Below are 144,179 nucleotides of genomic sequence, written 5' to 3'. Positions count from 1 at the left end.
GCCGGCTGAAAGGAAATATTTAAACTGCTGTCCAGCGCGAGGTTTTCAAAGATCTTAGAGACGGCCTTTTCAGTGTCGGGGTTTGATCGGCGATCTGACGAATCTCAGCTAATTCACCGCGGGTTGTAGTTCTCTTGTGGCGCTCTTTGCGCCGTTTAGCGGGTTTCTAGGACTTGGCGTCTAGGTGTTTAAAGGTAGTTGAAGATGTTTAAAGGTGGGACGCTGTGACCTTGGCGAATCGGATGCGCGCGGTGTTTTAACACTCACCAGCTGGGATAATCCGACATCCGGCCCATAAATCGCTCAGGATTATTTCTTGTCCAGTCACCATTAATGATAATCCTAAAACTGGTAAACCCACTACCCATGAATTAACTATTAACTATCCTAATTATTCTAAAACATAGCTACTCACTTTACTCGCTGAAACCGGAATATCAACTATCCTATCATAAGGTGAAACTACCTGAGTTTAATGTCGTTTGTCAACCACAAGAGGTGTTCACTAAACAACTCAACCCCATACACCAGGTAAAAAAAAAAGACTCGAAGAATTTGGTCTGGAATTACAGTTTGAATATTAAGACCCGAAAACATGGTATCACGTGACCAATAAACTATGATTTAATTTACAAAAACGAAAATATATTTTTTTTAATGGAAGATTCCTGCATTTTTCCATTGTTAAAATAGAGAGTAAATAGCTGAGTCCGTTAATTTACTTACTTTTGCTAAAGCAGAATTCATGTAATTTTACTTTACAGAAGGAATATTTTGTGTTCGTCCCTTGGTAAAAAATAATGTATTAAAAAATGTACAGGGTCTAAGACCCACAAGTGCTCTAGCCATGGGTTCTGTGGAACTTGGTGCTTTCTAGAATTTCACTGTAGCCTGGTTAACCGGTTAAGCATGTGATAAGGGGGCTACATTTTTCTCCATCACAAGTGATTTAATTTGTCTCTTATACAAATGGTTTAATTAACCTGTATACAATACCAATGGTTAAATTAACCTGTAACATTATTGGCTAGATTTACCTATAGGACTTCAGTCCCCAGTTTACGTAAAGACTAGAGCTACAGGAGCAGCATGACAGTCAGTCAACCAACTCTGTCGGTGGTTTGATATTTTTAACTCATTCAAATAGGTGACTAAATTAGTCTCTAATACAGGCGAATGGGACTAACTTGACAAACGAGACAAGTGACTAAATTGACCAACGAGACAAGTGACTAAATTGACCCAGAACACAGGTGACTAAATTGACCAACGAGACATGTGACTAAATTGACCTAGAACACAGGTGACACATCTAACAAACTATACATGGAGCTTTAGTGACGTGGAATGCCAGGGATCTAACTCTTCACCTACCTGGGATTATCACGTGGCATATTCCCGTCCCGATCTCTCTGATTGAAGTCTGCTAATGAGCTTGACCTGTCCACAGAACGTGCTAAGTGGTCAAGCAAACAGCCGTTAGATGTGGGCTACAATGCCAGAGAGGACTGCTGACGTCACACATATGTACCCTGGAACTGTGTGTCCAAGGGGTAGTCTAGCTAAGTTTAGCTTAGGTGTGGTAGTAGAGATTGTGATAGGTATAGTTGTGGTGGTGTTGTGGTGTTGTTGTAGCTGTTGTTGTATTTGGTGGCGTTGTGGTGATGCTGTAGGTGGTGTTGTAGTAGATGAGTTTTTGATAGATGGTGTTGGGGAGGTGGTGTTTTAGTGTGGTGTTGCTATAGGTGGTGTTATGGTGATGTTGTGGTAGGTTTTGCAGTGGTAGATAGTGTTGTGGTAGATGGTGTTGTGGAAGGTGGTGTTTTAATAGGTGTTGTTGTTGTGTTGTATGTGTTATTCTGGTAGATGGTGTTGCAGGAGTTTCTGTTGTGGGAAGTGGTGTTGTGGTAGGTGGTGTTGTTGTAGGTGGTCTTATAGTGTTATCAAAATGGCAATACGGTGCCCAAGGTAACAAAACATTTTCAAACAACACCAATATTGATGTAGTTCCGATGCAACTGCTATGCTGAAATAGTAAATAGTAAGACTGTAGTTTTGATGGAACAGAAAATGGCATACTTGTATATTGATAAAGTTGTTGCAAGAGTATGCTGGAGGTGATAATGCCTTGTTGAAATTTGAGGGGTGATACATCAATGGTGATACAGTAGTTATTATACGGCAAAGGCGATACAGCAGTCTTGATACGATACTGGTGATACAGCAATGGTAATACAGTAGTGGTGATACGATAGTGATGATACAGCAGTGGTGGTGTAGTAATAGGGATTCAGTAGTGGTGATACAGTAGTGATGATACAGCAGTGGTGATAAAGTACTTTTGACACTGTAGTGGTAATATGGTAGGGAAATTTAAACTATCGCTCGACGTTACTACAAACTTTTAAAATTTTCACTTCTGAGATAAACCCAACCCGACACCACGACAGGCATCAAATATCCGCCATTGTTGATTCAGGCTTTGAACCTTTGCCTCATATAAGCTGTAACACTCCTCTTGTCCTCAGCACTACCAGTTTGGCCACATTATAACACCCATATATTAGATCCAAACACCCATATTATAGATACAAACACCCATATTATAGATACAAACACCCATATTGTAGATACAAACACCCATAGATACAAACACCCATATTATAGATACAAACACCCATATTGTAGATACAAACACCCATAGATACAAACATCCATATTATAGATACAAACGCCCTTATATTAGATATAAACACCTATATATTAGATTTAAACACCCATATTATAGATACAAACACCCATATATTAGATACAAACACCCATATATTAGATACGAACACCCATATTATAGATACAAACACCCATATTGTAGATACCAACACCCATAGATACAAACATCCATATTATAGATACAAACACCCATATTGTAGATACAAACAACCAAAGATTATATCAAACACCAATGTATTAGATACAAACACCCATATATTAGATACAAACACCCATACTATAGATACAAACACCCACATATTATATACAAACACCAATGTATTAGATACAAACACCCATATATTAGATACAAACACCCACATTACAAACCTAGCCAGCGGCCTAGACCCACGCCATACGAAGTAATTTTACTAAATCAATTACAACTTTCTGTCAAACCTCTAAATTTCACAACAAGGGGACGCCACTCGTGTGTCGCCAAACACATGTCGGCGTAAATTCCCTCCCCCTGATAAGACACCAAAAGAAATCCCCGAACACAAATCAGACTAATTTGATCCGTTTCTGCTATTTCACATACATAAATCAATTCCTTTTTTTTTGTTTGAAAATCGGAACTATTTGATTAGGTCGGACGATTTGCAGTAGTAATTCGCCCGGCGCATGTATTTCTTTTGATGTCCGCACAGCGCAACAATTTGGCGGACTGTCGTAAATTTCGCTATCGCGAACTCCCGCCTAATGTTCATTGTTTATTTATCGTCATTTAATTTTGTTCATTGGACAAGGTCAATCCAATATGAAGTCAGATGTTCAAATACATTGATCTCGCTGGTTAAGACAAGTCGGTGAAAATGATTTTTTCAAGCCATCAAAGAACTGAGTATTTTTAACTTTGTAAGTCGGATTTGGATTGTTTTTTTTCTTTTATGATACCTTCAAGCTGTTTCATCGCCAGTGTACCTGTTATATGTGTTTATTACCTGCTGCCTGTGTTTATCTGCTTTCTGTGTTTACTCGCTACCTGTAGCTACCTGCTACCTGTAGCTACCTGTGACTGGTGTTTACCTGTTGCATAAACTACCTGCCGCCTGTGTTTACCTGCTACATATGTTTACCTGTACCTTTAACTACCTGCCACCTGTAACTACCAGCTACCTGTAACTACCTGCTACCTGTAACTACCTGCTACCTGTAACTACCAGCCACCTGTAACTACATGCTACATGTAACTACCTGCAACCTGTAACTACGAGCTGCCTGTAACTACCTGCTACCTGTAACTACCTGCTACCTGTAACTACCAGCTGCCTGTAACTACCTGCTACCTGTAACTACCAGCTGCCTGTAACTACCTGCAACCTGTAACTACCAGCTGCCTGTAACTACCAGCTGCCTGTAACTACCTGCAACCTGTAACTACCTGCTACCTGTAACTACCAGCTGCCTGTAACTACCTGCTACCTGTAACTACCTGCTACCTGTAACTACCTGTTACCTATAACTACCTGTTACCTGTAACTACCTGTAATTACTTGTTACATGTGTGTATATTCTCCATATGCTTACCCGTAAATAATTAGTATACCTGTTCAACAACAAAACATTGATTCGTTTAAAAAAAACAAAAATGACCAATAAATAAAGACCAAACAAAATGATGAATAATTTTTAAAATGACCAAAAAACAACAAATAACAATTTTTTCCTTGCTGTAACAATAACAAACTGAAACGTACTTGAACACTAGCCTCAAAACGCAACACCCCAAACCATAAGGAAAACAGGATATTAAAAATCCTAAACCGTTTCAAAGAGTCCTTATCTAGATTTTATAAGCGCGTAGCTATCATCTTCTAAGAACAACTGCCCCCCCCCCCTCCCCCCTCCCCTGTACATAAGTCAAACCTTTATTTATGTATTCACTCCTCTGTCCGCCATTACATCCACCGGTATATTTCTCTGTGCATTATTTTTATAGTCTGCCCCAAGTCATACGTCATGCGATGGCAAATTATTCCATTTTTTTCTTTTCAAAACTTGAATTCCTTCCCTTTGATATCGGATTTCTGCTTTTGTATGTGACGCATTTGTCGTGGCGAATGAAACGATTTATCACTATATAAAGAGCCGCGGAATAGCTGGAGCCTTTGTAGGGGACCTTTTGTTGAATTAACTCGGTTTAAACCTGTCACCCGTACTACAGCCGCGCCTCATCTACATAGAGGAAAGGAAAATTACAAAGAGTAATGAGAGCCTAGCGGGAACCATTTGAACTCGAAGAAAGTGGCCAGTTTACAGTTTACCGTCACGAGAATTCCCAGCAACTTGATTACAACTTTCTTAAAGATAGATTCGGAATATTTTTTACCGGACTAATTTTTTTTTTTTTTTTTTTTTTTTTTTTTTTTTTTTTTTTTTGCATTCAAATAGTATAAAAAAGGGCATCCTTGTTTTTATTTTCACTTTGAAAAAATGTTTTGAAAACAATATTACCACGAAGTTTGCTAATAAAAACAGGTTAAAAAATTTTCTTTGTCCCTTGTAGTATGAAATTTTTACATATTAAAAGAAATGTTTTTTTTTTATTTTTTTTTACGTTTGTAAACTTTTGTCAGATAAGTTATTTGTATAAAACATTTATTTTTCTAAATACGTATACGATGGAAAGGGAAATAATTTGAAGGAGTTAACCACCAAACTATTTAGAATCAACTTTTTAAAAATTGCAACAGTGTATACACAAACCCATTTAGGTCACATAATCTGGATCATAATAGTCAAGTTTTAGTCCTTCCCCCCCCCCCCCTACTAGTCAGCAGCTACTATGATGAGAGTGGGGTAGGGAGGGGAGGAAATTCTTCTAGACCAACGCCACCGCAAACAAAGCATTAATTTCAAGAGGAGCGAGCACTACCAGCGTGCGCAAAAATCCATTACTTGTCGATTTCATCCCTGCCCATTGTCCACAGGCCCGCCCACGACCCACACAAAAGATGGGAGTTGGTCATCAAAACAATTTCGTATTAAAGTCATAAAGTAGCCGGAAGATCTTCATTCCTTATGGTTGCTGAACATCTCATACCAACCAAGATACTAGGTACTTTTTCTACGGTAAACCGCGAACACACATTTTATAAAACGGTAGCATTTTATTTATTTTATGGGATCTATATTTATATTGTTATATTTTTATGTGTACTCATTTTAATATTACTGTAATTCTTCTTCATCTATTAAACACAAAAATTATAATTTGTTGCAATCTTTTAAGGATTTATCTTTTAACTTAAATCATGTAGGTAATAAATTTAGTAATATGCTTATATTCAACAAAAAAATTCATTTTTGAAAAAAATTGTATTGATCAACCATGTAAAATTATGCTTCAGCTGAAAAAAATTCTGAAGTTTTAAAATGAAAATAAGCAATATTATTTTTTATCAAAAATGACCCAAACGGAATACCATACTTTCTCCCAATGATGTTTAACCATGCTATTTGTTATTTCCCTTCGAGTCGCAAAATGGGCGGCCAAGCGAAAACAATGGATGAAATCTTTAGGGAGGCTCCAGAAGTTTATTGTGTCTGAAGAGGTCCATTCTGGAATCGCAGCCGGCTGTTGTGCGGTAATTGAATGGTGCTCGGTTCGGTTCCGTGATCAGAAACACAACGCGTATTTTCACATTTTTCTTTATTAACTTTCTCCCCAGTTGTGTCCCCTTAATGCTAGGTTTGGCAGAGGACACGAGGGAACCTTAGCGATTCTCTCCCTTTAAATGTCGATTTATAAACTTTGCTATTTACAGCGTTGTAAGTTCAGTTGTAAATAATATTTGTTTAGATTATATAATGCAAAGAAAAAAAATGCCCTTTGCTTTAAGGGCTTGTAAGTAGGTCGCCAACTTCTCGTACTGGCCAGCTAGTGTTTTTCAAACCAAATGAGACTATTTTAATTAAATCGGTAAAAAATAAAACAGAAGGGTTACTTGCGCTATTATTATTTAAAATTGTATACAATGATAAAGATAGTCTGAGAGATGCAGGCTAGCTAAAAGAAAACTATAGCCTACGTTAAATTGTGATTTTATAAAGAAGCTTACAGTTTGTTACTTTTCATTCGAATCCGTAACAATTTGTCCTACACGTAGTAACAACACTGATATAATATTTACAGCATAGGCCTACCAGAACTTAATTTAATTCTATTATTAGTACAAATTTTATCATTTTTGTATTTTAGGTACTCTTGGTATTTTAAATTTTAAAGCAAGACCTAGAAACAAATAGCTGCCATGTTGTTTGTTTTGTTGTTTTTTTTTTGTGTTATTAAATGGAATATCATGTTTAAAACAATGAATTTAGTTCGAAAGTTTGTATCTCTCCCTGGCTAACGAGATTTCGAATTTTTAAGCGAGAGAGAGCGAGACTTACAAGCCCTGTTAGTTTACATAATTTAGACAATATCTAGCCAAGTTTGAGAAATGTGTTTTCAACAAAAGTAAAAACAAAAAGCACATTTATCAAAGTTGTCTGAATTTTTTTTTCTGAGAGTGTCTGTGTCTGGCTCACTATGAATGTAAAGGTTTGGGGGGGGGGGGGGCTGAATTGCAAATTAAAACGGCTGTGTGGATGTGGTTGTCGGTGTCGATTTCGATGTGGGTCTAGACTTTAGATGTTGATGTTGATTCCAATGTTGCTTTGGGTGTGAGTGTGTGGATCTATTTTTTTTCAATATCGGGGTCGGTGTCGATGTGAAACTAGATGTTGGTATTAATGTGGATAAAGGCGTCCATATAACAACTGCCCACCTTTTGATGTCATTAACATCGCAGTCAACTACATATTTATTTAACTTGCTTTACTAGTGTGACCTCTGCAAATATAAAATTTCAACATTTTAAATATGTTTACCTGAAACTAGCGGTCTAATCTGTTTTATCTGTGTGTAGTCTATTGTGCCAAGTATAGTGGCCCCAGTATGTCAAGTATAATGGCCCTTTTAGGCCTAGTTTTATGGCCTTACTATGTCTACTCTGCTGCCACTGTCTAGCTCACCAAACATCTCACCAAACATCTCACCAAACAAACATCTCACAAACATCTCACCAAACATCTCACAAACATCTCACAAACATCTCACCAAACATCTCACCAAACATCTCACCAAACATCTCACCAAACATATCACCAAACATCTCACCAAACAAATATCTCACCAAACAAACATCTCACCAAACAAACATCTCACCAAACATCTCACCAAACATCTCACCAAACATCTCACCAAACATCTCACCAAACATCTCACCAAACATCTCACCAAACATCTCACCAAACATCTCACCAAACATCTCACCAAACATCTCACCAAACATCTCACCAAACATCTCACCAAACATCTCACCAAACATCTCACCAAACATCTCACCAAACATCTCACCAAACATCTCACCAAACATCTCACCAAACATCTCACCAAACATCTCACCAAACATCTCACCAAACATCTCACCAAACATCTCACCAAACATCTCACCAAACATCTCACCAAACATCTCACCAAACATCTCACCAAACATCTCACCAAACATCTCACCAAACATCTCACCAAACATCTCACCAAACATCTCACCAAACATCTCACCAAACATCTCACCAAACATCTCACCAAACATCTCACCAAACATCTCACCAAACATCTCACCAAACATCTCACCAAACATCTCACCAAACATCTCACCAAACATCTCACCAAACATCTCACCAAACATCTCACCAAACATCTCACCAAACATCTCACCAAACATCTCACCAAACATCTCACCAAACATCTCACCAAACATCTCACCAAACATCTCACCAAACATCTCACCAAACATCTCACCAAACATCTCACCAAACATCTCACCAAACATCTCACCAAACATCTCACCAAACATCTCACCAAACATCTCACCAAACATCTCACCAAACATCTCACCAAACATCTCACCAAACATCTGATCAGGCCAACCACTTAATGACCTCACCACCAGCTGAATTGAGTTGATCACAACACATTGATGCGTGCCAACCAAAACCATTAGGTAGAGTGATATCTAAACCTGGGACCGTTGCTTCATTTTTCTTTAGTGGCTGGGAGATCTTTTTTTTAGATGGATTGTAGTAGGTACTACTTTATTTCAGGGACGTGGGCTAGGTAATAACTGTCTTCCATGCATGGAACCAATTATTTCAATGTATCTTGTGCATTTTGAAACTGTATACACGTACATACGAAGACAAGCCCGCTATGCGTGTACCGCGAATAAAAGAGTCGACCTAGATTCTATATATGGGACCATGATAGCCTTGGGTGATATCAGTATTGGGAATGGGCAGTCGGTGCCAATAATGAGGAATGGTCAGTCAGTCAGTCGATGGAAATGAGGAGAGCCCATTCCTCTAATAGAAGAGGTTACTGTCGGGTTATGTGCTGACGAAGTGAAATGGCAGTTGACACGAGGATGTCGGAACTCTTCAGAGAAGAAATTCGTAGATTTTGCTTCTTTCTCTCTCGGAAAAAACGTTGAATGTGTATGTGATAAAGTTCAACCTTTTGTTCCAGTTTATGTTGTATGTTTGTCAACAAACGTAAAGACAAGGACATTGATAGACGTGCCGTGTCCACAGCTTTAACTGATAATGTGCGTTGTGTCCGGTGTTTTAGAGATTGTGTGTCCATTATTCTAAGAAACCTTAGTCTCCCTACTCTGGTCATAATAATTCATTCAACCAGTGTCACAAGATAAATCCTAACCTTGTCACAAAGTCCATCCTAACCTTGTCACCATATCCATTCTAACCTTGTCACAAAGTCCACCCTAACCTTGTCACCATATCCACTCTAACCTTGTCACAAAGTCCATCCTAACCTTGTCACCATATCCATTCTAACCTTGTCACAAAGTCCACCCTAACCTTGTCACAAAGTCCACCTAACCTTGTCACAAAGTCCTGCTTAAAATTGTTTTAAGGTCCAATCAACTTGTCATAATGTCCATCTGACTTGCCAACCACAATTCGGCTATCTGTAAACTCCATCCTTTTGCCGTGTCCATTCCTGAAAAGGTTATATTTTAACCGGCTAACTGGCAGGCTGAACAAGGTTATTGTTTAACCGGCTAAATGACACGGTTTTGTTTACCTGTAGAATTGTTACAGAAATGTGATCACTCCATTCACCGTGTCGCGGGGTCGAGCATAACAATTCCTTTCATGTCGGTCGGTTCCTTTTACTGTTACTTAAATAACGAATCCAGCGAAATAAAAGGGGGAATTAAGTCACTTGATATCCTAGAGGTTTTTTTAAAAAAAACATTCAAACAGAGGCATTTGCTCCGCGTTGTTTGCAGATCCTAGTTTTTGAGTAAACACCCGGAAACACATTTCCTAGTTTCAATTTGAAGATTTAGTTTCGTATGTATCCGCTAAGGGGACACGACTCAAAGGATACTTGACTCGCAAGGGACATGACTCTAACTGACGACCTGAATACGACATTTGTTAAGCAAATGGTTTCAACATCGACAGTGTATTTTTCACCGCTAAACTGTCCGGTTTCATCGACTAACCTGTCCCGTTTGGTCGAGGAACCTGTCGTGTAGCTAAAGGTGAGAGGCCTGGCTCCCCACACCTTCAAGGTGTAATTATCTCTCCGTGTTTGCCCAGTATATTTCTGTATCCGCCGGGCGTGTGAATCACGTCAAGTTGGAAGGTTCTAGAATAACCCCGGGGCCAACACAAGCCGTGGGGTGGGGGTAGGACCGTGTGGACATCAATACGATCAACACAGTCACAGGCAGAGACAAGCAGATTTTGGAAATGATACGACTGGAAATGTACAAGACTAGTTTAGGTGATCAACACAAATATCAAGTGAATACAAACACAGGTATGGTTAGCTGAATATATATACAGGTATGGTTGGCTGAATACATAATAATATACAGGTATGGCTGGCTTAATACATACACATGGATTGGTATGGATTAGTATGGATTGCTAAATACATACAGGTATGGCTGGCTGAATATACATGTAGGTATGGCTAAGTGAATAAATATACAGGTAATGGTTAGCTGAATACATATACAGGTATGGTTAGCTGAATACATAATAATACACAGGAATGGCTGAATGGATATATACAAAGGTATGGTTAGCTGAATACATAATAATATACAGGTATGGCTGACTTAATACATACACAGGTATGGATTGCTAAATGCATACACGTATGGCTGGCTGAATACACATGTAGGTATGGCTAACCTAAGTGAATAAATATACAGGTATGGCTAACTGAATATAACTATACAGGTATAGCTAGCTGAATATATATATATATATATATATATATATATATATATATATATATATATATATATAGGTATGGCTAGCTGTTTACATATACAGGTATGGCTAAATACTCATATAAATGTCACTGTGCAGCTATGACCAATTATACAAGTATTGGTTCACCATACAGGTGTGATTACCTGTACATTAACAGTTATGGCTAATTGTACAAGTATGGCTAAACAGGTATAGCTAACTATACAAATATAGGTAACAATACTGATATGGTTATTTATACAGGTATTGCTAAATGAAAACATGCACAGGTATGGACAATCGATGTATTGAATTCTAAATGAAATCACCATAAAAACAAACATACGCGACGTACAATCAATCAAAAACTCCGATTTAGATAAACGAGACTAAATTTGAGATGGACGATCACAATTATGACTTTTGTCAAATCTAATGTTGTTGTTGGAATCTTGGTGTTGTGAAAGTTGCAACAGTTCTAGCAAGTTCTTATTCCAGACAGGTAAACATCCGGTAAACTAGCAACAAATCTGGTACTTTGTAAACAACAGGTGTCCATTCTTTCGAATGTCTCTCGTTGTGTATGTCCTTCTGTGTGCGTGTGTATGCGTATGTGTACGTATCAACTTCATAGGCCTCTAGACAGAAAGATGGTGGCTGTGTGTCAAAATGGAGATTCCCCTCAACTTCAAAGGCGTCGTGTTTAGAAGTGGCCCAAACGTCCGTGTATTCATAAGCGCTTCAAAGGGAATGTAAGCTGTCACTCAACCTTCAGTGGTCAGATAACTCAGCCTGTCATTTCTACGATTGTCTCCCCTATACCTGAAGGTCAGAGCAGGTATCCATACGTCTTCAAATTTCTCCTGACCTGATATATATATATATATATATATATATATATATATATATATATATATATATATATATATATATATATATATATATATATATATATATATATATATATATATAGGCCTATCAATTATTTATTTATTTATCGTTATTTATTTATGTATTTACTTATTTATGTATCTGTGTGTTTGACTGTAATAAACATAACAAGTTCTTTAGAAACAAATTTAAAATAAAATTTGAATTACGGTTAATATTTCTAATATTTCTACCACACAATGTAAACTAACCCTAATAGGTCATGTATACAAAGAAAAAGATTATTGCTGTTTGTGGGGGTCAAATTTAGACGGAAGATTGATGTCAAATTGACAAACTGCTAGTCAGCTGTTTGAAATGACATATGTGGTGAGGTAAGTGAGGTCAAAGCTCAATGCAGGTCAGTGCCAGTTAGGAAGTAGGTCATATTTGGGCTGACGAGAGAGGTGAAGGTCAGTCTTGTAGACAAATGTATTTAGCAGTTTTAGTTCAACAAATTAGAATGTATGTGTGTGTATTCCCATGACTGATTTGTGATGGGAATAGTGGAGAATGTTTGGGTAACGAAACGTTACAAAGAAAAACATAAATGTCTACAGTAACAGAACTAATCGAACAAAGGTTCGATGGATGTGCCAAATACAGGGACTGAAGTCAGAGGAAACTACATTTTACTCTACGGTTTAAAAGGAAAGTACGAAGGTCTAGAGAGACACGAAGAAGCACAGTCAGTCAAGACACGACAGGCAAGAAAAAGTCTTGAGAAAGTTTCAAGAGATTGAGAAAAAACGGAAACAAATTTGTGTCCTGGGCACCTACCAGTGTTTCTTCCAGACTTTTTTCTCCGGGGGGGGGGGGGCACTTGAAATCTTCGGGGGGCGGTAAACTTTCTTCGGGGGGGCGGACACTGTTAAAAGTATATATTTTCTATATAAATTATATAAATTTCATTTCGTTCGGGGGGGGGGGCGGTAAAAAATTTTCGGGGGGGGGGGGGGGGGGGGGCTTGCCCCCCCCCCCCCCCGAAGAGATGCCTGGAAGAAACTCTGGCACCTACCAGAGAAGATGATGCTGATGTAGATTCTACGGAGGTTGTGTATTGGCGTGAGCAGAGGTTGTGTGGCACGGGGGTGTTTTCAAATGGTTATACGGTCAGATATGTGTGGGGGTTGTGTTAGGTGGACAAAATGAAAAATAAATAGTTTATTTAAAATATATCCAGCAACCGACCCCCCCCCCCCCAACCCCGACCACAGAAAAATGTTGATGTGTCTTAATGCGGGATTGGTCTCGTGTGCAAGTGAACGTGCCGAGGTACTGTAAACCCGATAAAGACAACATCGCCATGTCCACGATATACGACCACAGTGCGCACCACAATAACATATCACAGTGCGCACCACAATAAGATATCACAGTGCGCACCACAATAAGATATCACAGTGCGCACCACAATAAGATATCACAGTGCGCACCACAATACCGACCACTGCGCGCGTTTCGCTAGATTAACGCGCAACGCGTTCACGCGCCCATCTTGAACGCGAGAGGATCGCTGCGACAGAGAACTCGGTGTCCTAGAGGATTTGGCCCTTCTTAATGGCTCCAGTTTCAACCGAAGAAATTGGATTTTTGAAATATACCGCGTCGCCCGCTTGTCTCCCCTTATTATTTGCCTTGAGTCGCCTCCCATGATGAAGGCTAGTGTAGCGACATGCACCCCTCGGTCGGGTATTAAACAGTTTCTTCTTCTCTCGACAAGCAATTAAAAAATGGAGAGTGTCACTAAGCTCTGCGCTTCTCCGCCAGTCTGGGGGTGAAATATCATGTTTTGTTTGGAAAAATATCATGTTTTGTTTGGAAAAATATCATGGTTTGTTGGAGAATACCAGGTTTTGTTCGAAAATATCTGTGTTTGTTCAATGCTGGATTGGTTAGGTAACCTTATTTTGTTGAATGATATAGACATGCCGAATCCTAATATTTTTAAAAGAGTGAGACCGTTTTTTTCCCACAGTTTTAATGTAATGTTAATAAATAATTTTCTAATTTTGATGGTGATTTAATCAAATTCAAATATTGGTTGTGTACAATAAAACACATCCCTTATTTAGGTATAATGTTGAGTCGAGCTTTTTTTTTTTTTTTTTTTTTTTTTTTTTGCTCTACAGCGACTGAGCGGTTTATCCTAATTTTGTTACATTTAGGAAAGGCTGCATCCCACTTAACCTGAACGCTGATTGATCCAACATATTTTATTCGCTATTTTTTATACATCGATTTTTATCGTGCATGTTAATTGCAGTAAGTTGACTTAGTTAAGTAACATTGAAGTTGACTTTTTGGATCCCCCTGACTGTCAATAGGATAGAAGAAGTAGAGTTAACGTGTTTTTGTGGTCACGACGAATCGAGGTCAAGCGTGGTCAATGAACAGCTCAGCTGGGTGGAGTCGGTGCTACAGTATGAACTGGAGTCAGGGATCCGAACTCAGGACAATTGTCTTTGCAGATATGAGTTATGCGATTCTTCCAAGCAATAATCTCTATTCAGCTGGTATGCAAAAGAAAAATTTGAATTTTTTTTTGTTAGAAAAAATGAAGCAACTGTAAACTGAAGGTCGACCATTTACATAATACCATTTATTATCCATAACATCGTCATCTATGTATTAAAAATAAATACCGTTTCGCATTGGCTTAAATGTGACTTTAATTAAATTATATATTATGGATCTCTTTGATTAAAAAAATATATTTATAAATAAAAAATAACCCTGACCTAGTCAATGGCGGGAATTTTTATTTTAAATGGAAGCATCGGTAGTGCACTCTACTGCACATCTGGAGAGCCCCCCCCCCCCCCCCCACCTTCAACCTCGCTTGCATTAATCTACTGGTATATTTGACACGTTTTAATCCCAGTAAATATTAAGTTTACCTAGGCTTAAAAAAAAGGTCACATTTTTTAGTGCATGTATTCGGCTGGTTCCACGTGCTATTGTTGTTGTAGGGGTCTAGTTAGCTCCCTGTGTGAAATAAACACGCTAATCTTGTTGAATCAACGGATCAGATACGAGTTATCTTCCCCTGCACCTGTTCAATTCACCGTGTCGGGCGTGCCGAGGACAAAGCTCAGAATCAATGAAGCGTGACTAGGGGGGGGTGGAGGTGGAGTGGTACAGCGATAGGCTGTTTGCCTGATAAAGATGGATCTTACACCGGCGGCATGGATGGGGGTGGATACGCTTGAGTAGTTGTCAGTTGTTTGCGCATGCGTGTTTGCTGAGGTTCAGTTTCCGCTGTGCATCGGAAATGACTGTGGGCAGAGGGTTGAATTAATCCACTGACCATGACGGCGATTTGGTTGAATGGTTGCGACTTGTCCACTTTTCCGTTATGTGAAACCTCATAAATATTTCCGACCTTATGTAACATTGTTGGTAGAATATTTGAAAATGTACACAGTGCACGGTCAATTTTGGGTTAATGTGTTGAGATCAGTACCTTTCAGGCATATGCCGGGAGAGTGACCCAAAAGTATTGCACTGCCCCCAAAGAAAGTTTCTCTGCCCCAACCCCAACCGAAGTAAATAAAAAAAAAGATAATTTTATAGGCGTTTGGAAATTATATTTTAACGTGTCCGCCTCCTCTCGAAAGTTTCAAACCCCTCCCCCCCCCCCCACCCCCACCCCCAACTGGAGAAAAAATGTCTAAAAGAAACACTGATTGTGATAAGTCTTAATTGGCCTTACAAGAATAGATAACTAGACAAATGCCCTATGACAAAAAATGTACGGGCAATCTCATTGTAATGGCCTTCTTCTTGTTTAACTAATTTCAGAATTTGAGAAACAATAACCAAATATTTAATGTCGTAAACGTTATCGCTTTTTGTTTCCTTTCAAACTAACACCAGCCTGAAAGTCGTAGAGAAAGCGGGTACTACAACCAAAGTCTCGTTGTCTCTCGTCAGTTAACGTCGTCCACGCGAGACCACGTGCCACGCGCTAGTGTAGTGAGGTCCCATCTCCCCGAATATGTGATTATCTTTTTTTTTTTTATATAACTGTGCATCAGTGTCGTATAACGACCTTTCTTCATCACTTCCGGCTCAAAGAAAAACTGCCTCTGCCCTCTTCCGGGCATATGGTGGAAATATTGAATAGTGTAGCCTGACAAGATGGTGCGCAGGGCGGGGGAGGGCGGGGGGGGGGCACGTCAAAGTTTGCAGACACGTGACTGGCTAGACTAAACGCATTTGGAGGTCTTTACACTGTAAATTACAATTATGGTAGCTTTGTTGTGTTTTTTTAATTTTGTACAACTTTTTTTTCTGCAATCCTGACGTGTCTTATTTATGCTGGTAACAATCGGTTCATATTGTGGTAAAATAATTGGTATGAGTTTGTCACATATACGTCATATAGGCCTACTGTCCACAGAGAGTTCACATATTGGTCAACTTTAATACGTGCGTCGCAAACAGGTCACACATTTGTCAAATATTTTTCACATACTGGTGTCACACGAGACACTATTGGATCGAAATATAAGGACAGATATGTCACATATTCTGCCCAATGGTGACATATTGGTGACATATTGTTGACATATTGGCCACATACTAGTCTTACGTTCGTTACCAATCGGTCACGTATTCGACACATACCGTTCACATAATTATGACATGTTGTCACACATTCTGACACTGGTCACATAATGGTCACATATCGATCACATATTGATTACATATCGATCAGATATTGATTACATATCGAACAGATATTGATTACATATCGATCACATATTGATTACATATCGAACAGATATTGATCAACTCAACTATAGCGAGTGTGAGAGATATGGAGACCCTTGTCTTCACATGTAAAACAGATGTGGTTTTCACCACAAGCACGACATCAATATTGAAACGATTGTTAAATCCATACTTTAACAATCCATAACCGATTGTTTCATTCTTACTTAAAACATATAGAACCAATTGTTTGATCCATAATTTAACAACACATATTGAACTAATTGTTACATCTATACTTAAACGATACATATCGAACCGATTGTTTCATCTATATTTTTACCAACAAACCCAGCTCAAACATTTTCCCGAACTCTAAACACTAGCATAGCTTTTAAGCAAGTGCTAATGGTATTCTTTCAAAGTCTTGTTTTCTTGTTTCTAGATCTATAACATACAGTTATGTTTGGGTGAAATTGTTCAATGATTGTAACCCATATTTTATGTAATTCTTGTTTTGCATAGTTGTTTCTATGATTGTTTCACATAAAGATTCACATTTCACATTACATTTGGACTGATTCATGGTGATACTTTAGCATCGAACAAAAATGGGGTCTGAGATTATCGGAAACTCCCGATCATAATCTCAGACCCCCTATGATAAGGTCCACTGTATGAACACAAGGCTGAAACAATTTTCAACTCGTTTTTACGTTGGCAGGGGTTCATGGTCGGCTGTTTCTGTTCACGTGAGGGCTAGCAGTTGCAGCAGTTAAAAATGTTTTCCTGATTACCAGGCGATGGGTATGGTCTGGGTCCAATTACGTCACACATGCTTCCTCTTACGGCGGCGTGGTAGTCGGGATTGGGTGGAGGAAGATTGGTAGTGGGGATTATACTTTTATGGTGGGAATTATACCATCATAGTGGGAATTAAAGCGTTTTATTGGGAATTATATCTTTATGGAGGAATTAGACCTTTATAGTGGGAATCATGTCATTAGTGTGGAATTTTGCTATTAAGGTTGGAATTTTACCCTGATGGTGGGAATTAGACCTTTATAACGGGAATTTTTACTTTATAGTGGAAATTATAACTTAATGGTGAGAATCATACCCTCAGGTTGGACTTAGCCATTACAGTTAGAATTAGACCTTATATTGTAGAAATTATAATTTTACAATTGGAATTAAACCTTTCTATTTTACAATTTGAAAAAAAAATAACGTGCTGACCGGGCTCAGTCCGTAGAACGTCACTGAGTCCACTCAGTCAAGGCTGCTGGACATAGGGTTAACCACACTACCCCTCCATTGGCAGAGGAAGCAGAAGGAGTCGAACTCTACTTCGCCAAACCCGATGTTTTGACGAATTGAACCGGGCCTTTTATAGTATGTTAAGTGTTAGAATTAGGAGATGGTCCCTCACCCGAAACTACTCCTGCGATGAGCACTTAAATAACGAGACGCTTTGTGATTATGATTATCCCCGTGAGTTCACGTGCCACCAAATGTTGGCTGAAACATGAAAAAAACAAGTTAATTAAAAAGTCTAGTGACAATTTTAGCGCAATTTCCTTATGTTATCTAAAAATAGCTCTGTCGTAGCGTAAATCAAGAGCAGGGTTAGTAAAACCATTGGTTAGTTATTAAAACGTTTTTTATTAAATAAACCTAACTACTAACTAAACTAAGCACCTTGAAATCAAGAGCAGGGTTATTAAAACCATTGGTTAGTTGAACTTGATTATCAACATGATAATCATTAAGATGATAGATCTCTACTTCCGGCATGTATATACAACCACACCACACGCGTCATCACGTTCAATAGATGCGTCATCGCGTTCCATGGCTGCGCCATCACGTTCAGTAGGCGCGCAAGTTAATTAAACAAGTTAATTAAAAAAGTCTAGTGACATTTGTGCGCAATTTCCTTATGTTATCTAAAAATAGCTCTGACGTATAATGTTGGGGTGCGTTCAAGCTAGAAGAACAATCGGTTTGTAGGTGTTTATGTAATTTTAAAATTTGTGACCGAACGAGAGAATATTTTTGAAAACTTTCTTCGGCAATATTGTTCTAACTTATGACAGGAATCGATTGGTACATGTTTCAAGTCGCTAAGTGGTCTGGTTGCCCAGATATGGGCCAAAAACTGAATTTTTTCGAGGTTTTTTGGCTTTTCCGGGAAATACATGAAAGAAACCCGGAATTTTTATGGCCTATGCTCATTCTCGTAACTTGCTTAACATAATTGCTTTTGGAACTATTCATCGATATTGCTTCGTTGAGGAGGAGATACGACTTAAAGCCCGGACACACATTCATCCATCCATCCATCCATTCCCAGAAATGACGAGTTAATAAACGCAATTCTCCAGAATGGAAATTGCGCTAAAAAGTCTAGTGACATTTATGCGCAATTTCCTTATGTTATCTAAAAATAGCTCTGACGTATAATGATGGGGTGCGTTCAAGCTAGAAGAGCGATCGGTTTGTAGGTGTTTATGTAATTTTAAAATTTGTGACCGAACGAGAGGATATTTTTGAAAACTTTCTTCGGCAATATTGTTCTAAATTATGGCAGAAATCGATTGGTACATGTTTCAAGTCGCTAAGTGGTCTGGTTGCCGAGATATGGGCCAAAAACTGAATTTTTTCGAGGTTTTTTGGCTTTTACGGGAAATACATGAAAGAAACCCGGAATTTTTATGGCCTATGCTCATTCTTGTAACTTGCTTAACATAATTGCTTTTGGAACTAGTCATCGATATTGCTTCGTTGAGGAGGAGATACGACTTAAAGCCCGGACACACATTCATCCATTCATTCATTCATCCATCCATCCATTCCCAGAAATGACGAGTTAATAAACGCAATTCTCCAGAATGGAAATTGCGCTAAAAAAACTACAATGCCGGCTCATTAGCCTGAAGTTTGGTGCCCAAACTAAGCGATGGTTAGTACAGCAAAGCACCATCACCCACCACAAGAACCAAAAAGTTTGAAACAACTTGTCAGCTCGAAGAGTTTAAACAGGCCATGCACAATGTCCGACAATATCCCCCCCCCCCCCACACCCCCACGCCTTCCCTAACCTGTACACTCTATCCTGCCAACCATCATTTATATGTTTATCTCCCCCCCCCCCCCCACTCAACAACACCCTCCCTACACCTAACCATTTCGATGGGGGAGGGGGGTATTTCACCTTGCTCCCCCCCCCCCCTCATACACATACATTAAACACGTCATTTGAATGTTTGTATCACCTATCCCACCCTCCGTCACCACCCCCTCCACCCCTTCCCCTACTTCTCGTATACGTGGGTTTGTTTCCTATCCTTCAAGCAGAACATTACTCTGACGAAATGTAAAACATGTAAAATGTGTTTATCCCCCTTGGACCTGCCGGCCTGAGCACTTACGGCCCAGACCCTGAGGAGGGGGGTACTGGTGGAACGGGGGTGGGGGTGGGGTGAATGACGCTCTTGCTAGTTCTAGCAAGTTGGTTATGACATTTTGGTTTGTTTGTAATCAAGATGATGACAATTTTCATAATTAATTAGAATGGGGGCTTTTAAAGGTAGGTAAGCGCATCCCCCCCCCCCCCCATTTCTCCCCATCCACCATCCCCATTTTTTCTCCGGCATGTAACCGGTTCACTTAATTCAAACCACAATAAAGCTGTTGGGTATTAGCTGGGTTAGGTTTGGCTGGGATAATATGGTTTATGGGTCAACCGCATAGTGATTTTGGTGGACTAGGCTTATGACTATGTGGTTTAAGGTAAGCTGGGGTTATCTTTGTAAGGATTATCTCATTAGAGTCAGCTGGTTTTTGGGTCAGCTGGGTTACCTGGCTTAGGGTCAGCTTGGGTCATGTATATTAGGGTCAGTTGGGGTCATCTGTGTTAGGGTCAGTGGGGTTGGGGTCAGCTGGTTTAGGGACAGCTGTGTTAGGGCTGTCTTGGTAAAAGCTAAATTATGTTTAGCTTTGGGACCATTATACCTCAGATAGCTATTCTATTTATAATTACCATCACTCTCCCCATCTCACAGACCCCCCACTCCCACCCCATCAACTCGCACAAACACTTCACCATGAGTCCCTTATATAAAACCTTACCCTTCCCGACTTACACTTCAGCTTTCAATGTATTTTTATCACAATAAAACGTTCTATTTTTTTCTATAAATAGAACTGGGATTTAAAAATCTAACCTTATTTAAGAAGACTTAAGCATTTTTAAAAGCAAAGTAAATATCCCCAACAATTTCGGATTTAAACTAGACTGGAATTCAGCCAAGATCGTTTTCCGACATCGGATAGTCTTAGCACGGCAGAACTGCACGGAGTGAGTTTACATTCGTCCCTAACCGTATTGCCGCTCACCCCAACCGAAGACCGCTGGTTCATTGTGGCGCAGCGCTCATGAAATAGCCTGCCATCACAGGGGGCAGCACCGGTCTCGAGCGACGACTCGTACCGACCAATCAGCGGCGAGATCTCCGATGCAAGTGGGCAGGGACTAGCCAATGACAGACATCGCGAAGAACAGTCCTCGCCGATTCCGCAAAACTGTTCCGAATCCTTTTGTTCCAGTGTTGAAAATAGGCTCGGGAGGGCGTAGAAGTGGGCCGGACCAGTCTCAATCGGAGTAAAAAAAAAAAATAATTCCGGGGAAAATGTATTCACCTGCACGCCTCCCGTAGGTTTCATGATGTTTGTCGGGAAGTGAAATCCAAACGTCGGTTGTAGATCTAGTTGTGTCTTGTGATACTATCCCGCGGACTGTTGATGTGTTTGCAGGTACATTGTATTAAAACTTGTGTGCGATTTGTGTTGAATCGGAAGGTGTCTTACAGGCTTTGAGTACATAACTTGTGTTTTAGATCGCGATGCGCTTTAAGCTACTGTTGTCTGTTTCAAACTCGATAATTCCTGGATTAGAATATTTCAGATAGATTTGTTGGTAATGTTTATCTAGATCTACGTAAACAAAGATATATGTGCGAGAATTTTTAGCTTTTCTTTTTTCTCAAAACTGAATTTGGAATGTAAAAAAACAATTTTACAATGTGAATATTATGTCCATGAATTATTGTCTAAACGGCAATTGATGCTAAAATAAATAAAAGTAGACATAGAGGCATATATATATATATATATATATATATATATATATATATATATATATATATATATATATATATATATATATATATATATATATATATATATATATATATATATGCCTTTGTATAGGGCCTCTACATAATTTGTTAGCTGTAATTTCGTTGTGCCGAGCTAGACATTTGCTGTATCAATTATCACAAGCCGGTGTGTTAGCATCCCCGTTGTGGGTCTATTAGATTAACCCTCCCATACACACACATGCATACACACATACATACACACACATACATACACGCACATACATACACACATACATACACACATACATACAAACACATACATACATACACATACATACATACACGCACATACATACACACAAACATACAAACACATACACACATACACACATACATACACACACATACATACATACATACACATACATACATACATACACATACATACACACAGACACCCCTTTCCCCTTCCCACACACCGATCCCAAATTTAACATTAGCTTATCACAAGCACCTCTCATCTTCAAATGTTTATGATGGCTAATGATCGGCTTTAATTTAATTAGACGGTACACAATATTTTAAATGAAAGGTACCATAACGCGTCTTACTCGCAGAAACCAATGACACCTTTTCAAACAAACAACTTTGTGTAATAAACCTAATAATTAAGTCACCTCAACTACGATCAGTACTCAATCGTTCAACGATCACCACTCAATCGTTAAAAACGGACAACTACAAAACTCAAGTTTACCTGACTCTTCATGATCCGGATAATTTCCACAGGATTTATGTTTTCCGTATTCACTCTAATATTCAACAAAATCGGATAAACATCACCTGAAAAGAACTAGATTCTAGAACATAGATAAACAAAAACCAGTCGGAAATTCAGCGCTTGAAAAAACTCCGGCTACTAGACGACCCCCAACCAAAGTGACAAAACGGCTTTTGCTATGTATTACCCGGACTTCAATGGTAAGTTCCTAGTATTTCTCTCATCAATCTTTCTTTCGTTTTTGTCTTTTCGTGATCATGTTTCTAAACATCTGTATATACCTACATAAACATAGACGAACGGGAAGTTAACTGATCTTTGGGATAATTACCCTAGGCTTCTCGCCTCCACTAATATCTTGTCCATCTCTTCTCCCATCTAATTCATTTTATTGTAAGTCAATATCACGAGGATTCGAACCAGAAAGGTATGGCTCTCTCGCTTGTTTATATCGCGTAGTGTGACTGTTATACCCCTCGACCATCGATTCTAGGAGACTGGAGAACATAAATACCCGGGGTGGGGGGTAGGGACTAGTGACTGTATACCACCCGACCCTCAATACCCCGGGGATGGGGGTGACTAGCCTATCACCCTCTTAGATTCGATAGTGTAGTAGTGCAAGCAACAACAGACACAAGAACTGGTTATTGCAAGCTAAACTTTTGTTTTGTTTACTATAGCATGGCATTCTTTACTAAACTAACATAAACACCGGAAGTGACGTATGTAGCGACCATAAAGGTCCAGTCAGTATTGTCCATAATGTGAGTGACCATTCCATCAACAGAATCCCCCCCCCCCCCCCCCAAAAAAATTAATTTGCGTGCATGTTTTACCTGCTTTGTTCTCTAATAAACACGGTTCTATGAAAATGATACAAATTTAATGCGCTAGTATTTTTAATAGTCGTTGATAATTATTTTATAGCATTCAGAATTTAGAATTTTTAGTATATTTTACTTGTACATCAGAAATTGTTCTATATTAAAACGTTTATACGGCAGTAATCGTATTGTTAGCAAAATAGATCTATCACAATTAGACAAATTAAAACAGAATTAAAGAACATCATTAAATGACTTGCAGTGAGTACTAGAGCGTGAGATCCACTAAAGCATTACAATTAACATTTCGGGCGTTGTTTAGTCCCCAGCGACAATCTTCCGCCTAACATTAGTTCAAGCTAACATGTTTATGAGTAGTGAATGTCATTTTATAACACAGAAATGGATATTTATTACCAATCCCCTTCCCCAAATAGCATAATTACACATTTCATTAAACGATCACCCCCTCACAATGTACAAGATTTCTAATTACTACCCGCCCCTTAATGTTCATTAAAGAAATACTTCTATTGTTTTTAAAATTAATAATTTATAGACCATTAGTATCAAACTATGAATTTACTATCCGAAATTCCAGACTCAGTTTCAGCCAATAACTTATAAGAGTGATAAAAATTAACATCACATCTACAATATATAACACAATGTAACCAATTGATATACCACCCCACCCTCTTTGTTACACACAATAAGTGCTCAGTTCTTTAAGTAATCAAGCAAAATCTCGTTCTTTATTATATTATCTTTTTAATTATCATGGTAGTTATGTAAATAAATATGATCTCAAGTTCATTTCAACAAATATCAATTCATATCAATAAATATCAACTTATATCGACAAATGTCAACTAACATCAATACATATCAACTAATATCAACAAATATCTAAACACTTGAATCAGATGCATATTTTAGATTATGTTTTCACTATACACTTGAGTACAAGGAAATTCTAAATAATGCCAGATTTAACAAATTAAATACTGAAAAAAAGTTAAACAAATATAAATGAAATTTTTTAAAGAAACCATTGACTAACAATACATATTTTAAAAAAAACATTTGAAATTGATGCTTAAATATACTCGAATGAATTCTATAATACAGTTAGGTCATTACTACATATCTGAAATTCAGTCTATTATTTCAAACAGTTTAGGATAAATAATAACGAAATCTATATTATTTAAAAAAAACACACACACAATGCATACTATGGTGATATAAACTGAATCAAAGTAGGCTAAACGTGTGATCAACTGAATGTTTTTATTTTTAACAAGCTGTAACTATTACTTGGCAGTGCAGTCGATTGTATCCTGATAATGTTAGGGTTGGGGGTGGGGTGGGGGTAGGGGTGGGGTGGTGTTTGTGAGGGAGTGTGTGGCAACTATTGACATAACACCATCTTTAACTTTTAAGTGTGTGGGTAAAAATTAACCGTAGCGATGGTGTGGGAGGGGGGGGGGGCGGGTTCAGAAGTGTTATCTAACGTTACAAGTGTTGGCCTATGGAGATATTTTATAACTTTATATTGCCCCGGGTGTGTAAAAATGTCTCGTTTTCTTTAACTTATATAATGTGTGCCCGACCTCGAACTGGCTCTATCAGTGGAATACTTAAGCATTTGATAAAAAAAACTTTTTGTAATGTTTGTGTATTCAATTGAAATGGGTTTTTTTTTGGAGTTAAAACTTCTTTATGAAATAGTAGTATACATATCGGCAACAACTAAATAGGGGCTATATTCCATTTACACAGTCATATAAATCTTAACACCACGCCCTCCCCCCCCCCCCCCTCCAATAATCACGTGCTATATTCGCCTATTGTCTTGTTAAATAATATTATAAGGCACAGATAAGGTGCAGTCCATAAATGAGGTCTTACCTCCTCCCCCTCTCCTCAACACCTCACTTCAGAAAAGGCAAGACAACCTCTTACCCACCACCAACAAACTGACAACATATTAAACCAATATTAACCTGTCTTATTACATTTACTATATTTTTCAAATAAAAACTTTTCACCCGTATCTTGCCCCCCCCCCCCCTCTCTCTCTCTCTCATAAAGAACTACGTCAAAAACATACAATCAACCCGTCCCTGTGCTACGTGACGCCCTTAAGGCAACATTTGGCCGCAGCTAAGTTTTCTACAAAACTTCGTGGATTTTTTTTAAAAAATCATTCCTTTAATCAGTGCTAAGCATACCATTAGTTACCTAAGTTGTCATTCCTTAATGTAAATTTAAAATTAGTTTCGAATGTTTACCTGAATTCATGTAGGGCCTATGGTGAAAAATATTTGAAAATATTTTTGGGAATTCGTGTAAGGTATATAATTAGTTTTCAATGTTTTCGGGAATTCTTGTAGGTATAAAATTAGTTTCCAATGTTTTCGGGAATTCTTGTAGGTATAAAATTAGTTTCCAATGTTTTCGGGAATTCTTGTAGGTATAAAATTAGTTTCCAATGTTTTCGGGAATTCGTGCAAGGTTATTAAAAGTAGCCATGTGCTAAGATTGTAGCTCACATATGAGAACATTAAGTACCAAAGTTGTTGTGTAGGGTTTAATCTCTGACCACGAAATTCTCCAAAACTGAAAGTTTTTAATATGAAGTTACGAATATAAAGCTGAATGTTTAGAGTATATTACTTAAACTAAACATATTATTAATATATTACCCATCTAGGTGTGTAGAATGTTTAAAACAATTCTTAGCTAAAATAAAGTAAATGACATTTAAATCACAAATTAACTTATTTTTATAAGGTTAGCACACACTCTAATTGTGATTTAACGTATATTCCAAAGACATATTACAACAATTATATTACAGCTGCTTTCATTTACTTACCCTGTGATGTTCCGTTTTGACTGACAATCCTCCCCCCCCCCCCCTGCGCCACTAATATCACAAAATTGTTTAATTCTTTCCCGCGCTTCTCAACGTTTGGCAATTTGCGTCTGTCCACTCTACCCCCACACCAACCCCCACATCAACCCCCCCCCCCCCTCCAACCCTAAGACATTATTTTTCCTTACTTTGGCTGTTCCCCTAATCTAAAAATCCACAATTTGTCTGTCCCCCTCACACACAATCTTTAATTTGTATTTGTGAGTACTCAACCCCTATCACACACTCTTACGCTAGATTTTTACTTTCTTTATTTGTCTATATCCCTCTAAAACTTTACTTTTGTCTGCTCCCCATACTAAAACTTTCCCCTTTGCTCCCCACACTAAAACTTTACTTTTGTCTGCTTCCCCCCCCCCCCCCACCCCCACCCCCCACACTAAAACCTTACTTTTGGCTGCTCCCCACACTAAAACTTTACTTATGTCTGCTCCCCACACTAAAACTTTACTTTTCTTAATTTGCTCCCCCTTCAAGGTCCCCAAGGAGAGAAACTATGGAAGGCCGGAGAAACAATTTTTCCTGGTAGGAATTCATTTTCCATTTTTCAAAATATTTTATCGACCACATTATCTTTCTTAAAAACCAGGATTTGAACCCGAGAGATCACACCATCACGTGACTAATTGCTTGATTTAACTTATAATCCTAACGATTTCTAATACTTAATCAAATCAAATTAATTAACTACTTTTAATTGTATTAAAAATTTGAAACATAAAATGAAAAATGCAACATCACATAATTGTACAAATTTTGTACACATTTTCTACTAATTGCTCGCTATGAAACATAATGCAACATCTAACATCTAAATATTTAAAATGCCATATTTATTCGCATAAAACTTTAGCTTGCTGGACTAAATCTGATCTCTATCTTCACAGGTCTGGACTTTCTACGGGCTCATGCCAGCATGTCGTCGCTCCCTCTGACGGCCAATGGACTGGACGGCACCACCGCCCTCGGCCTCTCCCTTCAAGGTCGCGACCTCTCCGGCTCTCACCTATCCCCGTCCAAGGGCAGCCCGCCCCACAACCGAGCCTCCCCACGGCCGGGGAGCGCCAGCACCACCCCGACCAACCTCTCCGCACCGCCCCTCAGCTCTGGACTCAACGCCCTGAACCTCATCCAGACGCCCAAATCTGGTCTGAAGCCGTCCAGCTACAGCTCCCCGCCCCCCATGGCCTGCAACCCCGAGCACAACGTCTGCAAGCTCATTGACTACAGGGGCGCCCAGGTGGCGGCCTTCATCGTGGAGAGCAGGGAGCTGATCTGTCTGCCCCAAGCCTTCGAGCTGTTCCTCAAGCACCTGGTCGGCGGCCTGCACACGGTGTATACCAAGCTCAAACGGCTGGAGATCACGCCCGTCGTCTGCAACGTCGAGCAGGTTCGAATCCTGCGGGGACTGGGGGCGATACAGCCCGGGGTCAACAGGTGTAAGCTCATCTCCTGCTCGGAGTTTGACACGCTCTATGACGACTGCACCAACTCGAAGTAAGTTTAGCTCAATTTTCTTAGCTCTTAGTCATTTAACTCTATTTATAAACCCATAGCTCAGCTCTAGTTCTTAACGCAAAATAAGTTTAACTCAATTTCTTAACTTATACCGAGATTAACTCAATGTTTTAAATCACAATAAGTTTAATGAACTCAATTTTCTTATGTCGAAATAAATTTAGCTCAGCCTCCTTAACTCATCCGTTCAAGTCAATTTTCTTGTTTTAAAAGCTCAAACTTTGTTCAATAATCTCCACAATTTTACTCTGTAAACGATACAAATCCCATCAAAGCTTTTCCTTGGAGATATTCTCTACTTTTCTTTCTAATCAAAACCCCGGCTTCTAGCTCAGGCTACAGCTCCGAGCTACGGCTTCAGCTACGGCTGCCATCTCACATCTCTTCTCACGCTGAAAACACTGTTAGTTGTTATTTTAAAGCATCTACAGGCGGTGTCATGTATCCTTACCAGGCCGTTTAGGCGGAACAGCGCCAAGTGCGTGTTCAACAGGAAAATCGATACTTATTTTACACAACTGATCAATATTCATGGCCAGGATTTTTCGAAAGACATTTCCTCAGTTACTTGACAAAATCTCCAGGATTTTCGTACCGGACACCGCCAATGAAGTAGATTGTATTGTTTGGAAGTGAGAATTTTAAAAAGTTTAACTAAACATTTTTTTTAAAATGTCGATGTTTACAGAATATTTATTTTTACCAAATTGCAAACTACTGCGTAATAAATATTAATTCAGCTCAGAATGATTTTAAAGTGCAAGATCTAGACGTTTGCCATCTACTTTGCTGGGAAAACTCAAGTGCATACATACAAACTACCCTCTGTTAAATAATTGCACGTTGAGTACAAAATAATACACTCCATATAAAACAAGTATCATTGTTGTTTGACCCACCAGGCGCTGATGCCATCCCCCATCCAATTCTAATCCCAACATGACTAGGTCTTAACACAAAGATCGTCCCGTGTTTTGACTAGTAGAATTCCATATTATTCCATTACACTTCTGATATTTGCAGCATGCGACTGTGCATACAATTGAAATAAAAACGGTATGGAGTAATGGGTTTAATCAATGTGAGGCTAATGAATTCCGGTGTTATTTAATCGGCAAACCCAACCCCTGCTAGGCTGGTGCAGTTGGATAGATTTAAACATTGGAAACGAAGAAGTGCATTAATATCAAATAAACATGTCGGCGAGTTGGTGTACAATTATGTAATCAGAACTTGTTAATATGTGACTTTTTTTTACCCGCCGGAAATACGGTGTCCTTTTAACAGGACATTATCAGGACACCAGGACATTCTTAGAACATCAGGACATTATTAGGACAACAGGACATTATTAGGACATCAGCACATTATCAGGACACCAGGACATTATTAGGTCACCAGGAAATTATTAAGACACCAGGACATTATTAGAACACCGGGACATTAAGACACCAGGACATTATTAGGACACCATGACATTAAGACAACAGGACATTATTAGGACACCAGGACAATATCAGGACAACAGGACATTATTAGGACACCAGGACATTACCAGGACACCAGGACATTAAGACAACAGGACATTATTAGGACACCAGGACAATATCAGGACAACAGGACATTATTAGGACTCCAGGACATTATTAGAACACCAGGACATTAAGACAACAGGACATTATTAGGACACCAGGACAATATCAGGACACCAGGACATTATTAGGACACCAGGACATTATTAGGACACCAGGACATTATTAGAACACCAGGACAATATCAGGACACCATGGCTTGCTCCATCCGCACCGTCTGTGTTGTGCCTCGTGATTGTATAGATCGATAGTTCAATAACAACGGCAATCACTTACCACCGCAGGCGATTAATTGACCGTAATTTTAGACCAGTGTTGTTAAAAACAGAGTTCAACTTGATTCCACCTCCCCCCGCCCCCGATGTTGATAGACACACCCCTTCCTGTTGATAGACACACCCCTCCTCGTTGATAGACACACCCCTTCCAGTTGATAGACACACACCTCTTTGTTGATATACACCCCCCCCCCCCCCCCTGTTGATAGACTCCCATAAACAAAGTTTATTGTTAGTTATCTAGTGAGTGTCTGTGACTTTGAAAATATATTCGTCAGTTGAAGCAAGTGACATTGTCTAGATTCGATCCCAGTACCCAGGGATTTAAGTCTTCCATTGGTCACGTCCGTGCAGTATTTTAACGTTAATCCTTTTCTGTCTTTAAACAACATATCATCCGTCTCGTTAAACTGATCCTAATCAAAATGATAAACTAGCAACGAAGGATCGGCAGGGTTTTAAAATATTTGTCGAGACCCTCATAATATCTCAATGGTAAGACACCTATCAGATACACCTCACCTTCAAGTGATACACTGGTCTAGCTACCCCACAGATCAAAGTGATGGTCTACTGTAGACACCCCTCACAATATTGATGGTCTATTCTAGACACCCCTCACATCAAAGTGACCGTCTGATCACCCATCCCCCGTCTTTCTGAGCAATATTTCTAATCAAGTCCCAGAATTGAGCTCTTCAAGTGGACTTGCCGATCTCCAGACCTCTGCCCACTGTATCCACTTAAAGCTTAACAAAGCCATGCCTAAAGTGTCCAGTCTACGCCTAACAGAGCCAAGCTTAAAGTGTCCAGTCTACGCCTAACAAAGCTAAGACAAACTTTATCTCCCTCAATAAGAGATCAAATCAATCAATTGGCCATAAATTCCAGCAACTAAAGCTGTAGACTGGGCCGCTGGCCAGGACATGAGCTGGCCAATGGCCAGGACATGAGCTGGCCGTCTGAGACAGTTTTTGTTGGACACACGTCTGGCACGCTGCATGTCATGGTCATCTATGTCCAGCGGACGACAGGAAACACAACTCACCAACGTGAACACTGCACCGTCGTCTGCACGTAACGTTGTATGGAGAGGATATCTAGAGCAGGGTCAGCGTGAGCGGTGCTGGGGAGGGCTGGAATGCTAATGAGCCTTAGGGAACAGGGGGAGGGAAGTAGAGATTTTGGACAATCGGACAAAGGAGTTATATCAAGTGTGTGGCCTTAATAACCATCTCATTAAATATCCATAGCAGTACATCCATTAGGCTATTGGTGGGCTTTTTCTTTGGAAACTAGCTCTTTACTTAATAAAATATATTTATTTATGTTTGTTCTACTTATACATATATATATATATATATATATATATATATATATATATATATATATATATATATATATATATATATATATATATATATATATATATATATATATATATGCAGACCAATATATAATTTAGTCCTATTTTACTATTATTGCTGAGCATTCTCTCTCTGAATAAATTTAGAATTTAGAATAACCGGTTCTCAAATAATTGCTCGAAAAGGGTTGCGATGTTATTAGCTCCTACTGTCACGTGACCTCCGCCATTTTTCTCTCTCTAATCTAAGACGGCCTCTTTCGTCTCATTGTTTTAATGATTGTCTCGATTAACCTCTAAAGCAAATAGAAAACGAGTTCAAAGAAAAAGCAAACTAATTTTCCCCAGTGTATTTCCAAATCCAATTCCAATGTTCGGCTTCAAAAGAAAATCATCGTAATGTCCATCTCAACGGTTTCTTTCATTCGATCTTGGAGTTAATCAGCTCTTGAAAATGAGGATATTATTTGCATTGGCTGCGAGCAGGCGTTTTTATGACGTTTGAGCTCGCGGTCTTTTTGCAATCTAGGCAGGGGCAATAAAACAAAGGGAGAGCAATCCGAGAAACTGGAAAATAATGACGGATCTTGGTCGGCGTTATGACAGATTTACAATAAAATCATTGCTGGTTCATTAGATCAGGGGGGTTAACCGGCCGGGGTTAATCTGGTTGGTCAATAAACCAAAGCCGGACTATCTGGACCTGTGGGTTCTGATGTCTAAAATCAGGGGTAATAAATATTGCTAAATCCAAGCCTTTCGTTTCATTGTAGTCGGTATTAAAATAGTAAATTATATTCAGTCTACTCCACTGTGTTTGAAATTTTAGACATATGATTTATAGCGGGATATTCGTTCTAAACAAACTTGGGTCGACACAATTTATTTAGCGTTAATACATGTGGTCTCCTGAATTGATTTTATGCTTCTTAACAAGAAATACAAGTAAAATATTTCAATTTTCGGATTATAAATTATTTTTTAAATTAAATTTTAAACAAATATTTCATCTAATAAATCTATTTAAACTAAGATTTTTTCCCAGACATTGTATCAGATAATTATATCTGTAATTATCTACGTGGTTAGCGAGTGTTGACTGTGAGAGGTATCCGTATAAATCAAATTGTAACAAACGTAATACGTTTATTGATTTCGTTAGCCGAGGCAGGTTGGACAAAGTTCAAAGTTCAAGTCAGTTTTCTGTGATTGCGTGTGCTTCAGGCCCTCCAGTATAGGGTAAGACGTAATCAGAATTAGCGAGCCCGGGGGTGGAGTGGCTTATGGGGAGGGGGTACCGTGGCTCTTGGGGTACTTGATCTAAGTGGCCAGATTTTTGCCTCACTTATCCTTGTTTGGTTAATGGCGCTGACATGCGCAATGGGCCTACAGGAAGGACCAGAGGACGCGTGTTCAAGCATGCGAAGCAAACATGACCTTGACCGTGGGCTCCATGGTCAAGGTCACTGGACGCTGGTCAAGTATGTTCTGTCAACATTGAGACAGTTTTAGATTTCCTAGGACCTGTTCAGATCTAGGTTAGCGTTAGGGTATTGTGGTCGTTATCCTGACGCATGATTATAATTTAGTCAGACGCATGATTCTCATTTAGCCTGACGCAGGATTCTCATTTAGCCTGACGCAGTATTCTCATCTAGTCTGACGCATGACTTATCCAGCCTAAAATCTCCCCTAAACCTACACCACACATGAACACTACCTCTGTAAATGAACACAAGACGTTTTTTATTTCAAGCTAAACTCCCCGCTCGTATTGCTACTTATTTTATTCGTTGTTTCCTTCGTACAAGAGCAACATGATCGTCCAAGTTCCAGACAAAAGAAGTTTTTAAATGGCCGGTCTGGTTTTAGTGTCGGTGACGTAACTCAGATTTAATGCCGGTTAAAGGCGTTAGACGAAACAGGGGTGGGGTGATTTTATTCACAGCACCTTTTTGGCCAGGTAGTTTATAAAGGTTGAGGTTAAATGCAGGATTTGAACAGTTTGCCAGGAAACGCTTGCCATTTGTTCTGTGTATGGTTGCGGTTGGGTTTCAAGACTCGGAGTTGGGTTCAAAACTTTCCAAATTGGGCACATTATTCTAAAGTTCCTTCAAACCTGGTGGTCCATGGAGCAAGTGAAGTAGAGTTCTGTGACCTCAGCATATAAAGAGATAAATTGGCCATCACTATGCCCATCAGTCTTTACTTTTCCTAACGTGAGTAGAGTACCCATTAGAGCTGGGTGGACTCAGGAACGTTCTACTGACTTGAACCCGGATTTGAACTCGAAACTTTCTCGTTAGCAGTCTAGTCCTCTATGCAAAGCCACGCCGACCCGCATTATTCTACGCGTGAGTAGTTAACCATCGGCCACAGCTGTTGTCAGTGTAGTATGGATGGTCAGGTACAGAAGACACAGGTGCATTCAAACATGGAGTAAAGAGGGCGTTACCCGGTATCAAAGCTAGCACAAGTGTCATGTTTTATATCAAGTTGTTCTGAACATTATCATAAAATTTCATTTTGTTTAATTTAAAAGCTAATTGTAAAGTCAAATATATGTAACACATATTTAAAGCGGACGAAAGCAGGTGAAACACATTTCCCCACTCAAATTTTTACGTCAAACACAGGTTTTGTTTGTTGTACTTCAGTTTTGGTGAGACCTGGATTAAATCAGTGAATCCAGATTTATTATGAGAGCGTAGTGAGACTTGGATAAAAAAATATTGTTTACGTGAAACCTAGATTATGGGTTAATTCATTGCGCGACCTGGATTAAAGGTTACCTTTGCAAGTTCTGAGAATAGTTCCAAAAGTCTTAGTGAGAACTGGATTACGTATAACGGTGTAGAATGATTAAAGGTTAAAACTTAGTGAAACGTGGATTAAAGGTTGTCTTAGTAAGACATGGATTAAAGATTATGATGACCGATTCGTCGTGAACTCCGATTAAACCATTTGGCACAAACAAGTTGTCTTTCCTTTTTCTTTTTTCCCTACTACTGTTTATCTCCCCTTCCCAAAGTCCACAGTGAATGAATGAGCCTTTGTTGACAACCCGAACCTACCACAACATATTTATAACGAAGCGCTATGCCGGGTTGAAGAGAGAACGAATTGCTTTGTCAAACTATTGCTTAGCCTGAACAACATTCACAAGCTCTACTATATCTTTAATTCGAGTTCTCCCCCTTTGAATTACCTACCCCTGATCTAGTTTCACGACGTTTGGTAAACGCGGTGATGTATTAGTTATTTTTATTTCCGGAAGTTGAATGCTCCTGTACCATCAATCCTTTGCAACCGGAACTAGGGGGTTGAGTTCCGGAGCCTTTGTTCAAATCCCCGCCATTTCATTCGACGCCGGGGTGCATGCTATTAAAACGCGTTAGTAAAATATTTGACTATTCGGAAGATAAATATTTGAATCCCAGTTAGCGAATGTCGAAGGAATTACACGTCCCGCCCCCCGCGCGGGATCTATAGACAAGCGCTTGCTTGGTGTGGGTAGGATTAGGGGTCAAATAAAAGATGTTTTGATTTGTTGTTTACGTGTGGAGCAAGGCTGTATCGTTAGCTCAACAAGCCATTTGTAAAGGTTTGAGCGCCGTACGCGATAGGAAATCTTTTGGTGGAAGAGGGTTAGACGTACCGTGATAGTGCGGGATACCGCAGGGTTAAGTTCATTAATAGACGGGGGTTAGCTTGTCAGGTTAGTTATACCTGTGATGTGTGACAGGGGGTGTCAGGGGGGTCTAAAGATCGGGGGTTGCGGCTTTGAGATCGCATTTCTAGTCTCCTGTTTGAGAGAGTTCGTCTGTTAGTATATGTGTTCATTGTGAGTGTTGACAGATTTCTGTGTTATGTGATACGTTCTGTAATTGAGTGTCGGATAGATCTGTCTGTTCGTTGATAATTTGATGTGTTCCGTAATTGTGTTTTGTGATAGTTTGTCTGTAGTTATGTTTCCTTATTTGTATTCATACTTGAGTGTAGCAGGTCAGTCATGATCGTTTAAATACAAAATTAATAATCGGAACTCAGTGCTGGGAGACACGGGCGTTTAATTTCGGGTTATGTTTAGTTTTAAGTTACATGTATAACTAGACTTGGTATCATGTTAAGATGGAAGATTAATTACTTTGTTCTAGCTAATTACGCATTGATCAATGTTTAGGGTTTAGGCTAACGTAAATGTATTGAAACTATCAATACCAATAATTACATTATGGGGAAATTGATAATTGTATAAATATCTCAAAATAAATTTTTCTACACATAAAATGAAATAGAATCAAAGAATTATCTACTAATAATACATATAATACGTATTTTAGATAATACTACTATAGGGTAAAATTAACACCTGAAAAACAGGCAATTTACTACTGTTGCAGTAACATTCGCACTTTAAAACAACTAATTAACTAGTCTAAGTGTGATTTTAACACCTGAAAAACAGGCAATTAACTACAAACTGAAGTAGCAGGTCGCGTCACCTGGACGGACCGGGCTAATAAATTGTCTCCCTTCCCACACCAAACGACCAGCAGACGTCTCATCACCCGCCCTGTCAGTCGGTTTCTTTTGAAGACAAATGAAATATCTGCAAACGCATTTTTATACATATTCATAACGTCAGACATCCTTTAATACCTGAATCTCATCCATTGTTTTGAATGACTTGAAGATTTCAGCATTTTAAATTCTTTTTTTTTTTTTAACTTTCATTTTACCCACCTTTACTTCTATCCCCACCCCCCACACCTTGACCCCCCTCTGTCTTTGATGATGGTCCGTCTTTCTGTGATTGTCATATTTTCCTTGTGGTCCGCTCCTGTAACTGTCACGGACGCCCATGAAGAACACGATTTCACGAACGTCCAAATGGTGATTTAATGCAAGCTTTTGTTTCTGCCGGCTTATATTTCTTTTGGCAAGCGATGAAAGGCGGGTTTAGTTAATCAAAGAAAATAGGACTGCTAAATTAATTCTGTTGCTGAATTTAAATGAAGCAAACTGCGTGGTATGATTGTATGATTGATGATAGGGCTTGTCCGCGGCCGATGTTTTATATATGAAAACAATTTGGACACAATAAAGAAGAGATGTTTTTTTTTAAATACTGTCTTTCTATTGTGCTTTTTAATTTTAATGTATATTGTCTTCTATTATTTTTTTGTCTTTTATTATTGTTATCATTTTGTATTTTATTTTTGTCTTAGTCTTTTCTGTTATTGTTTTATTCTTGTCAATGTCAACGTATTAAAAAAGTATGTTATACTTAACATACATCGCCATTGTGGCTACTATTAGGGTCATTATGAGAGAGAATATAAAGGTCACCATATGTCATTATGAAGATCAATATAAAGGCTATTATACAGATCATTATTAAAGTGGTTATGAAAAGTGTAACAGTCAAATGTAAGGTGAATGCATGTTTCGAGTATGTTTCATAAAAAGGCGATATAAATCTAAAATATAGTGTGGGTGTGCGCATGCGCTAAAAAAAGGAAGCAAGGGGGAGAGAGCGGGAAGAAAATGGCGATGTTTTGGCAGTGAAGTCGTTGTGTCAATGAACCAATAAAATCATGAAAATTTCCTGAACGTGGGTTGTTTAATGTTATAAACCAGACTATAATATGTAATAACAAAGGAGGAGAGAGGAGAGCGGTTGGTGTTTGTTTTTTTGAGTTCGTGCCATGATTGGCAGCAGAAAATGCCGTGACAAAAAGTTTATCTTGCTAAAGGCGCACTGGACAACAAACAACATTGATTGGTCAGCAATGTATGTACATGTTAGCCAGATTAAAACAGGATTCCTGTGACAAAGTTGTGGGGTTTCTCTCCCATGTTATTCTATGAGAGAAACAACATCAACTTCATTGTACCATGTGGTTTCCTGGTTGTGAAGGATTTGGGTGTTTGAATTATGGGCACAATACACCTATAATATATCAGGGCTTGTGTTATAATATATCAGTGCTTGTGTTATAATATATAAGTGCTTGTGTTATAATATATCAGTGCTGTGTTTTAATATATCAGTGCTTGTGTTATAATATATCAGGGCTTGTGTTATAATATATCGTGCTAGTGTTTTACATATTGGGGAGTTAAATGTAAAATGTAAAAATCTCGAACAAAGAGTTCTGATGTCATTCGGATAAACGATTTTTTTTTTAGTTTTTTTTTTTCAAATGAATTTAAATCCAACACTGTTGAATAATTTAACCCTTTTCGGGTCACATCCGGTGTCCTCGGGGTCTGCCGGGTGAGCGGGGGGGAGGGGGGGGGAGAAGACTCACAATAGTCTGTCACCCCCGCCGTGCCACCCCTCCCCTCCTCCTCGGGAGGTGGGTGGCATTGTCAACCTCACGGGGCGCGCCATTCATCCCGGCAAGATGATGACAGCTTACCTGGCCCCTACAAAGCGAGTATCTGGCCAGTCTTCGGGAGCAACCCTCGTCTTGAGCGGGGCCTGACTGGCAGCTTTACGGCCTCGGTGGGGCGTTTTACGGCCGGCTAAAACTTTCTGTCGACCCTACCTGGCCCAGGCACTTCTCATTCAGCAAAATGTGTTCGCTCTTTCGACACTTGCCGGAGGTTTGTTCGTGTGCGTCTAACCACCCAACTTCAGACAACACTTGCCGTAGGTTTGTTCGTGTGCGTCTAACCACCCAGCCTAAGACAAAACTAGCCGTAGGTTTGTTCGTGTGCGTCTAACCACCCAGCCGTTTGTTCGTGTGCGTCTAACCACCCAGCCGTTTGTTCGTGTGCGTCTAAACACCCAGCCTCAGCCTCCGTGGATGCCTAGTCTGGTTCACAAATCGTTTACCCCATGACGTTAATTGACTTACTTGACTGCAAGACGCATTTGAATCAATTCACCTTAGAGCTAAGTAATCGAATCACGACGGTGTCAAGAATACTTAAATCGAATGACCAGAGTACTACAATGCATTGATCTATTGATCACGTGATCACGGATCTAAAAATACTTTAATCACATGAAGGGTGCAAACATACTTTTTAATCAAAGTAACACCGTGCTAATCAGAGTTTCTTCCAGGCATCTCTTCGTGGGGGGTCGGAGCTCTCCCCCCCCCCCCCCCGAAAAACATCCACCGCCCCTGGACGAAATAGAATTTATCTTGAAAATATATACTTTTAACCGTGTCCTCTCCTCCCCCCCGGAAATTTTAGGCCCCCCCCCCCCCCCCCAGAAAATTGAAAATTTCATTTGTCGTCCCTCCCCCTCCCCCACCCGGAGAGAAGATTCTGAAATAAACACGGGTGCTAATATAGTTCTACATCGAGCATCTGACTGTAGAAGCTTAAAAATCTCACTCAAATGACGAAAGTGCTAAAAAATACATTGATCACATTACTGTAATGCTAAAAATACCATTGGCACTCCCCTCCATTTGAGGCACGTTAAGCAAGGCGACGATGCCACTCACCCGTTTGGTTTGGCCGACCTGCTAGTTCCTACCTGTGTCACTTCTGCCAAGCCCCGTTTAACGTCGGTCCTGCCAGGCCCCGTTTAACGTCGGTCCTGCCAGGCCCCGTTTAACGTCGGCCGTAAATCTGGGTTGTCGCGGGCCTGTTCTCACCCGGGATCAAACCACGGCGTCGTCTGCAGCGCCCCCTGGTTTAGGAGAGCAGAACTCAGGGTCAAAGGTTGAAGTTTACGTGTTTTTTTTGTAGGGATTTGTGTGTGTGTGCGTGTGTGTGTGTTGGGAGGGGGGATTAGGTGGGTGATATTGTGACAACTCAAGCAATTAGAAATTTATTTTTCCTTGTATATCGAGGAGATTGGGACGGGGATGGGATGTAACTAAATAAAGTTTGAAACCATTGGAGTAGTGGAAATGCGTTTTAGTTGTTTAAACTCTCAAGGTTTTGTCTTAACCTCTGTTTGAATGGGGTTTTTAGCTCAGAGCTTTGAGTCACAAGGACATTACGACATGAGCTCTAGTGTGTCAGACTTCTAGTCCAGATACCTGAAGCGGAACGGGTAGGGAAGGGTTGACCTGTATCCCCCCACCCCAGTCCCCACCCTCACGATGAAGGTACAGGTCAGGGGACTGCGTTTATTTACAGTTGTGTATTTATTTTCATGGTTGGGTAAACGAAAATGTTGACACCGACACGCATGAATGATTACAACAACATGTGCATATCAATAGGTGATGAGCGTGTCATGACAGATAGCACGGTAGTTAAACACAGATGGGTAATACATCGGTACCACGTGATCGTTAGTTTGGGGTAGTGAGTGTGGAGATGACTGCTAGGCTAGGGATGTAACTGCTAGATTAGGGAAGTGACTATGGAGATGACTGCTAGATCAGGGAAGTGAATGGAGAAATGACTGCTAGACTAAGGAAGTGACTGGGGAAATGACTGCTAAGGTAGGGAAGTGATCGCTAGACATATAAAGTGACTGCCGGACTATGGAAGCTACTAATAGACTAGAGAAGTGACTGGGAAAGTGACTGCAACTCCAAGACAAAGTAAATGACTTTTAACCCAGTGTGACTGCTGGCCAAAGTTCAAGGGTGTAAGTATGTTAGGTTAAATTGTGTAGACCACAAAGTTCAAGGACATATTGAGCAAATTTTTCTTGTGTGATTTTACCACGCACACGGCCGGACAGATAGGATCATCACCTCAGTACAAACATCTACAAACATGTCGGCCCAAACATCTACAAACATGGCGGCTATCGTCGCTTGGTTACCGTTGTTTCAGCCCGGGTTGGTTTCGTTCCCGCGTCGTTTAGCGTTAGGTGCGGACACGTCAACACGCATTGGTTCACACATTTCAGTCAAAGGACGGGAGGGGGGGGGGGGGTGCTAACAGGGTAGGTAATGGATGACATCATGACTTTACCCAGATGTGTCTTACCCGGTCAGGGTCGGTTTAGAAGAATGTAAACTTGTAAAGCTTTTCTACAGAGCTGACAACAGCTAGAATCACGCATTGTTCATCTTATGTATTGGGCCCCATTCAAAACTTTTCTACAGAACTGACAACAGCTATAATCATGCTTAAGTTGTCTTGTATATTGGGCCTTACTCAAAATCACTTTTTAAAAATCTAATGTTAACTAAGATATTAAAAGAATAATTGGTTAAAAAACAAGAGTAATTGTTAAATTAAATTAACTCTAACAGTTAATGTCCTGCCCTACCCAGTATTAGTAAAAAATATATAATAAGTATACAACTGATCTCTTCCTATAAATATAGCTATGGAAATATACGTTTTGTTATGAACGATGAAATGATGTTGTTATCGCCCTTTGTCTTAATAAACCTACGTAAATGCTTTAGAGTTGAATTACAGGCTTAAAAGAGTGAGCCTGAATGCGAAAGCTTAAACCTTAAGCCTATAAACATGAGCTTAAATCCCGAGCTTAGGTAAGTGAGCTTAAACCGTGTTGTCGGTAACGCCGAATGATTAATGCGTGGGTAGCCGTGAAGAGGGGGGGGGGGGGGAGGCGCCCCCCACGCAGGACCGCGCCACCGCTCCCTTGTAAAAGTACACCACGACCCCCAAGACACGCACGCACACCCACCCTGACAATACCCGCGCCAACCACCCAGAGCTGCCGATCTATCCGCCATGTTTTTCCACGCCATCCGCCTCCCATTTTCGGTCTGCCCCCGTCACTTTCTAAATCTCATATTACTTTCCTGTCTTTCAAACCTCAAATCTCCCCCTTCATTGGAAATAATTTTACTCGCCGGAAACACAGAACCCCTTCCGCCACGCGGCCCCAATCCTGTTTTATTGTTTCGAATTTATTTCCCATCGTCTGCTCCGAACTGGGTTCTGTGATAAGACCCAGTGCCGGGTCCGGGGATCTTAAGCGCCGCATGATGCGATAGGACAAGCCCCCGGTGAATTTGTCAAATGAAGGATTTAATTTTCACAACGAGTTGGAAAGATTCCTTTTTGAGTTTTCTTGCAGTTTATTCATCGAAATATAAATGCTTTTCCTGTGTCAGGATTTATCGCCCTTTTAAGGCGATTTGTCGCCCTTTGTGTCGGAGCTAATCTGCCAAGACAGTAACGATATTGGTTTCTTTGTAAAAATGTCTGCTGATTTCGAATGGGAGGAATGGTCGATGTGCGCGAATTGAACCATCAGCTTGATAGATGGGAAGATAAACGGAAATGTGTTGAAATAAATTGTCTCCCGTTAGTCAGTTGCGTCCCCTGAAGAGAATTAATCTGCAGTCACCCAGTCAGAATAAATTTATTACAAGTTTTAAAAAATTAATTGAGGGCGTTTTGTAGGTTCACATAGACACTGTTGTGTACCACAAAGATATATTGCAGCGACGACAACATTGTTATGAGAACACGACATCAAATCAGAAATCTAATTTGGTTAAGACTTGCGAATTAAAATATTTTTTTTAAAAATGATAAAAAAACAGTTGAAATAATCTTAGCGAGGAAATATAATTTTCCAATATTCTTTTTTAAAACGACTACAACATTTTGAAAAGGACAAATATTGACACAATAAACGTGAATTTAATTGTGGAAATGTGTTGGAGAATCGACTTTTTGTCCAACTGAAATAACAGAACAAACAAATGGACATTCGTTGTCCATTGTCGGATTAAAAACAGACCCGGCTTTTTTTTGTGCGGCCAACATTTTTGTGTGGGATTAGATGTTTTGCATTTATCGCTTTTAGCGCTGATCATCACATCCTAATTACGATAATTGGTTTAGAGACACGTTGAAAGAAACGCAAACAAAGAATGAGATTTAGAAATGTATCGTCTGCTGGCAGTGGTACCTTGTCGTCTGCTTCTAGTGAAACTACTGTGTTTTCTCCTATATATTATAGCTATATATTTACGTACTTATATATATATATATACATACATATATATATACATATATATATATATATATATATATATATATATATATATATATATATATATATATATATATATATATATATATAAACTAATATAATAACTACTTATTCAACTCCCACGTTAACTGTTTTGTTTGTAAAAACTCCTTCACGTTTAAAACCATCCTTTGTTGCCCTCCTCACAACTAATCATGAAAACCAATTAAAAACGTGCACTCAGCTACCAGGGATGAATGAAATTCAGGGTTAAAATTAAAAAGTTAAAATACGCCCCCGCCTCCCACCCCCTGTCTTTTATTTCACTGACCGCAAAGTTTGGAGTGGAAGCTACTCATTAACGGAGGGGATGAATATTAATTATTTCTAGCACAAACTTCAAGCACGAGATTTGTTTTCAACACATCAACTCTACGAACCCCACCCTATTTTTTATTCCCCCATCCCAAACTTAATTTTTTTTTTAAAGTACCAACTGTAAACGCCGAAATAAAAAAAAATCCCTAAATACTATTTTTCTGAATGGCTATCAGAACCATATACCCCCCCCCCCCCCCCTTCCATAAAGTTTGAGACCCCCTGATTTCTAAAAGAACGTTTCCTACTTTACATTCAGTGCATGTGTCCAACGCCGCCTAAACTCACAATGTTACCCGACCGTTCAATGAGATTCCCGACGCCCAAACTTGTCCGCGGCCGGCGAATTGTTTTACCGGTTAATTCGATTGTCATTGAAAACTGTCGTTACATCTGTCCCCGCCGGTCGCCCCGTCCCTGGTGTGCTCATTGTCAGACCCCGGGGGTGGGGGGAAGGGGAAATCACTCCAATGTTTGTCGCTGTCACTTTGTGACAATTTCCCGTTCTGACCGACCGACTCAAATGCCACACCCACCTCCCTCGGGATCTCGCCTGACGAGAAATCACGAGATGTTTGAAATGAAACAAAATACAATAATTATGTTTGATCAGCGGGAAATGAAAATACTTTAAGTGACGAAGTATCAAACAGCGGATACGGCTATTGTCATTCAATGTGACATTTGTCATTCATTGTGACATTTCTTGTTTCACTTACTCTCGCGAGCTGGTGAATATTTAAATGTTGTTTTTTTTCTATTGTCTCAATTGTCACGTGACCAAATTTTAAAGTTTCGTTTTGATTGTAACTGGAAGTGGGTTTCATCTTGCTGACGTCAGTCAGGGGCGTCATCAATTCCCTACAGCGGCGTCAGCGTAGACTCTTCAATTAAGTGACCACACACTCTTCGACTGCGTCTAATTTATTTTTGTATTCATTAAACACGTATCGATGACGTCAGCAAACAATGGGTTTTATGACGTCATCAGAGTCGTGACGAAACAGATGTAACGATAGGTGAATATGACGTCATGGATCCAACTTTGTCATAGTTTCTAAAATTTTATCTGGCAAGTTAACAAAGAAATAACGTGAAGTGAACTAACAAAGACGTGAAGTGTCAGGTAGAGTGGGTAGAGCTGAAAGTCCAAAGGGTGTATAGATGATCCACCCCCCCCCCCCCCCCCCCCATCCTCCCACCCCGAAATAGAGAGATAAGTCCGATAAGTCGAATAGGTTGATTCTTGCAGTTTCTTGTCCCATCGTAACAAAAGCGTCACTGTTACGACTATCTCGACGTGTGACTCTCCTCCTTCCAGCCCCTCCCCCTCCCCCACCTTCCTTGCCATATCTGCACCATTATCTATCAAGTTTTACAAGTTTCACCTCCCCCCCCCCCCCCCCAGCCCACACCCTCACTCTTTATTAGCCTACCCAGTAAACCTCAATGTACCACTACAATAGGTGTAGTTCTCTCCCCTTCATTTCAGTTGTATTCACCCCCACCCTCGTCCCACACACGCAGCTTACCCCTAACCCCCTCCCCTCCCCCCCCCCCCCCCCACACACCCCTCAAATCATATAACGGCTAACAGATAAACTTTAAATCGGCTTCTGGTCTGGTAAGACCTCTCCAAGTAACGAGGGCTCTGTTTGGGTCCATTGATTACATCGGGGCCCTGGAGTAGAGGGGGGGGGGGGTGCTTTCATCTCGTGAGATAGCTCAAATCTCGCTCCCTACCCTGACCGATTACCTGGCGACGCCGCTGTTATCAGCAGCCCCCTGAACTCCAGGGGATAATCTCTTACCCGGTATTGCAGGTCGATAATCTGTTGTGCCACGTGATCGTCTTGAAGATTATCCAGTTTGGCATGAGATTATCATCAATTGTTTGTGGCTGGTCGTGACGTGGAAGTTAGCAAGGGGCGATAACTTGTTTGTTGTGCCCACATCTACATCGTTGTGAGCGAGGGTTACGGGACCTGAAGGAGAAAACAAATAGCTTGAGCTACTGCATTTACCTCCCCTAATGACGTCATCTCTTCATTTTTTTTTAACATTTAAGGACAAGTTTTATGTGAGTTAATCTGGACACGAATTGTATCAAGTATGTTTTGTTGTATGCTAGTCTGTCAAACAAACAGGCGTAAGAGAACGACTGTCTGTCAGCTATTATGTCAGACAGTCAAGTCAATCAATATAAGCACACGTTCGTCAGTCGGTCGTTACGTGTGTCTGTCAGTGTGTCACTAGTATCAGTAAATCAGTCAGTCAAGCGATTCGACTTTCAAACAACCTATAAAAGAGCAACATAGTCTTGCCCCCACACTTCAAGCTAGACAGTTACAATTTAGGAACAACGCCGACACGGAATTTAAACGTTTCAAGAATATAGATTAAATATTAGATACATTTGTGGGGATTCAGAGGAATATCGGAAGTAGACGGAATTTCGGCAGTCAAATATCAGAATTTCGATCTAGATTAGATCAAATATCAGAATTTTCAAACAATAAAATAACTGCAGCATTGGCTAGATATGGAGATGAAATGGAGAGGGGATTTTTACGGGAATTTGATGTGGATCGTGGAATGTAGCCTGCGTGACCTGTCACATTTCTGTCACGGTTGTCACGCAGGGAGCCGTACCGGAACCGTACCACGTATTGTCACGTTTATCAACCGGCTGGACGTCCTGTGTTGTTGTTTTTTGCCGGATAAAGGTCTCTTTTTTTTCCGGCTGAAGGACTTTATTTGCCGGCTGAAGGTCCTTTTTTCTGCCGGTTCGTTGTCCCGTATCATACAGCTTCATCTACACATCAACCCATCAACCCAACCTCTGTTAAAGGGGATGATAAAATCCGCTACCGATGGTATAGAGTTTTACTTCGCGGATAACTTAATCCTTAAACTATTTCTTTTACTGCCCAGAAAACAATTAATTTTCGACCAGTCTGCACTATAAAGGAGAGATTAATGACAGAATAAAATTGTAATAACTGAACGAGTACGATAGGCATGGTCTAGTATTCAACGCGCTTAGAAACTGCATATTTAAGCAAAGGTATCGTATTTTATCACAAGCGTCAAGTATGCTAATATAAACCAAGGTTATAAAAAAAGAGAGTAACACATTTCTATGATTGGTTTAATCAATTACGTAAAGTACGCATAAATAATTCAAGGACTAAGGCTAAATTTAGAGTTCAATTAAATCTTATCAATTTCAAAAGTTAAATATTTTGACATCTAGAAACGATTTAAGATAAAAATCCCCCAAAATATATTTTTAAAACCTTCAAGCGGCATCTTTAGTATACTCGTACTCACTTATTTTAACACGTTCAACGTATCGATACCGCCCGGGCGAAACACGCCATGCCGGGTGTCATATTCCCAGATAAATAGCATAAAAAAGTAATGTCAATAATTATTCGCCCGGATACGATTACAGCTGTAAACTGTGCCCTCTCCACTTGTAGGACATATTTTATTTTATTCCTCCTATCTGATTTACGCCACCTCCCCCTGGCTGTATTTAAAGAGCGCCCTCTTGTACAGCCCCCCCCCCCCCCTTCGTATGTTTAAAAAGCACTCTTATCGTTTACAGCCATCACCCCCACACCCCCCCCCCACACACACACACACTCTTCCCCACTTGAACTCGTCTTAACAAACTTCTGGAAGCTTCGAGATTTTGGTAGCTGGACAAGGTGGGAACACCTTTCTGGTGGCTGCTGGTGATCTACATGGTGATCAACATGGTGATGGTGTTGATACCATCAACTTATCAACATGGCGTTCACAGTATAGTTATCAACATGTATGTGGACACCATCAACTTATCAACATGTTAGTTCACAGTTAAGTTATCAACATGCATGTGGACATCAAGTTATCAACATGGTGCTGGTGTTGGCACCATCAAGTTATCAACATTTATATAGACACCATCAAGTTATCAACATTTATATAGACACCATCAAGTTATCAACATTTATATAGACACCATCAAGTTATCAACATTTATATAGACACCATCAAGTTATCAACATTTATATAGACACCATCAAGTTATCAACATTTATATGGACACCATCAAGTTATCAACATTTATATGGACACCATCAAGTTATCAACATTTATATGGACACCATCAAGTTATCAACTTATAAGCTATCAACATCAAATTATCAACATGCCGATTCACATTAAAGTTATCAACATGTTAGATGACACCATCAAGTTATCAATATGTCACCTTATGCCATATGTGACAACACAAGGTTAACATTTCACACTGCCAGCGTTAAACCGATTATGTCGCCAACATTTTGGTATACTTTAACAACATTTATTTTGGTATACTTTAACAACATTTATTTTGGTATACCTTAACAACATTTATTTTGGCATACTTTAACAACATTTTGGTTTACTTTAACATCATTTGGTAAACTTTAATAAAATCTATTTTGGTATACTTTAACAACATTTGGTATACTTTAACACCATGTTTAGAGAACTATTAGAAAAAAAAACATAAACAAAGAACTCTCAATATATTCACCGGAATGTGAGTTGAATACTAGTTTCATACTACGTCTAACCTATCAGTCCTGCTTACCTTAAACTGACCTACTTAACCGGGGGAGGGGGGGGGACGAATGACCAGGGCCCCATCTCTCGGACATTAAAACAACATTAGAAAATATTTTTTTACCAGACGGCTACCAGCTGGGCCCAGACGATAAAGCTCAGTCGTTTGAAAGATTTTTTTTTCAAAAGGTCACTCCGTTCGAGCCCCTTCTCATTTAAGCTCAGACGACAATGGCGGCCTGTCGTGGTCATCTATCTTGATTGGCAGTTCGTACAGTCCGTAATTAGGTCAGCGTCTGTATTCTACATGTCTCGTCTAACCTTTAATCAAAATTTGAAATTATTTTTTACCCCCCCCCCCCTTCCCCGCCCCGACTGCCCGTCACCCACAGTACAATATTTTTAAGACAGCCTCGACCGAACCCGAGGAGTTTGAAACACAGCGTGATAATAGGATTAAACGAACTTTTAACAGCCCCGCTGAGAGGGTTTTGACCATTCCAAATGGCGTTTCGCTTTTTCATTTCGATTTCATTCAGGACTTAAGGCGAGGGATACACATTTAAATTTTATAAAGATTTTTTTCGTCAGTAAAACTAATACAAGAATATTTCAAAATATAGTTATTCCGAGAGTAAATCTAGTATAAAGGCATTTTTGCTATTTCTAATTATAAATTGTTCTATTTATCATCCTTAATCCATTGAAATTTGAGACTTTTTTTTACTAGTGGATGTATGTGTTATAAAATATATTTTTTTTTTTTCCCAGCATTCACATTTTTGACAGTAAATGAAGACGAATAGTTTTATACGACACTACTTTTGTATAAAATTACCGGCGTTTAGATTTTTCATTAAAAAAAAAGAATATGACAAGCGTTGTAATTTTCGTGTCCATCAGGGCAAAATATCCATTAACTGACCACGACTAACAGAAACATCCGGTCAGTCAGACAGGCACATACATTCATGGTTGACACGATCAGCGGCGTCGTCTTCGCCAGGCCCCACCGCACATCCATGGGTGTCCACCCCCAACCGACTCCCCAGGATACCCACCTCTGCCTACCTGAGCGCTTCTAGCCGACGTACCTGCTGCCGCGTCTATTGTCGTGTCCAGCCAAGGGAAGATAATAAATATTTTTGTTGGCTGTCTGAAACCGTCTATTCCGATTTTCTATACAAAATATTTCAACAAATACCGCTCAGCATTGTTTGCCGGCAAAAACCGGCCGGCCCACCAAGGGGCACACGGCAATACAATTTAAATGAAATATTATGTTTGTCACTCAAATCTCGGCGTGGACTGTTTTCCTCCCTCGTCGACTGCTCGGGGTTTTAAAATAAATCCATCTTTGAATCGTGTTTGTTTTTCATGCTGCATCCATCAATACCCCCCTCCCTCCTCCACCCTCAACGGCGCCTCGGTCTGAGACCGTAGAATGATAGCCAATATAGAGGAATAATGAATGTACGGAAGACCCGATTATTATTGTAAGCCCTGCGACTGTCGTCTGCTGTATACTACATCTTAATCATCCGGCCGGGGACTAGCCTGACAAGCTGATGTTGGTGCTAGAGTTGGTGCTGATGTTGGTGCTAGAGTTGGCCCCAGCAGTCGCGGTCATTTCAGCGATCCTCGGCGCCTTACAGAACTCTGCCCATTCTCTGCCCATTCTCTGCCCGTTCTCTGCCCGTACTCCTCGCATTATGGCGTCGTAAAAAAAACTGTCCGCAGTTTAACTAAGAGGGAGACAATCCATTCGAGGATTAGCGTTGATATACAGGGCCGATAATCCCCTGCCGTGGGTCGATACCGCGAGAGATAGCGGTGCGGGTTGAAAACCCAGAGCTCTTGGACGTTGATCTGACGGTAGTTTGAACAACGCGATACACTTTATCAGCACTAATTTGTTTCCCCACTAGCGACCAGTGATGTTATTTGTCCCTTTTCTACCCGGCTCCGGCTTTTTAAGCATCTTGGAGTAATCTTGTTTATTTTTATACCGATTTATTTGGGGATCAAGGGAGATAATTCTATACGAGAGTAAATTAATTTGGTTTTTTGTTTTAGAGTTAAAATATACCTCATGTATTTTAAATGAGAGGAAAATGGACAGTCAAATGTACGTTCGATTGTTCAAATGCGTTGGGATATTTTATGTGAAGTTAAGCTGAAATAAAAATGTGAATACAATTATGGTTTTTTGGCGTCAATTCTACTGCATTAATTAAACAGAAGGTTTCCTAATACTCAATTTTATAAAGCTTTGCCAATTCATTTTGTCACCAAAGGTAAGTAAAGATCGCTACTAATACAGATATTAACAGCATATTTGGAGTAGTAAAAACAAGACTATATTTAAAGCTTAAACAAAAAGAATTTACACAAAACTTGGTCATTTGGGAATCAAGTTGAAACTACTTTTTTGATGGGTTCGTTCGAAACGGGGCTTGATTTTACTTTTTTCAATTGACGGACAAGACAGTTAGACTCCCCCCCCCAAATCCGATTCTCTCTCACTCTCTCTCTCTCTCTCTCACACACACACACACACACACAAACACCCCCACCCCAAACACACACACACACGCTTACCGTGTAACCCATCAGTTTTTGACCTACAATCCTTTTAAAGTCTGCTCCAGATTTCAAATGTCTGTAGTTGTGTCTGTGAAGACACCCCCTCCCTGACCCCACCCCTGTGAAGCCGTCTCCATTCCCCCCGGCCACGTCCTGATCACGTTACACGATTCGCCGTAAGCTGGAGATGAGAGGACAGAAACACAACTTCCGGTCACCTGGCCTGCACCTCCCCGGGGATGAGGTGGGGGGGGGGAGGGGAGTCTCTGGTCCAGGATACTTACCCTGTCATCCTCTGTCACCGGCTGGCAACCGGCAATCACGGCTTCCACCGGCACTCACGGCTTCCACCGGCAATCACGGCTTCCACCGGCAATCACGGCTTCCACCGGCAATCACGGCTTCCACCGGCAATCACGGCTTCCACCGGCAATCACGGCTTCCTTTAAACTCGGACCCGAGAGCCGCAACATGACAACACAACTTTAAAGGACCAGCTAGCCAGTGGCCTAAACTCGCCTATTGATTGTCTCCCTCATTGTTCACTGACCGTACGTAGAAGATAAAAGAAAGTTGGTATTTCTAAAAATTTCAGTCCTGACACACACACACACACACACACACACACACACACACACACACACACACACACACGCGTATATATATATATATATATATATATATATATATATATATACATATATATATATATATATATACATATATATATATATATATATACATATATATACATATATATATATATATATATATATATATATATATATATATATATATATTTATATATATATATTTATATATATATGCATGTATCTGTGTACAGAATAGGAAGACTTTCCATTAAGAGACGTAGTTATAAGTATACCAATGTATCGCTTTGATTCTAACCAGTACACTTGAAAAGTATAGTGTACAACAACGCTCTGGTGAGTTATTTTCCAGCATTGTTGGATGCATGGGAAACAACTCTACCTACGCTATAACACTACCCGGGGGTCAACTACAGGATTGATGGTTGCCCCCCATACCTACGGCCATAGCACTGTCCCCAGACGCCCCCCTGACCTTTGTGCCCCCGTCTTCATTCAGTCGACTGGTCAGCGCTACGACAAAAGGACTTTTTGACAGGGGTGACAATGGCCCGTCCCCCCACGAGGCACAAACACCGGCACACGCACTCTTTCATTTTTTGGGGTCTGCTAAGGACAAGTGCAAACTGCACTACAGATCGCACTCGGGACAGAGATATTGGGGGGAAAAAAATTCTCTTTAGAAACGGGCAAATAACCACCGCAGAAAAGTAACAATGCGGAATAAACGGAAAAATAATTGAATTAGTTTTGGGGGATAAAGTAGGGACGCTAACGAGGGCTGTAGACAATTTGAGATAGGCAGAACCCCTCCCCCCACAAACACCCAGTCCAAATACCATTAATCATCATTTATCAGCATGGGTCATTTGCTGAAGACCAAGAGCCCTTCAAGCCAGTTAGCACAGGGTTCAAATCTATTTTCTGCTCATCTTCTGGCGCTTTCTTTCAATCTGGAGCAGACGATGCATTCAGCGCGTGATTTCTTCTGTTCACAGTGGGAATATCAAGACTTTCAGTCTCGATCCAACACATACGGACTTAGGTCAACACAGTTTTCAAATCGCATACAAAGTAATTCCATACTGAGATCATTTAAGCTTACCCATACAACAGCAGAGTTAAAAAGTTATTCTAAACTAAATAGGTCCAAATGGTAGATGAAGTAGAGTTAATATGTTGTGATCTCGGCACCTAAAAGGATAGTGTCGTGAGTTCTATTCCCTACACCTGTTCTTGCTTACTTGTAATATTCAGATATTTAGAACATGATGGGATCAATGACATTATAGCGACTAGATTCCGAGAACCGAACTCCAGGCTTTCCGCCTAGGGGTCGTGTGCACCGTTACTCGAACACGCCGTCCTTTCACGTAAAAATTAGTAAACTAAAACTAAAACTAAAAGCATATACCAAAATATAAATAATACTTATCCAGCACACACACACACACACACATATATATATATATATATATATATATATATATATATATATATATATATATATATATATATATATATATATATATATATATATATATTGGCCTATATATAATTTATATGCATGTGTATCCGCTGATCTAGATTTTCCCATAACCTTTGCCCCCGACAGCTCCAAGAAAACGAATATGAACAATTAGCCCAAAAGATTTCTATACCGCAGTAAGAAAGATGAAGAGCTCGAGAGGTCAAAGGGTCACTGCATCTTTCACAAGCCTGCCAGGGGCTAAATAATTAGCATAAACCGGCGTCCTCTCCCGGCGGCAGAAGATGGACCGGCCTCAAAAGCCGGTAAATACACGATACAGTTGTATCTTGTGTGGTGAGAACCGGCAATTATCGAACCGGCCGGGACCGTGAGAAAATACTTATCATCTTTTGTCTTCTGTGCCGGCCCCCGCCCAAGCCGGAAACGCTGATATTTTTCATCTGTCACGGCCATTCATCAGAAACACTTATTTCCCTTTTAGGCCAACCCACACTGTTCAAGCTCCCTTTTCCCCACCTGAGCCATACCTGGATAAAATAAAAGAGAAGAAAAAAAAACTGGATGCGTTGTAGGCCGTCAACCATAACAATGGGTGACTCGCTTTCACACAATGTCCTTTAACTAAATTTACACACATGTATTTTGCCTGGTCAAGTGTAGTTTTTTTCTATTTTTTGTCATGAATTGTTCCGGTTCTCATCCCTGCTCGTTAATTCGTGTTTTCTATTTTCCCACAAACAACCAGCACCCCCCCCCCCCCACCCCCGCCCCCTCCCCTCTACCCCACCCATTAAATGTATTTTATAAACTAGACACTCTCCACCTCTTTGACTTCTCATCCAACATTTCCTCATCTTTTGTACAACTTTTCTGCTCTTGATTTATTCCCCCTCCCCCCATCAGCTATCATTCTCTGCCTTTCTCTCCCCCTCCATATCACCCCTTTATTTAGCCTCCCACGCTTTTTTACACCCTCCAGAACCATCCCCTCCCCGTCAACAAAGCTCGACTAAAATTAGTTTTAAATGTATCGTGGCCCAATTCATTTCGACCCCCCTCCCCCCCGGGGCTAACCTGATCTAGTCACTCTCACTACATCTGACCCACGGACCCCACCGTCCAGTAGGCGTTGCCCCATGGTGCCCGGGTATTGTGAAGGTCCTGTTATTCCACCAATTACGGTACTGGTTAGTTAATGATAGGGAATACGGTCGTAAAGAATATCAATTATAGAGAAACCTGAGCAAAGAAATGCGATAAATCAAAAGCCTTTAATGGGGTTTCTATCTGAATGTTCTGTTTTCTTGCTGTCAAATATTTATTTTAAGTAAGATTATTAAGCTGGGGTGTATTACGACCCTGGGGAAAAAAATGAGTGAAATATTTTACGGGTTATAAGCCGGGGGGGGGGGGGGGAGGGGCAGGATTTATGGCCATGAGTTCGAAAAAAAAATGTTTCTAAAAATTTTTGATGAGCAATATTAGCCGTCTACGTATGGTTGTATTTGAAGGGTTGAAACTAAAGGGTTGAAAAGGGTTGATATTTGTGATTGCTATACGGGTTGGAAAAATGTTTTTTTTTTATCTTACATAATTGAAATGGTTGTTGAAGATAGTATCGGATATTTGGCCTGCGATTAAAAAATGGTTTCTGTGAAATGGATTGTCAATTTTTCTGGGGCAGTCTCTAACCGGGTTGCTAAAAACGTGGTTGCCACTTCTTTGTGTTAGCATTTTAAGATCTGGCTATACACGGGGTTGTCACTTGTTTGGGTTGCTTATTTTTTATATTAAGAATGTTTGTTACCTCCTTTTATTAGAAAGGTTGGTTACTTTCTCTTATTAGGAAGATTTGTTCCTCTTTTTGGCGGACTAGTACCTTAACAGGTTTCTAAAAAGAGGGTCCTGATTTCATTGGGTTAGTATCTGAGTGAGTAGTTCTTTAGAGACTCGGTGAGGTAAGACGAATGTCGTCTTTGTATGACCGGCTGTATTAAGATGTGGTTCCTGATGTGACATTTCATATCGTGTGAGTACCTATGGAAGCTGGGGGATATACGTGGTACTTAACACGTCGTTTGTGAGTGTGTGCTGGGGGGGGGGGGGAGGGGAAGGGGGTGGTGGTTATGTATGTGGTATCACAGTAGCCTTGCCACTATATACACTATGTACACCTGATATCCGACCATCTACTGACGTAGAGTATCCACCATCTACTGCCGTACACCTGAGTATCCGACCATCTACTGGCGTACACCTGAGTATCCGACCATCTACTGCCGTACACCTGAGTATCCGACCATCTACTGGCGTACACCTGAGTATCCGACCATCTACTGCCGTACACCTGAGTATCCGACCATCTACTGACGTACACTGTACACCTGAGTATCCGACCATCTACTGACGTACACCGTACACCTGAGTATCCGACCATCTACAAAGCGTCGGTTATTACCACGTGCAACTCACCCTGCGCTTACCGTCAGAAGCCTTCCGTCGCCCACCTTGTCAGCCGAGCTGTAATTGGCCCATTAGGGGTTAAGTATCCTGGTGGTTGTTCCATTCATGCTTGCTGTCAGCTCAGGTTAACCCTTTGCTTCTTGACACGCGTGCTTCTGTAGTTTGGTATTTCTTTGTTGGGGGGGGGGGGGGGTGTTCGTACTGTCAGGGGCGACTACTTTAAGTAGCAGACGACCTAGTGTTTAGACGATGCAACTTCTGGTGTCATTTACGGGCAGGTGAGAGAAAAAAAAATTGAAGAGCGAGAAGTATCTTTCATTAAACACCTGTCTTTCGAGATTTTTTGTTAAAAAAAAAAAGAGGAATTGTTGTAACTTACTTTGTTGACATTTTAAATCTTCTGTCGAGGTGAGCACTATTTTTTAAAGAAGAGAGAAAATCATACAATTTTTACGACAGAAGAAAGCTATAGAAAGGACAAAAACAAAATTAATTTACTGTCTAATGAATTATCTCCCTTGAAAGGCATTTTTTCTCTATAACTCTTGAAACTAAGACAAACAAAAGGATCTTAAGTTTAGGACCGTTGTAGAAGACAATAAGAAGATAAAATAAAAGGGAAATAAGACCACGTTTAATGTAGAAAATGACCCCACAAATGTGACCACACATACATTCTGATAAGGATATGTAACACCAAGTGCCCCACTCACCCCTCCCTACACAAGCTATAAACACATCCTTAATACCACACACACAGGGCCCTTCTTATTACCGTCGATCGTAATCTTGACGTCATAACTTTGACTCTAATCCTCCGTCACGAAACTCAGGCCATAAATCTATCGTCACGATTGTTGTCAGGACAGCTTTAAGCTCCGAGCTTAGCCATCAAGTCAAACCCTAGCTCCAAGCTCCACCCATCAAGTCAAACCCTAGCTCTGGGCTCCACCCATCAGGTAAAACCCTAGCTCCGGGCTCCACACTACACCCATCAAGTCAAACCCTCACTCCGGGCTCCACCCATCAAGTCAAACCCTAGCTCCGGGCTCCACCCATCAAGTCAAACCCTAGCTCCGGGCTCCACCCATCATGTCAAACCCTAGCTCCGGGCTCCACCCATCAAGTCAAACCCTAACCCCGGGCTCCACCCATCAAGTCAAACCCTAACCCCGGGCTCCACCCATCACGTCAAACCCTACCTCCGGGCTCCACCCATCATGTCAAACCCTACCTCCGGGCTCCACCCATCATGTCAAACCCTAGCTCCGGGCTCCACCCATCAAGTCAAACTCTAGCTCCGGGCTCCACCCATCAAGTCAAACGCTAGCTCCGGGCTCCACCCATCAAGTCAAACCCTAACTTCAGGCTCCACACTACACTTATCAAGTCCAACCTTAGCTCCGGGCTCCACCCATCAAGTCAAACCCTAACCCCGGGCTCCGCCCATCAAGTCAAACCCTAACTCCGGGCTCCACCCATCAAATCAAATCATACCCAAGCTCCGGGCTCCACCCATCAAGTCAAACCCTAGCTCCGGGCTCCGCCCATCAAGTCAAACCCTAGCTCCGGGCTCCGCCCATCAAGTCAAACCCTAGCTTCACACTACATTCATCAAGTCAAACCCTAGCTCCGGGCTACACCCATCAACTTAAACCCTAACCCCGGCTCCACCCTTCAAGTCAAACTCTAACCCCGGGCTCCACACTACGTCACTTGTTTTGTCTCTTCACCTTCTGATTTACAGACTTGTGTTTGTGACACTTGACTTGCGTCACGTGACCCTTGACTTGCGTCACGTGACTCTACTTTGCAGCATTGATTACGACTGTTTGGTAGACATACTTTGCACTGTTTATTGCCCCGTTTATTGTGGTATATTCGCCCTCTTTATATCGCCCGACCAGGAACTACGTACGTTTGTTGGTGTTCAATTGCTGTGAAAACTAAGTGCCCTTTGGAAATGTCTGGAGCTCGTTAAATCACATTGAGACTGGGGTCCGATCTAAACTCAACCGAGTTATCAAGTCGTTTACATATTGTTAACATGTAATAATGCATATCGTATAACGTTTTTTTTTATATGTATCTTGTAATATGTAACAGATATAGTTTATAGTGTCGGATATTGTATGTGAATAATATAGTTTAGGACTAATAAAGCATGAATCTAGTAGATAATGGTAGTGTTATATAAGTTTAGAACTGATATAAATAGACAACCAAGCCCTAATCAAATGTCACCATCGTTGGTTGGCATGAATAATGTGTAAATACATGTCATCATACTAGCTGGTATTTGACATTTGAACTCAAATGTCACTTATTCAGCAGGATAACAGAATTCCTATTCACATTTCTAACAATTTGGCTGACATCTGAAGACTATGAACCGATCACGTGATGTCATCTGAGCTGAGTTTTATTTAGCTCACACCTAGAACAACGCCCCTACCCCAAAGACGCTAGTGATCTAACTCTTAATGTTTAGCAAACAACTTGTATCCATTACGTCCAATAACCAATTACGTCCAATAACCAAACGTAATTTCCAATAATATTCCTTCAAGCTGATGTTGGCATCGCTGAAAATGCCCCAATAATTCATGCAGTAACGCCCAAGGACCCCTACCCTAATACGTCGCCCAAGCATCCTTTAACACGCGTCTTTTCATTTAGACGTGTTTTCACCTGTCGAGCTAAATTCAAAATTATTTCACTGTTTGTCTTTTTTCTTGTTTTTAACCACAGTGTGCTGGCGAAGACCTTGGGTCGAAACGTCTTTTATTTGTGAGAATACTACAACTAACTGTTCATCACTAGTTCAAGGACTGTTTTCAAATCAACTATGCCAAAATTTCACAGATACATGAACTATAAAGCTGAACCTAAAAACTACAGTACAAAATTTCACAGATACTAGAACTATAAAGCTAGGCCTAAAAACTACAGCACGAAATTTCTTAGATACATGACTACAAAGCTGAACCTAAAAACTACAGCACAAAATTTCACAGATACATGAACTATAAAGCTAAACCTAAAAAACAACCGCACAAAGAAAATAATAACAAAAGCAATTTCATGCCAAACGTTTCCTTTATTCGGCTCTCAAACGCAAACTGGCATAAACGCGGCCAGAAAGATTGTAAACAAAGGTAGTGCTGGTTGCCAGAGGGTTGTTAAAACAGGCGGGCTGAGCTTAATAACAGTATCACATTTTATTCCGCGCGTTACCGATGCGAAAAACGCGACATTCGGAAGATTTAATGTCAATGCTGCAGTGCGGAAGTTTTGAAAAACTTGTTTCATTACCGCAAATATCACGAAACAAATCGCAATGTGCTTCTCAGTTATCAAGTATAATCTTGATAAAATGTAATGGTCGGAAGATTTTTCTATACCGTACAACGCATGCAGAACCAGTTTGAAAATTACCGTAAAACATAAAAATAAGGAACCTTTTAAATTATTTTTAAAAAGAAAAATGTCCTCAAAATATCTATATTTTAAATTATTTCAGTATTTTATTTGGTTAAAGTAATTACAAGTAATAAGTGAATGCATCCCGCGTTAGGGCACCTTTAGGTCACTTTAATGACGTGCGTTGCGAATGACAGGTCACCCGTGTAAATAGCTTGCATGTGGGAGGGCAATAAAAAGAATATAATTTAGAAATCTGATGGACCTGACGTCTGCTGGCATAGCTCGGGTCAGAGATTTATTCGCCTGGTTTTGCCGCGTTGTACGGCGCTTGCCGAGAGAGTAAAGGAGGAGGGAGGAAAGAAAGGAGATGGTGAGGAGGGAGGGAGGGAGGGTGCATGAAAAGGAGCAATAAAAGTTGAAATTATGATCTGGGTGTGTGGTCATTTATTAGGCTACAAGTAATAACTTGTTGTTTTTCGAGAAATCTTTCCACGCAGACGTGAGGTCGTCTGATTGATGACATCACTGCTCGCTTTCTATTGGTCAATTTATACGGCGCATGTTGTCTTTGTGACGGCTGTGGAGAAAAAAAATCTGGCCAATTTTCGACGTCATATTAAGCCTCGTTCTAGAATTTAAAAATTCGGAACTAACTCAACATTTCATAAAGTGGAAAAAAAAACAACTACTTAATAATAACACCTTTTAAAACTCTTTACTACTTTAATATTGTATTAAAATTAAATCTGAAAAATGAAGACAAAAAGTATTTTCTTATTCCGGATTCGATTATTTTAAACGATATATTCTGCAGAATAAAACATACATATATGAAGAGCATTTTATCAGTGTTAATGATAAGTGTCTTTTACAACCCGAACCTCCGAGAAAGCCGCAAGTTTAGGCGGGGCACACTCTACTTGTTGGTTTTGGTAACCCGTAAAATCCACCACCCTCTTAACCCTGTTTGGAGATAACAATAAAAGAAATAAAAAATAGGGTACTTCAGCAATCGAGGTCAACAGTGCAATATTTCTGTTTCATAAATTATAAACAAGTGAACATAAAAATCAAAAAGGGCTAACAGGGTCTCTGACATTTTAGTTTTGCCCTTTGTTAACTGTAGGTTTTGTTAACTGTAGGTATGTTGGTTTCAATTGATAAATATTTGCTGAAGTAAGTTCCAAAATTATCATTTCCAACGCGGCGGTCAATAGGACAGATGAAGTAGAATATACCTGTTTCTATTAACTCTTCATATGAAGGGATAACATGGTCAGCAATATGACTGGCGTCTTTACTTGCCCAAACAGAGTCAGGTACCCATTAGAGCTGGGTTGACTCATGGGCGCCATAAAGACTCGAACAGGCCCCTAAAAAAATGTTCTTCTTGTGCATAAATTGTTTACTAATTAGAAGTAACACTTAATGTGATCATAACATCACACGTACTACTGTTGATAACATCACACGCACAACTGTTGATAACTTCACGTGTTCAACTGTTGATAACATCATACGTTCAACTGTTGATAACATCAAAGTTCAACCATTGATAACATTACACATTCAACTGTTGATAACATCAAACGTTCAACTGTTGACGATGTTTTAATCATATGAACATAAAAGCTACTATCTTAAAGACAACTCTTCAACCATTATTGTACAACGAATTGTGAAGAACACCGAAGTTTCGCCCCTTTGGTCTCCAAAAAAAAAATTAACTGATTGATTACCACCAAAAAAAAAAAAGTTTAATTTATTTGAAAGGGTGAAAGTTTGAAGCATACTCAACAAATAAATAACTTTGAACTGGTCAATGGTTCAATTTTTTTTCTATTTTTTTTTTTTTTTGTAAAATAAAATTTTGAATTCATGTAACACACAGGACACAACGTCCTCTCCAACCCGCCTGAGTGGGGACGAACAACCTGTTCGTCTGTCGCAACCACAATACAAGAACAACCGTCGACAACCCGACAATAGTGAAAGCGGATGAAAAACACCGGCCTCACCCCGGTACCAACCGACCCTGTCAAAGGCCGACCGTGACAAGTATCGAAACTAGCCTTTCCCTGGTCGGCGGGCAGGACACAACAGGACACAACAGGACACAATAGGACATGACAAACACAGGATAGAACTCACCACTTACAAAATAATACCCCTGAATCCAAGCTCATCATTTTATCTGATTCATTTAAATATTTCAATTTTTTTTTCTAGTTCATTCTTTTCAAAATCAGAATGATAATTTTTTTTGTAAAAAAAAAAAGACCAGCTTTGAAACATCAGCGCGGCTTTATAAATGTCTCAAATAGAGATCGACCACAATAGATGGGGGAACCGACAATCAAGGGAAACAAACGCGATCTTGTAAGGAGAGTGAAAGAGAGAAAAAGGGGCGACAACTTTTACCACCGGACACGTATTTTTTGGCCTTGTTGGCCTCGGTTGTCAAGTCAGTGGTCCCGTTGTGGGGCTGACACTGGTGATTGTTTGCTAGGAAATGATAGGCCGGCATTAACCCTTTGCCTTCTGCTAACTGGTGGCCTCGGTGATAATGATAATAATAAAATAATGTGTTTGCTGTTGTGTTATAGAGCGTGATTTGATGAGACTTTTAACACCCCATCCCCACCCCCCACCTCTTCCGTCCTGTGTGTGTTCCTGTTGGAGGTCGAAGAAGTAAAAAAAATCAAACGGTTTCTTTAAAAAAAAATTCAATTATTTTTATTCCTCTTCTTCAAGAGGTCTAAATTTCAACAAATAGAATGGAGATTTTTAATTCAACGTTTTATTTAAAAAAAAAAACAATCTTCATTGTTATTGTCCTTCTTAATTCAATCAAAGCTAAACACCACTTCGATAACACTTACCTAAATCTATGGACCTAACACATATTTAAGCATACGGACATAATCAGATACCTAAGCCTGGAGCTTTTGTTTACATGACAATGAGCAATGAATGTCGAACAATGATCATCATAAATTTCATCAATCACACACACACACACACGCACACACACTCACTCACTCACTCAAAACCACATCTTTTCCACACAAAAAATCCTTTAAATAATCCCCCCCCCCTCCCAAAAAAGAATGTCTTGAAGATTGGTTGAACAACCCGACCAAGCCCCCAAATGACGTGCATTAGTGAATTTCTTGAATTGAATTTTTCAGGACAGCATCCATCTCTAGTGATCTCCCCAGCTCAAACTGTCACCACCCCACCACCCCACCACCCTACCACGCCCTATTTCCCTTTACACCTCCCCCCTCCCACATCCCACCCTCACCATCTGGTTCTCCATCCCCTCAGCGCAATATTAAACAATGACGTCACGATTTCAACTAGATCTTCTGCTCCACGCATCTTTAACCCAAATGTGCACGTTGACGTCACGTTCCAATGATCACGTGGTTTGCTCTTTAAGACTTTTAAAACAATCTTCGACCCTTGTCTTTGTTGTCTATTAAATCCCCCTCCCCACATCCATCTCCCCCCCCCCCCCCCTTCTCTTAAATCCCATCCACAAACGGATCTTCTTAGTCTGCTCATCTCGTCATAATCAGAAATCTGACTCTGGCACCGCGGGGCTGAGATATGTCGTGTATAGCGTCGTTCACTCCATCAGCTTCTCACACTACCCCCCCCCCTCCTCTACTCATCCCGACCCCCCGGCTCTTAGTGTGTGAATGTTTCAATTAAATCAAGAACCGCCGGGTCAAAGGGTGACGATATTTTATCTCACCTGGAGAGGTGGCGCCCCCCGGGCACGGGTGGTTGACCCGGTGATGAGGTGTGCTGATACCAAAAGACGCGAGGTGGGTAAGGGTGGGGGTAAGATGAGCACTCACTGTCGGGGTGTGTGTGGGGGGGGGGGGGGGGGAGGGCGATTTGGGGATGTGCTGGACACGAACTCGTACTGTGTGACTGCTGACTGACGTTACATTCTGTTGTTGACAACACAAAATACACCAGGTCACATTTTAAAAACAAAAACAAATAAAACCAAATTTACTTAATATCAAAAGCGTTTTCCTAAAAACTGTAAAATACCCGCTTCACATTACATTTCAACACGCTTATGTAACCTTTATCACACTGTACACCAAGATGTCACCTTTATCACACTGTACACCAAAATGTCACCTTACGTCACGTATACTATCACATATATTATGCACTAATACTATGGCACCGTGTAGCACCTAGATTCCATACAATGTGACTACTAGTACCACAATTCCTGCACTTTGGATATTCAAATCTTTTAATGACTGAATTAGACAGGTAGTTGTATTAGATAGAGACTGTCTTTGACATTTTCCCGTATTAATGGATGTCTTAGACAGGTGGTTGTATTAATAACTATCTTAGAGATTAACCTGTATTAGAAACGATCTTATACATCTACCTGTATTAGCAGAGGCGTATCCAGGTTTTCGTTGTAGGGGGAGCGGAAATAGCAAAAAAGGCGCCGAATTTGTAATATTTTATATATATATATATATATATATATATATATATATATATATATATATATATATATATATATATATATATATATCTATATATATATATATATATATATATATATATATATATATATATATATATATATATATATATAAAAGCTGTATGTTATTGCTTGGATGTGATGTAAAATAAAATTTAAATTAGCACTCTGAAGAAATTGAAAAAAAAAACACACAATGTAGGCCGACGAGACAAATAAATATGGTATCACTCTAAACACACACACACACACACACACATATATATATATATATATATATATATATATATATATATATATATATATATATATATGTATAAACATACTACAACCAAAAACAATAAACGCGGCATAATCTGTTTCGAAATTCTTGTAAAAAAAATTACATAATAATTCTTGGGACATGTGTTAAGACTAATGAAAAGGGGAAATAATCAATATCTTAATATAAATATGTATATGTCTACGCATTTTATTGTAAATATCAAAACAAAGCAATAATTACTTTTGAATCTAATAAAGTAGCTTAGCACTATTCGTTTTTACAAAAATATTTTGTCTACAATCAGAATTAAATATATTGTCATTATAAATGCTCAAGTGATACAGCATAATGAAAGTTTTTTTAAATCAGAGTTGGTATAAAAAGCCAGCTTTTCAATAGAATAGTAAAACGATCGGAATGATAGCCTATGTGTAATTAATATATCGGTCTTACAATTCAGCTTATGCACTTTTTAATAAGCTACTGACTTTTTGTGTTCTTTAAAGATAAAAAATAATGAGAAGATATGGGTTAGATCACTGTATTGCTCACACATCTTTTACTGGTAATTGAAAAAAAAAACAATATTCACAGAGATTTACGTTTCAAATGTGCCGACCAAAGATAATTTTTTAACAAATATCAATGTTTAAAACTTTGAGTTTAAAAAGTTTCCAAAAAGGCGCCACTTTGCTAAAAATGACCAGAGGGGGAGCGGCCGCTCCCCCTGCTCCCCCCCTGCGTACGCTACTGTGTATTAGAGACTTTCTTAGACATTTACCTGTGTTAGTGAATGTCTTAAACAGGTGGCTTTATTAGAAGTTGTCTTAGACATTTAATTACTTGTTTTAGATAATACTTTAAACAGTAGATGCGTTACAGAATTCTTACACAGGTAGCTTTATTATAGTTTGTCTTACACAGGTATCTACCCAGAGTCTGTCTTAAGAAACTGTCTAATTACTCGTCTACACCTATTGTGCATTGTCTGGTCTATTTTCTACTCCTGGTTATTCTACTAATTTCTCATTGTTTGAACTAGCATAAACTACCCACCCTCTACGTCACCACAGTGTTAAGTTTGTGTGTGTTTATCCACAGTGTTAAGTTTGTGTGTGTTTATCCACAGTGTTAAGTTTGTGTGTGTTTATCCACAGTATTAAGTTTGTGTGTGTTTTTTATCCACAGTGTTAAGTTTGTGTGTGTTTATCCACAGTGTTAAGTTTGTGTGTGTTTTTTATCCACAGTGTTAAGTTTGTGTGTGTTTTTTATCCACAGTGTTAAGTTTGTGTGTGTTTATCCACAGTGTTAAGTTTGTGTGTGTTTATCCACAGTGTTAAGTTTGTGTGTGTTTATCCACAGTGTTAAGTTTGTGTGTGTTTATCCACAGTGTTAAGTTTGTGTGTGTTTATCCACAGTGTTAAGTTTGTGTGTGTTTTTTATCCACAGTGTTAAGTTTGTGTGTGTTTATCCACAGTGTTAAGTTTGTGTGTGTTTTTTATCCACAGTGTTAAGTTTGTGTGTGTTTTTTATCCACAGTGTTAAGTTTTTGTGTGTTTATCCACAGTGTTAAGTTTGTGTATGTTTATCCACAGTGTTAAGTTTGTGTGTGTTTATCCACAGCGCCCGGCCAGGCCGCCCCCCAAAACGAGTACATTCCACTAATCCAGTGGATAACGACGTCCTGGAGAAACTAAAGAGACGGAAGCTGGATATCCCGGGGGAGTATCCATACGACCAGAGGTTTTACGGTACGTTTCCGCTCACCCCACTAATCCACACACCATTGTTTTCTTTAACCCGCTGTAACAAGTCTATGGACAACATTTTTGTCTGCACCCACACTACTGTAATCCATTCAAAAGTTGAGCTTATCAACACCTAGATCACTGCAATAGCTGCGATAATCTCCCCTTATTAAAACCCCAAACACGGACTAATTACTAATTTATGCATAGGCGTAATTTATTTTTACTATAATATCTGGTTCTATTTAAATCCTGCTTGAACTAGGTACCCCCACCATCCCCCATCCACCCCCACCCCCAACCTTATGGTATGTCGATACCCAAGAAAAATGATTCAGCGGAAATATTTTTTTAACTTCTCTAATATGTAGCTGACTAACATTCACACTGGAAGGGGCGGTAATTAAATTCCCATCGTTGGAGCGGAGTTCTCTGCCCGTGGCTGTCTATTAGCAAATATAAACCTTGGCTGGGTACCAACGCAAATACAGGAGGTTGTCGGGCATAACTTCCCGGCTAATATAACCGGCTAATTACCGCAGAGAGGAGCTGTGATCTCAAACAAATAAATACACAAATAAATATTTATGTCCTGGTAGTTTTATAACCCCGGAGTTTTGTCAAAATGTTAAACTTGACAATTTTTTTTAGAAATGTCAAGTTGTAATTGTTCTGCAACACGGAGCGGCCAACGCCGCCTGCAAATTCCATAGCAGCATCGTCAAAGAAGCGAGACGGAACAGTAACTCTGATAAAGCCATTAGAGATTCTCGTTCTTGTTGCCCCTGATTACGGAAGTCTATAGAAAAACATATGTCTGTGGAACTAGGCCGGGAAAAAAAGTTGTTTTTCCTCATTAGCAGTCGGAGCGATGGGTAAAAACAGCCCGCTATTAGCATCGCTTATAAACACATTTGGCATATCTAGACGCTTACGACAGAAAGATAGAGATATATTTTTCCTACGGAGAAAAAACTTCGGCAAATAAACATCAAATAAAAACTTTCAAACACAAACTCAGCGAGTTTGTTCCCTTTTTTTAGCGGAACAAATCTCTTTTACACATTGATAAAATCTTTCAAGATATTCGTTTGAAAAATTGATAAAATTTATCTTGAATTTTAGACTGATCTGTAGATTGATTCTCGTTTTATATTAGACAAATATTAATTAATTTAGGTCAAAATTAATTTCAAATTCAATACAGTCAATAATATTTCCATTATGTAATTTAATCAGGTCAATTTTAAGCGTTTTTACAAGTAGTACAAGGCTTCAGTATATTATATCTTATTAAGTAAACGTTTCTGATTGATTTGGCTATCAATCTATGGACAACAGAATCTGACATCTTCTGTTTGTCAGGGTAACAAGAAAACCCTCAAACAGCAACCAAAAAACGAAACATTAGCCCATGTCTTTTTTTCAAGATCACGTTCCTACAGTCTCGCGATCTCTCGCGATAGTTTGATCTGATGTTAGCGCCAAAATATCACTTCCGGTGCGGGCTAAAACTGCATTGACGATTAACCTCAGTGATGGTGATGTCGTGTTTCTTTGAGGCTCGACCAGAACTTTGTAGACGTTTTGTTTTTCTTTTTTTTTTCTCTTTCTTCTGATGGTGCTTTGTGTGCGTTGTTTTAGTTCTTTTTTTTTTCTAGTAGCTATTTTATCAAATTTTGTGTGTTTATTTCTTTTCATTTCTTCAGTTGGTTTTTTTTTTTGTTGATGTTAAACTTGGTTATTTTTTTCAGCGTGTTTTGTTCTTTTGTTCGTCTTTGCTAGCGATTGATTCTTCCGAGTTTTCGTCACGAGGTGGGCGTACTTAAAAGTTAAAGATATAACCTTAAAAGGGGGAAAAAACGTCAATGTTGCCAAATATATTAAAAAATTATATTTTAAAATGTGTTTTATTTTATTCAAACTAGAAACAGCAATATATCAAGATTAAGTTGTTTTAATTGTGCTGTACAATATCACAACCATATTCATAAACGCAAATACGTCTATACATATATATAGGATATATATATATATATATATATATATATATATATATATATATATATATATATATATATATATATATATATATATATATATATATATATATATATATATATATATGCAGGTATGTAACAAGAGTTACAATTTGAAAACTGAAACCTAATCTAATGTGAAAGAAATTTCTGACTGTTTTTGTGCGCTCTAGAACTTCTCTAGAACAATCTTAATGCAGTGTACGAGCGTCTGCGAGGGAACGACCGGAACATGTCTCCGAGTTCCGCCTGACGTTGCCCGCGTGGGGTCACTTTTCTAAGACCTGCTTGATGACTTGCTTTGATAGAGAAACCGCTGGTTCCGGTTTGATAATTAGGCTTGCATTAAATGTAATAGTAATAGATGCTTCAGTGTGTGTGTGTGTGCGAGTGTGTGAGTGTGTGTGAGTGAGTGTGTGAGTACTGTAGGCGTGGCCTGTACCAGCCACTAGCCAGGCTGGTCGAGTGTTGGATGCACGTGGAGCGAGAGTTACATCGAGGGACGAGCAGTTATTGGTTCGGCTACTAGATCACGTGGGTTTTACTGTACATTTGTATACGTCAGTGGGATGGGTTCCTTGGATGACGTGATTGGTGACATAATCCTCTAGAGATATAATCCTAGTGACATAATCTCCTGGTGACATAATCCTCTGGTGACATAATCCCCTGGTGATATAATCCCCATGTGACATAATCCCCTTATGACATAATCCTCTGGGGACATAATCCCTCGGTGTATTAATCATAACTTCAAAAAAATTGTTTTGTCATAATGTAACTACACGCTCTCTGTGATTTACACAAGTATATACACGATAGCACGCTTTTTTTAATGCTGCAGAAATCACTTTTTTTAGTTGAGTTAAATTTACAATTTTATTTTTCTTTACCTTATTCGTACACAAATATTTACAGTGAAATGTACAATCGGAATGTTGAAAAATATTTTCAATTGTGTATTTTCAATTAGGCAATTTTAATTTGACCTTTGCACTGGATTTGTTACTAGTCTATCACGTGACGTTGAGGGTACACAGAACCCCCCCCCCCCTCCACACTTCCTCCAACACAAAAAACCATTCCACTTCCTCTCCATTTTTTATGAACATTCAAAAAATTTGAAAATCCATTTCATCGCTTGGGTCGGTCTTTAAGCGAAAATGTGTGTTTTCACCACTGGAGAGCATCTCCAGGGAGGGATAAACGTTTTGAGTCAACCCCCTGTTGTTGATCCACGGGACAGGTGAATTACGTCCCTTTGACAGCGCGCCCTGCTAGATCCATCTCTCTAGTATTGTCAGCCGCCATTCCGTCTCAGTGTCCTCGCGCGCCCGCCGCCCCGAACAATGCCAATAATATCCTCGATATCTCCCCCACCACTGATGGCTTCTCCTGTACGGCCGCCGCAGAATGAAACGGAACACTCGCTCTCGTTTTGAGAATCCTCGTTCTGTGTCTCGACATTTTTTTTCTCCCATTTTCTTTGTTTCTGGTTTTCTTGTACGTCCGCATAGCTCAGCCTCTCACCAGTACCGTCCCTCGTTCTCCGCTCGTCCTCTACCAGACAACTCACTGCCTTCGCTTCCAAGTGAATCTCACAACGCTCCAACCCTGAGCCTGGAAAACACGGAAATCTCAAAACCCTGACAATTGCTTGAAGTAAAGATGGAAAGCGATTTGTCATGTGGCGACTCAGGATTTTTATCACCATCTATCTATGACATCCTCCCTGCCTCTCCCCCTCCCTCCCTCCCGACACCGGAAGGGAACTGTTATTTGCTGAGCTTGACAAAAGAGCGCGCGTGGACCGGGCGGCAGTTTCTAGCAGAGACACACGCCTGCTGAGGCAAATTACTTGCGGAATCCGGGCATAAAGAAAGCCGGGAGGATATCTCAAAAGATGAAAGGCCGTGTAAGGAGAGCTCAGTGGCTGAGATCCCATTTTTTCCCCAGGTTTTGCCTTGGTTTGTTCGAGTGCTTTTGATCAATTGTATTTTTACATTGATATCCTCAAGAAATGTTGCACGCTTTTTATACGTCGTCTGCAGCAGTTCTGTATCAAATAAATCAAACCGTATCGTGTGCTGTGGAGAGAAAAATATCAAACTAAGGGCAGAATTTCTTTTGTTTTGTAAATACAACTCTAAAGTTTTTTTTTTAAAGCTTAAAGTTTTTTTTTTTTTTTTTTTTTTTTTTTTTTTTTTAAAGTCTTAACCCCGATTTTACTTACAAAAAAAGGAAGTGGTAAAAACATCATAATTTTTAAAATTAAAAAAAAAATTAATTTAAAAAATGAAGATTGCATTATTTATACTCTAAAGCTGGCGCATGGTGCACTAGATAAAACATCATCTAATTAATGTGTGTTCTAGCTTAGCTTTTATAATTCTTTAGTTAATTATGTGAAAGGTTTAAATGAAAAAAAATAATTAAAAAATAACAAGTTTTGTAATTAATAAATAAATTCAAATGGCAATACAAAACCAAGATAACATCGCTTTAAAAAAAATAATTTATAAAATCATACATTTCCGGGTAAAAAGGGAGACAAATACAAAACGAACCAAGAGTTATCCTGCCCACAAGATGTGGGGCCTTATGATTGTGGTAATGGCGTGCCAGACGACAGTTAGAACCCCGCCATTTTTTGTAATGACAGACGGCGAAGACACCGAAACAGAAAGTATTCGATAGCGTCATTACAAGCTGGGGACACTCCCAAGTTAGGTTAGGGTGGGGGGGGGGGGGGGGAGGGTGGACTAGTCAGGACGAAGTACTAACCAGTAATGAAAACACTAACAGGAAATGGAAATACGGCCACACAAATAAAGTTCGATAATTACTATTCAAAAAATGAGGTTATAGCCCCTTGTCAGTCGAGACAACGGTTACTGAAAAGAAAACAACATGATACGGTCAATATGAGGGCGACTATTGTACACAGGTAATGAGGGGAATAAAAATCTATTAACAGTAAAAAATACTTTTCATCTTCGAAATTATGATTGTAAAGGTTTTTTTTTTAACCCTAATGTATTTTTTTTTTAAAATTATATACCATCTCTCATCCGAAATGTTATTTCGTTAAAACGTGATTTTGTTTCTTCATGAAATATTAATATCATTGATAGTGGATATTTTACTTTCCGAAGTTTCTTGAACAAATATTTGAATTCGCTGAACCAGGTGTTACCACATCTTATGGTAGATGTTGGTCTAACTCGACCTTATTGGGAGACATAGCTGGTCAACCATACTACCATTCATATATAAAAAAAACGTAAACCCCTAATGAACCATATTTCTCCCCATAGAACGTAAACTCCTGATGAATCCTACTATTTCTCCCACAGAACGTGAACCCCTAATGAACCCTGATATTTCTTCTCAAAGAACGTAAACCCCTAATGCACCATATTTCTCCCCACAGAACCTAAACCCCTAATGAACCATTTTCTCACACAGCACCTAAACCCATAATGAACCCTACTATTTCTCCCCCAGAACGTGAACCCCTAATGAACCCTACTATTTCTCCCCACAGAACCTAAACCCCTAATGAACCCTACCATTTCTCCCCACAGAACGTAAACCCCTAATGAACCCTATTTCTCCCCACAGAACGTAAACCCCTAATGAACCCTACCATTTCTTCCCACAGAACGTAAACCCCTAATGAACCCTATTTCTCCCCACATAACGTAAACCCCTAATGAACCCTACCATTTCTCCCCACAGAACGTAAACCCCTAATGAACCCTATTTCTCCCCACAGAACGCAAACCCCTAATGAACCCTACCATTTCTCCCCACATAACGTAAACCCCTGATGAACCCTACCATTTCTCCCCACAGAACGTAAACCCCTAATGAACCCTACTATTTCTCCCCCCAGAACCTAAACCCCTAATAAATCCTATTTCTCCCCACAGAACGCAAACCCCTAATGAACCCTATTTCTCCCCACAGAACGCAAACCCCTAATGAACCCTAATTCTCCCCACATAACGTAAACCCCTAATGAACCCTATTTCTCCCCACAGAACGTAAACCCCTGATGAACGGGTTCCCTCCAGTCGGGTACCCCGCGATGCCGCAGTTCTCAAACTTCTTCAGTATGCACCACCTGATGCAGCCCATGGCGATGGCGTCACACATCGGACTCAGGCCTGACTCGGGGGTTCCCAAACTGGAGCGGACGACCTCAGATTCTGGCATCATCTCACCCAGGTAAATATCTCTTGTACAACACGTAACTATTGCCTGTATACCAGGTAACTATTGCTTGTATACCAGGTAACTATTGCTTGTATACTAGGTAACTATTGCTTGTTTAGCAGGTAACGTTTGCTTGTATAGCAGGTAATTATTGCTTGTACACATTCATCTATTATTTGTTCAATATAAATCTATTATTTGTACACAAAAAACACTTTCTTGTACACCATAAATATATTATTTGTACATCAGGTAACTATAATGAGTACACGAATTTACATTACTTACTGTAAGGTATGTATCTTAAAGACGATGGTGCCAATTATTTATGTTAAAAATCTGTTTACTAAAGATGTTCGTTAGCGATATATGTGTATATTATAGGACTTTACACGATGTCTGTACACATACAATGCCAGCAAAAAAAAACCGTTATAATCTGCTGTCCTACAGTTCCAGGAACCGCCTTCCATTTTCTCTCGATGTCTTGAAAAATTAAATTACGACCAAGCGTCACCTCTAAGACCGCCGTCTTAACACACAAGCTTTAAAAAAAAATCCACAATTGCAAACTTTACAACGAGATGTTTTTTTTTGTCCAAAAAACCACGCAGCGACCAAATTTTTTTTTTCCAAGTTTTTGTCCATGTAAATCTCAGCCATCAAGGATTTTTTTTTGTTTTAAATCTGGCTTGTATCAGTGTCCATTAAATACGGCGAAGACAAACACGTTTTTAAGGGAGTCTGGGGCAGTGTAGTGGCTCTTCACGTCGCTGATTCCGATCCTGCGAGCCTCCCATCGATTTTTTACCCTCTCCGCCTTAACCCGCCCTCCCATTTTAAAACACTAACCCAAGCTGAACACGGAAAAAAAACGAAAAAAAAAAAAAAAACTCCAGATCGCGACCATAAGCCATTTTATTTGAAAGACACAAACAAAAAAAAAAAAACAAATTCCCAGTGCGGCACTTCAAGAAACGAAAATTGAAAGTCCCCGGAGAGAGAAAAATCTTCTAATAAAAGATTTGTCTAGCGCCCTTGATATTCGAATCAAACTTTTAATTCCTCCATTTGTAGTATTTCGATTGCAAGCAAAAAGCAATATCTCTCCCTAATTGAAAGAGCCCGGAGCCTCGCTCAGCGTTATTGCTCCGACTTCTCGTTTTTTAATTTAGTCGTCTGTTTGATTTCAAAGGCCTTTCCTCGCACTGTACAGTTGGTCTCTAGCACTGATGTGACATTTCAACTCCCCACTGATGCGATATTTCGACGCCCCACCGCCCGCGGACATTCTGTGCCCTCACTTTAAAGTATTACACCGCCACTAACATGTCAATAAACTATTGTCCAAAGTTTCTTCTAGAAGCCGTTTCCGAATATTGTTTCGGATTCTAAATAAACACATGTTTTAGTTCGACTTTTTAAAAGAAGTGGCATATAAAGTATTATAAAGGCAATGCCATTATCAGTTTCTATTACACTAATCAATACATTTTATTGTTTTTAAAAAAGCAACGCGAGATGTTTAGCTTATACTAATTTTTATTTCTCATTTTTAAAAATTTAAAAATTAAAAAAAAACACACAATTAATAACTTTTTTTCTAATGACTGAGATTAATTAAAAAATATTAGATAATCAATATTAGATAAATGACTAATGGATTTTTCGAAAAGTAACCTAATATTTTAATACAGAACGAAAGCTTATTTCAAAACATGTCAATATAATCAGGGTTGCCAGATACATTCTGGACTTTGAATGTCAAAACCACGAATACCTGTTTTACACTGGCAGCCTTGTCAGATAATAATCTAAGAATATTTCCTTACAGGCCCACCTCGCAAGATTAGTTAAAGAATATTAAAGCCCCCACCTTAACATTGATTCCAATTACTTTATTTCGTCTACTGCAGTCCCAGCAATGATTAAGTTTTATATATTAGAAAAAAAAATGTATTATTGCTGTGTCAACGTAGACACACATATTTAATGTCACATACATCACGAACATAGTTGGCCTGTCCGTCTGGCCACGCCCCTCGCTTAGCACACGTACACACACAAAGGACGGGCCCAGGAAATCGATTGAACGCGACAACAAATATGGGAGTTTGAAACCTCGATTGCTCCTCGTTCTGATCAACAGCGCAACATGAGCTTGCTTGTGATGAGAGACGTAATATTTTGATGTGTGAAATAACACGCCGTGTATTTGTGTACACACTGCTTCGATGTAGGTAGACTGTGTGTCGGCAGACTCAATTAATTTATCTCATTTAAAAGTGATTATACCAACACAATAAATCAAGAGCGTGTATAATTACCATGGCAACCTCCGGATTTTACAAGGGGGGGGGGGGGGGGGGGGAGGGCTCAAACAGGCGTAATTTCTATTTATATTTACAAATATTTTTTTTAGATTTTTTTTTCTTCCCGGGGAGTGTGGGTGGACCCATGGGGATCACACAGGCTTACTTTAAAACAATTTCCTACTGGGGGTGGGGGAGGATCTTGAAACTTCCCGAGAGGGGGCACAGTGATAAAAGTATATATTTTCTATATACATTTGCAAAAAAATTTCTAATATATCCGAGGAAGTGGGAGGGAACCACACAACCCCCCCCCTTATTCCCCACTCAAGGTGCATACGCCCATGATTATACCCGATAAACGAGACGATTAGGACGTCTCTAGATAGGTTTCTTGTAGATGTTTCAAGAAGGAAATTGTCTGAAAGTAACCCTGTCAGACCCCATGGCCCCACCCATTGGTTGAGTTGGGAAGTTAAGGATGTCTCTAGCAAGGTCCCATATAGACTTCTCTATCAAGGTCCCAAAGTAGACGTCTCTAGCTAGGTCCCATGTAGATGTCTCTAGCTAGGTCCCATGTAGATGTCTCTAGCTAGGTCCCATGTAGACGTCTCTAGCTAGGTCCCATGTAGACGTCTCTAGCTAGGGCAAAATGTAGACGTCTCTAGATAGGTCCCAAGTAGACGTCTCTAGCTAGGTCCCATGTAGACGTCTCTAGCTAGGTCCCATGTAGACGTCTCTAGCTAGGTCCCATGTAGACGTCTCTAGCTAGGTCCCATGTAGACGTCTCTAGCTAGGGCAAAATGTAGACGTCTCTAGATAGGTCCCAAGTAGACGTCTCTAGCTAGGTCCCATGTAGACGTCTCTAGCTAGGTCCCATGTAGACGTCTCTAGCTAGGTCCCATGTAGACGTCTCTAGATAGGTCCCAAGTAGACGTCTCTAGCTAGGTCCCATGTAGACGTCTCTAGCTAGGTCCCATGTAGACGTCTCTAGCTAGGTCCCATGTAGACGTCTCTAGCTAGGTCCCATGTAGACGTCTCTAGCTAGGGCAAAATGTAGACGTCTCTAGATAGGTCCCAAGTAGACGTCTCTAGCTAGGTCCCATGTAGACGTCTCTAGCTAGGGCAAAATGTAGACGTCTCTAGATAGGTCCCATGTAAAAGTTTCAAGAAGAAGATTGTCTGAAAGTAACCCTATTTGACCCCCATGGCCCCTCCCACTGGTAAAGTATATATTTTATACAGATGGGATCAACTTACGAAGTGCTACGAGTTTTACACGTGTATCCTCTCCTGCTCCCACGTGCATTGTTGGTTAATTTAACAAAACGAGTCAAACTCGTGCAAACTTAGACAAACAAAATGGTTGGAATTGGATGCAAAATATCTAGGTTTTTTAGTTCTTTAACTCAAGAAATAAGTTGTTATTCTAAAATTGCCTTAGTGATTATGTGCTTCAGATATATTTCTTCTTTGATTGAGATACCATTTTTACGTAGGCAAGCAAACTAGTCTAACATGAAAGCTTAGATCAAGGCTGCTATTCAGCGTATGCTTAAAGCGTAAGTGCTAACTAGACGGTTGAGTGAATTCTGCGCAATGGGCTGTGTGATCGTGAGTTTAAAATAATGTTTGCTAAAATATTGACACTAGCATTGCAAAAAATACTCGGAAGCGAATTGTCAAACAAATTCTTGGAATGATACCACCAAAGTCCCCCCACCCCCGGGAGACTGCCTCACTACCCAGGCGGTAATGTTCCTCCCGGGGCCGGCTCTACGTAATGAGCTCAGCATCGAGTCCGCACCGGCCGACCCCCGCGCCCACGAGCGAGCGAGTACCCTGACATATGGTAAACCCAGGAACACGAAGCCCTCTGGTTTTACCATTCTAGCTCGACGTTTGTGCTTCCGTGTTCATTTAAAATGGATTATGGGCCAACTTGTAAAACGCTAATCATAACAAAAATAACTAAACGTTTGCCGAGTTTAAAAAAACAACGATTTGAATCCACGATTTCGGTGCTGGATATAATGTAAAAAATGAACATGCAATGGGATAATGCAGGAGTTTGTGAAGACAGACATGGTATTTAGACAGACATATAGACACATAATGTTAAAACAGATATACAGATATAAGGTATTAATTTTACACCCGAGCGATTCAAATGTGCAAAAACTTTAACATTTTCTGTTGCTAAAAAGAACTAATCTCAATACAGTTGTTTTGTTGAAGCATTTGAAATTTTATATTGCTAAGAGTTGAACGTATAAAGGTAAAGATTTTAAAAGTTTTACAAGGTAGTCAATATGCTTCAATGTCATGAAATACATTAGCTCAACATAAAACTCGTGTTTCTTTTAACATGCAGTTTTATTGTATAACAAAGAAAAAAAAATTATTTGCCAATGTATGAGTAGCCACAAAAAACGACAATGACACTCAAGTGCTTCCATACTCCACACTTCCATTAACCCTTTAACTGCCGGTAGAAAGAAATCATTACGGGGGCTAGAGTTAAGCAAGACACAGACTACAAGTATTGGACCAGCGGACTACCGTGCGGATAACACCTGCTCTAACACGGGACATGAAAAACATAAACTCTAGCCCTTAGCGCAATCACAGTAGTACTTAAACAACGTTTGTATGACGAAACAATTTTCAAATGATTTTTTAAAGAGCGAAAATGTGAAACAATACTAACGTATTTGTTTCGTACAGATACTAGTGTATATGATACATGTAATACAATGAACACTAGGGTTATGTAACATATAGAAATTCGATGATGGTCTTTAAAAACCAAATTATTTTTGGACGACTTTATAAATAAGACACAAGTTTGCCTGTGTTCAAAATTTAGCTATCGGCTTTCTGGCTTCATATTAATGAATTCAATGTTTACTAAACTTGTGTATGTTGAGTTAAAGTAATTTAAGAAATTATTAATTACATTGAACAATCAATAATTAATTTAAAAGGACTACCTTCTTTGTAAAACGCATTAAGATATAGATCTAGATGTAGATGGTATAAGAAAGGAGAAAGGAAAAGTTTAGGGTAGGAAATGCTTAGATAAATACTGGTGGTGTAAAAATAAAATAACTTGCTTACATCCTGTTGCAGCTCTGATTAAGACATGCACACTTCTTCATTTCACAATTAAAAAAAAAATCTTTTAAAGCTAATTACACACGCGGGATTAGTTAGGACTAGTTTATGGGTAACACTAATTAAACCTAATTAAAATCTTTGACGGCCCGATCTCAGCACCTTCCCCAGCTGGTTTGTGCGTTAGATCGGGGAGACGGCGAAACAAGATAGCTACAATTAGGACCGCTAACTCTCCTGGCTTTCCCCGACCTACGGTTCTCGCCCCTTTTCTCTTTCGCTCGCCAGTTTTCTCCCTTAGAAAACTGTTATCCATTTTCTTTTCGACGTAGCGTTTACAAATACGTTTTTTTGGAGGGGGGGGGGGGGGGGTTAGTTTTAAAAAATGGCGAAGCTTTTTATTTTTTTCCGCCGAATTTTTTTTTCCCGAATAGTGTGGAAATGTTTCCTGAGCACATAAAAAAATTAAATTTAAGGAAGGAAAAAAAAAAGGATTAAAATGGGGGATAACTGCAAGCAACATCAGGCGGCTGAAACCCCAGTATCCCATGACAGATAATTCTGGGTGTCACACAGATACGAGGGCCGGCATTCGTCAGATACCCGCACTGCTCACCATCTCCCGCACGCGCCTCCGCCGACGTGCATGCTGGCGCAAATGTCTGCCCCATGTGATTGATTGGCCATCGATACCGGCCAGGGAAGATGGACGCTGGGCTTGTTAGGATTAGGATCGGGAATCGGGGATCGGGTGAGCAGGTTCAGTGTTATGACAACGTGATGAACTAAACGGGGGAGGGGGGCGAGAGTTGGGGGTAATTCTGCACTAGCCATGCACTCATCTTTGAAAAGTGGGAATCGGCAGGATCTGTCAAAGTTTACAAGTGAGCAGCTAATAGTCAGATGCGAAGGGCAGCAGATAGTCGGACAGTGAGGGCATCAGATAGTTAATGGGGGCAGCAGATAGTTAATGGGGGCAGCAGATAGTCAGTGAGGGCAGCAGATAGTTTGTGAGGGCAGCAGATAGTTAATGGGGGCAGCAGATAGTTAATGGGGGCAGCAGATAGTCAGTGAGGGCAGCAGATAGTTTGTGAGGGCAGCAGATAGTCGGACATTGAGGGCAGCAGATAGTCGGACATTGAGGGCAGCAGATAGTCGGACAGTGAGGGCAGCAGATAGTTTGTGAGGGCAGCAGATAGTCGGACATTGAGGGCAGCAGATAGTCGGACATTGAGGGCAGCAGATAGTCGGACATTGAGGGCAGCAGATAGTCGGACATTGAGGGCAGCAGATAGTCGGACAGTGAGGGCAGCAGATAGTCGGACATTGAGGGCAGCAGATAGTCGGACATTGAGGGCAGCAGATAGTCGGACATTGAGGGCAGCAGATAGTCGGACATTGAGGGCAGCAGATAGTCGGACATTGAGGGCAGCAGATAGTCGGACATTGAGGGCAGCAGATAGTCGGACATTGAGGGCAGCAGATAGTCGGACATTGAGGGCAGCAGATAGTCGGACATTGAGGGCAGCAGATAGTCGGACATTGAGGGCAGCAGATAGTCGGACAGTGATGGCAGCAGATAGTCGGAAATTGAGGGCAGCAGATAGTTAATGGGGGCATAAGATAGTCAGTGATGGTAGCAGATAGTTAGTGAGGGCAGCAGATAGTCAGTGAGGGCAGCAGATAGTCAGTGAGGGCATAAGATAGTCAGTGAGGGGCCCTCGGATAATCTGAGGGCATCAGAAAGTGGGAAGAGCAGCAGCGAGTCGTTCGAGAAGGGTAGCAGATATTTAGTGAGGGCAGCAGATTGGAGACATTGATGGCATCAGATAAACAGAACCGCATACAGAGAGTAATGGCAGCAGATATTCAGACTACATTGTATGGCATGTCTTTTTATCTTTTATGTTTTAATTTTTTAAAAAAAGTTTATCATACGCTTATGGTATATGTTTGTAAAGGATTTAATTGATCGATACATTTTATTTGAATGCATATAATAAAAGACATCAAAAATATGTACAACAGCGGCATTTCAAAAAATTGTAAAAATTTCAATTTACCATCGAATTAGGTTATCCATCAAACCTCGAACCAATTGGTTAACCCATGCTGTCAACAAGGACAGTTTAGGAAGAGAATGTTAACAAATGAAAATGTTGACATGGTGTTGTGAACTGTGTTAGTGTTAATTTAGTGGTAAGAGAAGATTTGCCACCTCATGTAAAAACCGAACTGTCCATCATCAGTTTAAACTGACCTTCTCAGTCGATGTGATGTTCAGATGTATGTGGTGACCCAAATGGGTGGTGACCATTTTGTGTGTGGTGAGTGACTACATGGTGATCATTTTGTCAGTGGTGACTTGATAAGTAGCGACTCATACGGTTGATAGTGACTAGCTACAAACGTCGAGCCTCGTATTTTTTACGGTGACATCCTTTACGTCAGAACATTTACATCTTTACACAACTTTCTACGTCTATTTTTTTTCACACGTAAACAGGAACAAAATAAATACATGTTGCAGCTCCTTGTTTTAATGTTGTTGCTTTTTTTTTTTTTTTGTTTTTTTTTTTTTTTTGTCTGGAAATAAATTCTGCAGAAGATTATTCACCCATTTCACTTAAAGCACGATCTCTGATTAAATCTGTGGTGACGATCTCATCATTATCGGCACTTCAGTCCATGTGGAGTGCTCGCCCTTGCATTAAGCTGCCAGAGTGCTCGGCCCTTAAGTCCCACAAACTGGCTCATTTTGTTATTTTCACCACCGCCATTATTGGTCCCTAGGGTGGGGGTAACCAGCCTCGTTTTGCCGTGTGAGACCAAATGACCAGTCCGGGGGTGACCGCCTCTCCCGTGGGGGACCCATTTGTATTTAATTATCTTGGCTAATTGCACACTGAAACACACATTAGAATGGAGAAAGCAAAGCACTAACAGCTAGTCGTAGAAATGTTACAGTTGTCATGGGATGGGGCAGAGCTGAGAATAGAAATATTACAAAAAGTAGAAGTAGTAATGGACTGAATTAAATAATAGAAATATTACAAAAAGTAGTAGTAGCGAGGGACGAAGATGAAAATGTAACGTTACAATAAATCATAATAAAAATTTCAGATGTGCGGTAAGAATAACATTTTATTGGTAACTACTGCTCTGTAATTACACAATATCCTGACTTTAACTAGACAAAGTAATTTTATTTCAAAAAAGCATTTTTTGTATTTTTTTAACATTAAAACTTGAATAAGAATTTTTGTTAAACTAAAATGAAAAAAAGTTCATTTAAAAAGTAACTTATCTTGACGCTACTTAGCAGCTTTATTTAGTGCCCCCCACCCTCCCTCACCCCTCCCTGTAAAAATACAAACCAAATTCTAACGCGTTAAGCTGCCCTCACTAGACAGGTGTGCAAAAGATGGTGGTTGTTGGTAAGTTTTGTTGTAGATGTGTTTGTCTGTTGTAGATTTGTGTGTTTGTTGTAGATGTGTGTGTCTGTTGTAATAAGTTTCATCGACTGTCTGTTTCAGACCACGTGACGAGAGACTGCCCATGCTGGGGATGTACGGGACCCCACCTGGTCTAGACCCCAGGATCTCACACAGACCCCAAGATGTGGAGTCAAGTAAGTCTGCTCACCACTACTTTCATGTGTCGTTTTGTATAGCGTCATCACAGCTCTTCTCATATTTACTCACATATGTCCTCAAATATGTCATCATATATTATGTGTCCTCAAATATGGCATCATATATCTCCTTAAATATGTCCTGCTATACTCTCATATATCTCCTCAAATATGTCCTATTATGTCCTCACATATGTCCTCTCATCTGACCTTAGCATTGGATATTTATATGTCCTTATACGGCCCACAACGTTTTGGACATATGTCCTAACCCCTTATATGTCCTCTCACTTGTTCTCACATATGTCCGTACAAATGTCCTTATATGTCCTCTCACTTGTCCTTACATATGTCCTTACAAATGTCCTTATATGTCCTCTCCCTTGTCTTTACATATGTCCTTACAACTGTCCTTATATGTCCTCTCACTTGTCCTCACATGTCCTTACATATGTCCTTACAAATGTCCTTATATGTCCTCTCACTTGTCCTTACATATGTCCTTACAACTGTCCTTATATTTCCTCTCCATTGTCTTTACATATGTCCTTACAACTGTCCTTATATGTCCTCTCACTTTTCCTCAAATGTCCTTACAACTGTCCTTATATGTCCCCAGACAAACCGCTCAATCTGCAAGTAAACGGCCACCACAAAGACAAAGAATCCGAAGCTTCGAGAAGTGACGATGATTTCGATGATGACAAGCTTTCTGAAGACGAAAGGCAGGCAGACGAAGGTAAGATTCAACTTTAACACATTCTGAATATAATATTCTATTTTACCACTTTCTGAATGTAAAATTATATTTTTCCACTTTCTGAATATGAGCCTCTTTTTGTAGCACTTTCTGAAGTAAAATATCTACCTGTTTTATCTACCTCAAGATGGGGGAGGTAACTGTAGATTACCTGGTCTGTAGATGGACCGATCCTTACATCATTAGCAATGTTTCAACTTAAAAACTTCATTTTTTTAAATGCAAAAACTGGATAAAGAATTTAGAATGGATTGAACAATTAGCCTGCATGTTTGTATTGAATGTTCAACTATTTTCTCAATAGCCATCAATCATAAATTATGGATTAGAACTAAAAGTTGTTGTTGTAGTACTTTTGGCTGTTATTGAAGTTCTGGGTCGTGAAAGCCAACATACTTTTAATAACTGTTGTCAAGTGATGACCCTGTCGGACCCATTACATTTGACCCTTGGATATTATTTTTGTTGTTTTAAACTCTAGTAAGCTTTATGGCTGCATCAACGAAAACGCTGGACTTGAGATAAGCGAAAACAGAAAACAGGCAACAACATTACGCCATACGCCATACTCCATACAACAAACAACGTACACTATAAACCATATAACGTACACCATAGATCATACACCATAACCATACACCATACACCATACGACATACAAGAGAAAAAAGTCAAAAATCGAAAACTAAAGATAAAAGTCAAAAGACAACAGACACCATACACCAGACAATATCCATCAGACCTACAGTTGACATATAACAGATAAAAGACAAAAGACAACAGCATACAGATACACCATACAGCATTCAATACACAGCACACAACATGCTCAATGCAACATACATCATGCAAAAAGACACCATTTAACATACAACATACAAAAGACACCATAAACATACAAAAGACAAAAGACCACATACAACATACAACATACAAAAGACAAAAGACACCATACAACATACAGCATATAAAAGACAAAAGACACCATACAACATACAAAAGACACCATACAACATACAACATACAAAAGACACCATACAACATACAACATACAAAAGACACCATACAACATACAACAGCCGAATCTGTTGCCTCCCACGTTATCAAACCCTTCAATCTTTTTGTTGCGTGCTGTTCGTGATGTCGACTAACGTATCACCCATTCAACCGACCACACAGGAAGACCCATAAACCGAAATATCAACCACATTTTAGTAACTTAAACCGAATAGATTTTACATTTTCTAAAATAAAAACCGCAAAACCTTTTAAATTTTCGTTATTTATGCTTTCGTTAGTGGGATAAGGTTTATTTATAAATTTTAATAAAAGCGGATTTATAAACTTCACATTGGACGGTTCGCGTCAGTCCTGAGAAGCGAGACAGTTCGGACAGAAATATTATCTCAGCCTAGCCCAGGAAAAATGTTATCTTAGGGGAAGCAACGCTTCGGGTTAGGTTTTATTCTCATTTAATTCTATTTACATCTTTCTTTGGTTTTACTGCCGAGCTCCTGCGAATGTCGCGCGACGCTGTTCACTAGTGCCTGAATGGGAGACAGTTGGGGCTGCGAGATTAAATTGACGTTGATAGTGCTACATTTTATGGTGGAATTTATTTCTTATTCCTTCAGATAACCTCCCCTTCTCAGTTTAAGGTTACTCCCCTGTACGTTTATGATTGCCTCCCTTTTCGTTTTTCGGTATAAATTATAAACTCACAAATCAGATCCATGCCACCTCGATTCAGGGGTGGCGGTTTTCTTTCTTTTATCACTCTGTCTTACCCCCCCCCCCCCCCCCCGTTTCTCAACCCCCCCCCCCCCCCCACACTTGGTTTGATCACGTGACCCATCCATGTCAAGTAGAAACGAACCATCCAGTGGTTTCGTTTACCTGGGTATTCGTTACTTTGTTGAAATCAGATCTATCATCAACGAGAGGTGGTTCTTAACGAAATGAAAGTGAAAGACGATTTTAGCGGATCTTTCCGTTTGAGTTCAGTTTTCTGTTTTACAATTAATGAAGCCTTCCAGTATACAGAACCCCCGTGAGATGTTATATTAAGACATGAATGGCTCCCTACAACAGAGGGTAGCTGTGGTCATTTGGGTTGTCTTGACTATAGGTTAATATAGACACTTGGGTCAGTTAGACAAGAGGGTCATTTGTTCATCTGGGGCGTCTTGACGATAGGTTAATATAGACACCTGGGTCATTTAGACAAGAGGTTCATTTGTTCATCTGGGGCGTCTTGACGGTGGGTTAATATAGACACCTGGGTCATTTAGACAAGAGGTTCATTTGTTCATCTGGGGCGTCTTGACGATAGGTTAATATAGACACCTGGGTCATTTAGACAAGAGGGTCATTTGTTCATCTGGGGCGTCTTGACGATAGGTTAATATAGACACCTCGGTTATTTAGACAAGAGAGTCATTTGGTCATCTGGGTTAGCTAAACTTTAGGGTAGATATAGACACATGGGTCATTTAGACAAGGTAGGCGTGGACATCTTCTGTGATCTAGACTTTAGGGTAGATATAGACACATGGGTCATTTAGACAAGTTAGTCGTGGACATCTTCTGTGATCTAGACTGTAGGGTTGATATAGACACATGGGTCATTTAGACAAGGTAGGCGTGGACATCTTCTGTCATCTAGACTGTAGGGTAGATATAGACACATGGGTCATTTAGACAAGGTAGGCGTGGACATCTTCTGTGATCTAGACTTTAGGGTAGATATAGACACATGGGTCATTTAGACAAGAAGGTAGGCGTGGACATCTTCTGTCATGTAACTATAAGGTAGATATAGACACATGGGTCATGCAGATTATAGGGTAGAAATGTAGGACTTACCACACAGACATTACGCCGTGGATTGCCGCATCTATTATGAGTTAATGATGTAATAAAATAACAAAGAGGACATTATGCAATGAAAAGGTCACCAGGACCTTGCACAAAGGAAGGACACGAGGACTGTAAAAAGTGCAGCTCAAGTCGATATTTGTTTTATGGTTTGAATTTGAATTTCTGAATAATGAAATCAGAAACTGGTCAAATAAAAAGGAATGTTAATGACGAACACCTTGTCCAGCTGTGATTAGTGCATTGATCGTAATCAGCAGCTGATTGTACAGGCCGCGTGCATGTAGACGTTTAGTGCTGTAAGTGTCATCGTTATTCCTACAGTTATGGGGATGGGGGAGGGGCTCCCTCGTCAGGGGAGGTGGGGGTGGGGGGCCTCCCTCGTCTAGTTAGGGGAGGTGGGGGTGGGGGCTCCCCAGTCAAGTCATAGGGGTGTGGTGGGGTGGGGGTCTCGCTCGTCGTCGTCGGTGGAGGGTGGGGGGACCTCCCTCGTCAAGTCAGTCAATAAAGACCCCTTTTACTTGCAATATGGATATAATAAAAAACCCTTTTACTTGCAATATGAATATTTTGTTTTAGGATTTCAACAACTGGTTCGGTTGGGGGTGGGGGGCAGTCTGAACATCTAATTGGGTGGACGGCCTAGACGGGGTGCTCGTCAGCTGAACCCAGGGGTGAAGTTAACAGGCCCAATCTGGTCCCGGCCGAATACAAATCTGTGTTTATAGTCGCTCGATTCACACTTCCCAAGGGCACGTGGAAACAGGTTGCAAGAACAATTGGCCGTCTGCTCCTGGCAGTATGTCGTCTGCTGTGGATCTTTGCTTTCATAAATTATCTCTCCAATGTGGGCAAAAAAAAGTAGGCCATGGCACATGCTAATTGACAACATATATATATATATATATATATATATATATATATATATATATATATATATATATATATATATATATATATATATATATAATATAATATACATGTGTGTGTATGTGTGTTTCGGTTGATAAGTATGTGTCTGATTGTATAATATGTTTAGATATATAAAAGAAAAGATGGCCAATGAAAACGCAGGATCGAATATGATAATAATAATATTATTATAATACTGTATGCAGATAGATGACGAACTCTTTATGGCTGAAGATCAGAAAACGTAGGACGTAAATCAGCATACAGCGTCTGTGTGTTATATGTGTGTTGATGTCGCCACTTTTTACATCTCTGTTGTCCAATACACGAACCCACGTCAATTTTAAGCGCGGCGTCATTAAAATTAATTACCTCCAATCAACGAATTTATCTTTAGTGTGTGGACGTTAATGAACGTGTTGATTACCTCAAAGAAAAATAATTTTAATACGATTGATTCCACACTTTTTCAGTAGGGTATTCAGTGCATGGGTATATCGTGTTAGTTACTCAATACTATTGTTTGATGGATGTTGGTATTTACTGTAGATTCTAGTTGGTTGTTGAAAGTGCATGAGTCTGTTGTATGGGGCACTGAGTGCATTCCTCTGTTGTATGCGTTACTATGTGCACTTGCCTTTGTATGGGGTACTCTCAGTGCCCTTGTTTGTTGTATGAGGTACTGATTTCATTTTTCTTTTGTATGAAGCACTCAGTTTGTCTCAATGCACTTAGGTAAAGTACTAGTTGTTCGGTGCATATTCAGATCTCCCAAAATTTACCACTCACCTACTACCTCATCTACCCACAAGATTAACAGTCACAACCTCAGCTACCCAGGGGTCGGCGTGGTCGAGTCGGTAAAGCTCATGGCCACTAAACCGAAAAGTCTCGAGTTCGAACCCTCGGGCAGAATAGGCTCGTTAGCTGGGGACAGCCACTCTTCTAGGAGAGACAACTCCAAAATCAAACAACTGCTGCCTTGTAGTTTGTTCTTGGTTGGACAAAGGCTATGAAAGCAAATCCAAAAATAAAAGCTGGCTGAAATCGGAGTCAATGGCCTCAATGGCGCATAACCAGTTGACACATATACTTCATTGTGTTAGAGGGGATCCCTTCCAATACTAAAATTAAGAACGAAGAAGAAAAAGTAGCTACCCACAAGATTAACACTTGCCCACATATATACAAGTAGATCCCAAAACTCTAATTAACAAGCCAACATCCTCTAATCAATAAAAACATTTCAAATTTCACTTCACTAAAGTGATCAATACTGCAGAAAAAAAAACACAGAGTAAATATATTCAGACAGGAATGAGCTCCCCTTGATAACACTAAACATCCACGAGCTCATTGCACGTGCATTTAAACGCGCGTCACAGTTTGAAAGTTTATGACCGAGAAATTAAAATAATCAATGGTAGGAGGTCAGATCAATTGGTTTAATTTAATTAGGTGCACGTCATCTAGGTATGTGATTAAAGAACTAAAAACCTGGTGTGAAAAAAATGGCTGTGTACCAGATGGCTGACTCCTATCCTGCAGTTACTGCAAAGCTTTATTCTGATTGGTTCGTTTTCACTAACGGATGTACTCGTTAATCTCGAATTCAGCCAATTAAAATGTTTCCCAAATTTATCTATATAGAATAATCTAAGTAATATTTTTTTTTCTATTTATCTGAATTTATAATTAATTTCTTTTTTTATGCAGCTGAAAATCAATATAAAAAAGAAATGCAAATTTACGAGCTGAAATATATTGCGCAGACGAATTGCGCAGAGCTTGGCGCTGTATTTTTAGCCCGAGTTTGCCGTTCGCGTCTGCGGGCCATAGATTAGGGCGCGCGGCAGATGTACACCAAAGGGCCCATTTAATTACCGCATTGATTGTAAAAATGGAAAATTTAATGCTTCGATTGATTTAGAAAAGTAATTTACTCCTTCAAGTAACAATTTTTATTGTCACCGTGTAGTTAAAGGGCCGGGAGTAGACAGGCAGTAAAACTGCTTGTCTAGGCTACCTGTTTCTTTTTTCTTTTTTTTTTTTTTTTTTTTTTTTTTTTGCTTTCGTTTTGTTTTTTGAGATGAAAAATAAAAGACAGATGATTTTTCGGCTATTGTGCTGTCTTTTCGTGGTTTAATCGGCTAAAGGTTAACCTGGGGAGGTTTGTTCCATTGGGGTGGTTTAGCTGCTTGGTTTAGCTGCTTGGTTTTGCTGCTTGGTTTAGCTGCTTGGTTTAGCTGCTTGGTTTAGCTGCTTGGTTTAGCTGTTTGGTTTTGCTGGTTGGTTTAGCTGCTTGGTTTAGCTGCTTGGTTTAGCTGGTTGGTTTAGCTGGCTGGTTTAGCTGGTTGGTTTAGCTGATTGGGTTAGCTTGTTGGTTTACGAAGCTATAAAACTTAAATGTAACACGCGTTCTTTGTTCACTATTTTATTTTAGTGTAATCAAGTCAACATTTGTAGATCTAACGACCTTTCACCTTTCTAAAATGTACAAATGAGTCATTCTATTCACCTGTAATTTTCTTTTCGCTTCTTCAAGGTGTAAACTTTCCATCCCAAATATTAAATTAACTTCATTCCCGCGCAAAACAATATTTCAGCCAATGGCGTCTTGAACTCAGAAAGATGTTTCATCCTTATCGCCATCAAAGGCTGAATGTCATGACTATAAAAACGTTACAAAGTCAACCAACAAATTAGGTTAATCAAAGGTGATTCAAATAGATTTGACATACCTGGTTGATTCGCTGCAGACACCAACTTACACAACTAATGCAATCATTATAAACAACGGCGGTAAAAGGCGGTGAAAAAAAAATTAATTCCGTTCACAAAATTTTTTGAACCGTTTACCAAAGAGAGATAAACAGAAAAAAGGGGAGGTAATAATTGGAAATAAATAGAAATCTCATTAGAATTAGTACTTGAAATGTTTGAGTGTGTAATAAACAGGTGCCACCTCTCTAACTTTCATCAAGAAGTGGTAATTTCGCGCCTGAGTGGGTTTTCATTCCCGCTCCCGCAAATTCCTGCCGCTTCACGCACACCAGAAAATTTATTTGCGCTAATCACCATAAGAGGCTAAAATTATATTCTTTCTTCACCGTCTGGTACTTTTCTAGAACCCTCGGTTTTGACTCGTCACCGTGCCGAGCTATAAACCAACCATTGCTGGGGTCGACCATTTGTGTCTTCACCGGTCCCCACACTCGGCTAATCAACTTGAAAACAACCTAATCTTCAGTCGTTCACTGTCGCTTCGTTTGATTGGTTATTTTAAATCACAAAACATCCGGGCATATTTGATAGCTGAAAAATATTTCCAAAAATAAAACTTAATTCAAGCCAAAGAACTACTTTTATGTCGCTAAATTTACGACTTCATACGTCAAATTAGTTACTCTAAACAAGCCTGACCCAACGCAATTATTTTAAACCAGATAAAAAATCAATGGTCGAATAGTCAATTAAAATAGAGAGATGTCACATTGTGGGTATATGGACTACTCATTAGCGAAGGACAGGTTTAAGTTAGATCCTTTATGAAGTTTATATTTTATATAACACGCGAATTTATATTCTATATAACATGCTGATTTATATTCTATATAGCAAGCGTATAATATAAGTTATCCTTATTCTAATCAAATATGCTATCCTTGTTATTGTTAATACAGCGTCATATGACTTGATGTTTTGTTGATTCGCTGGTGTTGTAGCATCTATCACAACATCGGCGAATACCTGCGATTTTTACCTGCACAACACACCTGAAAATACCTGCAGAATCTGCGCGGCTCCTCGTTTCAATTACAGAATTCCCAGAAAACAAAGCCCCCGTGTCATTGCACCAGAGATACTCCTGTAGACGAGGGTTACACAAACATGCAACGGAGCGGAGCGGCGCGGGAACACAACAACCGCTCCAGACTAAACACACAACACCCAAACACAACAGCGACATTTGTTTGGTTTTAAAGATTGATGCGTTTACCTTTGACCCTCCTGTGTTTTTCTGCGTAATTGGAGTCGTTCCCATTGTACGCGGCGACCCTCGAATTACGTCGGGGATGTCGGGGAGTTACTGTAGGACCGTGTCGGACACAGAGTCGTAGATTACGCCCGACGTAAATTTAAGACAATATATTTCGAATGTTCCACGCAACGCGATCTAGCATTTTGAGCACACGAAAGTGAAGTTAAAACCGGAAGTGGGTTAAAAATTATTGTTTTTAAAAACCTGAGTTTAAAAAAAAACATTAATGCATCATTATTTAATGTTATTTAATTATTGGATCAATTAATTAAGACATTGTCACAACCTGTTGGTTCTGTCACATTAATTACACAATGTCGGTAACGGCACAATGACCTGTCGTCACATACACGGTCACCCTGACCTGTCGACTCTGACACGGTCACGGTGATCTGTCTTTTAAATCCTTTTCAAATTATACCATCGCCCTCTTTAAACGAAAACAATCTTTGTAAAGCTCTCCCCTTTTCGCTGAAGCCAAAGGGTGAATACTATTTGCTTATGTCATTAAATCAAATAAAATTAAGTTCATTTTGTCGACGTCTATAAATCTAGTGGATTAAGATCATATGCCTAGATCCTTAAATCTAATGGATTAAAATAATTTGCCTACGTTAATAAATCCAATAGATTTAGATTATAGTCTCTGCCGATGAATTCAAATTATGAAAGTTATCTCCCCTACCCCTGAACCCAACATCTAGTTGTATTTCCGCCATCTGTAACCAACAACCATTCTCCGTGTCGTGTTTTCATCCTCGCCCCCTTCATCGATGCCATTATCTCCGCTGTTTATATTTGATGTGGCCCGTGAGCCAGCAAGCGGAGCCGTCGCCTGGTTGCAGGGCCGTGTAACAATACTCGGCCCAATAATATTTTCTCAAGGCGCCGAGCCACGCATGCGTACACTGTACCACGTAACCGCGACCTCTAATAGGAAACACACGGATGTACATCAAAGGGAGACCACGGCTAGAAGATGCAGTTGTACTCCCATGGGTTGTCTGCCCATGTTTATTTGACAGCAGCATCCCTGAGAGCAGGGGTAGGTCAAGATGTAGATATGCCGATTCAAATCATCACCCAAAAAAATTGAAACTCTTCTAAATATGAGAATAATTTGAAACGGGGGTGGATAGGTAGAAACGAGTCTAGAGAAAAAACTGAATCATATAACACAAAAAAATAATGTTTAAAAAATAAAAGAATATGAATATATATTAAAGAAACTTAAATCGTTCTGGAGTATACCAGTTTACCTAATTTATAAGAAAAAAATCAGGGAAACTAATGAACGCTAAAAAAATGTCGAATCTTTTTTCCGAGAAATTCAGCCCAAAAAATCACAGATGATTAACTGGCTTGCAAAATTACAATTTGCTAAAACAAATAAATATTTTCATTGTCATAATAATAAAAAAAATCACGCACGGTGTAAAAATATCCCCCCCCCCCCCCTCTACAGTTTATGGTAGAGTTAAGTCTAAGAAGAAAACGAATCATTATTTTTACTCCTTCAGAGAGCAACCGCGCTTCGCCTTAGCTAAAAAAACACGCCTAATTTTTATATGAGCTGTGTTAAAGCCATTCGTCCTCAGGCCAAATACAGAAATACATTTTAATTGCACTTATCTTTGGCTTAAACTATTCCGTAATTAACCACGCGTGGCTTAAAAACCTGGCAACTCGCCGCTCCGTGAAGTCTCGGGCACCGTTTGTCAATCTCGCCAGCTCCGTGTTTTCAAACAAGCTGTTAAAAATAAAACTTGGGCTTATTTTGTTTTTCGACACGTTTTTGTTTTAAAATCTGTAGGCTTGTAAAATTCGTCGGGATGGTCGGCCATCTTTATGGCACTGTGACGTCACGACGGGCTGCGCGCGCAATTAACGCGGAGCAGAACGGAAGAAAAATAAGAGAAATTATAAAAGTTGTTTCAAAGCGAAAGCACCGTCTGCGCACATGTGAGAAATCCGTTAAGGGCACAGAAGTTGAGCCAGTGTTTTTTCCTCTCCGCTCTGGAAGTCAGCGAGAAAGATTTAGAGCGCATGATGTAAAGCCGAGATCAATTGGTACGCACAGGTTTTTACCCAGTTAACAGATCAACGCTAATGAATTTATCAGAAAACGAGGCCGCAGCTTCAAGTATCACTTTACAAACATATTTTCTCTCCCCTATCTGAAGAAGAAATAAAAAAGAATACCCGGCAATTTTTTTTTGTCAAACAGTAAGCATTTATTCAGATACTTTAAGTGGTTTTCTGAATTGAAATTAACTATGATCCTCTTAAGAATCACTGAGGTGCTTACATTTTTTTTCCTGATGGCCTAGATAACCCGTCTTCCCCAAGGGGCTGTTGGTCACATTTAAAAGTTCATGAAGCGAAACCACTTCAAGTTTTTACAACTACATTTCATCTGGCTGTGTCTCAAGTTGGCGCAATCTCCAAGATTGTATTCAAATTGTCGCGGTGTATCGCGCAGATGGGCGCAACGGCGGAGCAGCAGGGCCGTCTTAGGGTAGCCTCGATTCTTTCACAGTGGGCCAAGTGAAGATGGCCATGCTTCTTTGAGAGGGGCCAAGTTAAGATGGCCATGCTTCTTTCACAGAGGGCCAAGTTAAGATGGTCATACTACTTTCACAGAGGGCTAGGTATAGTTGGCCATGCTTCTTTGAGAGGGGCCAAGTTAAGGTGGTCATGCGGCTTTCCAAGTGGGGCCAAGTAAAGATAGCAATCTACTTTAACTTATGGGCCAAGTAAAAATGGCCAAGCTTCTTTCACATATGGGCCAAGTAAAAATAGTCATGCTTTTTTCACAGAAGATCTAAGTAAAGATGGTCGTGCTTCTTTCTAAGTGGGGCCAAGTATAGGCCCACGATTCTTTGACAGAGACGCCAAGTAAAGATGGCCAAGCTTGAATACTTGGCAGTTACCTGAAGACTCACTTAAGACAATTTTATACAAAAGCTGCCTAGAGTTTATTTGAAAAGCTTAGACCCCCATGTGATGGTTTGTGAAACTGTTGGTACCCTCGGTGGTGTAGGTGAGGGCTCATTCATGCGTGACGTACTCACGTGGCGCGTGTCACTGGAGACGACTCTTAGGGTGTGTGTGGGGGGGGGGGGTACTTTAGCAGAGGTAGAAAACAATTGCAGACTGAATAACTTTAGGAGAGGGTATTATTTACAACTCTGCAACTAATTATGTGATTGTTACAGTTGGAAAGAAATTTTTTTTAAAAATAGCAAAAGAAGAATAGCAAAGAAGAATGTAGTTAAAGACATTTGCTTAAATGGGAATCGAAAGGGGCGAAGAAGAACCAATTATGTACCAATAGCAGACACTTTGATTAGAAAATATGAACACGCATTTAGTCATGTATCCCCTCTTGGTCTGCAGTCGGCACCCAAGCGGGTAGCATTCACAAAGACGCCTGGTATTTTCTCTATGAAAAAAAAATTCTTCCTTTAAATTAACACAAGGAACTTGTTAATAAAGAAAACAGAAAGGAGGTCTGGAATTCATTTAAGATTTTAAAATGTTGCTTCTGTGCTTTGAATAAAACTGCGCAACTAAATCCATTACAGCTTCCAACATTATTTTAATTAGGAATAATTTATGTAATGGGTTTTTACTTCAGCAAAAAGGTCATCGACCCTATCCTGGGCTAGACAAAGGTCTCGTTCTGTACAATATGTACTCAACAGCGACTAACATCATCACCACCCATGACCCGTGGGTACACGTTCATCTGCCCCACCCCACGACACCACAGACTTACCCTGGGATGGGAAAATCATCTCATTTTTATAAAGACGTAACCCACTACAAGTACTCACAACGTAATTTAACCGACTCGATTCAAAGTTTCATTTCCTGGACGGTGCACTCCCGCATAAAAACAACAGACAGCCCCTGATGTTTGCGCACCAGCGCAGCGCGTATTCGCATTAGGTTGGTGCGCACACACCCCGCGCCGCTAAGCAAAAGGTAATAGTAGTTTACAAATAAAATTAGGTCCAGCTTTTGAAGTCGGCCCTGTAATAGTGGACGTGATCGCTGGCGCGCTGATTGTCTGCGGGGGCTGGGGTTCCATCTTGCAGGCGGAAGCCAGACGAGATCTCCCGCGATTTCAGGTGGCGCAGGTCGCCGGGCGTTGGGGAATTCCCACACTTGCTCGAGACTCTGGAACAGGGAATTGGTAGTGCCGTGCCACTGTCATCTGGGGCTGGGGAAAACTCGTTTATTTTTGTGTGTGTGTTCTGGGATGCGTCTGTAATGGGTGGGTCTGTAAGGGATGGGTCTGTCGGATGTAAGGGGTTGGTCTGTAATAGATTGATCTGTAAGGGTTGTGTCTGCAATGGATGAGTCTGTCTAGTGTAATGAATGGATCCGTAATGTGTGTAAGGGATTTGTATGGCTTGTATAATGATGAGTCTGTAATGGAGGTTCTGTAAGGGATAGTTCTGTCTGGTGTAAGGGATTTGTGGTGTAAGGTTGTGTCTGTAAGGGTTGGCTAGAGCAGGGTAAGCCATCTCGAGGACCCGAATAGGAATTGGGATAGGGATATGGGTGGAAGGTGTGGGGATAGGGATGTACAGTAAGGACATCGTAGATTTAGGCAGTTTGTATCTCTAGGACTTACGGTTGAAGTAGGTGCTATGGAACTGGTTAGGACTTGGGTAAGACAGGATCATAGGCAGGGGCGGAACTACAGTGCCGCCAGACAATGCGGGGGGGGGGGGGGGGCCTAAAAAAATTTTGCGGGGTAGCCCTTTTTTTTCTAGTTCCGCCACTGATCATAGGGTAGGACATAGGGTAGGACATAGGGTAGGACATGGGGTAGGACATAGGGTAGGGTATGGGATAAGACTTATGCTAGGACGTGGTGTACTGCCTGTGGTAAAGCATAGAGAAGCATGGGGTAGACCAGGCACAAGAATAGAATCTTCTAATTAAATACACAAGATCGTTGATAACAGCTCGCCTTTATTTGTCACACAATTAACGAGTCCATCCGGGCGCCATGACGTGTCACGTGGGGTCAAAACGTCACGTGGCAATAAATCCACCAATCGCCGACCAGCGTAATGTTTTTATTTGCTTTTCACGTCCTGGTCACGTGATGCGGGTTGTTTTGTACAACCAGACAGACACCACGTGTCTGAGACAGACATTCCGACTCTATTGTTTCCTTGTCTGCCCCCCTCAGTTCCAAGACTGTCTGTCTGTCTGTTTGTCTGTTGTCCCGTGTCCACACCGCACGATTTATTCTGGTCTACTTTGTAAATAAACCTGGCTATTCCGGCCCTAACGAGGTTGCTATTTATAGATGACACAAATTGATTTATTATACACCTGAACTAATTTCACCTGCGTAATTACACCTAGGTAATCAATAAACAAACAGCAAGTCCCGAGTGATATAGGATCTTTGTCCACACGTAATGAAACAGTAACAGAGAAACCTCTTAATCAATTGAATCTTTCTAATTAATTGCCGCAGTAAAGAGGGCTAATATCTTAACAGATCAAATCGATATACACGTTAACTGCTATATATAACGAGGAATGCAAACTATAGTCTCTAAGTAAGTGATATATTTATTGTTTGGTCAACTCTGTTTTTTTTGCTGGCAGTATGAAATAGCCTAATCGCAGTATGAAAATATCCACTATTAAAATGGGTAAATATGCGAAATCGTAGGATAAAAATAAAATAACACTGACAGATGTTCCATAGTTCGTTGTTGCATTTTGTGAAGCATATTCTGACTGTACAGGGGTATTCGATATTTGCTTTTCTCTGCATTTAACTTCCCCCCCCCCCCCACATTTCATCAATTTGTTGCAAAAAAGTTCTCCACTAAAATCTCTCCTCCCTAAAGTTCTTCCCTAAAATCTCCCCATCCTAAAGTTCTCCACTAAATCTCTCCTCCCTAAAGTTCTTCCCTAAAATCTCCCCATCCTAAAGTTCTCCACTAAAATCTCTCCTCCCTAAAGTTCTTCCCTAAAATCTCCCCATCCTACAGTTCTCCCTTAAAACCTCCCCTTCCTATAGTTCTCCCCAAAAACCTCCCATCCTACAAGTTGTCAAGAAATCGTCCCGTAACCTCTGACCCCGAGCGTGTTGTTAATCTCCAGATTTTCTAACTTCCATCTGAACACCATCAAACCAGCATAAACGTTGTAGCACAATGGTAATCGTCGCTTAATCAACCCCCCACCCCCACGGGCCACACGTAGGAGGGAGATGTCTATCATTCTCGAGCAGTCATAAACCACCCTGAACCCCGAACCCCAAGCACCCAGATGCCGCCCGATAGGTGTCGTTTTATTTTTACCGCCTTCTGCAATAAACACGGCATATGAACCTGCTGTGTCCCCCCCCCCCCCTCATCGTTTTCAAGCATATCACCGATTATACTGTAAGACTGACAAATATGGGTTTTATTTTATCTGCCAATCTATTTTTTATTGTCTTGTTGTTAAGCTGTGTGGTAGATCAATCTATTCGTAAATAACTTAATCCGGTTAAAGTTGATTACGGTGAACTTCATTGACCAGACCACGAACAATTTAAAAAATCGGAATCGATTATTCAAAACGACCAGCTTTACCGTATGGACTTGTTGCAGGTGTTACTGGTAAAAAAAAAATCCCCCCCCCCCTACCAAGTCCTTCTTCCTCCTACCCCCCCCCCCCCCACCCCATCGTCAGGCTCACCCTGGGCTCTTCAATAACTTATCGCTTCAACTTTATGTACTGCAAGCAAAAGTTGTATCGTAGACGATACACTAGACGATTCCAGATATTCGATACCTTCTTGTATATACTCAAGCACTTTTGAAATCGTAAAAGGTAGTCGAATACTGATATCGGTAATGTCATGCTCATACCGAAAAAACGAAAGAAAAGTTGCAGAAAAGTTGCTGGGTTTTTTTTTTTCCAATGTGATTTATATTCTTTGTTCTCTTGATGTGTGATGGACTGATGGAGTAAATCAAAATCTCGAAACATTGGAATATCTGTCGAAACTACCAGATAAGCTACTGGCGATGGAAGGCTAGGGCGAGTGGCTAATTTCGTGAGGGTGGGGCGGGTTGGGTTGACCGATACTTTGGCTGAGAACCCAAATAGAAAGCTAAAAAAAAAAGGTGGGGGGGGGGGGGGGGGGTTGAGGGGTAGGTTTATACTCAAAATACACCGAACAACGCTGATTGGCTATTTGTTTTTAAATTATGTTTTGATAACAATGTCAATTTTATTCTGCATAACCTTTATAGGTGCATAATGTATGTCGAGTATTGGGCTGAATTCTTTATACACATTGTTATACAGACACTTATTTTTTATTTTATTTCCCAATGTACAGCAAGTACAGCTGATTTGTGTCCTATAATTTTAGCCAATTCTTTCTTCTCAACCCTGTGCCTGTTTCACAAAAACAAAGAATGAACCCCGCCATTTTGTTTGCCCCTCAGATCTAGACGACAGCTACGACAGTGATGAGTACCACAGCAGCGACGCCCCTGACAAGCCCAGGCCCGGCTCCAACGGCAACCCCTTCGCCTCGATGAACGGCGAGTCGGCCATGTCCGAGTTCGAATCCTTCGTGACCAAGTTCAACAGCGTGGTGCGGGCTTTGGTGGACGCGGCCAAGGCGGTAGAGAGGAGGGCGGCGGAGGAGAAAGGTGAGTGGTCACGTGATTTTAGGGGAGGGGGGGTGGTACCATCTGACATTAGTGGTGAGGGTATGATAGCCAGTCTGCTGTCTTTATGTGGAACTTTTCAAACTAGCTTTCAGGATTGAAATGTTAATTAATTGTTGAAGTTTATCTGCGACTACTTAACCTTAATGTCAGAAAATATCGTTGTTTTAAGTTAACAATACGCCAGCTCAATTCAAGAGTAACGGAGAGTATCATTCTTGTACTCATTTCGCCACATCATCGCATCATATTCATAACACTTCCATCTTCAATTAGTTATTTTCATCCATTGCCTCAGACCTCACATCCTTGGCGTCATACCTGCCATCCATCCCGTTAACCCTCCCAGTCTGTACCCACTTTAACCCTCTCATGCCTGTACTCTGCTAAACACCCATAGCGTTAACCCTCCCATGCCCGTACCCACGTTAACCCTCCCATGCCCGTACCCACGTTAACCCTCCCATGTCTGTACCCACGTTAACCCTCCCATCTCTGTGCCCACGTTAACTCTCCCATGCCTGTACCCACGTTAACCCTCCCATGCCTGTACCCACGTTAACCCTCCCATGCCTGTACCCACGTTAACCCTCCCATGCCTGTACCCACGTTAACCCTCCCATGCCTGTACCCACGTTAACCCTCCCATGCCTGACGTTAACCCTCCCATGCCTGTACCCACGTTAACCCTCCCATGCCTGACGTTAACCCTCCCATGCCTGACGTTAACCCTCCCATGTCTGTACCCACGTTAACCCTCCCATCTCTGTGCCCACGTTAACTCTCCCATGCCTGTACCCACGTTAACCCTCCCATGCCTGTACCCACGTTAACCCTCCCATGCCTGTACCCACGTTAACCCTCCCATGCCTGTACCCACGTTAACCCTCCCATGCCTGTACCCACGTTAACCCTCCCATGCCTGACGTTAACCCTCCCATGCCTGTACCCACGTTAACCCTCCCATGCCTGACGTTAACCCTCCCATGCCTGTACCCACGTTAACCCTCCCATGCCTGTACCCACGTTAACCCTCCCATGCCTGTACCCACGTTAACCCTCCCATGCCTGACGTTAACCCTCCCATGCCTGTACCCACGTTAACCCTCCCATGCCTGACGTTAACCCTCCCATGCCTGTACCCACGTTAACCCTCACATGCCTGTACCCACGTTACCCCCCCCCCCCATGCCTGTACCCACGTTAACCCTCCCATGCCTGTACCCACGTTAACCCTCCCATGTCTGTACCCACGTTAACCCTCTCATGCCCGTACCCAGCTAAACATCCTCACTAATTGAAATAGAAAAGCGTTGTCCGAATGTGTCGCGAATGTGTCGCGGATGAATTTATTATGGATGGTCCACCGTTAGGAGATAATCACGTGACAGAATTAAGCTGACAGGCCTCTCACCCCTCTACCCCCCCCCCCCCACCCCACCATAGCTATACGAGACTGCACTTCTTGGCAAGCAGGGGCGTCAACCCTCAAATGTACACCGAACTACATATTAAAATAACACAGGATATGGTGCATAGGGACTCGGAACCTCGAACTTGGTGTGGAATTTTTAAATTAATATTTAATACCTTTAAGCCATTACGGAAATTCTACAAAACTAAAGAAAAACTTACGAATGACATTCTTTGAGTGATCGAAGTCGGAACAAAATAAACTGACTTAGAATTTTTAAGCTCCATGTATTATGTTAACAATTATCTGCTGCGACATTATTTTATAAGATTTTTTTTAAAAATATGCTAAATATAGATCGTTTTTTTTTTTATTATTTAAACGTACTCTCAACTAATAACAACAAAAACATGTTTTTTTTCGATGTTCAAGGGGGACCATTAGAAACAATACGCGAAATCCAGTCGCTGGATTACTCCCCTTTTTGTGTCCCCTTGGCAACATTAGCTGTTAATGTCGTTACAAGGGGAGATAACGCATTTAGAAATATTCGAGTCCGTCCCCGATAGCAAGGGAGACGATTCATTCTTTTCTTTTCACAACAATTTCGCTAACAGCGGACACAAAAAAATTGTAGCATTGTCTAAGGGGAGGTAGGGGGATATAGGCCCCTACTTTGTATCAGAGTGACAATGTAATGAATATGAATAAAAAAAATATAAGTAATCGTATTCGGTAATTAGTATCGAGTGGTTCTACACAGGTATCGATCCTGAATATGTTGGATTGACCTTGTAAATTTGGTTTGCTTTTTCCCAGTGCAGAAACTTCTGTTTTGATGTGTTTTGTGTCTTGATGTTTTTCTACTAGTGTGTCCTCTGGCGGCTTAATATAGTTTTGGCATTGTTATGAAAAAATCACATCAAAATCAACATTTTGGTTTATCTTTTTCATAACCCATTGTTTTTTTTTCTTATATTTGTCCAACTTTATGTCCAGATGATTCATAATTCAATCATTAGTTTTTTAACTCATAATTTAATTAAAATATATGTACAGAAAAAATACTTTGTACCATTTTTTAAAAAAATACTATGAATCACGTATTTGTTTCCAGTTGATTTGCTTAATGTGATGGCCCATATGTTAATCTGATATGGTCACTCTGTGGTATGGACATCACTCCACCCACCCAGCTCCTGTTTTTCTTATCTACCTAAACTTACCACGTGACTATGTGTGACGTCACAAGTCTGTCTGTCGTCCACCATTTCGTCAAACTTATTTTGTTTAAAAGCGCTGGTACTTCGTCACCCACCCACCCACCCTCCCCCACCCCTACCCTTTTGACTAGAAAAGTCTCCAGAAATGAGTTTACTCAGTTGTACTCTGAGTCTTCCCTTCACAAATGATATTCCGGCTATTTCTCTCAACCGGCTAATGCGAAGACACCTTGCCGGCTCTAGCAAATCCTGATGGTAGGACAAAGGAAACTTAATAAGAGAAATCTCTTGATTTCGACTTCCGGTCCCCGTCTTCGACAGCAAGCCGGAGGAAAAAAAATGGCCGGTTAATGAATTGAATTTTACATTCAGATGCTTTCAGAGTTTTGTCTAAAGGGATTTTTGGGGTGATTCGAGAATATTGCATTGTAGTGGAGGCTGGGTTGGTGAACTACGGTTACCAACACAATGAGGGGGGGGGGGGGGAGAAAATTTGGTTAGTCTGATGGGGCTAAACTAATAGGTACTAGCAGTCCCATTCTGTGTCCATTTGTTCTGGGATATGTTCGACATCGATTTGTATCTGGGATATGTTCTGTGTGGATCTAAACAGTTGAATGTAGTTGGGACTTGTTGTGTAGATCTCCAAGCCTGTGGCTGTAACTTGTTTGAGTATGAAAGTCTATGGATACAAGCAAGTGGGTAAATGACCAAGTAACAGATCACCTAGAATAATCTCGCTCTTGGTCCGTCCATCTCTCTCTCTCTCTCTCTCTCTCTCTCTCTTACTCTCTCACCCTCTTTTATCTCTCTCTATCACTTTCTTCTCAATTTTTTTCTTTAACAAAGTTCATTCTGTAACTGTTTCTTTCTTTCTCACACTCTCTCTTTCTTTCCTTCTCTCTGTTTATTTCATTCTTATACTCTCTCTTTCTTTTCTTCTCTCTGTCTCTTTCTCTCTCTGTATCCCCTTCAACTTTATGACACCTCTGCCACGCCCCCAAAAATCCTGATATATTATTTTTTTTTTACGTTGCAACCCACTTCCCTCCATCAAGATAATCTAAATAGATCTAAATTATCTAGTGGGAGTTACCGGAAATAAGAAGTAAAATAGAAGTAAAATGGAAGTAAAATAGATGCTATGACGTCTGTCTCTTGCAGCAGGTGTTAAACTGTGTTCCGTTGTATTTCATGCACTCACCAAACACGTGCACCGATCCTCGTCATTTCTCATGTTTAAAATGATATAATAACTTAATGAACATCTTAGACAGCCAGAGATAGCAGAACCGAAAGCAATCAGGGAATCCTGTGTTTTTGTGAGTTGAACCTACTTGTGTGAGCACCGGCAGCCATTGTCAGAGGGCTTGTACCGGGGTGCACGTGCGAGCTCAAATCGCATTAAAGCTCGTGCTAGATGAGCAGGTGATGTCGGCTTATCCTGAAATCTTTGCGTGACGAATGAGCCTGTAAATGGAATCACACGAATTATTGAGGGGGGGGGGGAGATTATTGTACATTTTTTGGCTGTGTTTGTGTCATTTAGAACCTCGGAAGTTGTACATTTTCTTTAACTGATATAGATTACTAGGATGTTGTACATTTTGTATTGTCGTCAGTTTGTGTCAGTTTAGGCAATGTAAGGCAAAGGCATCGGTGTAAGAAAATCAATTACATTATTCTCGTCAGAATTTCGACTGTGGTATAATTGTTAGAATTAGATTTAGAAAAAAAAAATTGAAGCTTGATACGGAATTTCAAATATTGGTGGGCGTTAGTATGAATTTTTTGGATAGGTATTGTTGTTCGAATTCATTATTAAAAACATTGAGTACACAAAGGTCAGTGTTAAATCCAGAAGGTTGAGATTGAGATATTTGCTAAAGCATCTTCACATGCCCACTTTCCAAGAAGCTTGCCGGAGGGAGGGGGGGGGGCGAGGTGGGAGGGAGGGGGAGGTCATGAAGTGCACAACACCTGCTCATCTTGCACCTAGAAGACATCGGTCACGTGATTTTACTATTTCCCCGTGTGCTACTCACAGTCCGAGCTATTCACGAGACAATGGGCGGGGCGGACAGTGGAGAGGAGGGGAGGGGTTGTTTAGTGTTTAGAGCTGACGCTCCCCACAGTTACACCACTGACAGACAGACAAACAGATATGCTGTTTCCTGTTTATCTTTGTTCTCGCTATACACACTTGCACGTGTATAGGCGTATGTTAGACACGTCACACACACACACACACACACACACACATATATATATATATATATATATATATATATATATATATATATATATATATATATATATATATCATACAATCATATAACACAAAAGCACATTGTTAAATAGGAAGATGAAAAACTACCACTCACATTAGATACCCATTTTGTAGCGTGGAACAATTTACTGCGACTTTTTAAAATAGAAAGTCGAGGTAGTTTCTGCCACCCCCCTCCCCCTTTTCCCTAAACGCTTTCACATTAATGATGGCTATTTAAGCATAGAGATATTTTTTTTAATATATAGCCCTACACCCAATCAACTTTTGAAATTTCGTCGAAACTCATTTTAGATTGCAAATTGTGCATTTGAAAACCATTGAACATTCTGTTTACATCTTATTATAAGATCCAATCTGTTTCAAATTATTTCAAGTCATCTTTCAACAACTCGACACTTTCCAGCACCTCCTTGTCAGATGGGGGGGGGGGTATTTTTTTATAAAACGAAAAAAAATTGAACTGACAAATAGACAGACAAGTCTATCCTAAACGAATCAGCCTGTGATCCACAATCTAAAAGCTTGGTCCTCCTCTTGTGGTGCACACTTCACTGCATCGGGTTTTTCCACAGGCTGAATGGTTGGAGCACTTTCGCTTTCTACGAGCACTTGACGTCAAATATAAATCTGGGAATAATGTCCAAGGCTCCTCCCCGGGTCAATCGCCGTGTATTCACGTGCTGTTTTTGGTTTACAAAAACAAGTTGCAAGCCAACCGTCAGGAATCAATGCAAGTGCCAATTAGCTGTTAGCGCAACGGAAGCGGTCCGGCTTGATGAAGACGGAATACTATTCAATACGGTGGAGGAATTTAATGAACAATTGATTGGGGGCTGTATTTCTGGATGGCTGTTTTATTGAATATGTACACATCTTCGTTTAAAGTTACCGGGCCCTTGATACGAGATTTTAGGAAAGTGAACTGTGTAGGAATGTTTACAGAAATAGCTGGATGTGAAATAGGTTTAAATTTTATGTGGTTGGCTCGTGAAAAGATAGATTGATGGCGTGTTTAGTAGGGTAGATGATGACTTGTGGTGCATATGAGGCTAGTCTTGTTGAACATGTTTAGAAATATTTTTCAAATGAAATTTGCAGACAAATAAGACGTATGGTACTTATGACATAAACACAAATATGATATACATATGCAGACATTTTTACATATTGATATATAACAGGTAAGTAAGCTAAATTAGGCCACTTATAGGCATATGACAGACACATGCCTTAGATACTCTCAACCAGCACAACCAGAGAAACACAACATAAATAAAAGGCTGAGAGAAACACGATCGACATATAACACAGATACCTTCGACAAATCATGTGACTGCTGTAGGTCTCCGCAAGACTTTCACACTCCGTTCTGAACAATTCATCACCAATAGTTCATGAGTTTTTTTTTATCAATAGTTCATAAACGATTCATCACCAACATTGTATACATAATTTGTACCCAGCAGTTCATGAACATTTCGTTACCAACAGTTCATAAACAATTTTTCTCTAACAGTTCGTGAACAATTTGTCACTAAATATTTCATGAACAAGTTTTCACCAAATATTTCATGAACAATTTTTCAGCAACAGTTCATGAACAATTTGTCACCTACAGTTCATGAACAATTTGTCACCAACAGTTCATGCCACTAAAGCTCAGAGTTATCTAATTTTCCCATTGAAATCCTCTCATTTCCGCTTTATTTCTTTCCTTCTGGCCAATCAGTCGGCAGCGCGCGCACGCACTGCGAAGGTCATTTCCTGTTGCTTTTTGTTAGGCGGGGAAGCAACTCGATCAGAGGAGTTTGACCCTCGGTACCTGGGCATTGTGGGCGCGTCATGAGTCAGTGCGTCAGGCATAGAACTAGTTATTTATTCCATTCTTTGACAACTCATTTGAGAAAGTTTCTTAGGGCTATTCGCACAATTAATGTTAAATCGGTAACTAAAATCACCTTGATTTCTACCTCGTGAGGCGTATTAAGCGAATTTTAATCATATTTTATATGCCATTTTTTAAAGCTCTTAGTTTTTATTCAATTTTAATGCTTGATTTTTTAATAAAGAAAAAAAACGTGTTTAATTTTTTTCAGTATTTAGCACAGACGCACATTCTTTTATAAAAATATTTTTAGCCATAAGGCACATAAAGATATAGTACAGTAAATGTCGAAATATACAGTATATACGTACATATTCATACCCGTATTTATAAATACATCTGGACAAATATTGATACCAATTAGTACACTGTTAAATCCAAGAATAACAATACAAGAAATACATCTAAACACACGCACAACAACATTGAGAGACAAACTTTTATACGACCCTCAAGCGAGAAGATATAAAACAAACCAAACCGCCGTTTTTCGGGGTCGGAGCTTCCATTATCTGGCGAGAGATTTTTATTTCATACAGCCTCGTTTTCATGTGCCAGCACCAGAATTGTTAGGATGTGCCAGCACCAGAATTGTTAGGATGTGCGAGCACCAGGATTGTTGGGATGTGCCCATTTCTGGAACTGCCCCACACGTGACGGGGAAAGTGTCAAAACTGCCGTCCATTTGGGTGCATTTCACCAGGGTCTATTTCCTCCCCGGGCTCTCCATGTCCCTCCCCCTCCCTCCATTTTCAACGACCTGACGATCATTGAAATATCAAAAATTGCTCATTACCATAATGGTGGTAGGGGTGGGGGGGGGGGGTCCTAGTCACATTTCAAGAATCTTCCGTGGGTTTTTTTTTTTTTTAATATTTACAGTAAAAGAGTACAGCCAAAAAGGGGAGGGAATAAGGTAGGGGCGGATAATGTCAGCTGAAAGAGAATTTATGGGACTTTAAGAACGGTGGATCTTCAGCCACTTTAACCATTTTGTTATCAAAACACTTTTGCCCGTCTGTTCAAAAGCAAAGAACGTTAACAACAAAGACATTTTAAAAAATTCCCAATTGAATTTGTTACAGGCGCGTTTCCTGTGGCTTTTTTTTCTTAACTTAATCTTATTTCAAAAATTTAATTTTCATATTTTTGTTTTCTGTTTTTAATTTTTTTTTTTTTTAAATTGAATGTTACCCTAAAATTTTGTTTTGTTTTGTATTTGATAGATACATTGAAAATAGATATGAAAAAATAAGTTCAACATAATTGTCGTTTCAAAGTAAAAAAACAAGTTAATTAAAAAGTCTAGTGACATTTAAGCGCAATTTCCTTATGTTATCTAAAAATAGCTCTGTCGTAGCGTAAATCAAGAGCAGGGTTAGTAAAACCATTGGTTAGTTATTAAAACGTTTTTTATTAATTTTTTTTTCAGTATTTTACATGTTTTATTTACAATAGAGTTACATGACTAAAAACCATTGCGCGCCTAGCTACCGAACGTGATGGCGCAGCCATTGAACGTAATGGCACAGTTATTGAACGTGATGACGCGTGTGGTGTGGTTGGATAAAAATGCCTACTAATTCGGTCCAAATTTTAATTAATTCAAAAAAATTTTTGTGACCGAACGAAAGGATATTTTTGAAAACTTTCTTCGGCAATATTGTTCTAAATTATGGCAGGAATTGATTGGTAAATGTTTCAAGTCGCTAAGTGGTCTGGTTGCCGAGATATGGGCCAAAAACGGCATTTTTTTCGAGGTTTTTTGGCTTTTCCAGGAAATCCATGAAAGAAACCCGGAATTTTTATGGCCTATGTTCATCCTCGTAACTTGCTTAACATAATTGCTTTTGGAACTAGTTATCGATATTGCTTCGTTGAGGAGGAGATACGACTTAAAGCTGCGGACACACATCCATCCATCCATTCATTCATACATTCATACATCCAGAAATGACGGGTTAATAAACGCAATTCTCCAGAATGGAAATTGCGCTAAAAAAGCCTTTCGATGAAAAACAAAGTAGATCTATCACTTGTGTGGATTTTACTTTTATTTTGTAGGGCAAAAAGAATATCTGTGTTGTAAATAGATTCGAAAATTATGATTCATATAGCGTGTGGTCTGAACAAAAAGCTATTGCTTTTTTTATCGGCGTGCATTGAACCTTATAACATAATAAATTGACTTGGTTTATGAAGCAAGCACTGGATGATTGGAGTCGCATATTTCATCCTCTTGCCCGTCCGCGCCAAAGTTACAGTGTATTATTGTTATTAAACCAAGTCGATTTTTTTTCTCTTGCAACAATAGAATAAGGTTATTGTTCAGATCCTGTCCCCCCTGTTTCCAGTCCACAATGGACCGGTCCGCTGCTCATCTCACAGGCGAATGGAGGCTATAAATAAGGGTAAAATGGGCGAGTAATTCAGTGTTCTGGTCGCCGAGATAGGGGCCGCGCCCGGCCGTAAATCGGGGGCCTTATACCCGCGCCCAGACACCCGGGGAAACAATAATATTTTAGGGTTTGTCAAATGATCCATTACCGGTCAGCCGGAGAGGCCGGCTCATCAGAATCTCGACCGGCAGACCGGACTCGCTCGGGGCATTTCTAATGGGCAGGACAGTGCCTTGGTCCTACATTTCTAATGGGTAGGACAGGGCCTTGGTCCTACATGTCCTAAAGGGCAGGACAGGGCCTTGGTCTTACAAGTTCTAATGGGTAGGACAGTGCCTTGGTCCTACAAGTCCTAATGGGTAGGACAGTACCTTGGTCCTACATGTCCTAATGGGCAGGACTGCATTGGTCCTACATGTCCTAATGGGTAGGACAGTGCCTTGGTCCTTCGATTCCTAATGGGTAGGACAGTGCCTTGGTCCTACATGTCCTATGAGCAGGACAGCGCCTTGGTCCTAAAAGTCCTAATGGGCTGGATAGTGCCTTGCCCCTCAAACTCCTGATAGCTAGGACAGCAACTGCTGACACTCCTGATAGCTAGGACAGCAACTGCTGAAACTCCTGATAGCTAGGACAGCAACTGCTGAAACTCCCGAGTGTTGGGACTATTGAGAAGTACAGCGCTTTGTATGTTAGGTTGTGACAGAGGACAGTTTGTGTTGAGGTGGGGGGGGGGGCAATGATAGATCTTTGGGTTGGAGGCTTCAACAGATGACTTCCGCCTTATTGATAACAATAATTACCTCGATGCACTGTTATACTATTGTGTAATTGTATCTGAAAGTTACCGCATATTTACATTGACAAACATATATTGACACCCATTCTTTCATTATCTCAACATAGAAAAACACCGGACAAACACCACTCAAATATTCTAAAATATTCTGTTGTATTCCATTCCATCACCATCTTATTTTTTCTCTAACACCATTTCAGATCAGATCAGCATAGAGTTGATCAAAGAGAAAGAGAAAACACAAACACCGGACAAACACCACTAAAATATTCTAGAATATTCTGTTCAGCAACGTCTTATTTTTCCTCCATTTCAGATCAGATCAGCATAGAGTTGATCAAAGAGAAAGAGAAAACACAGAGACTGGAGAGAGAGATGCAGGATGAGAGGAAAAAACGAGGTAGGTGTAGGAAATTAATTAATTAATTAACCTAGCGAGTTAATGCTGAATCAAGCCTCTCTTTAGTGCTTTGGTCTTCAGTATTTAACCCAGTCGTACTAAGGAAAACTAGATTAATGTGATACGACTCTATTGCACGTACATTCACCCTAGTCTTAACCATAGCAATAACCTTAGACTACTCTTAAAGCCTTATCGTAGATTTAGTTACCGATATATTATTGACTTGCTACAACTAGTCTGTTAATTGAAATATGGAAGGCTATACCATATAGTCAGAGGTGACAAAAGGTCGAAAGTCACCCCCCCCCCCCCCCTCGCAACCCAACAGTTTCATATTTTCAGTTCGGTGTCCACCTCTCCCTCTCTCCCACCTTTTTTTTTTTTTTTTTTTTTTAGCTGAGTAAAACATTATTTTGACAGTAAATTTTACAATTTTTCGATTTGGTGTCACCCCTAAATGGTGTCAACCAGTGCAGACACCACCCAACACCCCGCCTGTGATGCTGCTGTATATACTTTATATAGCCGCGGGTGTTTAGCTCAGGAAACCCAGGACTATATTACAAACAGTTCCATCAACCTCATCCCGGTCTATCCCTTTACTTTTTCACGCACCTCTTGTGTATCCTTATCTTTGTTTCTTTTATCATCTGGCCCTTCTGCCTGAAGAATATGACGTGCAACTCTCCCCAATCTGGCGCAGTAAAACACGTATTTACTTCCTGACACGCGCAGTAAAACACTTATTTACATTCTGACATGCGCACTAATCGAACACGTGCGGAAACGAAAAATAAATTAACAGTTAATAATTGTATTTTAAAAATCTATTTCATCTCGTTTGTATTCCCGCGGCGCGAGATTTAAAAAATTAAAAGCTTTGATTAAACACTGCTAATTACTGTTTTTCAGCGAGAGCTGGAAGGAAAATATTTCTCTGTGGGACGCTATCTTGTGTTAGATGGTGTTCCCTGGTTTAAAAGTTTTGTGAATTAGAACTTTCTTAGAAGTTTCTCTTTTAAATCACCCTGAAATAAAATTGTTGAAACATATGTAGAACCAGGCCTTCAAATAAAAAAATTACTGTTTGTGGAGTATGGGGAATGGGCGGGGAATGGGCGGGGAATGGATGGGGAATGGAATGTCAGACTGCTCATGAAATAACGCACACGCGGGGCTAAAAAAATGGGAACCACATTAATGGGTTTTTTAATGGGGGTAAAAAATTAAAACAGCCGGGCTAAAATTTGAAGTCATATTTTAAGATAAACAAAAACGTCACGACGGCTTCTCGCGCCATCTGGTGCTGCGTGTACGTCATCAAAATGGCGGCCAACAACAGACCAATCAAACGCCGGATAAAACTTGGGTTCTGCTCACGTTGCCCAGTGTTAGTTGTGTCGTGTTCTCTCGACAACGTAACGTACTCGACAACTTATCCTATTAATTAAGGCCTACTACGGGAGGTCCAAAACACTTTCATAAAAAAAAACACGAATCTGCTGGTATGATCTGTTGCCTTATCGCCATCAAAACACGGGGGAGGGGATGGAGCAGGGGGTTTAATGAACACATGGCCAGGGAAATATTGCAACTCATCCGCACTGCATGCATTTGCTGTGGTCGGGCCTGCATTTCGGGGTTGTGGGGGCAGGTGCTTTCGTTGAGAACTTTCAGCAGCAACTTCCGAAATGCGTCAACAAGATGCGCCAAAGTGGTCTGGGATGACCGGCCTCGTTTTCAGCTGTGGAAAGATCCGCAGACAAGATAATGGTCATGACGTCAGCAATACAGATAGGATAATGGTCATGACGTCGGCAATACAGATAGGATAATGGTCATGACGTCGGCAATACAGATAGGATAATGGTCATGACGTCGGCAATACAGATAGGATAATGGTCATGCCGTCGGTAATACAGATAGGATAATGGACATGACGTCGGCAATACAGATAGGATAATGGTCATGACGTCGGCAATACAGATAGGATAATGGTCATGACGTCGGCAATACAGATAGGATAATGGTCATGACGTCGGCAATACAGATAGGATAATGGTCATGACGTCGGCAATACAGATAGGATAATGGTCATGACGTCGGCAATACAGATAGGATAATGGTCATGACGTCGGCAATACAGATAGGATAATGGTCATGACGTCGGCAATACAGATAGGATAATGGTCATGGCGTCGGCAATACAGATAGGATAATCGTCATGACGTCGGCAATACAGATAGGATAATGGTCATGACGTCAGCAATACAGATAGGATAATGGTCATGACGTCGGCAATACAGATAGGATAATGGTCAAGACGTCGGCTATACAGATAGGATAATGGTCATGACGTCGGAAATACAGATAGGATAATGGTCATGACGTCGGAAATACAGATAGGATAATGGTCATGCCGTCGGCAATACAGACAGGATAATGGTCATGACGTCGGCAATACAGATAGGATAATGGTCATGACGTCGGCAATACAGATAGGATAATGGTCATGACGTCGGCAATACAGATAGGATAATGGTCATGACGTCAGCAATACAGATAGGATAATGGTCATGACGTCGGCAATACAGATAGGATAATGGTCATGACGTCAGCAATACAGATAGGATAATGGTCATGACGTCGGCAATACAGATAGGATAATGGTCACCATTTTTAACACGTCGTCAATATGGTCCTACCAGCGGCCACGACTAATGAAATATCTGCTACTCAAGATATCAACACAGATTATTGGAAATAAGAAAAATACATCACAGCGGCAACGACGATTGTTTGAATAAATGTTCGTTACTTGATCGGATGGGAACAATGGAATTTCGCCATTCAGTAGAAAACATGCAATAACTGTCTAGGTCAGCACTTTACCCATTTGGTATTTACATGGACTTACGAACTTGATATGGAAAGTTTATCAACTTATAAACTTTATATAGAAAGTTGATCAACTTATATACATGATTCGGGACTGTTATAAACTTAAAAACTTGACATAAAATTTTGTAAACATACAAACTTAATTTGGGTTCTGTATCAACTTACACAAATGATTGCCGAAATTTATCAATTAACAAACACGATATAGAATATTTATCAACTTACCAACACGATATAGAATATTTATCAACTTACCAACACGATATAGAATATTTATCAACGTGCATTCATTACACGGGAGTCTCACAATTTACATCATTATCAACTCGGTGCTTTATTTTTTAAACGTCTTGAGTGTTTGGTTAGATCACGTAATACTTGTTTACAGGTAACAGTTTTTAACTTGTTAGCCAATTTGATCAAAGCCAAGTAGCGCTCGTTAAAAACTGGAGTAGCGAGTAGTGGAGGGGGGTGGGGTAGAGGTGGGGTGGTGGGGGGTTAAAATTTTACTGATTTCGTTGGGTAAGGTAGGAAATTACTCAATTTGGTGGGTTTAAAAGTGTGAGGGGAGGGTAAAATATGTCTGAATTTGTGAGGGTGGGGGTGGGAAGTGGATCACTGGAAGGGTGTGGATGAGAGAAGGGTTAGGCTGGGAGGTGGGGGCGGGGCTAATGAAACAGAAATAAGGTTTTATGAACGAGTGAATTGAACTCTTAATTGATGAACTGCCGGCGAACAATGTTGTTGTAACGGCGCGCGCCGGTCATGACGTCATGGACAGGACACCTAACGCACGTCCGTCAATACCAGCATACTGGAACTGGGGGTGAGGGGGATGGGGGTGGGGGTGGCTGTTGTTGTTCCACAATGCCAGCCCTAGCATGTGGCTGGGGAGAAATTAGAAAGCGGGGGAAAATTGCTCCACGCCGGCTATTAATAGAGTGAAGATTAGTTCATTTTTAAGGTCTGGGGGATCAGGAGGGGGGAAGGAGGGGGTTAAAGCTTCACATTCTCTGAACGAACACGCAGACCCCGATTTCAGTGCGAGTTTACATCACACCGACCCCTCCTCCCCTACACATACACATATGTTGCTTGACGCTACCTAGCCATCCCCTACATACACATATTTTCTCAGCTAGCCATCCCCTACATACACATACTGTCTCAGTGGTCAACCCAGTTTTGACGTGAATGTCAGCAGACGACGAGTTTCGTCACTTCCGTGACAGGCTGAATGTTTACAAACCTGGTGCCTGGCTGTCGTCTGCTAACTGCCACCATGTCTACCAACGGTGCTACACTAACACCATGTTAACACTTGGTCCATTAGTAAGACAATGTTAACATTTCGGTGCTACACTAACATAATGTTAACACTAGGTCTACCAATGGTGTTATAGTAACACAATGTTAACACAAACAATGGTGCTACAGTAAAAAAAATGTTAACCTACCGGTTTAACAATTCTGTCACTACTTGAAATACACACCTTGGTACACCAAATTAATGGTGGTTTTAAAATGTCAATATTATTTTAAGCCAAAACGCAAGAAAGTTTGTCCTCGGCTCAAACAGTGGATGATCTGCGGTTTTTCAGCGAGAAATAGTTTTTGCAGTATTTAGAATCATCTTTTAAATACAGAATAAACATATCACTTTCACAACACACTCGTCCATTGTACCGCTGTTTATCTTTGCAGAGTTTTTCCAAAGGAGGGTCCGTCGGCTGAGGAGGGCTCTAAAGCAGGAGGGGTTCTCGGAGTCGGGGAGTAAACATATGGAGAAGCCAGAGAGGTCAAGGTCAGAGTCTAGCCCCGAGCCTGTTCTTAGAAATAGTCAAGGTAAGAAAAAAGAACATTCTAAATTTAGCATTAGAATATATTATTTTTAGAACATTCTAGATTTAGCATTAGAATTTAATAATTTTAGAGCTTTCTAGATTTAGAAGAACGTATAAATGTTATTCTAACATCCACATTCGATAGAACACTCTTTAATTATTGTGGTAGGGTGTGGTCCGTTAATAGAGCTCTCGTCTGCTACCCGAAAGTCTCGAGTTCAAATCCCGAGTTTGAGCCTGCTAGACTTCCTTCAGTCTACCCAGCTCTGATGGCCACCTGACAAATATAATAGTGCTGACCACACCCCCCCCCTCCACCGTATACCGAGTTCATTTAAGCATAAACTCTACTTCATCTGTCGCGTCTGTCTTGGGGACGAAAGGAAAACGTTCATGATATTTATTAGATCATTCTAGATTTAGAGGAATATTCAAAACGCTATACAGTAACAGATGATATTACGTAATGTATTCTACAGAATAATCTTGTTTTAAAAAGATAGTTCACATCTTCTCCAAACATTTTAGACCACACCAACTTACAATCTTTCACAGTAAACATTCCGGTTTTTGTAAATCACACCCATGACATTCAAAGCGAAACAAAAAATCAAATATATCTTTATTTAAATTCTAGATTTTAAAAACGGTTTTAAGTTATTTTTAAATATATTTATTTACGGTAATGGCCCATGGGTTTAAAATTGTCACGGCGATAGGGAGTTCTCTCCGCTGGAGATACGGAATTCTCGCCCTTGGAGATAAGCCGCGCCACATTTTGTAGTTATGACTCGGGTCTTCTGACGCGAGTCGCGCGTTAAACCTCTGGTATCACACACCGTGAGTACATAAAACACGTGAAATAAGCACTCACTCTAGCCAGGCGTATGTTTTCTGTTCCCCACAGAGCCGCCCCAGCAGGACAGTGACAGCGAGAAGACCCTCAACACTGCTCACTCGTCGGACCTGGAGCGAAAAACAGGTGCGGGGGTTTGTGCAGTTTTATTTTTTTTACTGCTGAAATTGCCTACTCCATTTTGGTGTTATCAGATAAGGATTCGGAATTTATTTCTTTTAACTATATTTTCAATCCACATTTCTTTGTTATTATGTTCTTCGAAAAGAAACAACGTAAAATCGTGTAATGAAATCAAATTTAAAAACCTAGTTGCGTAATGTTAACTATAAATGGAGTAGAAAGAACAGCTTACAAGATATGTATATATATATATATATATATATATATATATATATATATATATATATATATATATATTTATTTATTTATTTATTTATTTATTTATATATATACATAGTTTATAAAGAGAGAGAAATTGAAATATCTTCGCTTACAGTCAGTATTTTTACCTATTAGTTATGCCTGTTGTTTTAATGCATAAGAGACAAAAAGTATCATCTATTTGATTGGTTGAGATTAAAAATCTGCGAGACATTCTTCCTGGCGGTTTTATGAATTTAATTAAAATTTTCCAACTAAAATCTTCTGTTTTTAATTAATTACTTCACGTTTTAATCTATTGTTTTTTAATTTACCAGCAGATCTTCCGCCAGTGGACAGGCCGACGTCTAGAAGAGAAATGTTCGAATCCTACGTCAACGCCCACCACGCACCCCCCACCTCTAGTCCCCTTAAGTTCTCCTACCATTCACTCGTACCCCCCAATGATGTCTAAGTCACACCCCTACACACCTTCACACCAACACCTCATTGAAACAAACTCAAGATTTGCGCACCAGGATTTGGTGCGGTATGTCAGCTCAGGAAGATCAATCTCCCATTAGACAGCTCGCCATTTACTGACCACAACAAACTATTTATTTACTGAGAAGCGGGTCAAAACGTCGCACGAAAGGAGAGTTGTTGTGCGCATGCGTATAGAAAAAAAGTGAGACTGATTAACAAGTAAATTAACATAATTAATGTATTAGATTAGTAGTTATTCCATGTGAGTAGAGTCTGGTCTATTTAAAGCAACCAACTTATGTTTTTATTATTAAAACTCAACATGTAAATATTGTTTGGTTTGTGTGTATGGGATTGTTAAAGGAGGTTTGAAAGAAATATGGAATGTAAGAGAGATAGAGAGACAGTTGAAAATCAAACAAATGTATGGTAACCTTATATTGATGACTTGATATTGATGACTTGATATTGATGACCTATGATGTATTATTCAATGTGCTGGATCGATAATTTTAATGCATTGATTTTAACGTCGCGAATATTTTGTGTTACAGTGTGTATATACTAACTTGTATACTATTTTTAGAATGTGCATCTTTCAAACAACCTTGACCTTTGATTAGGGTCAATTTTTCTTTGGTATTTGTTTTTTATATATTCATTTTTTTATGCTGGTTTGGTTAAGATTTTGTATTAGACAAATTCATTGGTAGAATAGAAGCGATCAGCAAAGCAAATATTTTGTTTTCTACACAATATTGCTCTAAATTTCTGGAACGTCTGCTGCTGTAACGGGACCTCCCTGGGTCTGATGGGACTCTGTGGGTGTCTGTTATAGCATCTGTACGGAAATACAGGCCCATGTAACATAGCAGCGAAGATGACCAATGATTACACGAGTGAATGTGAAAGAGAGATATTGAATATTTTATATGAATTTTCTTCAGATCGAGTAAATCTTTATACACGTACGCAATATGTTGTAGGCTATGGGAGGTGGGGTGGGGTCTCAAGCTAGACTAACACATGTTTAAAAATTGATTAGCAATTAATGTCATTTTCTCCCCTGGTGAGAGATTGCTGCTGTATATTTGTCTGTATTTTACCTGTGGACACCATTTGAAATTAATTGTGTTCTATACTTAAATATATGTATGGGGGTGTGGGGGAGGGGGGGGGGTTGAGAATTGATAGTGTGTGAGTGAGAGATACTTTGTACATTTTTAATGTAACTTTTAGAGTAATTATGGATGAACAAGTAATAATTAATTAATTTCGATATTTGATCGTAACTGTCCTTTATTGATTTTTTTTCTTTCAACCAATCGAGAAATAAGATTTATAACCAACAATTCAATATTTTGATGTCACTAGTTTAGTTCCGATAGACTAGCGAGGCTCAATGAATGAATACATCACAGAATGTAAATCTATGTATCAGTCTAGTAATCTAAGCCTTGACGATGAACATCCTCAGATGGGCATAGGCTTAAGTTAGTCATTCACATCTGGTTGGTGCAATAGTTAGAAAAACGTGGTAGGGAACTTTATGGGGAAATCGTAGACAATTTTCTACAAGATTCAGACAGGTTTTACTGGGTTTTAGTGGCTATGTAAGCTGAGAACAATTCGTTAATTACCGTAATTAATTGCAGAGAGGGGTGTCTGGGCACGTCCAGGGGTAGGGAACCTTTGTTGATCACTGACGTATGATCGTAAAACGGAGGAGGAAAGGAAAACAGGCTCTGATTATCTTAATGGCTCATGTACAGGGTCGAGCTGAAGGGGGCGGGGCTGGGGGGTAGGGTCGCTGGGTCGCAGAATTTTTGGGTGCCATTAAGCTCGTCGTCTGCCAGGTGTAAACTACGTGTACAAGACACAGCTACATGTAGGTGATCGTCAGCTGTGTGTGTAATTAGACAACACCCTCCCCCACACCCCTCCTCCAACACATCCCTCCCCACGCACCCCTCCCCACCACGCACCCCTCCCATGTTTAACCTACACCCCAGTGTAACATCCCTAACAGACCCCCTTACACATACCCCTATCATCTAAACGAATATTATTGTTGTAGACGTCACTCATTAAAGCAGCGGTTCTCCAGTTTTTTTACCAGATGTACCCCAATCGTATACAAAAATATAAGTTCTCTAGAGACGGTCTATTTCAAGTGTACTTTAGAGAATACTGGATTTATAGGAAAACATTGACAAGTAAACCTTGCATGTTTTTTTTAACAAGCGCACAATAAGTCTTACTTTTCATCTCTTCAGCTTATCATAGCCCCCTCCCCCTTTACCCACCCCCCATATATTGCACCACTCGTCACGTTTTTTGAGAACCGTGGAACCAGACCAGCATGCCCACTTTCTGGCATCGTAATCGTAACCGTTACACCACACCACTCTGCACACTTGGCGATGAAACATCGGAATCGTAGCTCCGATTATTCTCCATCTAGATTATGAGAACTAAAAATGCCCCCCCCCCCCATTAAAGCTTATCTCCGCAGTGAGCATGGCCCACGTGTCACACACGTGCTGGGGTAGGACGGCAAACACTCCCGCCATTATTTGCTGCGGAGATCAAGTTTTTTGTTTTTAACTCCGGCTACAAAAACCATAAGTTGAAGTCCAGGGGAGATAATAATTCAAACAAAATGTTGCGAATGTAGCCCCGACATTAAATCTTGTACTAGAAGCAACTGGTGGGACAAAGGTTGGCTTCACACTCAAATCTACTCAAGTGCTTGCAGATTATTCTATCTCCGGATTTACATACTCAGATTCAATTGTGTAGCTCAGTAAGAAAGTTGAGAACGAGGCTTGATAACTTGAAACAAGGATTACGGAGAGATAAATATGATGTAATGAAAAAGTAAATAATACACCCACACCCAGGATTCATAAAACTAAGCTGCGCCTCTAGCTAATCTACGATTTTAAAAAAAAGAATCTTTCAGTTGTAATATTTCGTGTTTACATACTTTCTGAGAATGCTGTTTAAAATATCGTTTCGTGTTCTTTTCTTCAGTGCATTGCTTACGTCACATAACATGTATATATGTAAATATATGTATACTGAGTCTATTGTATGACAGGTTGACATTGATATTACGTGTATGTTCAGGTATTATGTCGGGTGTGAAAGTAGAAACATATTTGCCTTGTGTTTCGTGATGTATTTACTTTTTTTCCCCAACAGAATTACATTTTTTGCTTTATTTTTGAAGCAACATTACGACATATTAAATTGACTGTAATTATGTAAAATGTATTGTGTAATATTTCTTCATTTTTTGTGAACTCGGCTGAAATACAAGCTGGGCTCAAATTTAATTACTAAATGTACGTTTTAATTAAACTTAATGAACATTTCAGCATCAAAATGTTATTGTATTAAAACGTTTCCATTTTGGTTGATCAGACATTATTTTTTAGTTTGGTTTGTAAATTTCGTTTTTCGTTAAAAAGTAACATTTTACAAAAGTAAGAACTGGATTTGAAAACTTTTTGTAAAAATAAAACCATCACAAAGTCTGTTACATTTTTGTCGGGTATCTATGATGGCTGGTCTAAGTTTTCACCTGAGTTCAAAGTATTAAAGTTTGTGTATACAGAAAGTTCAAAGTATTAAAGTTTGTGTATACAGAAAGTTCAAAGTATTAAAGTTTGTGTATACAGAAAGTTCAAAGTATTAAAGTTTGTGTACACAGAAAGAAAAATAAAATAAAAATAATGTCCTGATATTTGTTTGGCTTGTTTGGTTTATTCATGGGATAACATTTTTATTTTGTCGATGGTTGCATGCAAGATGATGTGGACTAGCTTTATGGTGTGAGGATTATTGGACTTGAATTTTAAACTACTGGGCCATCAGATGTTAACTTACTGGGCCATCAGATGTTAACTTAGTGGGCCATTACAAGTAAATTTACAAGGCCAGGAAATGTTACCTTTCTGGGCCATCAAATATTAACTTACTGGACTATCAAATGTTAAAATACCATCAAATTATAACTTACTGGGCCATGAAGCACTAACTTACTGGGCCGTCAAATGCGAACTCACTTGGCCATCTGGTGCCAAGTCAATATTCCATGCCACTAGACGTAAATTACTGGGCCATCAGATGTTAATTTACTTGGTTAACAGGTATTAAGTTCCTATTGCAGGCCATCCGTGGTTAACTTACCGGGCCATCATGTATATCATTGAATTGGACTAGACCATCAGATTAGAAACCGTAAGATATGAACGTATTCATTGTCCTACCATCCTATGTTGAAAAAAACCCTCGGATATAAAACTATGCTTATAGACCTACACTCCTAATGATGAGACAGCTCAAGCCCCTATCAGTACCAGAAAAACAAACGCTACATCTAAATCACTAACGGTCAGACATTTTTAACACTCCATTAAATTTTTTCTCACTTATCTCCTATGCCACCCCCCCCCCCTGCACCAAAACTTAATGATCACCCAAGTCCCGCTACTCCGCTAGGTAAAAGCCGAGACAACTCACCTGTCCCCACCAATTCCTCTAATTTAGCTAGATAAGACAGGTTGTACATTCCAACATCGAAATCTGTGTCAAGAATATCTGCGCATGCGTAAAGATGAGCCGGATGCTGATACCCCCATCATTACGACTGACAAAGGCGGTAGGGACTGACAAGGACACACATCATTAGAGGAGCAATCATGATTGAAGGTAACACACGTGACCATATGATTGAAGGTAACACACCTGATCAAATGATAAGGGGCCTGGACAGTGGGAGGAATAAGGGGGCTGTACTGTACAGGCGTCGCATCCATAAGGGGATCTAACTCTTCAGTTGTTATTTTATTTTTGGGGTGAGGCAAGATATATATCAATAAATGTTTGCGCGGGGTGGGGGTGTTAGCCTTCATGATTATGTGAGTATCCGCCCACAGCAATCCAGATATACATTTACAAATATGTTATGTTTTGATTTTAAATTCATTTTAGTTTGATATGTATACACCATAAATTGTTTAGAATTAAGTTTAAATATGGGAATGATCATTTCTTTTTCAATTGTTAATCCGAAAATGTTATAATTTTAAGTACTCAACTTTTTTGTAGCCTATGCCAGGGGTCGGCAACCTGCAGCTCGCGAGCCGCATGCGGCTCTTTTGATATCAAGATGCGGCTCTCCAGCTCCTTGAACAAATACTAATAATCTTAATAAAAAAGTAAAATATTTGAAATATAAAAATGTTAGTGGCTCTTTAAAACCAGGGAAATTTTGAAAATTGTAACTTTTGGCTCTTCCGCTTCAAAAGGTTGCCGACCCCTGGCCTATGCTACAATGTGAACTTTTGACTCCGCAGCACACTAAACTAAGCAGTGAAGAGAAACCTAGATTGCACACCTATGTTAATCTAGTTCTTATGCCATTTTATTTATTCCCTATGATTATTATATATGCAATTGATGTTCATTGTTCATGTCTTTGATGCTGTTTAAAATCTATCAAATATATTATTATTACTGATTTAAATGTTTAAAACAATTGAATTAATAAAAAAATATAAAAAATCTATCCCCTCCTCTCTCCCCCTCTGTCCACTTTACCCTCAGACATGATAACCCCACAATCCCTTTAACTGTTCCAACGACCCCACCACCCACCGCAACATCAATATCCAGAACTTATTTAAAGTTCTAAATCGTGTCTCTTTCCCCTCATCTTTCACACCGCAACCTTTTGAAAACTCAATGCGACCACTACAACACCCTTTCAACTAGTCAACTTAATTTGTTTCCCCACATAGAAGATGCTTAACTGTCCCATTGACCCTCTCTGAGAAATTTCCTTTCCTCTCCCCACCCAGACTTCTGACACTTTCATTTGACCCTCACCCCTTTTACTGTCATCCTTTGCAATTTTTTATAATCAAATACATGACATCATGTAAATATTCATTATGTTCATTTGCAAAACCTTTCGTTTTCATTTGATGTTCAAAATTATGTTTAATTGCAAATAAAAGTATTTAAAAAAAATTGTGTAGCCTATGACTGATAAGCTATTTAAAATTTAAACTACTTGTAATGATCAAAATAAAGTAACGTCAAAGTGCCCGCTTACAGAGATCTGGACAAAACACAACTTAATTCTAAGCAAGCTCTATGTAACTACGTTTGATTATCATTATGGTTTTAAGCAAAGTCAATATATTACAAGAATTCTAAATAAAACATCGCCAACGATATTAACATCTCTAAGCAGTAAGCCATGTTAGTTTACTGCAGAACAAATCATACACAATTTTAACAGCATGGACTCGTTGGTTTTTTTACCTCAACGGGCGAAAACAGCTAGTAAGTTATTATTTTTCCTGTCATTTCTGCATAGCTAGACTTTCGTTCCCTCAGAATCGCAGGGGAGCTAAGAAAACAAACAGGACGAGTTGAATCAGCAGCTCCCGTACCATATGCTGTGCTGACACCCTACCGGAAGTTGCGCAACCAGAAAGGTAAACGGAAACAAGATGGCGATACAATAAAAACCTCTCGAGTCCCGAGGATTTTCTTTTATTCGTCTGATTATAAAGGTAACCCCAGCAGTCGCACGTGCGCGCCTGCTCACCATCCGCCGCGGACGACTCTAATTGTGCAAGTTTATCGAGGTGATGAGCAACGCTGTGGTCTGCGTCGGAGGCGTAATTAGCTATCTCACAATGCGTGCTGCCTAATGCTGGGGTGATGATATATAGACCATTTCCTCTGCTCTGTTCACTGGCTCGGAAAACCAGTGCAAGACGGCTGGCCCGTATTTTGTTTCGCGTCTGCGTCTTAAGGCAGCAGACGGCAATGGTGAGTAAATCAACGCGTATATTCGCCCCGAGGGCTGCTGGGAATTATTTTTCTAATTAATACAGTGGGGCCTAAAAATGTGTAATTGTGATTTTTTAAAATGATATTTTCTCCAGTATGATTTATCGAGGGATGGGGGAGCGGATGGAATGGTTGCCAAATGGGGTTTAGATAACAGACGGTTCTCTGGCAGAGTGAAGTAAACAGCTGGACGCTAGGGCAAGGTCGGGTTTGTGGCTAGGTCCAGGACATTCATAAGGTCCTGTTATAGTCCTACTATGGTCCTATAGGACTATATTGTCCTATAATCATGCTATGGTCCTTTTGATGTAGACCCATGGCCCAGCTATAGCTGTAGATGTAGACCCATGGCCCAGCTATAGCTGTAGATGTAGACCTAAGGCCCAGCTATAGCTGTAGATGTAGACCCATGGCCCAGCTATAGCTGTAGATGTAGACCCATGGCCCAGCTCAGTGGCGTAGCGAGGTCGGGTGTCACCCGGTGCGGCATTTAATGGTGTCACCCCCCCCCCCCAGAGGCGTTGCGACCCTTCCCGGGGACAAACTTTCAAGTTTTCGATTTGCACCCCCCCCCCTCAAACTTTTGATTTGCACCCCCCCCCCCCTCAAGTTTTTCTCTATATATTTTGCTATTTTTTGCCTTGGTATCACCCCCCTAAATGGTGTCACCCGGTGCGGTCCGCACCCCCCCCCCGCCCCCCCCCCCTCGCTACGCCCCTGGCCCAGCTATAGCTGTAGATGTAGACCCATGGCCCAGCTATAGCTGTAGATGTAGACCCATGGCCCAGCTATAGCTGTAGATGTAGACCTAAGGCCCAGCTATAGCTGTAGATGTAGACCCATGGCCCAGCAAGTCCTGTAGTTCTCTAAAACTACCCCCTATTCGAGTTTGCCTATTAACTGACCATGAAAGCGTGTTTCTTCCAAAGTTTTTCACATTTCCTGCGGATAAAATCTAAAAACTAGAATCGACAAAATGCACGAAAAAACCAGGTAGTTTTCCAGAGTAACCACCCAAATAACCACCGTCAAATCCCACCGCAACAGGTTCGCCTGCCCGTGTCCCCCGGGAGCTAACGATGATGGAGGGTCGGGCCGTCGCCCGTCCCTGTGGTTGTTTATGCTGTAGCCCCACGATTAGACCGCGACTTAGGGAGGGTCTGATTTCCTTTTATAATGGCCATCACTGATGTTTATTGCAGGGCAGGTGAGGAATCCTACCTGACCCTCAGCGGGTTCATGCAAGATTCCCCCCCCCTCCCCCCCAGTTTTATTTATCCTATATCAGACATCAGGCAATGCCTAAAGAATTTTATTCTATTGAGTGGCTGACGGCTTTTTATCAGTTTATAACGGGGGCGGAGATAAGGCTGCACCCGTGTGCCATTTCGTTTCGTTAACGGAAGTAAACAAACTTTTTAACTTGCCCAGTGTATACAGGGCTGGTCTAGAGACTAAGTCTAGTTAGCGATAGGCACGGGTTCTAAACCATACGGGCCAAGGGGAACAATTAGATGTCGGGAGAAATTCAGCTTAACAAATTAATTAAATATGGTAGGTATGTACCCGTAAGACCTGAGATCCAAACGGTAGGTGAGGTAGAGTTTATCTGTTTATTTTAACTTGCGATTTGAAACGACAGGTTTAAAGGATGTTTTAAAATGTTCGTAGTTTGATAATAAGGTCAGGTGTAAGATGGATAGGTCAGGTGTAATGTGGATAGGTCAGGTGTAAATTGTAAGTTGGATATGGTATAATACATTTGCTGTACTTATAAAAAGGTGAGTCTTGATATAAAAGAGTAAATTTGTGGTGTTAATAATATATTATTTTTTGTTGTTGCCTAATTAATTTTGTTTGGTCATAACAGAAAACTAATTAGCTAAAATCACTATATTTTAGAAGCCATAATTCCCCCCCCCCCCCCCCCAACCCCACACAAAAATACACACAAAAACATCACCGTCCCCATTATATAAGAAATACAAGCAAGAATATTTTATCAAGTTTTTTTTTTACCCTAGCTCAGCTAAAAAAGCTTATTAGGTCATCTCAAGATTTTCTTTAAAAAAATGATTAAAAAAAAGGAAAAAAGTTGGTTCAGAAATGGAAATGTTCATTATCTAGCTAAGATTTTCATTTTTCTGAAATTTATGACATAAATTTGTGTTGGGAAGTTTTAGAAAAGGCTGCAATTAAATTATTTGATAAACATGTGATGTCAGGCATTAAAGCTAATAATATACGGATGGATTTATCATGGGCTAATGGCCTCAACGTCTTGTAGCTACACGGAATATAAGAGATGTTTCCTTCTGGAATGTTGAGAGTAGTTCTGTTTTGGGATGTCTGATGTGTGTATGCGTGTGTGTCTGTGTTTGTGTCTGTTTGTGTCTGTGTGTCTGTGTGTCTGTGTGTTTGTGTGTCTGTGTGTCTGTGTATGTCTGTGTGTATGCTTCTTTTGGTAAACTGTTTCTCTGTATTTGGATGTCTGAGTGTTTGTGTGTTTGTATATTTCCGAGAAGTTAAAATAATTGTGTGATTTATCTCAATGCTTCGGCTTACCCTCAACCAACTTAGTCCAGATTTATAGATCTCTAGAAAGCTGACATGCTTTTATGTATTTAGAGCTTTTACTTTTCTAAACGAATGTTTTTGATGCACCGTTCGATGACGAATAGCCTCTGGTATGTAGAGAAAATGTTGAACGTTAATAAATCCTGAATGTGTAACGAACATTAGAGAATACGTTGGCTTGTTGTTGTTTTTGCACGTCTACCAATACTATAAAAAAATTTAATATACGGCTGCTATTTGTGATATTTTTTTCCAACCAGAATTCAAACGCATCTCTCTCCCTCTCCCTTTTAGCGTGTAAACAAACAACTGAACACGGAAACTCGAGTTTCAATCATCAGAGATCACTCAATGCTCTCAAGAAGTTGGTTTACCCTGATCCCATAGTCTACTCTACAGCAATAGTTTGAAGACGTCACCTAACATTAATAAGTTCTAACTACAACGCTCCATTCTTGTAATCGGATCGCGGATGGCGTACAGACTCCAAAACATTCCTAACGCAAAACTAGTCCGAAGCACCTTTAGCTGTAGATTACATGTACTAAGTTCCAGAACTCAAGTCCATCAAGTGGAAGAAAATGTGGCCACTCTTTCGACTTCACAGGTCTGACATTCACAAGAAAAAGGTGCTTGAATTGTATTTAGCAGGAGTAAAGTGTATGGCAATTGTATTCGTAAGCCAGATCAATGTTCGAAGCCCGGACAGTTCGTATACAGAAATGTTTGTAAACCGAATCGCTTAAAACCCTCTGTACTTTTCCACAACTGCGCTCCTAAACTTCTTAACTTTGACTGAAGGAAACATGTGCTGGTAATTCAAACGTGCGCTTATATTATTCGGGAAATAGTTGTGAGATTACGAAGGTACAATAAAGATAATTCCCCAAAAAGTCCCAAAAATGTGCCCTGTCTAAATCATTTCTCTGGCAAGTCGACGTAAACACAGGCTCCGTTAACACTCTTCCTCCCTCAAAAACTATTTATAGCCACCAGAAACAGCCAATCAGCGTCAGGTAAACTACGACAAATTGTTCATTTCAAACTCCTAGTCCAGCCCCGCGCGCTGCTAATTACACCCGTAGAAAAATAATACAACATTTTCTCTCCCAGTTAAAATAAATAGCCCGTCTCAGAGGGAGGCGATGCTTCACTTTGATCAATTTACTGCTGACTTCTTTTCCCCGCTTTTGTTTACGTCATCGGATTTGTCTGTTTACGTCAGAGTGTAGCGAGTTCTAGCGCGCGCAAAAAGCAATCTGTCATCGTTTCTAGGTCTGGGGCGTGTCGCTTGCGGACGTCAATAAATTATGACTGAAACAAACCACTCGGCTCGTCCATTAGCCAGCGCATCTTTGTCCCCGGGTGGGGGGGAGGGAGGGGGGGGGGGGGGGGGGTAGCTGTTAAAACTGGATTAGGCATTACGTTCATAGATTAACGGCTGTTAGTTACGATTGTTAGTTGGTTTTAAAAAGAAGCTTAAAAAATTTAAAATGAAAATTTTATCATTTTTTTTTTAATACACGTTTTAAAATACTGTTCGTTAACGTGTTGGCCCTATATTGGTTTCAAAACGTCAGCTTCTAAACGCGATACTTGGGGACTTAAATATTCAGTCGATTGTGCGTAAAAGAAAATGTATTATAAGTGTCTAATCTATGATAGAAAAAAATATTTAAAGTAATTATTGTGTTATATATTTAAAAAACCGAGATTTGTTCTGTTATATTTCTAATCCATTTTTTTTAAAGTTCCGCCCTCCCCCCCCTCCCCCCCCCCCCCCTCCCCCTTCCTGGGCCCCCAGTGAACGTGTTGAAAAGTCCATTTGGCTTTTCTTCCCACTGCCAGAACCCAATAGTTTTGTTTCTCGTCCCCCTCCCCCATGCTAATCATGAAATCTCCGAGCCCAGGCCTCGCCCGTGTTTAGCGTTTGATTTCTATCCCCCAGCCCACTGAGAAGAAGCAGATAGTTTTTGTTTAGGTAACAGTCGGCTTGTTGGTCCTGGTCGACCCGGCTTCAATTGCCAGGTTGGGTATTTATTCGGCTGCCGGGGAATGTTGTATTTATCTTGTGCGCTTGTACGAGTTGTTGGCGGCCAGTGTTGTATTTATTTCTTGTGGCGATTGAGCTAAATGTTTAGAAGAGGCTGGCGGTGGTGCTGGGGGATGGAATAAATAGTGGAGGGGTGAGGCATGATGTGGTGGTGGGGGGGGGGGGGGGGGTGGTGTGGAGGGGTGAGGCTGAGGCATGCTGTGGTGGTGGTGGGGGGGGGGGGTGGTTTGCGTGGTGTGGAGGGCTAAAAGACATGGAAGGATTTGAACGGAAGTTTGTGTTGGGTGGGGTATTGTGGGGTGGGAAGGTGTGAACAATGTGGGGGTCGTGGGCATGATGTGGGCAAGGTGTAGGCATGGAAATAAATTGGAAACTTGTAAGCTGCATGTTCTTTGTGGGGTATTATGAGGTGTAGAATAGATGAGATTTTATTATATACTAAAGCTACACTCTTCGGTCTGTAGAGTAGATGAACTGAGCTCATTAGGATTTTATGTCACCACGGATGAAGGACAGTGTTGTCAATATTATACCCAGCTACCTGTACTTTCACAATGGGTAGTAGAGCTTAATGGATACGTTATTAGAAATGTGTGTACAACAGTTGATTACACTATCAGAATAATTAAACTACACAATTAAGAAAATCGTTAACTTTTATACATGATGCTAATTAAGTTTCTGGAAGTAATGTAATCACAGATGTTTCATTTACTAAACTTCATTCAAGAACAAGAACTGTGTTGATCTCTTGAAATAAGGGAGAGCATCATCCCCCCTTGTTGCAAGGGAGAGCATCCCTCCCCTAGTTGCAAGGGAGAGCATCCCTCCCCTATCTATGCGAGTCAATACTCAGTCCGCGTTGGTCACCCACAAGCACGAAATGTAATCTTAGCCACCGTCTCGTGAAACGACCCCCCGGGGAAGCCCAGAGCTCACCCCGTGGACCCATCAGCTGGGGTCGGTTTGTGGTTAGTCCGTGAGGGTGGGGGTGGAGGCAATTTAAGTCACGTGGGATGACGGGTGGAAAAATGGTCGTGGGAGAGGAACTAGAAATGATGTAATAGGTTTAGACTTCAGACGTGTGAATAAACTAGCAGTAGTTCTAGCATGGGTACTATCATGGGTACTAACTTGGGTACTAATATGGGTACTATCATGGATACCAATATTGGTACTATTATTGGTACTATCATGGATACTAATATTGGTACTATCATGGATACTAATATGGGTACTATCATGGATACTAATATTGGTACTATCATGAATCATGGGTACTATCATGGATACTAATATGGGTATTATCATGGGTACTACTGAAATTGCTAAGCCTACTAACACGGTACTGAGTACATCACACATAACCAAACATGGGCACCCTAATGGGCATCAGCAGATTTTTAACTGGGAGATCCTCTGTTTATCATAGCAAAAAGCAGAGGCGTAGCGAGAGGGGGGAGGGGGGTACATATGTCCCCGGGCGCCGACCTTATGGGGCGCAAAAATGGGTTGGAAAAAAAATTAAAAGCTCATTTTAGCTGCAGTTTTGCATTATAAATATATAAAATATATGGGCGTGGGAAGACAAATTGAATGTTTTGTCCTGGGGGGGGGGGGGGGGCAAATTAAAAGTTTGTCCCGGGGGGGGGGGGGGGAGGGTGCCAAATTGAAAATTTGTCCCCCGGCGCTACGCCTCTGGCAAAATAGATGCACCTAAATGAAGAGTGACGTCACCACAATTAAGATGACGTAATGACATTTAATAATCTTTACTTGGATTATTTATTAAACTGACTTACAGCTGTGTTGAGTTAGGAACCAGTTATATTCCAGAACACTCGTTATTAATTCTTTTTTTCTTTGAACAGTACTGAGTGCGACAAGGTACACAAAATGTACAAGAAAGCCGTCAAACAATGTGTTGTCAATGTTTGTAGAACTGTAAAACCAAGTGTAGACAATTGCCAAATTTTTACAATACGCAGTGGGGCTATGCTATTATGATAAATGTTACTCAGTAACAACATTAAGTAACATTTTGTGACGTGTGTGTTACAGCCCGTAAACATAATGTGTAGACTATTATTGTTTATATTTTGTACTACATACATAACAATATTCCATAAACTAACTTTGGTGCATAAACAAAAAACTTCCTAACAGATTTAACTCTAAAACTTTCCAATTGCTCTCACACAAGCTTCGATGTGATTCATTTTTCGTTTCTAATTTTTTACAGACAAGTTTTTCTTGAGGTTATTTAATTAAGAAAATTTTTGTATTTTCACAACTCAAACTTCAGTTCCTCCCTTCACCCCCCCCCCCCCCACCCCCTCCCCCCACATTGGATGATTTCACCCTCATTTTCTCGCTGGCCATCCCTCCCCAAGCCCTCGGGCTCAAGGCCCAGAGCCCGATTGTCAATATGAATCAAGGGTAATTTCTCTCAAGCTTAAAGGTCCCTAATTATCACATTCTGGAGCATTTCGACGCCGCCCTGACCCAGCGGCCCGGGGGGGAGGGGCGTCAAACGCTAACGAAGAGCAAGAAAATAAACCCAAAGAAAACCAATAATAGAAGACACTGGCCGGGGGTCATGACGGAGTTTTGTAATATCTTATTTAATTTTTGGATCTGTTTCCTACGGCGTGGCGAGGGGGTGGAGTTTTATTGAGATTGGCTGTTTTAGATGGTAGGACAAGCAGGACAAACAGGACAACAGGACAAATAAGACCAACAGGACAAATAAGGACCGTTATTGGTGGAGACCAGCTAAGACCCTTCCAGTAGAGACCTGCTAGTGGAGACCATTTAAAGAAAACTTTCTATTGGAGACCTTGTATGGAGACCTTATAGTGGACATCATTTGTGGAGATCTTGTGATCTTTTTTTGCTGTTTAAAATCCTAAAGACCTTCTAGTATAGACCATCTATTGCAGCTAAATATAGTCACGAACTGACTTTGTCCAGTAGATATCGGTGACTATAATAATGTCATTTGGTCAACAACATATTTGTCTATGTGATTATGTCATTTGGTTATGATAATGTATCTGGTTATTATGTCAATTTTTCATGATTATGTATGTGGTTATGATGCCATGTGGTCAAGATTATGTATGTGTTTTGAGATATCATTTGGTCAAGATTATGTATGTAGTTGTAATGTCGTTTGGTCATGAGTATGTACGTATTTGTCATGTCATTTGTTCAAGACGAGATGAAAGCTGATGAAAACGTCAGCAATAAAAGAGATGATTGGTGCAAGCGCCGCCACACTGATGATTAGTTGAGGGGGGTGAGGGTCCACGGTGCCAGAGTATGGGGGTGGGGAGGGTCCACGGTGCCAGAGTATCTCTCGTCAATTTGCCAATGCTGGGGGCGACACAACATGGGATGACGATGACACGTGGTTAGCAGGAGGAGGGGGGTGTCACCGGGAGGGAAAGAGGGATACTAGGGAGGAAAAATGAAGAGCGATTCACTGTAGTGAAGGACGACTCGCAACATTCAAATCTTGCGCATGCGCGAGCAGTGTTAACGGCTCGGCCCGTGATTTCCAGGAAGTTTGAGGGAATTTTTCCTGTTTTCACAACTCACTGCTTCCCATTTTCCTTGTGATCAGGCCCATCCAATAACTCCCCCTCCCCAGGGGGCTGTTACTGGTCCTACTATCCGGTACCCTAACACTATTCACTCTGGCAAACAGAGTTGTGGGACTTGATGCTCGCGGTTTTCAGAACCTCCTTGGGGTAGTACCACTCCCCCACCCCCACAGTGAATCTCTACACTCCTCCCCACCCACACCGAACCTTCACAGCCTCCCCACCCCCCTCCTCGCTTGTCTAATACCCTCAATTCACTCCGTCCCTCATAAGCCCTCCCGGCGATGTTGTATCAAAAACTTGGAGCGCCTAAAACATATGACTCGCATTTTTAACCTAAAGAAGAAAATCTTTCACGGAACAAAACAAATTAGCCTGGTTTTTTGTAATGGAGAATGGGGATGAAACTTTGTCACTAGAAAACTTGATATCGTTTTGATATTAAAATTTGTCGTTATAAATCTTTAGGTTGTTTTGTTATTAAAATACCAACTTTCCTTTCACTAAGACGACTTGTATTTATAAAATAGTTTACTATTTTACAATAGTATATTATTTTTTTTTGAAAAACTTTAACGTTTATTATATGAAAACTGTTTAAGTAAAATCATGATGTAATTAATCGGTTATGTATTGACAAGTGTATTATATGAAACAATGTGTATTATTTTAAAACAGCTTATTAAAATAATATCAGCTTCAATCATTAAACGTTTTTCACAGTAAACAGTAATTAAACTCTTAAAACATGTATTGGTGTTTACTTAAGTTTTTAAGCCATTTTAAGTCATTTTAAACAACAATTAGAGTTATGATAAGACAAGATTTCATTTAATGTAATTATAGGTAAATCTGTCTGCGTGAATGCTTTTCCAAACTTATTTTTTGCAAGCTTTTATTTAACTCACTTCCTCTGTCGACAGTCTGTCGACATTCTGTCGACAGTCTGTCTGTCGTCAGTCTAGATAGAAACGCTGGAGTGAAAATTCGGACACTTCTACTTGACCGATACGATTCACATTTGGCACGTGGGTCAAGACATGAAGACAATGTAATCTGAAACTAAATTTGACTTAATTGGATGCCTAATTAATTTTTTATGAATTAATTAAAATTTGGTCCGAATCAATAGGCATGTCTATCCAACCACACCACACGCGTCATCACGTTCTATCGCTGCGCCATCACCTTCAGTAGGCGCGCCATCACGTTCAATAGACGCGCAATGGTTTTTAGACATGTAACACTATTGTAAATAAAACATGTGAAGTACTGAAAAAAAAATTCATAAAAAACGTTTTAATAACAAGCTTTTATGTAATGATGCACTAAAAAGTAGAAAATAAATTATACACTACTATTTAAATTACTATAAAGAAAAGCGTGGGTCTCTTCTCAAATATTAGTAAAGGTATCCAATAGGTACTAAAGTACTAAAGTGACCCACGCTTTTCTTTATAGTAATTTAAATAGTAGTGTATAATTTATTTTCTACTTTTTAGTGCATCATTACATAAAAGCTTGTTATTAAAACGTTTTTTATGAATTTTTTTTCCATATTTTAATTGTAAGTTGGATTTCCCTAAAAATTATTTCACGATTATTTTTCAATCTAGAACCAAAACTACACATTGCTTTAAAATAGATTCGATTCAGATATCATACATTTAGTACAATGACAATAGCACTCTTATTCCATGTTTTTGATATTTTATTTCTTCGGGAGTAAAAAAAGTAAATTGTTTTAATTTTTATTTTAAATTTTTTTTAGAATTAAACCCGTGTAAAAATGTATCAATATTTTTATCTCCAAAGCTAGTCATCAATTTTCCTATTTTTGTCTGGACATCAGAACATCGGTTAGCTTCTAGAATGATATTGTCAAGAAAATTTGATAGAACTCCACAAATGGAGTGGTTCTCTGTTTGCGATTTGTTTTCTTGCAGCCATCTTTAACCAAATCCTTAAGCAACAACCCCTTCACACGGACCAGGCCCCCCGCCCGCGTCTGCTAATGAAAAACCCATTCAATCTTCGCTCTGTAATGAGGTGAAAAACGATTAACGGCTAAACCGATCCTCTCCGATTCTGGAGAAATTTATTTCCAATCCTCCCCCAACGATTCCACGGCAGTGCCATTCATTTCTCTCTCTCTCTCTCTCTCTCTCTCTCTCTCTCTCTCTCTCTCTCTCTCTCGCCCTCTCCGTGATTTCTGAGCTCCCTCCGCGCAACCGGAAATAGGGTGTCACGTGACGTTTGTGTGTGACCAATCGCGTGGAAGAGCGGCTCGCGCCTAGGATTTGATGAGTGGACGCAAGTGGCCATTAGCATCAGTGGGAATGAAGTGTTTATTCGGCTGAAGGGAGCCGTTGTTTTTCGGTGTCCATTGTCTTTCTTCAAACGGTTGCAGCGGTCATTAGCATGTCGAAATGTCAATTTCAAGTTGCATGTGTCATTACAATCTTGAAATGTCAATTCGACTAGCATGTGTCATTACTATCTTGAAATGTCAATTCGACTAGCATGTGTCATTACTATCTTGAAATGTCAATTCGACTAGCATGTGTCATTACACTACCACATTCATAACTACGAAATACACGACCACTAATACATTCAGCCACTCACCAAATTCTACTTACATAACCAATACACTACCACATTCATAACCACAAAATACACGACCACTAATACATCCAGCCACTCACCAAATCCTACTTACATAACCAATACACTACCACATTCATAACTACAAAATACACGACCACTAATACATCCAGCCACTCACCAAATCCTACTTACATAACCAATACACTACCACATTCATAACCACAAAATACACGACCACAATCTGACACAAACACGCACTGACCTACACACACACACACACACACACACACAAACGCACTGACCTACACACACCCACACACATTGGCATGTAGATAGAATGCAAGAAATACCACACATCCCGGAAGTTCCCCCTCCCCTCCCCTACACACACCTACACCCTGGTATGTGAATCTATGCTCAAGCCAACCCCATCCTCCCCCGCAAGATCTAATCCAACAAAAACCTAAAACATCCAACAAAAACCTAAAACATCCAACAAAAAACGAGCACTACAACAACTATTTATAAAACCAATTAAGCCAATTTTACCTGCAAGAAAATGAATTTCGTTGTTATTGTTATTGTTTTGATCTAAACATTACAGAAAGATGAGACAAAAACAGTTTCACACAACTCTAACGATGAGCATGCATCAAAACATTCATCGGCATCAAAACATTCATCGGCATCAAAACATTCATCGTCATCAAAACGTTGATTTTTTTGTCAACCTTCTATCAACAAAAGATGAAAGCTGGTTATTTAGTGCAAACATAAACGATGAGTACACTGAGTTCTACACCTCAACACAAACACCACCCGCAACACCAACACCGAACCCTCTTTCTCCGGCGTTCGTTGATATGCAGAGGTTTTTAATGCTAATTCAATCAGTGGGCTATCAGTCTTAACTACCTCACACTAACCACTTCAAATAGGTCTCGTCTCGACGTTAAATTAAGGCCAATTTCCCGACATCAGAACGCAAAAGAAGAAACTCTCATCCCCACAGTGAGCTAGCACAAACAAAGAAATTACGAAACAAAACAACGACGAGTGTGGAGAGAGGAGGGCGGTGATAGTGCTAGACAAATTAGTGCGGTTTGCTATCTGCGCTACCCCCTCCCCCCCCCCCTACCCCCCCGACCCCCCTTCCTTCAGAAAATATGATTTTCTGGGCGAGAGAAAGAGAAACTTGCTCATTCCACGCAATCATGTCCTCAAAGGAAAAAAGCGATAAAAATTGGTAGAGTTGAAACGCGACGGCTTTCAAAGAGCTTTCACGCAGACGATGAAGCCGTCGTCTCGACGACCACCTCCGGTTTCCGCCGTGAAGCAGCGTCCGCACGGAGGCGTCTTAATCAGGGGCGATCACCGGGCTGCCTTTTCTTCTCCGGTCTTCTCTGACGGTGATATTAGCAGGCAGCAACCAGCTCAAACGGTGGCACAGTGGGAGGAATTCTCTTGAGTTTCCAGGTCTTTGACTGGGGACAATTAACATTCGTAATCGGAGGTTTCTATTAACCCAGGGGTCGCTGCAGAAGCGGCAGCGCGCGCCGTCGTGGCTGGCAACAGTATGACGCGATGCCGCGAATTTGTTGAGGAACAACCCACGTCTGCTTGTTCGTACAGTGCAACATCCTACAAGTCACGTGATTTTATCGCTTGATAATACTCAAATATTTTCTTTTGGATCAAACAGAATTTGGCGAACGGGACATGGTATACCTGCAAATAGAGGAAGTATACTTTTTAGGGGAGGGGGGGGATAGTGAAAGTATTACCTGCAAATAGAGGAAGTATACTTTTTAGGGGGGGGGGATAGTGAAAGTATAGCTTGATGGAGGGGAGTGGAGGATGGAAAAGACTTTGTACTAATTCACACATGAAAAAAACACAGCTGTTATTTTGGTATCGGTTGTTCCACAAGGCGAGGGGAGAATAGTCGTGGTATCATGAGGTGCAGGCTAAGATCGAGTTATAAAAAAAGAAAATCGAAACTTAATTAGAATAACTTTCAAGATTTTTCTATTTATCGAAGAAGAAAGGGGCGCTGTGTGGCTCCGAACAGCGGGGCGACAGAGGGGGGGGGATGTTTGTGGAACGGCTGCAGAACGCCATCATACCAGATTAGTGATGGGTTATAAAAGTTAGGGGGGGGGGGCGTGTTTGAGAAGAGAAAATTACAAAAGATTAAATGACTTTAAACTTTAGGTCGTGGAGATAATGATAATTGTAGATAACTCTGACGATGTTAATTGTAGATAACTGAGATGAGCTAATCTCGCACAAAGCCAGAGTCAAAGTTTGCCAGAGTTGAACGTAGTCGTTTTGTCTGTGACTTTATGAACGTAGTCGTTTTGTAACTTTATGAACGTAGTCGTTCTGTGACTTTCATGAACGTAGTCGTTTTGTCTGTGACTTTGTGAACGTAGTCGTTTTGTGAATTCATGGACGTGGTCGTTTTGTCTGTGACTTTATGAACGTAGTCGTTTTGTAACTTTATGAACGTAGTCGTTCTGTGACTTTCATGAACGTAGTCGTTTTGTCTGTGACTTTGTGAACGTAGTCGTTTTGTGAATTCATGGACGTGGTCGTTTTGTCTGTGACTTTGTGAACGTAGTCGTTTTGTGAATTCATGGACGTGGTCGTTTTGTCTGTGACTTTGTGAACGTAGTCGTTTTGTGAATTCATGGACGTGGTCGTTTTGTCTGTGACTTTGTGAACGTAGTCGTTTTGTGAATTCATGGACGTGGTCGTTTTGTCTGTGACTTTGTGAACGTAGTCGTTTTGTGAATTCATGGACGTGGTCGTTTTGTCTGTGACTTTGTGAACGTAGTCGTTTTGTGAATTCATGGACGTGGTCGTTTTGTCTGTGACTTTATGAACATTTTTGTTCACTTCAGTAGCAGCTCAAGGTTTTAGAAACAAGAAATAGAAGTTATTAGCCAGATCTTAGCAAGTAGAGTTTTTTTTTTTAAATACAATAGTGATTAAAGTGCGAATATTGTTGAATTCATTGTTAAGCTCATGGTTAGGTTCTCGGTTAAGCTGTTTGCTATTTTGATGGTTAAGGTGATATACAATTTTCAGTAAAGTGCGAAGAATGTTAAGCTTATTGTTTAAGTCACTGTAAGCTCATGATTAAGCTCGTGGTTAAGCTCATGATTAGGCTCGTGATTAAGCTCGTGGTTAAACAACCGTTACACTCATGGTTAAAAATCTTGGTATAGCTCAGGATTAAGCTCGTGGTTAAGCTCGTGGTTAAACAACCGTTACACTCATGGTTAAAAATCTTGGTTAAGCTCAGGATTAAGCTCAGGATTTAGCTCAAAATTTAGTACACAGTTAAGCGCATAGCAACGGTTAAAGTTAATTAAGCTTGTTACTTTTAAAAGTACATTTTCCCGCTATATGTTTGGGGGTGGGGGGATGGGGTGTTAGGTAAGCGCCTACCTGTTACCTGATTGTTAGTCTACCCATTGATACTGTGGCCAAACTACTTTATTACCGCGAGTAAAGGTAAGCTTCAGCGCGCGACTGATTTACCCCCACCCCGCCCTCTTTCTATACAATATACCTGAGCACTGGATTATCTATATATATAATTCTCTTCTTCGAGCCGTTAGAAAACAAGCTGCAAACGCTCTCCCTACCTCCCCACCCCTACATGGTTTTAGTGAGCTGTGTTCACTCTAAATGTTTACAAGCAGAGCCAACGATTTTAAACGTAGGGGGGGGGGGGGGAGGAGGGGGGGAGGGAAGGAAGGGGGGGGGGGGGGGTTATGGTCCTTAACGAGCTACTTATAGTGTTTTAAAGAAACATTTTCAGTGTCAGCGTTGGTACTGTCGAATTCACAAATTATGAATTATTGAAAATTAGAAACAACTAAATAGCGGCGTATGTTATGCCGCGGGCCGGCTCGTTTGATATAATCATCTAATGTTTGCTGTAGCTGTTTCAGTTTCTGGTCTACGTAGTATTAGATTGAATAGTGGCGTTTCTTTCCTCTCTAACTAGATACACTGTTTCAGTCTTAGTTTTTCGACTAGCTTTTTATCATTGACATTTTAAAAGCACGAGAAACGAGGTCAGGTCACGTGTCTGTCAACTCACTGACCTCCAGACGGCCAACGGGACAAAGTGGACACATGCAAGGCGTGCATCGTCTGCTTCACTTAGACAAGACGTGCTCACTGCTTGAACTTTCACACAGGTCAAGCTTCACCTGAATTACACGGTAAACTTCTTAAAATACATCGTTCAACTTTCACACAGGTGAAGCTTCACCTGAGTTACACGGTAAACTTCTAGAAATACATCGTTCAACTATTATAAAGGTGATGCTTCACCCAGTGGCGTAGGCAGGGGGGGGGGGGGTAGGGGGGGGGGTCAACCCCCCCCCCCCCATAGACCCCTCGGTATATAGAAAAAGTATGAGGGGGGGGTGCAAATCGAAAGTTTGAGGGGGGTGGGTGCAAATCGAAAGTTTGAAGGGGGGGTGCAAATCGAAAGTTTGAGGGAGGGGGTGCAAATCGAAAGTTTGTACCCGGGTAAAAATTGGAACCCCCCCCCCCCCTTGAGACGATCCTGGCTACGCCACTGGCTTCACCTGAATTACACGGTAAACTGCTTAAAATACATCGTTGAACTTTAATAAAGGTGATGCTTCACCTGAATTACACGGTAAACTTCTTGAAATACATCGTTCAACTTTAATACAGGTGACTAGAAATTCATCGTTCAACTTTCACATAGGTGATGCTTCAGTTACGCGGTAAGCTTCTAGAAATACTTCATTCAACTTTAATGTTGGGACACAACAGAGGGAAGGCGAGTCCATCAACTACTGCCGCAACACCAACATTTTAGATACAACATTTGAAACTACAAATGAAGCTGTTAGTCAGTCCCATTATCAGCTCTAACAAAAGTTGCAGTAAAACCAACAAGCCGAAGAACCAACAGACTTAGCAGCAGAAACTTAGAGGCTATGTTAACCTCTCATGGAAGCTAACAACATTTAGGAAGAGCAACAGATTTTTCGTGGAGTGGGGGGGGGGGTCTACTTTCGCCCACATGTCTATCTCAACTGTCTGCAATGATTTTTTAATATATAATTAGTCTACTCTGCGTATGTATGTGCGGATTCATTTAGCTTTAAAAATATCAATTCTACAAAATACGTCAAATACACATGATTCCAACCCATTTACATTTTTCTCTTTCTAATGAATACAATCACGTTTGACATTTAAATAATATTGCTAAATCCTCTTGAATTTTGTTGTAGTAGATATCGACGATGTAGAACTGATTTTTAATTAGTGATTATTGTGTATTTTGAGCTACATATTTCATCACTTTTTCCACGTTAGTTGTCTAATTATTCTTCAAAGAGAGGAAACATTACTTTTCCCCGAAGTTCCTAACTGTGGGTCGAAAGAAGAAAGTTCTAGACGTGTAAAGTGTCTAAAGATGTTCAACAAATAAAACACCAAACGTGTTTGAAGAAAACTAAAAAAAACCTGGCCACATTTGAAAACCAAACCCACAAACAAAAGAAGTTCCAGAAATTGTATTTTCCTCTCTAATTATCTGCAGATATCTCACACATTTGCTTAAGTCGCCTCATCTGGTTTTCATAAGGTCACCCCCTCTTTCCCCCAGAGTGGGGCACACCGAAGGTGAGTAACCCCCCCCCCCCCCCCCCTCCCCGACTATCCCACCCCCTGCCTGACGTCTGCTTCATTAGGGAGTTATGGCGGGAAAACTTCAAACGATCGGCAGAAGTGGCAAGTCGGAGCTAGGAAAGCATTAAATACGATTGGTTGGAATAAACGTGAATGTCTTGAGGTGTTCTGCACTGAGTGACATGTGGGGGTTTTAAGGAGGGGGTGGGGACAGAAAGATGGGGTGGGTTGGGAGGGAGGGAGGGGGTGGGGGAGGAGGGAGGGTGGGGATGGAACGTGATGGGTGACCACAGTGCTAAAGCCAAGCGACAGAATTTTCTCGTGGTTAGGTCACATAATTAAATAGGTCACGTGGTTTGATGGGTCACGTGATTAGATGGGTCACGTGATTAGATGGGTCACGTGATTAGATGGGTCACGTGGTTTGATGGGTCACGTGGTTTGATGGGTCACGTGGTTTGATGGGTCACGTGATTAGATGGGTCACATTATATCAAGGCTTGGGTGTATACTGTGACGTGTGATTGGGGTCGCTGGTTTCTTTTTTTTTTTTGGGGGGGGGGGGGGGTTCAAAATATTGTTAGGGCTAAAGCTCAAAGCAGGACAACTCAAATGTTGTTGAGAAAGATGGATTATAGATGGATAAACTCAAATGTTGTAGAGAAAGATGGATTATAGATGGATAAACTCAAATGTTGTAGAGAAAGATGGATTATAGATGGATAAACTCAAATGTTGTAGAGAAAGATGGATTATAGATGGATAAACGAAAATGTAGAGAAAGATGGATTATAGATGGATAAACGAAAATGTTGTAGAGAAAGATGGATTATAGATGGATAAACGAAAATGTTGTAGAGAAAGATGGATTATAGATGGATAAACTCAAATGTTGTAGAGAAAGATGGATTATAGATGGATAAACTAAAATGTTGTAGAGAAAGATGGATTATAGATGGATAAACTAAAATGTTGTAGAGAAAGATGGATGTATAGATGGATAAACGAAAATATTGTACGGGTGCAAAAGGAAGGATGGATTTAAAGAACGCTGGGAGTAAATCATGTAAATGATGAATGTAAAGTAGGATGGATGTAAAGAGAGTTTCTTGTAAAGTGGTTGCATGTTTCACTTCCCAGAGTTCTTGATAGGTGGTAAAAGAGATAGAGGGGTGGGGGGGGGGGGGTGAAAAACGAGCAAATGGGATAAAAACGAACCGTCATAAAATTCGTCTTGACTGACCCCAAAGCAGAGAAAATATTTGCAACAACAACTTCATGTAATGGAGTTATATTTCTCTGTGTTTCGTTGAGCTTTGAGTTTTGAAGTTGATCAGCTGAACGCGATTGGTCTGCGAGGCAGCAGCCGGCTTAATGAAAGATTTTAATTAAGGAAACTAGAGAGTTGCGTCTGCGGGTGCCACAGGAGCGGCATGTCTAAGTGTTGGGTTCAAAGATTTATCCCCAAGTGTTCAACTATAAAAGTTTGTTTATTTCGAGGTTGCCCGTGCAACAGTTAGCACGCACAGTAGATCTAATTTGCACTTTGGTTTAAAAAACTATCAAAGGTTGAACTCGGGTGAAATTTTGAGGAATTCTGTTGGTTCTGACGATGAATTACAGTCGGAACAAATTCGTTGTAAATGCATTTATGAATGTTTAATAAATTGTCTCTGTAAGTTTGTTTTTTTTTTTTGTTTTTTTTTTTTTTTGTTTTTTTTTGTAGTTTTTGTTTTATTGTTATCTTGATTTGTGTTTGGGTTATATTTTGATAATTAATTGCTTGCCTGGATTAAATCCATGGCTGCCTCTAGTTAAATCATTGGACCTTGTCTAGTTTAAAAAAACTGTGCATGTGTTAAAATGTGTATCTTAAATTAATGACAACTGTTTTTTTCCCATGTAAAATTTTTGGTTGGTTATTCTGATGCTAAAGTAAGCAATTCTTGAACCTGCCGATTTATCACAAGCAATTCTTTACCCTGCCGGATTATTTTTTAAAAATTCTTGGCTTACCGATTGTTTTCTAGAAAACACACAGCACTGAGATGTAGAAACGTGCCGTGAATTAATGCCGTGAATTAATGAGCTGGTTGAATGCAGTGCATTCTTTTCTCAAACAAGGTTTAGTTTTTTCTTCTCAATGCTCCAACTATCAGATGTATTGTTCTGTTCCATGTATTGTTCTAGACGTCAAATGTATTGTTCTAGATGTCAAATGTATTGTTCGACTCAGCGTGCTAGGTGTACCTGTGTAGGTATGACACGTCGGTCAGGTGCCAGGTGAGGTCAGAGCCTGGTACCATTATCTTGGTCAACTGTACGTGGTGCCTGTCGCATTGTTCCACAGGCTTCACTAATCTTCGCTAATCTTTAACAACTCGACTCGGATTATCGGGGTCTTATCGAATATGACTTTGAATTCCAAAATGTAAAACAGTGGGGTTTTTTTATTATAAATACTTCCTTAACAATTTTTTAGTATTAAATTAAAATATTTAAACGGGTATTTAAAACGTAGTGTGCGGTGAGGTGGGTCTTAGCGTAATGGCACTAGAAATTTTTAGTACCAGATGCGTCAAGTGATGGTCTAGAGGTATTGGGGGGGTTCCAGATTTTTATCCTACACCCCCCTCCCACCCTCCCCCTTCCCATATAGTTCCATTACCTAGAGTAGCCTACGGTGAAAATCACTTCGACAGTTCCAATAACCGTTCAAACATTAGTAATCAATAATAAATTGATGCCTGATATGAGAATTTTACCATCGGGCGTAGTCCGCCACAGGTCAATGAAGGACTCAGAGGTCACGGTGTACTTGTTGCACCGGGTCATTCATAAACCCGTGCCAGAGTTAGGGGACTTGACCCTCCAATAAGTCTTTCACACCAAGGGAGGTAATTTCATAGCTGAAAGTTAAGTAATAGATTGAAGTCTTTAAGTTCAGAAATATTTTTCTCTGCCGGAATTTGTTTTGTGAATATTTAGACAAGTTTCATCCCAGTACGTCACAGTACGTTCACTGTGTGGATGTTGATGAAACGTGGATTACTGTAATGAATTTGGTTTTTGCTCTCTATTATCATTATATTAATCTTAAATTAAATTCTTTGACTTTAGTGATGATATGCATATTTTTTGTGTTGAATAAAATTTATTTTTAAAACGGATGTGGAATCTGTACATTATTGTTTATAAAAAGGTAAAAAAAAAAAATCTCTCGTCCTTGAACCCGCGAATTAACTGAAGTCTTACATTATGTTAGCTGGTAAATGTAATAGTAAATAGATGTTCCCCCTTTGGTTTTTTTTTTCTTTTTTGTACATATCGAACTTAGCTCCAACACATATTTGCCACTGTGTAAATAATTATTACCTAATCAGTTGTACGTTAATTTTGTTACTGTAAATTCCTGATTGTGGTTAAGACATTCACAAATATGTTGAAATTTGTTTTAATGAAAATGAAAGTATTTAAATAAATTTAAAAAATATTGTTTATAAGATGTGTAGGCTGTTATTTGTGTAGGGTGTAAGGTGTGTTTGGCAGTGGTGTAGGCAGGGGGGTAGGGGGTCATAACCCCCCCCCCCCCCATAGACCCCTCGGTATATATATAAAAAGTATGAGGGGGGTGCAAATTGAAAGTTTGAGGTGGGTGCAAATCGAAAGTTTGAGGGGGGGGGTGCAAATCGAAAGTTTGAGGGGGGTGCATATCGAAAGTTTGAGGGGGATGCAAATCGAAAGTTTGTCCCCAGGTAAAAATTGGAACCCCCCCCTTGAGACGATCCTGGCTACGCCACTGGTGTTTGGTGTAGTGTGTGGTGTTATGTGGTTGTGGTTGTGGTTGTAAATGCACGTGATGCGTTACTTGAGTGCTGTTGGGTGTGTGGTTTAGGATGTATAAATGATGTATATGTTGTGTAGTATATAGGCTCAATAGCTTGTGCGAAACGCTAAGTCTATTTGTATGTTTGTATGTCTGAGGTTTGTGGCTTCCAAATTAAATTTCAACCATGTTATAAAGTTTTGAACCAAACGAATCAAAATACTTTCTCGGTAAATTATGGATATTTTCATACAATATTAATTTAAATTAATCACATCCATATTAATTATAATAATTATTTCCAGGGCGGTGGTGGTTCCAATTTGACACGTCACACCAGGTGAAGTTAATTAACATGTGACAATTAACCGTGAGATTTCACACCTGTCACGGAGCAGCATTCTGTTTAGTACACCTGGGAGTGTACCTGAGTCTATTTTTAGAAACCATTATGTGCTTAAGTAATTACAGTTTTAGTAGGGGTAGGGCTGGGTTAAAATTATAGCACAGATAAGGGGAAACAACTTAAATTACACACACCGTTATTTGATTGGGAGAGGGGTCAAGGCAGTCCAGGTCTTGCTGACTCCCGACCCCTGGGGTATGTCTTGAGTATGTCCCGAGTGACTCCCATCAAGGTAGTCAGGTCACGACTGACTCCCTTAAATGACTCTCTTGGACAGTCCCTCGCTAAACAACCGGTGCCCATAGGATGGATTCACAATTCCTTCAAGATTCGGTTTCCAAATATGTGGTCACTGCACCTCCCCTAGAACTACACCTCCCCTAGAACTACACCTCCCCTAGAACTACACCTCCCCTAGAACTACACCTCCCCTAGAACTACACCTCCCCTAGAACTACACCTCCCCTAGAACTACACCTCCCCTAGAACTACACCTCCCCTAGAACTACACCTTCCCTAGAACTACACCTCCCCTAGAACTACACTTCCCCTAGAACTACACCTCCCCTAGAACTACACCTCCCCTAGAACTACACCTCCCCTAGATCTGTACCTCCCCTAGAACTACACCTCCCCTAGAACTACACCTCCCCTAGATCTGTACCTCCCCTAGAACTACACCTCCCCTAGCTCCACACCTCTGCCAACAACCCCCCCCCCCCCCCACACCTCCACCAACTACCCTCAAACGTTTAGCTCCTGACTTGGTTACCAAGTCCCACACCACGTGACCGAAATCCTAGAACTAAATTGAACGATGGATCCGCACCGGTCCACTGCAACAATTACAGTGAGAAACCCGCTGCCTTTGTCGGATCGTTAGTTGCCTGAAAAGCTGCTGTACTGGAATCTATTGAAGAAAAAAAAATTCCCTACGTCGTAGATGATATTATAAACGATTACGTTAAAATAACTTTCTTAGTGAAACGGTGCCGGAAAATTTAAAACCATTACAAGAGAGGTAACTCTCGGTTTGAATTGATTTTTCTCCCCGTGAAAGAACGAGCCTCGCCATTAAAAATAAAACCACTCAGACGTCCCGTTTGTGTAATTAATCTTGGATTAATTAACGGAAGTAAGCTAACTGGGAGCGGTTTTAAAATTTTCGATTTTGATGAGCAGTGTAAAGGGCTAAGTTTAATGGTGGGACCAATTTTAATGAGAAGTATTTTAAAGTGTTTTAGTGAGAAAATTGATTGGTATTCTAATGACTAGCTGGACCTGGTTTCTTCTTATGGGGGGGGGGGGGAGTTAGAGGAATAATTAATCAAATGGGATTTTGACATTTAAAAGCCAAGATGAAATTTTCTTGAAACGATGTTGATTAATGGTCTTTTAGTATCTCAAACAGTTAAAGGCAAATTATTGAAGCGAAGTGCGGAGCCATTGGTATATGTGGGCAGTGTGGGAATGTGGGTAGTTCTGTGGTGTGGGTAGTGTATCAAGTGTGGGTAGAGTGACAGTGTGGGTAGTGTGACACTGTGGGTAGTGTGACAGTGTGGGTAGAGTGACAGTGTGGGTAGAGTGACAGTGTGGGTAGAGTGATAGTGTGAGTAGTGTGGCAGTGTGGGTAGAGTGACAGTGTGGGTAGAGTGACAGTGTGGGTAGTGTGACACTGTGGGTAGTGTGACAGTGTGGGTAGTGTGGCAGTGTGGGTAGAGTGACAGTGTGGGTAGAGTGACAGTGTGGGTAGTGTGACAGTGTGAGTAGTGTGGGTAGTGTGACAGTGTGAGTAGTGTGACAATGTGGGTAGTGTAGCAGTGTGGGTAGAGTGACAGTATGAGTAGAGTGATAGTGTGAGAGTGATAGTGCATGTAGTGTGGGTAGTGTGGCAGTATGGGTAGTGTGTCAGTGTAAGTAGTGTGGGAAGTATGGTTAGTGTGGCAGTGTAGGTTGTGTGGAGAGTGTGGGTAATGTGGTAGTGTGGGGAATGTGGGTAGTGTGAGTAGAGTGGGAATGTGGGTAGTGTGATGTGTGGGTAGTACAGTGTTGGAAGTACAGTATGGGCTGTATACCACATTTTCGATGTAGCGATACAATAGGTAGTAACGAATGTTTCATAATGTGGCCATATATCATCAAAAAATTTTAGTTTCTTCTTTTTTCAAGTTTCCTTTTTAGATGAATAATCAAAAACGTGTTGCCTCACTAATGAGCACTATCTAATTATATCATGCTAAATAATTAGTTTAGCGCCATATGGTTAGCCAGTCCTCGAGTTTAATTATGTTAAACGAGTTACGGTACTTTTGTAAATCCAACGACACTTAATTAATTAAAATCTATAAACATTTTAAATTGTATTTTTGTCGGGAGACAGTTAAGGGTACGTAACCAGGTAAATGTGAGTTTTACTAAGAATGTACTATTTACTTCCCTTGGAACTGTGTGCAATAACTAGATAACTAATTTGAATTATCCACTGCAAGTTATAGGCCTGCTTATACAACTGAAATCCATAAAATGAAAATTGTAGCCAAAATTAAAATAAATTGTTTTATTGACAAATATTGAAAGAACAAAATATTGCTGGGTGTTATCTTAAATGGTTTTGATCGATTTTATCAGCACTATATAAAACAAGTTAATTAAAAAAGTCTAGTGACATTTATGCGCAATTTCCTTATGTTATCTAAAAATAGCTCTGACGTATAATGCTGTGGTGCATTCAAGCTAGAAGAACGATCGGTTTGTTGGTGTTTATGTAATTTTAAAATGTGTGACCGAACGAGAGGATATTTTTGAAAACTTTATTCGGCAATATTGTTCTAAATTATGGCAGGAATCGATTGGTACATGTTTCAAGTCGCTAAGTGGTCTGGTTGCCGAGATATGGGCCAAAAACTGCATTTTTTCGAGGTTTTTTGGCTTTTCCGGGAAATACATGAAAGAAACCCGGAATTTTTATGGCCTATGCTCATTCTCGTAACTTGCTTAACATAATTGCTTTTGGAACTAGTCATCGATATTGCTTCGTTGAGGAGGAGATACGACTTAAAGCCCGGACACACATTCATCCATACATTCATTCATTCATCCATCCATTCCCAGAAATGACGAGTTAATAAACGCAATTCTCCAGAATGGAAATTGCGCTAAAAATTGTTATCAAAGGGAATTAACCTATATAATACTACTGCATTCGGTAAAATTATAATAGTTTCCCCTTATCAAAAATACTAGTAACTACCTTCAATATAACAATTTAATTTTACAAAAGCAAGTGAATAGTAAAGACATAGAAGTAACGCAGCATCGAAAATTTGGAATAAAGAAATAATATTACATAGTTTTAATACACAATGAGATTGGGAATAAAATGTTGGAATGACTAAAAGCTCATTAACTTACTTTAGTTTACTTTTGAATATAATTTCAGAAATAATTTCAGATAGTTTTATTTTATTATGTAGATAATTTCACAAATTAGCACCAGTAAAAAGTTATTTGTAAAACGTTTTGTAATAAAGTTTTAAAATAAATAAATAATTAATGATTTACTTAATGAGTCACTTAACTTCATCGTACGAGGATGAAAAAGACAACGGAGAGGAGGAAAGGGATGAATTCAGTACTGGCTAAATGAGCCATCTTATCATGAATGTGTACTTCAGCCAGTTACTCTCGTACGCCTGAGTTCAATGTCTTGTTTCTACAACTCAGAGTGATCGCCCCTGTATGTTTAACTAACTTTATTGCACTTCACTCTACAGCTTCTAATGTAACCCCCCCCCCCCCCCCCGCCACTC

General features: G+C 40.1%; 1 protein-coding gene across 4 annotated transcripts; it reads left to right on the top strand.

Moving 5' to 3' along the window:
* Positions 1-22,606: 22,606 nt before the first annotated feature.
* LOC131939008 (uncharacterized) lies at positions 22,607-113,372 on the top strand. 4 transcript variants are annotated; one of them, XM_059297266.1, is made up of 12 exons: positions 22,607-22,904; positions 26,953-27,000; positions 27,363-27,972; positions 64,104-64,231; positions 70,314-70,500; positions 79,454-79,548; positions 80,171-80,290; positions 95,627-95,836; positions 106,184-106,267; positions 110,876-111,016; positions 111,923-112,005; positions 112,576-113,372. In XM_059297266.1, the coding sequence occupies exons 1-12, from the start codon at positions 22,883-22,885 to the stop codon at positions 112,816-112,818; spliced, it is 1,971 nt and encodes a 656-aa protein (XP_059153249.1). In that variant the 5' UTR covers positions 22,607-22,882; the 3' UTR covers positions 112,819-113,372. The 4 variants fall into 4 exon arrangements, with proteins under 4 accessions (XP_059153249.1, XP_059153241.1, XP_059153263.1 ...); XM_059297258.1 differs by having other exon boundaries at positions 112,573-113,372; XM_059297280.1 differs by having other exon boundaries at positions 111,923-111,997; positions 112,576-112,838.
* Positions 113,373-144,179: the final 30,807 nt, after the last annotated feature.

The sequence above is a fragment of the Physella acuta genome, unplaced genomic scaffold (genome assembly GCF_028476545.2).
Source record: "Physella acuta isolate Inbredline_101_S28 unplaced genomic scaffold, ASM2847654v3 ptg000017l, whole genome shotgun sequence".
NCBI lineage: Eukaryota > Metazoa > Mollusca > Gastropoda > Physidae > Physella > Physella acuta.
Note: the sequence above shows the minus strand (reverse complement) of the source record. Positions and strands in the feature narration are given on the sequence as shown.

Coding starts and splice junctions, on each gene's coding strand:
- LOC131939008 (XM_059297258.1), top strand. CDS start 22,883: ATGTATTACCCGGACTTCAATG. Junction 27,001..27,362: donor CGGAGAAACAATTTTTCCTG/GTAGGAATTCAT, acceptor CTATCTTCACAG/GTCTGGACTTTCTACGGGCT. Junction 64,232..70,313: donor ATACGACCAGAGGTTTTACG/GTACGTTTCCGC, acceptor TTCTCCCCACAG/AACGTAAACCCCTGATGAAC.